Source organism: Molossus molossus, unplaced genomic scaffold (genome assembly GCF_014108415.1).
Source record: "Molossus molossus isolate mMolMol1 unplaced genomic scaffold, mMolMol1.p scaffold_m16_p_15, whole genome shotgun sequence".
NCBI classification, from domain to species: domain Eukaryota; kingdom Metazoa; phylum Chordata; class Mammalia; order Chiroptera; family Molossidae; genus Molossus; species Molossus molossus.
The window spans coordinates 4547550-4687379 of NW_023425350.1; the positions used below are offsets into that span (position 1 = coordinate 4547550).

Genomic DNA, 139830 nt, shown 5'->3' on the forward strand with positions numbered 1-139830 from the left:
GGGACTGAGCCTGGGAGCAGGTGAGGCCAGGGAGAAGCAGGGACCAACCAGGTCACAAAGGACCTTGAACAATGCCAGAGGTGTGACAAAAATTCGGCTCCTTGACATAAATTCCAAAATTCATACAGAGGTCCCCAGGAGCCACGGTGGAGGGCAGTGATCACAGTGTCTGTGGCCGCCAGCTGGTGTCCACCGCAGGGGTAGATGGACAGGTAACACCTGCTGGATGCACATGGGGCTGGACAATTGTCTGCTGTTCTTAGTGTCTGTCACCTTGGCCTTCCTTAGTCTCCTCTGTGCTGCTTGGACAGGACGCCAATGAGCTCCACGTTCCAGGTGCCCCGATCGCCGTTCCAACTCGAGTTGGATGCGGGGCCCACTCCACTCGCGAGGCCTCATGTGACGCAGTCACGTCTGCGACGACTCCAGTTCCGAATAAGGTCACAGCTCGGACGGTGTTAGGATGGTAACATGCTGGTTTTGCAGTGACGCAGCTCCGCCCCGACAGTGGCAAAGGCATAGCCCTGTGCTTGGGTGGTGGCTCGGGGGCAGCAGGGGCCCTGGGTGCAGCACTGGGCAAGCTTGGTGCCCCCCAGCCAGGGTGCTGACAGCTTCCTCCCCTCTGTGTGGCAGCCCTGTCCCCACTGCACCCACCTCCAGTCTGGATCTGGTGGCTCCCTTTCTCCCCATCATCCCTCCCCACACCTTTGTCACAAGCACCTTGCTTTATTTTTTATTTTTTTAACCCTCACCCGAGGATATTTTTCTGTTTATCTGCAGATAGAGCGGGAGGAAGGTAGAGGGAGAGAGAGAAACATCAATGTAAAAGGGGCTCATCGGCCCTGGCCGGTTTGGCTCAGCGGTTAGAGCATCCGCCTGCGGTCCGGAGAGACCCTGGTTCGGTTCCCGCTAAGGGCATGTACCTCGGTTGCAGTTTGTCCCCAGCCCTGGTCGGTTGTGCAGGTGGCAGCCACTCGATGTGTCCCTTTCACATCGATGTTTCCCTCTCTCTCTCTTCCTCTCTCTCCCTCCCACTCTGTCTGTACAAAAAATGGAAAAATGTCCTCGAATGAGGATTAAAAAATAAATAAATAAATAAATAAATAAATAAATAAATAAATAAATAAAAGGGGCACATCGACTGGTTGCCTCCCGCACAACCCCAAGCAGGTCCAGGGACAAACTGCAACTGAGGTAGGTGCCCTTGACCGGAATCGAACCCGAGACCCATGGTTCTGTGGGCCAACGCTCTACGGCTGAGCCAAACCGGCCAGGGCCCAGGCTCCTTGCTTTAGATTCTTCTCTGCTTGGCCCTGGCCGGTTTGGCTCAGCGGTTAGAGCGTCGGTCTGTGGTCCGGAGAGACCCGGGTTCGGTTCTACTAAGGGCACGTACCTCGGTTGCAGTTTGTCCCCGGCCCTGGCTGGGTCGTGTGGGTGGCAGCCACTCAATGTGTCCCTTTTACGTCGATGTTTCTCTCTCTCTCTCCCTCCCTCCCACTCTATCTGAACAAAATATCAAAAAATGTCCTCGGGTGAGGATATAAAAAAAAATTCTCTGCTTGAAACAATTTGAGGGGGTTTCTGCTTCCCGGCTGGCCAGTGACTGACACACGGCAGCAGCTCATGACAGATACGACTTTCACTAGGCGATGGGAGCAGATTTAGAGAGCAGTGCAGAGGAGGGAGTGTGTGTGTGTGTGTGTGTGTGTGTGTGTGTGTGTGTGTGCAAACAGGTTGCTTCTAAAACGTATATGGAAATGCAATGGGCCAGAAAACCCAGACACACTTAAAGAGGGAAAACAAAGCTGGGGGATTTACACTACCACGTTTCAAGGTTTGTTCTAATGCTACTTCAGTGGAGGCAGTGTGGGGAGCCCTGCCTGGTTCGGCTCAGCGGTTAGAACGCCAGCCTTTGGACCAAAGGGTCGCAGGTTCGATTCCTGGTCAAGGGCAGGTACCTGCATTGCAGGTTTGATCCCCGGCCTCACCAGGGTGGTGCGGGAAGCAACCAATCGATATGTCTCTCTCACATCGATGTTCTCTCTCTCTATCTCTCTCTCTCTTCCTCCCTCCTTTCCACTCTATCTAAAAAAAGTAAAAATAAAAAAAAATCAATGGAGAAATATCCTCAGGTGAGGGTTAACAACAAAAGAGACAGCGTGGTGATCGCCAGGGTGAGGGGGAGCGCTGTGGCTCCCAGGACCCCCCGACGCACGGCTGCTGGCTGCTTTGAGGGGTTTTTGCGCGAAGAACTTGGGGAGCACTTTTGCACTCAGGGTGCTGAGAGCCAGGTTGCAACCAGGAGGCCGACCGCGTTAGGGGCTCTCCAGCGCGTGGCTTGGAAAGTGCAAAGGAGAAGCCGGTCTGCTCCGGCGAGTTGGGATCAATCAGTTCACTTTGTCTAGAACGCAATTAAAAAATGCTTTTATAGAAAACAGTTTAATTATTTAAATTCCTGCAAGGAAAAGAATACGTGATTGCAGCTCTCTGACACGCCAGTCTTGAACGCCTTCTTTCCCAGAGAGGCAGTGGCCTAACCTGCGTTCCGGCCACGGAGGTTCCCTGGGTGCGACCTCGTGTGCTACCTCGTGCTACAGGGCCCGGGCGGGTGGGTGTCTAGGTCTCCCCCTCCCTCTCTCTCTCCCTCTCCCTCTCTCTCTCCCTCTCCCTCTCCCTCTCTCTCTCTCAGCACCATTCTGTCTGCTTCTTCATTCGAAGGAGTGAAACCTTTCATCTAATTTTGTCGCCAATACTAAATGGCCTTTCTATATTTTGACACACTGAATCACCACGTCTGAATTTGCTCCATTATTGATGACGGCCCATGTTGGAAGATGATGGATGAATCATGGTATTTTTTCACGCCCTGCCTCCGCTCCTGCTCACCCCACTTTGAAGCTGGACTCCTGTGGTGGGGACTGCCCACGGGGAGCCCCGGGAGGGGTCGAAATGCAGATGAAAGGGAAGCTCTAGAGTCTCCCAGGCCTGTGAGCAGGCAAACCCCCCAGCTGACAAATGGCAGACAGCGTCCCTCCACCGGGTGCCCGCAGCTGCAGCCCGGAGACAGTCAACTGCTCTGCTGCGGGCCCTGGGACACCTCGGGAGCCGGGAGAGAGCCCAGCTGCAGCCGCCAGTCCGGCCGGTGGCCACCTCTTCTGGGTGAACCTTGAACACAGCCTCCTCCGCACCACGGCAGGGGGAGGCAGGTCTCCCAGGGGTCGTTGGAGAAAACGACAGGCCTCTGAGCCTCAGCTCAGGTTTTCTGTCAAGCCATTGTTTCCGTCAGGGCGAGGTGGCCAGGCTTGGGTAGTGACCGCTTGGTGATCTGCAGGGTGTGAAGGGGACTCTACAGCCTGGCCATCTGCACGAGCCGGAGAGCGTCAGGTCGCTCTTCTGGGAGCACAGGGGAGGAAGCCTTGTCCGGGTGGGAAGTGGTGGCTGACGGGAAGGGGGTGGTGACAGACAGTCAACTCAGCCTGGACCAACGGTCACCCCACAGAGGTCCAACCCTGTGGCAGGTGCCCCGCTGGGTGTGGAGGGGTCTCTTCGCTGGGGTGTTGGTCCAACAGGAGACCGACATGTGAGCAGGTCCCCCAACGCAGCAGCACAGCCACAGTGAAATGCCACCTCCTTCCCTCGAGGACGGCTGTCACCCCAGGAGAACGCCCAGTGTCGGGCAGGCTGCGGAGGAACTGGGCCTGCGCAGGTGGGCGTGCAGGCTGGAGCGGCCGCTGTGCAACAGCCTGGGGCGTCCCCAGAACGTCACACTCAGTTACCAGACCACCCAGCAAGTACACGCCTGCGCGTGCACCGAGAGAGCTGCAGTCGGGCTGGAGTGCGTATTTGCACACTCGGTTCACACCAGCACCATTCACAATCGCCCAAAGCAGCCAGGTGTCCACTAAGGAGGGGTGGGTAACAATACGTGTGATACACAGGGAAACAGGATCCAGCCACAAAAAGGAAGGACATTCTGACGCCCCCTACAGCACGGACAGACCTTGAGGACACTCCGCTCAGTGAAATAAGCCAGTCGGAAAGGACAATACGGCCGGATTCTACTTACGTGAGGCACCTAGACTCATCCAGTCCAGAGACAGGAGTCGAAGGGCGGTGTCAGGAGCCGGGGGGTGTTGTTCAGTGGGGACAGAGTTTCAGCTCGGGAGGATGGAAAGTTCTGGAGACGAGGGTGGCGATGGGTGCCCAGCGATGTGAGTGGACTTCAGGGGCCCCGAACCGGCGCTGGGAGTGGTTCAGTCGGTCGGTTTGGTGTTAGCGCGGGCCGGCTGCAGAGTCACCGTCACTGGGCAGCGGCCAGCTCCCCGGGAATTGGGAGGGGGCTGGGTGTGCCCAGGTCTAGTGCCGGAGAGCTGTGGTGAGGATGGGTTAGTTCATTCTGGTCCAGCAAGGTCGACCTCCCCTTATCACACCTGCTCTGTGTGGGACCCCAGGACACAGCCCCTCTGGGTGCCCTCAGACCCCGAGATCTTTGGGGATGAGGCACAGGCAGGGGCCTGCCTTCAGGGACAGCAGGGCTCCCTGTGGGGGATCTTTGCCTTTCCCATTAGGCGCCCATCAGGAGCGTGAGTAATTTGGGGTTCGGCCGAGGAGAACGCACTCCATCAGCCAGCGTCCGTCATCTTCAGTGGTGACCGTGTCCTGCCGTCACCGGGAGCTGCCCGGAGCACTGCTCCTGAGCAGCTGGGGCGACGGCTGGCCTCCGGTTCTCCTTCAGGAACTAGCCGTCCGCAGGGGCCAGTGGGGCCCGGCCTCCCTCTGCGGATCAGGATGACGAGGATGAAGATGCCGACGACCCTTCGAGCCCTTTGCAGTTTACGCCGCACATCCCCAGTCGTGCCCTCACTTCATCTTCACGGCCACGCTGGGGGATCTGGGATCATCCCAGTTTTCCAGGGAAGGCGGGAGAAAGTCGAGAAATGCGTCCCTTAATTCCTCACCAGTTCAGAGGACACTCCGCTCACATGTGACTAGCTCCGGGACAGAGCTCACCCGCCACACTATAGTTCGACCACATGCCTTTTGTCCTCCATAAAACGATGTGACAACACCGTCCTGCCACCTCCCGGGCATGAGGAGGGGACTGGAGAGACAGTGGCCGGGACAGGGTGTGTGAAGGGCCACGAGCACCGAGCACCGAGCAGCGGAGGGTCAGGGTTGGCACGTTCACCTCTGGCCTGGATGACTTGCTCCTCCTCCCCCTCGGGACAAATTCAGAGGCCGTGAGTCATCCTCTGAACAGGGAAATGGGGCTGGGGGCCCAGGATCCCGCAGGCCATCGGTCCCTTTGCAGCAGCTATAAAGGCATGAAAACAGACACAATCAAGCGCTTTGCAGAGGAGGCAATATGGCAGCGGGCCAAGCGGAGTCGTGGTGGGCACACTGATTGCAGCCCTTGGGGACAGGCCGGATGAAGTGTGTTAACAAGCAGGCGGGAGCTGAGGGCGCACTGGCTGCTGGGTTCGGCCTGTGCCGCCTGGGGGGCTGGGGGTCGGCAGAGCTGATGACCGTTTGCACAGAGAGGACCTGGGGCCATCTCACAAGTTCCTCCAGCTCCAGGAATGTGGAGTGTGGCTAAGCTGGTGAACTCCACTCAACCCGGAGCTCGGCCACGGAGAGCTGCCCGAGGCTGCTGATTCAAGAGCCCGGGAAAGGAGTTCCTGGCTTGACCACACCGCAGCCCTCTCTCCAGTGGGGACCCACCCACCCCTCACCCGCCCACAGTGGACCCCATGCCTCCCCACCCTGAGGTGTTCCAGAGACGGACAAGGAACCAGGCCTGGCCACCTGGAGCCCCCATTCCCTGCGTCAGGATGGGAGGGACCCCTCGGCTGGGGCTGGTGGGGACAACGTCTCTCCCTGGCATTGTGAAGTGACAGAAGCTGGCCATTCAGTGGGTGCCCTGGCCGTCAAGAAGAACGAGACCAGCCCTGGCCGGTTTGGCTCAGCGGTTAGAGTGTCGGCCTGCGGTCCAGAGAGACCCGGGTTCGGTTCCCGCTAAGGGCACGTACCTCGGTTGCAGTTTGTCCCCGGCCCTGGTTGGTCGTGCGGGTGGCAGCCACTCGATGTGTCCCTTCACGTCGATGTTTCTCTCTCTCTCCCTTCCTCTCTCTCCCTCCCACTCTATCTGTACAAAAAATGGAAAAATATCCTCGGGTGAGGATTAAAAAAAAAAAAAAAGAAGAACGAGACCAACCGAAGGGCATCCCTCCTCCGGGCCCGGGCGCAGTGGGGTCAGAGTTCGACGTCTCTCCTGGACGACTTGGCATCACGGCCGATAAGTTCCCTCTCCTGCTTCAGCCGGAAGATGTGGGCCTCTGTCGTTAGCAACCAGAGTTCCAACCAAAAATACACGAGGGACTTTAACGTCTTTGAATCTGTTCTAAGTTGTGTGTCTCTCTCTTAAATATCATCATTAGTGCTTGGTAATAATTTATCTTCAGGTCTTTTAATAAAATGTTCTGTTTCACAGAAAATCCCCGACTGAGTGGAGAAGCATTTAATGAAGGCAGCCTCGCTCTGACACACCGGGGCCACCGCGGGGGAGGCTGCGGCCAGCCCACCCCCACCCCACCCTCTGGGGCCACCATGGCTCCGGTGACCGCGGGGAACTTAACCCCCCTTGGGCCTGTGATGGCGAACAAAGAACCAGGAGTGGCCGAAGCCCGTGGGGGGCAGAAGGTCCCCATCCAGCAGGAGGAGAAGAAGTGGGGAAGGTCCACATCCCCAGCGTCCCCGTGAGTCAGGCACCGGCTGGGACCCTAGACTCATCCGGTCTTTTCAAGCTCAACAGTGAGGCCGCAGGTGAGGGTCTCTATGTCCAGTGGGGCCGAGAACCAGAGGCTCAGACCCCACTGGTGTCTTCAGCTAGTCACTGACAAAGTGGGGACTCCATCCCGACCTCTCTCGTGTCCCTCTGTGGGGACATCTGTCATCTGTGATCCTGGTGCCATCTTGGGGAGGCAGAGGAAGTGTGCTCTTCTCATCTGACAGGTGCAAACTGAGGACGAGAGGGTCAGGTGCCTGCCCAGGGGACGCAGGCTGCCCTGGGACCCGCGTCTCCCTGCCCACCTGCTGTGGGTTGACGTGAGCCCCCTGAAGATATGTTGAAGCCCCAACCATTGTGACCTCATCTGGAAATAGGGTCTTTGCAGAGGTAATCAACTCACGGCGAGATCCTACTGGAGCGGGTGGGCCCCAATCCAATCGGGCTGCTGTCCTTGTGAGAAGGGGGAGAAGCTCAGCCCCGCAGAGGGGGGACTAGGGGACGGCGCAGGCAGAGGTCGGAGTGATGCTGCCACAAACCAAGGACACCTGGGCCCCCAGGAGCGGGAAGAGCCTTCGGAGGGAGCACAGCCCAGCTGACACCTGCGTTTTGGGCTTCTGTCTTCCAGAGCTGAGACAAGCCATCTGGGCTGTTTGAAGTCCCCTTCTGTGCTCTTTGTGGGGCGACCCTGGGGGATGAGCACACTCTGTCAGCTCAGCTCAGCATGAGCTGCTGCCCAGGACCCAGGACCCAGGACGTCTGGGCGGGAGGAGAGCCACCGTGCCCTCCCGCAGGTGACAAGAGCCTTCAGCGGCCGGGCCGAGTGCTGGGTGAGCGCAGCCCACTGAGGAGCAGTGTCCCTGCCAGCCCCCCACAGAGCTCTAATGACACCTTCCTGCTCGGCCCCTCGAAAGGACATGTCCCAGCCGCACGCTGGAGCCAGGGACACAGACGTACTTTCAGAGGCAAGAGGTTGTGACCCCAGGACATACTCGGGTGGTCATTACGCCAGCGTCCACCCACCTGGGCGGCCAGGTGCGGTCAGCAGGAAGGACTGCACTCAGAGCCGGTCTGTACCCCCAGCAGACGCGCCGAGGGGCGCAGGGCACAGGGAGACAGGGTTCCCTCCCCCGTGAAGTGGGCGACGCCGACCTCTCTGCACAGCCTTGCCCTGCACGGTCCCAGGTCACCGGTGCTGAGCGGGGCAGCTCTGGCCCATCGCACCCGCTGACCAGGACCTGCCTTGCCACCGGGTCCCTGTGGGGAGGCCCGGCGCTAAGGCGCGGTGAGAATCGGCGCGGTCACCGCCCACGGCTGGTCCCTGGTAACGGGAGGGGCAGTTACTGCAGAGCTCCGTGAGGCCCCTGAAGTGGGTGCAGGGGTGCTACCTCCATTTACAGAAGGGCAAACCGAAACGCAAGGTTAAGTCACAGGCCCAAGGTCCCACGGCCAGAAGGAAGGCCTTTGGCTCCCAGGCCCAGCTCCCCGCACTGTTTCTCTGTGGAGCCGGCTCGGGACCACATGCAGGGGCTGTGGCCGCACGGGGCCCTCTGCTAAGTTCATTCACCCCCATGGGCTCATGGAGCTCATGCCCCTCACCAGGGGCAGCTGCCACCAACCCTCTGGGACGAGAAGACAAGTCAGGGAGTTTGCCTGAAGGCGCAGGTCAGAGCCAGGAGGGTCAGGTGAGGAGGGGGCTGAGAGGGGACATGCTGGGCTCTGGACTCGGGCTGGCCACGTCCTGGGGCAGGTGCAGCTACGCTGAGGGAGAGAGGCCAGCAAGGGAGCGAGGAAGCTGTGACGGGGTCCCCTGACCCTCCTTCCTCCTTCCTTCCTCCCACCCCCATTCCTTCTGTGAAGATTTCCTTTGCATTCCCTGTGTGCCCAGCTCTGTGCCAGTGTCCCGCACACAGTGATGACGCCTGCCCTCAGCTGACACGTAACCATCCGGGGTCCGGGCTGGGGAGAAAGCAGGGTTTCTCCAGGGGGGAGCCCTCAGCCAGACTCCGTGGGGTGGCACCTGGGGACAGGCCACGGGAGCAGGCCACTCGAGCCGCGTGAGAAGCTGGACCTCGGCTCTGTCTGACCCGCCCAAGAAGGAGGACACTCCTGACGACAAGACAGATGGTGTCTAAGACCCAGGTGATGGGAGGGTTTTTAATGATTTTCCTTAGCTTTGAGTTTCCAAAGTGGGCACCACCGAGAGGGAGTCCCTCAATGTGCCAGGGGCTGTGGCTGGTGCTGGGCAAAGGGCCTGCTCAGTTCTCACAGCTCGGGTGGGGGTGTTGCCCCGGACCCAATAACAAAGGGGGGGTCTGGTGGAATTGGGGAGCTGGCTGTTCAAATGGCGCCGTTGGGGGTGTGTGTTTACACCCGTGAAGGCGGACAACGCCACTCCCTGGATGTCGGGCTCCAGGTACGGCCACGGGGCTCCTGCACCCCGGGGCTCCTGGCTTAGCTCCGTGGGTTCCCGCCCGGCTCGCACTGGAGTCGCCGGGGCCTTCAGCCTCTGGGCCTGGGCTCCGCACGTTCAGTTCCCAGTGGTGTCCATGCACAGCTCGGCTGAGAGCCAGACGGGCCTCCCCCTTCCGACACAGTCACAGGGCTGGCTCCTGCGCAGAGCAGCTGGGGTCTGTCCGGGACGCAGGCCAGCTCCTCCTCCACTGCAGGAAGCGTGTTCGGGCCCCAGACCAAACTCCAATCCCAAGCCTGGGTATTTACCCAACACGAACTGGCTCTTTATCTCCTGGTCAATAGCAGCACCATGGAAACTCTGCCCTCGGGGACCGGTGGCCAGCAGCCTTCCTGGGAAACACAAACACAGTGGTTTGTGAACCTGCCTGGTGACCTTGGGCGAGTCCTGCCCCTCTGCCGGTGGGTGCGGATTAGGGCCCAGATGGGGGACAGGACGGTCCCTCCAGCTTTGCTCCAGCAGACGGTGCTTCTGCAATCACGTGGATTTTTTTCTTTTCGTTACACGGCATCCAGAACGGGGCGAGATGCCTAGGACCCCAGGGGCCCGGAGTCAGGCCTCTGGACACAGCGTGGTGCTTTGCAAACGGTGGCATGCTTAACACACATGCCCACACTCAGCCCAAGAGGCGTCAGGGGCAAAGGACAACGGGAGAATCAGGGTCAAGGTGTGTGTGGGGGGGATGTGCGGTTCACATTGGGGGTGCAGTTAAGACCTAGGAGGCCGAGGGACCTGCAGGCCTACAGAGGCCTCCGCTGAGTGTTTGGGTTCCTACAAAGGACCTGTGTCCTCTCCCTGCACACCGGCCGGGGGCTGGGGTGGAGAGACGGAATGAGGACGTAATGAAGGACTGAGCTGTGGGGTGACAGGTGATTGTTGCTATGGGGACAGCGGGACAGGTGAAAGGCGCTGAGTGTGTGCACGGGTGGTGAGCCCTCGTGGGCCTCAGGAGAAGCTGGGCCTTCAGCAGGACCGCGCGTGCAAAGGAGAGTCGGAATCAACCTTCTCAGAGGAGCTGGTACCCTCGCCCTGGCAGGGGACCCCCCCAACGAAGCCGAGCTCAGCAGCGACCTGGAGAAGCAGAGATGGGGGGTGGGAGTGGGGCCTTGAGGGTCAAGGCCGAACCTGTACCAGGAGGGGACATCCCAGCCTGCCAGGCAGAAGCCAGTCACCGAGGTCGCCCCGGGAAGGAGTGGATTGTCAGACTCACCGGGGGGGCTGCTATACTTCGTGTATCAAGCTCCCAGGAAACAGATCTATGTGGGTGTCCCCTGGCTGCTTCTTGGCAGCTGGGCAGGAGGGCTACTTCCTGGGGACATCTAGAGGGACACTCTGGGCTGCAGAGTCAGGCCCAAAGAGGGTTCAAATCCCCACTTGACCCTGGAGCTAGGGATTCATATCTGGGGAACTCTGATTCCTCCCCTGTCACGGAGAACATGCCTCCTCTTGGGTGAGCGCCAAATGGGACGTGACTACGGCCAGGGCCTGGCTGTGGGAGCTGTGGGTCGTTCCAGCATCGGAGAGGCGGTGGGGCGTGGCCTGCTGCAGCTCTGGGGTCTGGTTCTGGCTGTGGGGCAGCCTGCGATCTCCGCGGGGCTGGTTCCTCATCTGCAGCTGGAGGTCCCATGCAGGTCGCCAGCGGGACCGTAGGGACCGTCCTGGGGTTTCTCAGGGAAACACGAGGCCACCAGTCAGAACTGTCCAGGGGGCCCCTTGCTAGCTCACTATCCTTCGAAAGGACAAGGTAGGAAAGTCCCCCATAACCGCGTTTCTATCCTTCCCACCAGTGCGCCCAGTCAGAGGACATGGCAGTGACGTGTGACTCGGGTAAGCTGTGAAGTTTGTACAGTAGAACCATGTCATCTTGCCTTTGGACACCCCGCGAGCTGTATCTGATTGTGTCCATTTCACACACGAGAAGACCGAAGGCTAGAGGTCAGTGCTGAGCCCGCAACGGACCGGTCTTCTAGAACAGGGTGGGCTGGGCATTCGGCATCATGGACGCTCTGGGCTTTGGGTCGCCCAGGGCAAGAGACCCTCTTTCGGTCTCGGAAGCACCGTGTCTGGAGTGAATGCTATGCTAGCTTCTACCACATCCTAGCTGATTGGAAGGGGTTCAGCTTGAAGGGGGATGATAACCTGACACAGATTTGGAGGTAGAAAGGGGGAGAGGGGCCCAGATAACCACCCCCTGCCCTCTGCGTCAGGTATATTCTTCTGTCTGGCCTTTTCCAGAACCTGACGGGCATTTCCCTGCCCACCATCCCCCTCTCTGCTCCTCCCTCTCCGCCCCCATCTCCCCGGGGCCTTCTGCAGCTCGGCCACCTGCTCCCATAGCACCCAGGGGTCCACCGCAGGCCCTCAGCAGAGGACCCCCCGGGCATTCTCAGGGACAGCTCTGTCAACGGCAGCGATATGCCCGGCCGGTGTGGCTCAGTGGTTGAGCACTGACCCCTGCACCAAGAGGTCGCCGGTTTGATTCCCGGTCAGGGCACATGCCAAGTTGTGGGCCCGGTCACCAGTGGGGGGCATGCAGGAGGCGGCCGGTCGATGTTCTCTCTCATCGATGTTTCTATCTCTCCTTCTCCCTTCTCCTCTCTCTAAAATCAATAAAGAAAAATGAATAAATAAAATAAAAATACAATAAATAAAGACAGGGATATGATGGGTCCGTCTGGTCCTGACATGCCCCCATCACTCACCAGTGGGGACCCATCTTTATTCAAATCCGACGTCCAGCACCCTGAACAGACCAGCCAGACATCACTAGGCGGCCCTCCCTTCCCTTCTTTCCAGCCGTGTCCCACGAACTCATGGTCCCATCATGCCGGTGGACCGTTAGACGGATGCTCCACATCCGGGGGATGCTGGGGAAAGGAAACAGAAGCCCTTCCGGTGCAGTCCAAGCCTGCTGGGGTGCAATGGAGCCTGGGACCCCATCTGTCATGGCAGGTGGGCCCCGAATCCAGAGAACAAGGCCCACGGCTTGGATGGGCCTGTGGCGCGATGCGTCCCGGCAGAGCTCGGGGCGGGCTGCCGCGCGCAGGTGAGCCGTGCGTGCTCGGGAAGGGGCCCCGGAGTGTCCTGGAGCAGGACATGGCCACTGTTTGCAGGGCAGCGTGGTGCCGGCTTCTTCGACACGGTTTGTTGTCAGGCGGCTACTGCTCCACGCGTTTCTGAAAATGGCCTCCGGTGGGTGACATTGATCACATCAAGCGCTTTCCAGTTTTATTCCCCCGATGCGTACAGTTCTCTTTGTAGATGATGTTGCGAGCGGCCGGGCCTGTGCAGCTGAACGATCTGACCGGAGAAGATCTGATATCTGCCGGCAGAGGGAGAGGCGGGCCCGGCCCCGGGGATGAGCCTGCCGGAGAGCTGGCCCGGTCTGTCCTCTTCGCCTTTCTCGTCTCTAAAGGTGGCAGCGTCCGCGGTGGTGGTGGCGGCGGTGGGGTCGGAGGGTTCTGTTCCTGTTGGCACTGTGCACAGATCTGTGAAGAACACCCAGGCCGCTGCCCTGTGCCTTCCTGCAGCCGCCCTGCCCTGGGCACCACGGGGGGGGGGGAGGGGGAGAGTCCCGCAGCAGCTGTCTGGGATAAGTCATCCAGCCTCCTCAGCTGAAGGGCTGTGCTGTGGGCCAGCCCCCACCTGCCCACAGCAGCTGTGACCCCACCCCAAACTCCCTGCCCCTGCCAGCTGTAGGGGGAAGGGCTGGCCAGAGGGAGTATGCGGGCTCCAGCTTGCCGCCCACCCAGGGACGCAGCAGGACTGCCCACTGCACTCTGTACCCGGCTCCTCGTGACCCTGCCGGGCAGACTTGGCTCTCCTCCCGCTTCTCAGGCTAGTTCCCTTGCCCAAGGCCATCCGTCTGGTGTTGGGCAGAGCTGGGCAGAACCGGGCACCCTCCTCCGCACTCCTGCACCGGGCACTTGACCTTGACGTCGCTGCGCTTGCTCGTCCTCTGTGCACACAGCCACCCCTGCGAGCACCCCCTGGGCCAGGCTCCTCCCGGGGCTGACCTCGTGTCTCAGGACCTGCTAAGGGGCCCTTGGCAGAGCCTTGGGATGGAGGAAAGCAGCCTGTCTGATCGGACTCTGCAACACCTCGGCGCTGACCCTGGGGGAGGCGTGTCCTCCCTGGGCCCCTCCGCGGGAAGGGCACGGAGAAGGCGAGCTGGTCTCGGCCTCTGGCTCCCACTCCCGCAGCCGGAGGGTCTGGGAGAGGCTGAGTCCTGAGGAGGGGGACGGTGCCTTCAGAGCAGCTTGGGAGCAGGAGCAAAGCACTGCCCTCTGGGTAGTAGGCAGGGTGACCAGGCACGGCCACACCCCCATTCCCCGGGTGCTCCTCACCTGCGTCCCCAGGCTGCCAGGAGGCAGAGGTGTGTCTCACTGCCTGGAAAGACAGTGAAGGCCATGCCCGCTGCCTGCCCCGGACACGAGGGCACCTGCCCCGGACACGAGGGCACCTCCTTCTGCCCCCTTGAGCACAGGCCCCACGAGCTCATCTGATTCCACACCCTCTCCCTGCTCCCGAGAGAGCTGAGGCTTGGGCGGGTGGTGACACCCCCAGAGTCTCCCAGAATTGGTGACGGAGCCATCCAGAAGGTCCCCCGTCTTGGACGGGTCCCCCTGTTTCTCACGAACGTCCGTGGCTGGGTCAGCAATGCCCGGTCCACCTGGCGTCCTCCTGCCCTGGACTGCACTGTGCTGCTGGTTTTCCCGAGGCTCCCTCCTCCGTCCTGAGCCCCGGGAGGCCCGAGAGTCCGGGCTTCCTCAGGGGCACAGTGGGAGCCCCGCCCCGCCCCTGCCCCCCCCCCCCCCCCCCGGCCTCCAGAGCAGGGTCAGAGGGCTGGTGTGCACTTGGAGGCCTGGAATAGGCAGGGCAGGAGGGAGCGCCCCCACCCAGGCAATGGGGCAGGTCCTTTCTTAAAAAATTATTTTTCTTTGTTGATTTTAGAGGAAGAGGACAGGAGAGGGAGAGAGAGATAGAAACATTGATGAGAGAGAACATCTATTGGCCGCCTCCTGCATGCCCCCCACTGGGGATTGGGCCCACAACCTGGGCATGTGCCCTGACCGGGATCGAACCAGCGACCTCTTGGTGCAGGGTCGACGCTCAACCACTGAGCCACACCTGGGCAGGGCCAGGTCTTTCTACAGCCCCGCCTCGGGAGGACAATTTGCAGGACAGCAGAGACGCCTGATGAGGCACTTTGGTCCCCACAATGAGTTGTACTTTCGGTCATTCCCACAAAGCCCCACAAAGCCCCCTGCAGCCCAGTTCTGTGGTCTTCAGGTGTCACAGGAAAGCGGGGCCCCCACCCCACCCGAGGTGTTCAGGCTGCGCCCCCACACCGCCTCCATCCTCCAAATGGAAGGCGAGCTCGGGAGGGAGGCCCAGGAGCCCCGAGGGCCTCCCTGCTCCGTGCCGTTAGGCAGCTGGGCTGCGGGAGCGGCTGCTGGAGGAGGTGGCTCAGGAAAGTGGTCACAGGCAGAATCTTCCATCATGTCCTCCCCCCTTAACGGTGTGTCCCTGCGAGGGGCCCCTTGGGCGGGGTTCACGCTGACCCCCTGAAGGTGCCCAGGTGTGATGCGATGCCAGTGGCTGCCCTCAGAAGGGAGATGCACTGGTGACTGGCTGTCTTTGGGGGTCATTCAGAGCCGCCTCCCATTCTCTCCACCGACTGTGGGGCCTGCCCCTGCTGGGGAGCGAGGGGCCAACGCGGAGGGGAGAGTCACAGGTGGCCGGCTCTCTGTGCGGGGGCACCATGTGCCTAGACTCGCCCGAGCTGGGGGGCCTGCAGGAAGCATGCGCTGCCCCGAGGACCCCGCTTTCTCGGGGGAAGTGGTTAAAGAGGTAGAGAGCCCCTCCAGGTATCCCTGGACTCACACACAGACCAGGTAGCTGCAGGGACCCGGGCAGTGCCAGGCCTGGTTGAGAACAGTGCCCACCTGCACAACACGCTCACCGACACCCACCTACCATGTACTCCATGGCGAGAAGTCTCTAGGGGGTGGAGGGGTGAGGCTTGGGGGTCTGCAGCTGGTTCCTCAACTTCCCTGAGCCTCAGTGTCTTCATGTCAGATAAAGCGGCCACATCACCTCCCTGGGAAGTCATCACCCTGCGTGTACACAGCCAGGGGGGTGCCCAGCTAGAAGGAGCTGGAAGGGTAACTATTGCTTTCATACATGCGTAGCACACATGCATCTACACATATGCACACTCACATTCACCCATGTGCATATATCCACCCATGCACACACATCTACATTCATGCACACACATGCACCCATGCGCGCGCACACACACACACACATTAAAAAATCTAGGTCAGGGACGTAGAGGGAGTAGAGGTTCTGCAGAGACCAGTCTGATCAGGCGCATGCGGAGCTGGGTTGGCATATCCCCAGTGGAGCGAGCAGGGGCTGAGAGAAGGGGGTGTCCTGGGAGCCTGGAGAGAGAGGCCTGGATGTCCCCTCCCCAGTGAGGAGCTGCCCTGGGACACGGTGTAGCTCTGTGGCTGCAGGCCTCCTCAGAGCTCATCTTTCTCTGTGTCCCTGTCCCTGAGCCACCCTGGAGCATCCCTCCTCCCTGCTGTGTCCGAGGACAAGGATCAGATCTGGAGGGAGCAGTCAAGAAGCCGTGCCCAGGGGGCCCGCCCCACCTCTCAGCCCCTGGTTCAGGTGCGGCAACGTCTGAGAAAAGTCTGGGCCAGCACCTGCAGGGGCTGCTGGGTGCCGGTCCCTTCCCGGGGCAGCCGGCCCTTCTGTCCTGCCCTCTGGTCCCCCAGGTCTCATGGCGCTCTCCTCAGGCCAGGCCCAGGCGTGTCCTGCCCCGCCCCCCCAAGACCCCTGAGCCAGGAGGGCTTCCCAGGAATGGCTGCTCCCTGCCCCTTCAGTGTCCCAGTGACTAACGCCCAGCCCGACGGCTGCAGTTTCCATCCTCCCGAGCCCTGGCCTCGAGATGAATCACTGCTTGTAAACATGGCCTCTGCGTGCTCGTGCCTGGGGCTGAGCCACGATCCGGTGGCACAGAGGGACCGCGAAGGCAGGGGGCCTGGTCTGCAGGCCCCACAAGGCTGCCCGTGGGCACAGAGGCTCCCCGAGCAGGTTGGGGTGAGGGTGAGGAACGCCCAGGGACCCGGGGAGTACAGAGCTCTGGTGCTGTGAGTTCTTAGTCCTCACAGCTCCAGGGAGGTGGGGCTCCCGGAGGGGCAGGTTGAGGGCTCAGCTGCAGGCAAGCAAGTCCACATTCAAGCCCAACTGGCCACTTAAAACCGGTGCCCTCAAAGCGTCCCCACGGCAGCTCCCGATGTGTCTTTGCCTCCACCCAGGTGGCCTCTCCTTTGGGCACAGGGATTTTGTGAACCAGGCCGACCAAGGCACCTGTGACGCCCCCTCGTGTTCCTCAGAAATACTCGAATTCATAGGCAGCATTACCCGCGAAGGCCGGACCCAGGCCTGTGGTCGGGGGCCACGCCTGCCCAGCTCGAGCCAGCGCGGCATGTAGAGAATGGAGGCGGGTGCTGCGTCTCCCAGTTATAGATGGGGTGCTCGGTGTGCTCAACGATCTGTGTGTGTATAAGGAGTGACCCCACTGCCCTTCCATCCGTCTGGACGCTAGACCTCGGGGTCGCAGGGCAGATTTCACTGCAGCTTGGCCTGGTTTCACAAGCCCCGCTGTGCCTGGGTTTCCCCTGCTACAAGAGAGGAGGTTGAGCAGCGGCCCGGCAGGCCTCGTGCCACATGGGGTCTTGCCAAAGCCCACCAGGCCGGCATCCGCCTGCTCAGACCGCCTGTGGCTGGCTGAGGAAGTCCTTGCCAGGCGTAGGCCCTTCACCTGGCCCCGCCCCCGCCACCAAGCGGGAGCAGAAACAGCCCGAAGCATCTGTGTGGAGGGGGGGGGGTGGCCCCAAAACACTGCATTTGACCTTCACTAAAATTAGGTCCCTAGTCCCAGGGGGTGATTTAAATGAGGATAAAAATGAGGAAACAAATTGAGGGCATTGGAGAATGTTAAAAATACGTGTGTGAATTGATGGAAGCAAGGAAAATGAGGGCTCCCAGATGCAAGAGGAGCACTCTTGTGACCGGCACGAATTTAGCAGCCGATCAGAGGGAGTAGGAGTGGGAAGTGCCCACGGAGCCCCTGCTGCTCCGTCCTACAGACAAGAAACTGTCAGGGGCGGGGGCGGGGGGCAGTGGCGTGTCTGAGGCCACACACACAGTAGTGCCAGAGCCGGGTAAACACAGGGGCCCAGCCACCCCTCTCTGTCCCCGAGGGAATGGGCTCCAGGGGGATGCCGGGCTGTCTCTTCCGTCCCTCGTGGCTATGATGTCTTATCACAGTGCCTGGCACAGAGCAGGTGCCTAATAAACCCGGCTCATTGCCTTCATTAGCGGTATCGATCAGTGCAGTGGTGACGTGAGGACACGGTTGGCAGGAAATGGTGACTCCTCCTGAAGACTGATAGTGAGGGGAGAGTGGGCAGTCGCTGCGGGGAGGGGGAGGCTGAGCACGTGGGCTGGTCAAGGACTGGGCGGGGGCGCAGGGAGGAGGATGGGAAGGTGTGGAGGGGCTGCTGAGCCTGTGCCATCTGTAACCCAACACCAGGATGCAGGTGGGCATGTGGGCTCCGAGTCCCTGGGAGGAAGTGGTCCAGTGGCTGCCAGGCTGGACTCGACCCCGGCCTCTGGGGCTACAGTCTTCACTCCTATAGGCAACTGGGGTGCAAGTGCCCCCAGGAGAAGTGGGGTCGTCTTCCGGCGTCCAGATCTCCCAGACCGCCTTGCGGTCTGGGCCCAGCTGCACCCCCATTTCTTCGGCCTGACTCTGGTTCTAGCACTGCCCCTCCACTCAGGGAGCACCCCGCCGAAGGGACACCCCGCCGAAGGGAGAACCCCGCCGAAGGGGGCATCCCGCCGAAGGGGGCACCCTGCCGAAGGGGACACCCCGCCGAAGGGAGCACCCCGCCAAAGGGGGCACCCTGCCGAAGGGAGCACCCCGCCGAAGGGGGCACCCCGCCGAAGGGGGCCTTTCTCCTTCCTCCTTCCACAGGGCCAGCCCTGCATTTGGAACCGATGGGAGCCCTCCCCAGCCCAGTGGGATGCAAGTGGAGCCCTGGAGTCCCGATGAGCACTTGGCTGGCCCTGCCCAGTGTCACCTCCCTGGGTGGGGGTGGGGCTCGGAGTGGCCTAGTAACATCCCCTGCCCCCACCCCCCCGTCTCAGCCTCCAAGACTGCTTCCAGCTTCAGTCGGATGAGGCACAGCCCGGTGGGGTGAGCGAACCACCCAGAAGGCCCAGAAGGGAGATGTGGGGAGCTACTGGGTCCCCTTGAAAAATTCTCTAGGAGGGAGCCATCTGCTGGGTGTGTATGTGTGTGTGTGTGTGGCGGGGTGCTCTGCCTCAGTTTACCCAAGCTAGGGACATCACCTCTGAAGACGGGTAGGAAAAGTGAAAAGGAGTCCCCCAAGCTGCAGCTCACATCCACTCTGAGCGGGGTGGTTAATGCCCATTTTTTAGGGCACACCTTGACATCTGGCACCCAGGGGGGTGTCATTAAAACTCTATTAAACTTCTCCAGGAACAAAAAGAGCTTCCATCAGCCAGAGAGACTCGCAATGAAAACTGAACTAATTGTAGCTTTTTAAACAATCCTGCGTTTCGCCCTGGCCTGTTTGGTTCAGCGGTTAGAGCATCGGCCCGCAGACCAGAGTCATGGGTTCGATTCTGGTCAAGGGCACGTACCTCGGTTGCGGTTCCGTCCCCGGTCCCGGTCCGGGTCGTGTAGAAGACAGCCAGTTGATGTGTCTCTCTCACATGGAGGTTTCTCTCTCTCTCCCTCTCCCTCTCTCCCACTGTGTCTGAAGATAAAATGGAAAAATATCCTTGGGTGAGGATTAAAAAAACACACAGAAAACAACCCTGCATGTCTACAGTGCCTTTCCTGCGTGTATCATGTAAACCGCCCCGGCCTGGTGCTCCCGTCCCTGGTCCTGGGACCCTCTTCCCTTGCGTTCCCACCACCTCCCAGTGCTTGTGGGCATTTTTGTTGATTTCACAGTGACAGCACCGAGCTGAGGGTGTAGCTTGGGGCGCGTTGATCCGAAGGGCAGCAGCGCAGGGGGAGCAATTGGACCGAAACCAGGACCTGGAAACCTAGGCCCGAGGCCTCCACCCACCTACTGTGTCCTGAATTTTTCTAGAAAAATTCTCTTCAACCATTGGTCATTGGATCCTGTGACGATTCTGGTTACCTCAGACAACACCAGACAGTTCCTGCTGAGCGGACATTTACTGAGAAAAGTCTACAGACTGTGATGAAGCACAAGCCCTGTGCGGCCCTGGGCTCTGCTTTGGGGGTCACGGGGGAGCTAAGCTAGGTCATTGCCCTTGACAAGCCTGGGACACAGGAGAAGAGGAGGGTCTGGAGGGCCAGGAGCCTTGCAGTTGCTTCTGGAAGAAATCTAGACCTAACAGGGGTTGTCTCGGCTCCCACGATGCGGGAGTCCAGAGGCGGGCGCGGCCTGGGCACCGACCATCTCTGTCTCTGCGTTCCCAGATCTGCTGGTCTCTCTGCTGTTTGTGTGTTGGCTTCTCTCTGTCCTGCTTCAGACGTGTCCTAGACTTAGAGGACGCGATGGCTGTCCCAGCCCTAAGCCAAAGCCAAAAGGAAAAAGAACCCTCCCGGTCAGCGGGCATGTATGAATCTCATGAAAGAATGACTGCACCGGCCACCTGCTGAGAAACCTCCGCGCAATTCCGTGGCCGAAGGGCTGGCGGGGCTCAGCGGCATCCCTTCCACCTGTTTATCCAGCTCCCTCTGACGAGGCTCGGTCTGCTCCAGTGGGGTGCTCGGGGGCCCCCGCTGAGGGGCCGCAGCCACCTGGGGGGCAGTTCATTTCATGCTAATGTCGGGGTGCGCGCTGGAATGGAGACATATAAAGCCTGGAAAGCTGGGTCTCAGAACTGGCACCCTCTCTTTCCCACCTAGTGCCACCGGTCAAAGCAAGTCACATGATCTGCGTTGTGCCACCAAATTCCTGCTGAGATCTTAACCCCAAAGTGACAGTACTAGAGGGTGGGGGGTTGGGGAGGGGCTTAGGTCGTGAGGGTGGAGGCCTCAGGAAGGGGATTAGGGCCCTCACAAAAGAGACCCCAGAGAGCCCCCTGGCCCCTCCGGCCTCAAGAGGACACGCTGTCTGTGGGCCAGGCAGTGGGGTCCCACCAGACACCGACTCTGCACTGCATCTGGGACCCCCAGCCCCCAGGACTGTGAGGAATACACTTCTGTTGTTTGTAAGCCCCTCGGTCTGTGGTAGTTCTCGTATAACAGACTGAGACATAGGACCAAACCCCAAGGGGAGGAGAACCTGCAGGCATTGGCAAAAATATGAATATGAGGAGGAAGGAAGGATGGGGGCCGATTATGCGTTGCCAGCAATAACGACTGGCCCCGATGGACACACGCCACCCCACTGTGACGGCTCAGGTCTGGGTGACAAATCTACCCCAAGGCCAGGGGAAGGGCCAGACACTCTGACAGACACCCCCCAGAACCACATGGACTACGGGAACAGCTCCCCAGCTAGAAAAGGGTGGCAGGTCAGACCTGAGCCCAGGACCCCTGCACCCAGCCTGGGCTCTCCACACACCAGCGACTCCAAGTTTATTTTACCTCCTCCCACCTCCCCTGAGCTTCTGTGAGAGGATGCTCTGGGGTCTCCCAAGAGGGGGGCTGGATCTTCAACGCCAGCTGCCTCTGTCCAGGCAGCCAGGCCAAGAGGGGAAGGTCTGGGGTGGAGCCCGCTGCCTCAGGGCAAGCTGCCCCGTCCTCAGGAGCTCAGGGCTCTTCCCCATCGCCAGCGAGAGCTCCGAGTTCCCGCTAGCGCGCCCCCGTGCTCGGCCAGCTCTCAACGTGATCACTGACGAGGTCTTAGCTTTTAGTGACTTAACAAGATGCTCTCTCAAACTTTCCACTCAGGAGCCCCTGAGGGCCAAAGCCTGAGGATGACTGTGCTGGAGGGTGGGTGTCTTAGGGAATCCCAGGGGGTCTGCCGCAAGCGGGCTCGAATCTGAAACACCCACACTCTGGGTATTCAGTTCCATAAGGAATCTATATTTGTTTTATCATAAAAACATCTAGCAGGTGTCTGTGTGTGCTCCCTGACACCCACAGCCCACCCACGAAGGTGCTCGCACTTGGGTTTCTCAGATACAGTGCTCTTCGTAAAACACATCTTCACCCAAAAAAGGGAATGATTAATACGGGGCTTTTATTCCAGGATCACAGTGGAAAAACGTGTGTCAGAGGGCATTTTCTGTGCCCCCACCTCGTCTCCCTCCTCCACCCTCTGCACCCTGGGCTTTCCCCTTCTCTGCTGGGTTCTGAGCAGGTACAATGACCCAGGAGGCTGCTCTGGTCTCTGGCCTTCCTGCCTGTCACCTTTCTGGAAGGCCTATAGAATTTTCCAACTCATAGCTGGCATCCCTAGGAAGAAACCTCCGAGGGGCTCCCCTGCGCCCCCTCCACAGGCCTCTGGACACTTGTCCCCCGGGGCTTCCTCATGTGGTCGCCTCCTCTGGAGGAAGACTCCAGCTGGCCGCCTCTGAGGACATCCTGTCCAGATCTGCCGAGAATTCCTGAACGTCCAGCCGCCTCAGCTAAAAGGCTCCGTGGTCAGGGAAACCCCACGGGAGGAGGGTCCGCGTTCTCAGGACACACGGAAGCTGCGCCGGGCAGCGAGGTCGCCCCTTCAACACGCTTCTCCTGGTGCGTCCAAGGTAGTCAGTTCCACCCTCCGTGCCGGGAGCCAGTGCTGGGCCGGGCACCGTGCTGGGTCCCGGCCGTAAACCCCACCACTAGGAGAGGCGGCAGCTGTGCCCAGGCCGGAGAGGTCAGGTCAGCGCCGCCGGCCGGGGCAGCTTCAGCTCCACAGGGCAGAGGACACCCACGCGTCCCTGCAGCCGTACGCTTCCAAGTTGACTTCACCCCGGAGGGTTTCCAGACAGCCCCCCGCCGGCTGGCAGGCCCAGCTGATCTGGAGAGGTGTCAGCGAGCTGCCAGACAGACTTCCCTGGTTGGGTTTCGCCCTGGCCTTGCTGCAGACCAGCTGCCTGCACGGAGCACCCCTCCGGCTCTGCCCGCCATCTGCTCTGGGACGCTCTGTGAGCACTAAGGTTTCCTCACTGTCAAAGCCTCCTTCCTCCTGCATCCGAGTCAGCTGCGTGCCACGTCCTGGGCTTGGGGACAGGGCTATAAGAGTGGCAAAGACTCTTTTTGTCCCTCTAGGTGGTCACAGCCAGGTGGAGAGGCCGACTCGGTGACCAATGATGCAACAGCCTGTCCCTGGACAGGCACACCCCCAGCAGGAAGCATGGAGACCCCCAGGAGGGGATGTGGGGTGGGGTGGGGCTGCCCAGGGCGGTGGGGAGCCAGGCTGGGCTGGATTGCTCCTCCTGCCCGCTGCAGGCTGGCTTAGTCTGGCCTCCTCCGCCTGCCTGGGGCCTGTGCCCGGCCGTGGCTTCGTCTTCCGTTCAGCTCATGTGTGCGGACCCTGTGTTGCGAGCAGTCTTCTGACAGTGATTATTATAATATAGTGTCCCGGAGTCCAGGAAGCCACCTTCGAAAAGATGCACCTATAATCCATTGCAAAAGAGTATGGGGGGTGGGAACAAACAGCTGCAATTGCGAAATACATGAGGATTTCACAAATATTATTGAGTGGAGGGGCAGGGGAATGCGGCCGAGCATCAAGGAGGCCGGATGAGTGAGGTAGGAGGCCAACGGCGGCTCAGAGAGGGCAGTGCAGTTCTCCAAGTGAGATCCAAGGGACGCCTGGGTCCCGAGACCCTTGTAAGGGGCCTGTAGATCCGACTGTTTCATAATACTACTAAGATCTTTGTTTTTACTATTCTCTTTCTCTCATGAATGTCCAGTGGAGTTTTCCAGATGTGTGCACTATTATAATAGATTAAATGCAGGAGTGCTTAACAATAATAATCTATTCTTAATAACCTATTAATTATTAAGTGTAGAATCTTCTTATCAAGCCGGAGAGTAAACATATTCACGAAATTGTAAAAGAATGCCAACCTTCTCACTAAATATTTTTTTGTTTTTAGAAAATAGACGGGTTTTATTTGCCATTTAAAATGATATTATGGTAACATACAGTGGACTTCTTGTTTTTAAGTGAATTAAAAATATTTCTGAAGTTTTAAAGTTTTAATTTCTAACACAGTGACCGTTAATCAATATATCCCTCATACACAGAGCATCTTTGGGGTCCTCAAACATTTTTAAGCCTGTGAAGGGGTTCTGAGAGCAGACAGTCTGAGCATGCTGGTCTGGACCCAGCCCTGGCCACAGCGTAAGAGCCACTGAGGTGTCACGGAGGTCACTGAGCAGCTTTGAACTTGGAGCTGAATGCAAAGCTTGGCGGGCTCTGCCCCCAGGCCCAGGGAGCCTAGGAAAATCACTTCATTCCTCTGGACCTGTCTTCTCCGCCCAGGGAGCCCGTGGCCAACAGGAAGCCACACTGCAGAAGCTGTGTAAGTGGCAGGTGGGGAATGGCCTTGCACACACACCCCCCCACACACACACACCTGGCCCCCAAGCCCTAGTATAAGCCAGGAGGGCCAGGCTTTCTGACTTCAAAAGGTGGGGAGGGCGTGAGGACAGAGGGAGGGCCAGGGGTGATCTCCTTGTCTGGTCCCCAATCCCACGCACGGTCTCAGCCCGGAAGAACCGGGACCGGCCATTGAGGCCCCCCGTCGAGGACTGCGCCTCTCCTGCCAGCGCCCGCGGCACTCGCCTCTCTGTGCCCCAGGTCCGTGGGCTCCCAGGCCGGGCACACGGGCACAGAGGAGTGAGGGCAGGCCTGGCGACAGTGTGGAAGAAGCCTGGGCTGATGGGCTGAGTGACCGTGGGCACACCCTCCTTCCAGGGCCTCAGTCTGTCAGCGGTGGAGCGAGAGGGTTAGCATCTGTTCCAAGGTGGGAGCCTTCCATGGGGGGCATTGCCCAGGCTTCAAGATGCTTCTCCAGGAAAGGGACCCAGGGACTGAGCCCCTGAGCGCTGCTTGGCTCCACCTGGCAGACAGGTCCTCCAGCCAGCCCATCTGGTGCCAACCCTCTTCCTCAGGCCAACACAGCACCCTGGTCAGCCCAGCCCTGCCCAGCACACCCTATTTGGGTCTTGCAAACTTGGCATCTCGGGCGGAGCGGGAAGTGTGTGTGTGTGTGTGTTTGTGTGTGTGTGTGTGTGTACGTATACTCCCCCTACTTCCTGTGAGTGCTTCCGTTTAGATCAGGAGAAGGATCACTTTGTAACCTGCCTTTTTCTTCCCAGGAATGGGAGTCAAACACCCCAGCAAAGCTGATGAGAGAAGACAGCTGTCCTCAGGTGGAAGGTTCTTTTAAAGGGGACGGACACTGTCCCCCAGGGCCGGACCCCCCAGCCGCCCCTGCACACCCCTCCCGGCCAGGGAGGGCCCCCCCGGAGGGCCCCCCCTCCGAGCTTTCTCATTTTCCTCTGACTGGTAGATTCACATTTTCCAAAAGGCCCAGTGAGCTCACCAACTCTTATCACTCCTGTGGTTGGGGCTGGGCTCACAATTTTCCAACTTCCTTTCGCTCTTTCCAGCTGATTGAACTTTCCACGCTCAAGGCCAAACTGCACAGCAGACACCCCTCCCACTCAGTGCCAACACTGGCTGGTGCCTAGGCGACGTGTGGAGTTCTGAGGGACCTCCCCACGCCTCTGTTCCCGGAGGTGGGGGCTGCCAGACAGGAGAAGGCGGGGCTGGGGGAGGGGACCAGGGACTCATTCTAAAACGACGAGGATTTCTGCCGGACCCCAAGTTCCACGCACTGAATGGCTGTGGTCCTCGCCTCTCCTCCTGCTATTCACGCAGAGCACACCTCCCTGCCCACCCTCTGCCGGGAAAACTCCTGTTCATCCGCTAGGACTCAGCTGGGGCAGGGCCTGCTCTGAAGCCCTGTGTCCACGGTGTTTGCATTTTCCAGTTTGGAGAGCATGCCCATCCCTCCCTGCAAGGGTCGAATAGTGTCCCCTCCAAATTCAGACACTGAAAACCTAACCCCCAGCACCTCAGAATGTGCTGTACTTGGAGATGGGGCCTTAAAGAGAATTCAGGTAAAGTGAGGTCATGTGAGTGGGCCCTACCCCTGCATGACTGGTGTCCCTGTAAGAAGAGGAGGTTGGGAGACAAAAACAGATCGAGGGAAGAACAGCTGAGGACCCAGGGAGAAGACGGAGCCAAGGAGAGAGGCCTCAGGAGAAATCACCCAGCAGACACCTGGTCTCGAACCTCTGGCCTCGTGTTGTTTAAACCTCTCAGTTCCTGGGGCTTTGTTATGTGACCTCATGCAATGATTTCCCTGGGGAAGGGCACCTCGTCACCCCTCCGATGCCTGGATCTTTAGGTGCTCAGGAAACCCTTAGCGGAGTGAACGAAACCCGTCTTGGCCCGAATACACCTACTTCACACAGCTCCTCGGTCCAGCGAAGGAATACAGAGTGCACCTGGGCGCACACTCAACGCCCTGAGGGTGCCAGGGCGCCTGGTCTGCGGCTCCCTTGAACGGATGCCTGCATCCCCTGACAATGTCCACAGTGTGCCCCCACCATCCTGGCCACAGCCATCGCCCCCAGTGCCCACGGCCTTGGGCTGCTGCATCTGCTGGACCCTGTTCGCCTGGCAGTCAATTAAGTTCCCCAACCCATTTGTGTCAGTTATGCTTGTCATCATAACGACGCTGCATAATCAAACATACATGAGATGATGAAATACGAATTCAAAGAGAGAGTTTTTCTATGAACACTCAACTAAATGCTTTGAAAAAGACACGTGAGCCCTGGCCAGTTTGGCTCAGCGGTTAGAGCGTTGGCCTGCGGTCTGGAGAGACCCGGGTTCGGTTCCCGCTAAGGGCACGTACTTCGGTTGCAGTTTGTCCCCGGCCCTGGTTGGTCGTGCGGGTGGCAGCCACTTGATGTGTCCCTTTCACGTCGATGTTTCTCTCTCTCTCTCCCTCCCACTCTATCTGTACAAAAAATGGAAAAATATCCTCGGGTGAGGATGAAAAAAAAAAAAAAAAAGACACGTGAAAGGTGAGTTGCTTTAAAAATATTGCTGTTGCCCAGCCAATGTGGCTCAGTGGTGGAGTCTTGACCCCTGCACCAAGAGGTCGCCGGTTCAATTCCCGGTCAGGGCACATGCCCAGGTTGTGGGTCCAATTCCCAGTTGGGGGCGTGCAGGAGGCGGCCAATCAATGTTCTCTCTCATCGATGCTTCGATCTCTCTCCCTCTCCCTTCCTCTCTCTCTAAAATCAATAAAAACATAAAAAATAAAAGAGATATTGCTGTTGAATAAAGCGTGGTGCGGGAGCCGGTCCCCACAGTGGTCCCCGTGGCTGTGGCCTCGTGTGCAGTCCCCTTCCCCCCTGAATCAAGACTGGGCTGTGAGGCTGAAGTGCGGGGTGGGTGGTACCAAATGGCTTCCGAGGTGAAGCCGGGAAAGGCCTGCGGCCTCTGCCTGGGGCTCTCGGGGGGCTTGCTCCAGATGAAACCGTCACCCCGTCAGGACACGAGCCTCCTTGGAGAGGCCCCGGCGCAGAGAGAGCAGCTGGGGTCCTCCCACCGACGGGGGCTCCGGCCACGTGAGCCAACAGATGTGGAAGAGGACCCTGCGGCCCCGCAGTCCCTGGTGTGAGCACAGCCCTGTCACCATCCGGATGCAGAGAACCCCTGAGCTGACCCGGAGGGTCCCGAAATCCTGACCATGGACCCTGGAGAGGACACGGTTCTTGCTGCCTAAAGACACTAAGTACTGAAACGATTCGTGATGCACCCGGGGAGACCTCTGCAACAGCATCATGGAGCCCTGGCTGGTGTTCTCAGTGGTTGGAGCACCAGTCCGCTGACCAAAGGGTCGTGGGTTCGATTCCCAGTAAAAGGCACGTACCTGGGTTGCAGGTTCAATCGGGGCACGTGTCGGAGGCAACCAATCAATGTGGCTCTCTCACATCGATGTCTCTCTCTCTCTCTCTCCCCCCTCCCCTTTCCCTTCTTCCCTTCCACTCTCTCTCTAAAAAAAAAAAGATCCTCGGGTGAAGATTAACAACAACAACAAAAAGAATCATAGAAAAAGTGATAAAAATATCAACGGTGCCTACACGTGGGTTGCGGGGAGCTGCTGATGGAAAGTCAGCTCGTGCTCCAATCACGCGGCCCGCGCCCGGCGGCTTCTCTGTACCAGAGCCGACTGGTAGATGCACATTTGTCTGACTTAAGTTAAAAAAAAAAAGGTAAGATATGTTTGAGTCTGGCTGGTGTGGCTCAGTGGTTGAGGATCGACCCGTGCATCAAGAGGTCGCTGGTTCGATTCCCGGCCGGGACACATGCCCAGGTTGTGGGCCTGACTCCCGGTGGGAGGCATGTGGGAGGGGGCTAATCGCTCTCTCTCATCGATGTTTCTATCTCTCTCTTCCTTTTACTTCCTCTCTCTCTAAAAATCAATAAAGGAAAAAAATTTAAAAAAAAAAAGATATGTTTGAATTTTTAAAAATAATTCTCCACTTTAACCAACTTTTGGATGAAATAAGCCACCAGTCCCGGGAGCGTGGGGAGGACGGCTTCCGTGGGGTTCTGTGCGAATAAGCGGGTGTCCCCCTGTGCCATGACCTGGAAGACTGAAAGCCAATCAAACCTTAAAACACTGGAATTCTACTTTAAATGTCCCTGTAGGCAGCTTCCCGCAGAAAGGACCCACGATAAATCCTTGACCTAATCTGGTTTCAGGTCCTGAAGTGGCTTAAAAGGGTCAACCGCTAAGTAGGCTGGACCAGAAACTAGAGAGTGGCCGCCTTGGCTGGGCCTTGTCCCCGCCTGCCCTTCGGCTGCTTTCGTACACGGTTCTCCCTCTACGTTTCGTTTTCACAACCTGGAAAAGGGTGGAGAGAGGGCCTGCCAGCCCCACCAGCCCAGCGACGGCGGCTGTCTCGAGTTTCACAGTCTCGGGACTCAGTCTGCTGTCCGGTATCTGCCCTCTGCTTCTCAGCGAGGCTCAGCCACCCCCTCCAGGCTGCCACCCTGAATGCTCCCTCCCCCAGACCGGTTCTTTTATAGCCAGTCCCTGGGGGGTGTCTTGCAGATGCCTTCTCTCCCTTACCCCACCCTCTCCCTTTCTTCGAGTCCAGTGGACGGAGACACGGTCCATCCAGCTCCTGGGCCCCCTCTTCTCCCTCTGCCTCACCTCCAGTCAGGGGCAGAGTCCCTCAGCTCCCTCATCCATCCTGTCCTCTCTCTGCTCTCATGTCCAGAAGACCCACTAGGAGTGGCTGCCTCTGGCCAGGAGACCGGGCCCCAGTGCCTGCTCTGCTGGGCACCCTCGTCCTCTCTCTGACCGTCCCTCTCCCACAGCTAAGAATGGTTTGTGCATTCAGCAGACACCAAGCACCTGCCGTGTGCCCAGCACTGTTTCGGCATTGTCCTTGCCCCAGTGGGTCACAGCTGGTAGAGGAGGGAGCCGGTAGTCAGATAATCACACCTGGTTAATGATCCCCGTTGCACGGGGTGCTGTTGATATGAGAGGCAGGAACTTGCCCACTGGAGTGAGGTTCCAGGCAAGCTGCCTGACAAGGGGCGTCTAAGCTGGGACCTGGAGAAGGAGCAGGGACGAGGCGGGAGGGGAGTGGGGTCCAGAGTGGTTCAGCGGGGACCATGGTGCCTACACCAGACACCTGACGCTCGTGGAGGGGGCTGGAGGAACAGGAGAGGCCAGCGTTTTCTCTGCCCTGTGGGGAGGGAAGGGAGAGGGACGTGAGGCTGGTGAGGTCACGGTGGACATTCAGGCAACACCTTGCGGACTACGCCATACTTCTGAGAGCAATGGGGACCACGCTGGCCTCTTGCAGGCACTGATGGACACCACGTACTCAGCCGAGAACAAGTGCAGATCTGAGGGGACCTGGCACCCAGCCAAGGGGCCCCACCAGCTCCAGTGGGGGGCTGCAAATCTGAGCTCCCTCCCCACCTCCGACCTGCACACCTGACAGACAAAGCAGAGACAGCTGCCTTGGGACCCAGATTCTCCACGACTGTCAGCCCAGGGTCCTGATTTTTGGTTTGAAAAATATGACCACAGACCCCAGGCCAGCTTGTACCCCAGGAAGCAGATTGCTGTGACCTTCACGACCTGTCCCATCTTGACTGCATTGACCTTCTGAAGCGTCCACCATGCAGAGCACTTCCCACAGGTGGACTCATCCATTCCCCACTGCACCTGAGTGAGTGAAGACAGCTAAGCCCGCCTCTGAAGGGGCGGGGCCTGCCTCAGGCACGGCAGGGCAGGAACCTGGGGGAAAGTCCATCTTTTTTTGTTGTGAAAGGTTTTTATAGGGAGTCACAGAAATGCAGTCTGGGCAGCAGCAGGACAAAAATGGGCCTGCACCTTTCACCGGCCCCCCCAGACCAACGGGAGCCAAAAGGAATGCAGGGGGGTTTGGGGAACAAGGGGAGCAGATAGAAGGCCAGCTACCATGGAGGGTGCCTTGCCCTGCAGGAAGGGATCATGGTGAAGGGAGGGTTAGCGGTACTTTGCACGAGCCTGGAGCCTTGGGGGTTGCTTTGCCTTGCTGCCTGGTGCCCCTCCTCCTGAGGGAAACTCACCAGCACTCCCCCTGGGCCTCCATGGGGACACTCAAGGACCTCAGAGGACCGAGATGGAACCGGCTCGCGGAGACCCACAGTGTGACATCCTCGGTGCTGAGAGCACGTCCTCCTCCTGGGCCTCCCGGGGGACAGCTGAGCTGGGAGGGGGTCCCCCTCAGGGCTGAAGCTGGACGGGCTGCCCAGAGAGGTAACAGTGAGGACAGCTCTGCTGAGGCGTGGGACCCTGGCGCCGACAGACGAGGGACAAGGTGTTCAGGGAGGGAGGCCATGTATTAGTGCTCGAATCTGCGCCAGGAGGAGGGCTGAGTTCCAGTCCCTGCCTCTTAGCCTCGAGGAAACCCAGCCAGAGAGGCGGCGCAACCCGCCCGAGGCTCCACAGCTTCGAATGGTGCACGGGAAGCTCCCGTCTGAAGGTCTGACCCCGTCCAGGGATGACGTCTCAGAGATGCAGGCCCAGGCCCTAGGGGGCACCGCGGCTCCCCGCTGGCCGATGGCAGAGTCAGCGCTCTCGGCAGGAAGCCGGACCCAGCGCTGAGGCTGGTGGGGGGCAGGCTGCAGTGACTGCAGGGCCGCCTGCTCCCCAGGGCTCCCAGCAGCCCCCCAGGTCCTGTCCAGCTGCATACGAGCCAACGACCGACCCACCACTGCAGGGCCTGGGGAGGCCCGCCCCTCCTTTCCCGCTGCCCCCTGCGTGTTTGCTGGGCTGGGGCTGCCCCACGTCAGTGACAGAGCCCCCACCTCAGGATGAGGGTGGGGTGCAGGCAGGTAACCGATCATTGCAGAGCTGGGCCTCAGTGCTCGGAGGAAAGACTACAGGAAAAGGAGGCTCAGGGCTGAGCATCCGGCCGCCGGGGGTTCTGGGGTTCTGGGGGGCTGGCTGCCAGAGGGGTGCTTAGGAGGCAACTTTTGAGCTCAAGGGCGAAAGGTGCCCCATTGCGGGAACACGTGGGAAGGGCCTGCCCAGCAGGAAGGCGAGGCTGGCTGTGGGGGGAGGGCCCCAGTCCTCAGCAGACCCCACTTCGATCAGGTGCTGGGTGAGCTCTCGGGCAGGAGTCTGGGGGGGCTGGCTGTGGTCCGTCCTCTCGAGCAGCCAGTGAGGGCACCCGAGAGGCCCGCAGCGTCTTAACGTCAGACTGAGCTCGGGAGACAGAGGTCAAACTCTCCGGGAAGGTTTCTGCCCTGACAGTCTTACTGGGGAGCGAAGCTCTGATGGGCGTCCCTTCCGGAGAGCACCGTGGGCAGGCCCTGACCCTCCTGGCCTCTGCCCTCGCCCCGGGCAGCCAGGCCCTGAGGGTCTGTGGGCACAGCGCCCTGCTCCTCTGAGCTGACACCTTCTCTGGCAGCCGGGACAGGCGGGGCCTTCTGGGAAGGTGGTAGAAGCAGGAGCAGCCCCTGAGCCCAAACCAGCAAATCACCTCCCCCAGAGCAGAGCCCAGTGAGCTTGGCTTGCGGTCTGCAGCCCCGAGGAGAGACAATGTAGGTGCTGGATGGCCTGCTAAGCCCTTCCAGGTTCCGGTCCACCTGCCACCTGATGGGGAGAGCTCCTGCCCCATGGGGCTTCGGGCCAAGCAAAGGGAAGGGGAGCACAGTGTGGGCGGGACCAGCAGTAGGTTGGGGGCCAGGAGCCCGGCTCTCTCCAGCACTGTCGCAGGCTCTCAGCGTGACCTACAACGCCCTTGCCTCCCTCCTGCAGCGGACAGGGTGGCATGTTGCACTCAGACCCCCTGTGAGTCTTTAGGACACGGAGCAGTTCGAGATGACATCTCAGAGCTGGGGTTCTGTTGGCAGCGGGTCTGAACTCCAGGACCCTGTGCAGAGAAGGGACCATCTTCTCCCCGAGTCAGGACACCATGCTGCTCAGAAGCTCAGGTTAGCCCTGACATACACCTGGGCCCACCAAGCCCCTTGGGCACCAAGTGGCTTTCCCTGAGAGAGAAAGTGGGCTTGTTACTTCTCTGTTTACTCTCCAGGAGGCAGCGGGGCGGCGCCTTTGGGCTGTTCTTTCCGTGCAGAAGGAGGAGCAGTAGTAAGGGCCCCCAGTTCATGAACTCAGCCAGCGTTAGTGACAGCTGCCTCTGTCACAGCCTGTCTGGGCTCTGGGTGTAGAGATGAATACCTAAGACAAGTCTCTGTCCCCAGGGAGCTCACATTTGGGTGATGGAGACAGGCCAATATCGAGCTCATAACGCAACGGTGGGCTCAGAGTTCTAGAGGCGCACAGACAGGTGCGGAGGGAGGCCTTCAGCCGGGCCGGGGTCACCACGCACAGAATGTGAAGGGACCCCTGAACCATCAAGACGAGTTCTGTTTTATTTATTTATTTAATTTATTTTTGTTACAGATGCTTCTCCTTTTCCCCCCATTGATACCCTCCTCCCCATCCTCCCCCTACCCCATCCCCAGCTTTGTTGTCCATGTCCATCAGTTATGCCTACATGCATATAAGTTCTGTAGTTTATCTCCCCCCACCCCATCTTCTGAGGATTGTCAGTCTGTACCCCACTTCCACGTCTCTGGGTCTACCCTGTTCCTCAGACCGTTATGTTCATTATATTCCACAAATAAGCTGGCCAGGGCTTTTGATAGTGGAACTTCTATTCGGATGAGTGAACAGAGGGGCACACACTCCCCTGAGGCTCCGGGGTGTCCGGGTGTCTGGGGCTTCCCAGGAGCATCGAATGGGTTTCCGGGAGAAGGAAGGGAGGGAGAGCATCTCAAGCAGAGGACAACGTGTAGGCAAAGGCCTGGGGCAGGACCGCTATTCATTTGATCTCCCAAGAAGAAACAGGCAGATGAAATCTTTGTTTTTTGTAACAGCTTTATTGAAATATAATTCACATACTATACAATTCACCCATTTAAAGTGCACAGTTCAATGGCCTTTTTAATATATTCACAGTTGTGCAACCATCCCCATGACCAATTTTAGAACATTTTCATCGCCCCCAAAAGAAACCCAGTGTCCTGTAGGAGGCACCCCCAACCCCCAACCCCCATTTCACGCCAGTCACTGCCTCCAGGCCTAGGAAACCACGAATCTATAAGAAAACAAACGAGCCCTGGCTGGTTCGGCTCAGCGGTGAGAGCGTCAGCCCTCAGACCAAAGGGCCATGGGTTCCATTCCTGGTCCAGGGCACATATCTGGGTTGCAGGTTCGATCCCCAGCCCGTCAGGGTCATGCAGGAGGCAACTAATCAATGGGTCTCTCCCACATCGATATTTCTCTCTCTCTCTCCCTCCTTCCCTTCTACTCTATCTGACAAAAATCAATGGCAAAATATCCTCAGATGAGGATTAACCAAAAAAAGAAAGAAAAAAGAAAGGATTTTCCACAGGCTGCTCTATCTTTGCAGGTGCTACCTTGTCTGGACAGTGCGCACAGGTAGTGCGGACCGTGTGATCCAGTGCTTCCCTCGGGGCAGGCTTGTGGAAAAGACTCTTCTCTCTTTGGCTTGGCACCCTTGTCCAAACCAGCTGACCCACGTGTGAGGGCTTATTTCTGGACGTGTACGCAGTGCACTCCCTGTATATCCGTCCTGCCAGCACCACTCTGTCCGACGACCATAGCTTGTCGGTAATGATCCGGTGTCCCCAGCTTAAGTGGGAGGCACGTTTCTTACTTGCCTCAGAGGCCTGTCTGGGCCAGTGGCTCTCCGCGCGTGGTCTCCATGACCAGCAGTCAGCACCGCCTGGGGACTGATTAGAAATGCGAATTCCCAGGCAACACCCAGACTTTGTGGGGTGGAGCCCAGCAAGCTGTGTTTGCAGGAGCCCTGCGGGGGATGCTGATGCTCTGAAGTCGGGGGTCCACAGGCCTACCTCCGCACCACCCACGCGGCAGCACTGGCCACGCGGGCTGTGGAATCGCAGCTGGTCCAAACTGAGGTGCGCAGCACGTATGAAGTGCACACTGAGTTTCAAAGACTTCGAGGGCAAAAGAAGGCAGATAGTCCTGGCCCATTTGGCTCAGTGGTTAGAGCGTCGGCCCGAGGACCAGTGAGTCGCAGGTTTGATTCCGGTCAAGGGCATGTGCCTCAGTTGCGATTTGTCCCCGGCTCTGGTCGGGGTCGTGTGGGAGGCAACCACTCCACTCGACGTGTCTGTTTCATGTCGATGTTTCTCTCCCTCTCTCTCCCTCCCACTTTATCTAAACAAAAAAATGGGGAAAATGTCCTTGGGTGAGGATTAAAAAAAAAACAGGGAAAAATATCTCAGTCATAATTTTTAGATTGATTACATGTTGCAGTTCTAATGTCTTCTATATATTAGATGACGTAAAAATGTATCATTAAAATGAAATTCACCACCTGTGTCTTTTTACTCTTCAAAAAAGGTGCCTCCACATGTGGGTGGCATTGTCTCTCTGTTGCTGGAAGATGAATGAAAGACATGCGGGGCGGTGGGGGTACTTCTGCCCCCGTGAGTCCTGGCGCTGTTTCAGGCAGACACGCACCTGTGGCCCTGCTCGGGGCATGGGCCGATTCTCAGGCACCTGGAGCACAGGAGAGAAGCCATCAGAGGCAGAGCTGGAGAGGCAAGTGGCCGTTTCCGGTTCTGACTGGTTAGAAACAGGGGTCCAAGCAGCTGCTTGTGTTTGGCTTTGGGTTTTATGATTCAGCATGAGTGATATGCAGCCAAACAGACTCTGTGTTGCTCCCCTCCTAGTTCAGCAGCAGGAAAAGGTGTTGGGCCTGGTGTGCAGAGCCCTGGGCTGGGGGGGAGGTCCATACAGGGGGCTGGCAGGCGGCTGGCGGGGTGCCCCCTCTTGCACGGGGCAACCACACTATGCATGGATCATTTAGGGCATGGGCACAGGCCCTCGTCCGTCCAGCTATGCAAACCAGCAATGCCCTGGGGGGTCGAGTCCAACCCAGCCAGCCACTCCTGGTGGAGACGCCTTCAACACTTGCAGTCCTGGGCGTGCATGTCAAGGGCATGCAATGCCATTTCCCTTTCCTTGGCACCCCTGCCCCCTCTACCCCAGTCACCTGAGCACAGACCATTCATGAGGAAACAGCTCAGAGAGGCGAGGTTTCTTGTTCAGGTAACACAGCTGAAAAGTGCCGGAGCTGGGACCAGAACCCATCTCCTGACAGGTTCGCTGGGATGGTTCTCTTTGTACGTTTTTTCTAATCAGTCAGCCTTCCATGAAGATGAAGGCAATGTACTTATTTTTCCATATGCCCTTTATGTACATTGATTGCCTCTCTTAGTCCAAGGGAGACATTAATATCTAGATTTTACAAATTAGGAAATCAGACCCCTGGATTAGGGCTTGATTGGGGTTGCTGAAGAGAAAGTTCTAGGCTTGCTGAAGGGAAAGTTCTAGAATGTCCAGTGTTACTCATTTAAGCCTCTCAACCATCCCCTGAGGTAGTGCAAGAGGCCCAAATGAATTTAAGAGGCCTCCCAAGGTGCTGATGCAACCGATCACAGGAGCTGGAACTTTCTCTGGGCCCACCTGACCTGGAATCCTGCTCACCTGCTCCTGGTGGTGAGAGGCGAGTCCAGACCCTGAGCCCTCACCAGCAAGTCAGCCTCCTTTTCACACCCTCACCCGGTTCCCTAGAAGCCAAGGTCAGGGAGAGGGTCAGGGAGCAGGGGCAAGAGGGCAAGGCACTGCTCAAGGGGGAAAACGCGGTCCTAAGAGCCCCTGGGCCCGAGGACAGGGTCTCAGGGACCCCAGCCTTGAGGTTAGAGGGGGCAGCAGGGCAGATGGGGTGTGTCTTAGCGCGTAGGGCATGTCTTAGCGCGGCTGCCACAACAGAATGCCTTGGGCTGGAGGAGCCTTGAACAAGAGATACTTATTGCTCACAGCTCTGGAGGCTGGCAGTCCAAGCTTGAGGTCCAGGCAATCTGGAATGTGGTGAGGGCTCTCGTCTCCGCGTGCAGAGGGCTCCCTTCTTGCCGTGTCTCTACATGGCCTTTGTGGAGAGAGGGCACCGTCCCATTCTCTCTTCCTTTTCTTATACAGCCCAATCCTACCGGATTAGGACTCCACCCTTACGCACTCACCTACTGTTAATGTCCTTCTAAAAGTCCTAACATCCACATCGAGGGGTAGGGCTTCGGTGCGCGAATTTGTGGGGGATACAACTGAGTCCATAGCAGGGCAGTTGCTCTAGAAGAGATACTCTGGTTTATCTTGACCCCCTGAAGCTTGCAAGGATGAAAGAGGAAGAAGACCCATTGGGATATGTCTCTGAGTCACACTTCCTGGGTGACCCCTGGCCACGAACACGAGGGGACCTCAGGTATAATAAGCAGGATGGTCTAATGATCCAGTTTCCCCACCTCTGATGATCTCCTGCTCGGGGCAGGAGCAGTGATTCCTCCCAGGTGTCCTGTGGCCGTTTTCTCTGCTTTGAGCTCCTGGGGTCAGGGGAAGGGCAGGCAGTCAGAGGTGCTGCCTCTACTCGAAGGGAACGTTGCCTACCCCATTCCCTGCGGCCACACTTCTCCCTTCTGTAATTACAAATGAAACAGTTGCAGAATCAAAAGAGGACCTGGAATCAAACTGGTCCCCACTTCCTCAAACACTTGGGAGCGGGGGTTTGGGAGTTGGACCCATGTCGATTTGAAAGAACCTCCCTAGTAGGGTACACACTTGAGTTCATCAAAGTACTACAAACTTTTTTTTTTTTAATCCTCATTTTATTTTTTTATTTTGATATTTTGTTCAGATAGAGTGGGAGGGAGAGAGAGAGAGAAACATCAACGTGAAAGGGACACATCGAGTGGTTGCCACCCACACGACCCAACCAGGACCAGAGACAAACTGCAACTGAGGTACATCCCCTTAGCGGGAACTAAACCCGGGTCTCTCTGGACTACAGGCCAACACTCTAACCGCTGAGCCAAACGGGCCAGGGCAAAACTTTTTTTTTAATAGTATTTTTTTCAAAGCCCGTGTGGGCCCAGCACAGTGACATTGAGTCTGGCTTTTTAGACTTGGCTGTCACTGTTTCTAATATGTGACCCTGCACATTTCATTTCTCCAAGCATAGGTGTTCTCATCTGTAAAATGTGAGGATGATTCCAAGAATGGTGGAGGTGGCCTGTAAGCCATGGTATGAAAGACAAATTGTAAATACAGTATGGCGCCCATTATGTGTCAAACAGGTCCCCCATAAAGATGTTGAAGGCCTAACCCCTGGTACCTATGAATGTGACCTTATTCAGAAATAGGGTATTTGCAGATGATCAAATAGGTATTTACATTTACAGATGTTGCGGGGGACAGGCGGGCTCTGATTCAACACAACTGGTGTCTTTATACAAAGAGGACATTTGAACAGAGATAAACACACACAGAGGGAAGACAATGTGGAGACACAGGATGGAGACAGCCACCTACAAGCTGAGAAACACCCATGGTTACAGAAGCTGGAGAAAGGCCAGGAACAGATTCTCCTACAGCCCTCAGAAGGAACCAAACCTGCTGCCACCTTGATCTTGGGCTTCGGCCTCCAGAACTCTGAGACAATAAAGGTCTGTCGTTTAAGCCACCCAGTTGGTGGTACTTTGTTACGACAGTCCCAAGACACGAGCACAATAGCTTACCCTGACTTTGCTTTCTTACTTGCTGTAGTTTATTAAATGCGAAAGTATTTATCGTACCTACTACATGCTCTCCCTCCCTTAAGCTTCATAAAGGGTTTACGGTCCTGGCCCGGAAGGTGACCCATGGGCAGGTTGACACCAAAGGAAGAGAGCAGGTTGTATGTCACGACCTGAGATACAGGGAGACACACATCCTCCTCAGAAGTTTAGAGAAAGGAGAAGTACATGTGAGCTGAGAGGCTAGAGGGCTGGTTTCGAGCTGAACTGAGCCTTGGGGGATGGGTAGGTTCCAGATTGCTGGGAAGAGAGGGAAGCCATCCCTGGTGGAGAACAGCCCCGCAGGCAGGCGGGAGAGGCCGGTCCAGGAACACGCTCAGTCGGTCTCCGCACTCTCCCTGAGCTTTCTCACCATCCACCTGCCTCTCGCCTGCATCTCCCATGCTCTTTTAAGGCCCAGCAAAACGGCCACCTGCTCTGCGAACCTTTCCTGACCTTCTTCCCTTGAGTCGGGTTTGCAGGTGGTCAGAGCTCAGGCCTCAATGACCATAATTATCAGGCTTTGTGTGGACATCTGTTGCCCAGAGACTGAGTGTGGAAGAAGGGGGCCCCCATTTCTGTGGAAGAGACATTGTGATGTGCTTACCAAAGCAACTGTTTTCTCCTGGCACATGGGAAGACTGCAATCCCCAGACCCTTTGCATCCAGGGACCCTGTGACTGATTCTGGTCAGTGAGTATGGGCAGAAGTGATGTGCACCTCCCCCCTCCCCCCCCCCAGGTCTGGCTCTTAATGACCCTGAGACCTGGGCTAAGCTCTCCTCTTGCTGCTGGCTGGAAGTCAAGGTGCCAGTGGAGGTCCAGGAGCCCTGAAGGAGGGTGATGGCATCTCTAGATGGAAGATACCAGAGTTCCTGAGCACCTGTGTGGAGTCTTTCCCACGCCCTCCACTCTGCACTGAAATGGGGTCAGGTATGTGACCACAGCAGAACATAAGCCACCCCTGCTAACCCAGTATCTGCAGCCACCTCGCTGATGGGCTTGGTCTGGGCACTGATGGGGGGGGCCCCTCACCTGGAGCCCTACCCTCTTTGTGGATATGCTATATAGGAGGCCTACACAATGACCTTGGCCACCGGTCTCTGCTGAGCAGGAAAGATGGCACCCCAGGTACCAGAGCTGGCTCCACTGTCATTGTTTCACAGTCCTCGATCCTCACAGCAGGGCCCACTGGGACACTAACTCCCTCTGGGTTCGGTTTTTGCCCTCTGCCTGAAGAGAGGGTTCTGGGCTCAGACCACCTTGCTGCCAGGCCCCCTCAATTCCCCCTCGAGGCCACTCACCACTGTTTCTCTGCAGCCTCCATGTGGTGGGAGTTCACTCACCCTGTTTTTGTGGAGGAGGATTTGAGTTTTCCCCTGGAGACGCTAGAAAGACAGTTTGTCTCAGCCTAATACTAAGGCCCAGCTCCACATTTATGACTGTTTCTGTGGTTACCCTTCTTCAGGGATGAGTGGGGTGGGTGGTGGTGGTACTGGTGGAGGTGTGTGTACATATTTGCTCTTCCAAAACCCCGATTTTCAGGAGCTGCTGGGCGAGAAGTCTCTGATTCCTGCACTCTTACGCAAGTGCCATTGGCAAGGGATGGAGGAAGTCTGCAGGAAACATGGTCGGCCTCTCCCTGAGACCCAGGAGGCCGCCAGTCCCTGGGACTGAGAGGTCAACCAAGCCCTTTCCTCAGTAGAGGCTGAAGACAGACGCACAGCGCGTCAGGGAGGGAAGGGCCCAAGGAAGCCCGCTCCTCCTCCGGTCCGGTCCGGTCCACATTTCAGGAGGGAGCAGAGGCCGGGAGCCTAAGAGGCCTGCTCCATCGCCCTGGAGTTAGAGAAGTCAACCAGAGCCCAGCGCAGGTCTCCCTCCTCCGTGCCCCGGCTCCTTCCCTGCAGGAGGCACGGGAAGGCTGGCGGTGTCCGCTGTCGGACGGGCCAGAGAGGCCTGGCCTCTTCCCCTTCTGGGCCACCCGGGCCGCACTTCCTGCAGAGACGTGGGGAGGCGGGGGAACAGGCGCGGGGCCGCTCCTCCTGGGCGCCGCCAATCGGCCTCTCCCACAACCGCAGGCCGGAGGCCGAGGGTTTGGGCGGTGGAACCAGTGCTCGGCTCCTCGTCTCACCGAAATCCACGTGGGGCTGGGACTGGGTCAGGGCCGCTGCCCCGCCGAGAGTGCGCCAAAGGGGAGCTACGAGCCCGCGTGGAAAAGAGCAGGGGGCCTGCGCCGATGGGCCAGCGCAGCGGGGCTAGGGATGGGGGCGTGGCAGACGGACACGGAGGCGTGGCGGGGCGTGGCTAACGTGGGGGCGTGATCAAGGCGGGGCGGGTCCGCAGGAAACTTGAGTGCCCGCCCCGCCCGCGCGCCCCGCCCCCGGCCGCCCCTCCGGGCCCCGCCTTCGAGTCCCTTCCTTCCCGGGGCTGGCAGGCGGGTCGCGGCGTCTGCAGGCGGCGGACGGGCGTGTGCCTCCGGCTCGCTCCCTCCCTCGCTGCCGGCTTCCTTTTGTTTTTCTGGACGGCGATGAGCTCAGGGCCGGTACGGCGGCTGCGAGCGCAAGGAGGCCCGCGCTCCTAGCCACCCTTCCCGGCCCTCAGCGCGCGAATCCCGGGCAGCGGCGGCGCCGAACTTGGGCTCGGGAAGCCAGCGGACCGCGTCCTGCGCTGGAGCAGGTAGGGAAGGGGCGGGCTGCGGGGCTTCGGGGGTGCGGGCGTGTGCACCGGCGTCCGCTGTGGTCGGACTCTGCGTGTGTGCGCGCGCGTGTGTGGTGTGTGCGTGCGTGTGTGGTGTGTGTGCTGGGGAGGGTGCCTGTGTCTGTGTGCGCCGGAGTTGTGGGTAACTGAAGACGGTGGTGTGTTCTTGGAATGGCGTGTCCTCGTGGGGATCCGTGTGTGCACATTTTGGGCTGCGTTGGTGGAATGGTGCGTCGGGGGCAGTTGCTGGTGGGGACCGGTGCGGGGCGGGTGTCGAGTGTGAGCTGCTGGGCGCCGGGCGGGAGCGGCGGGGTGGGCGTGGGCGGTCCAGCCCCGCGCTCCGAGCCGGGTCCCTGCCGGCCCGCGCCGTGCGGAACTCCGGGGTCCCGGGGGACAGCTGGGGTCCCAGGGGGCTGGAGCGGGCCTCGGGGGCAGCCCCTACTAGCCCCGCCGGGAGTCAGGTCCGCGCGGCCCACGTGGGTCGCCTTTGCGATCTGACCGGGAAGGGGGTATGTCGGCCGTTGGCTTACTCCTTCCCCGGCGTGGGGGCGACGGCAGAGCCCCGTTCCCGAGGTAGGAGCCCTGGCATCGCCGTGACCCGTACTGCGTCCTGGGCCAGACGCGCAACCTTCCTGGGTTGAGATTTGCTCCTCGGTCGAATTGGGACAGTTCCTCCCTCGGGGTCTGTCGTGACAGTTAAAAGGAGAACGCACTAAAGATAGCGCTTGGCCAAGGGCCTGGCGCATAGTAGGTGCTACGTTAACTAGACTGGAGCCTCTTTAATATTTTTTTCCCCCTTTATCGTGGGTGGGGCTCGCACAGGTTCCCTGCTGCGCGTGTTTTGCGCCTCTCGCAGCCCTAACTTAACCGCGACGCGAGGAGATTCGAGAAAGTTTCCGCGGCTAACCGCCGCCTCCTCGTCGCACCTCCCGGGCCGCGCCACCTCGGCTGGGGCGCAGCCTGCAGCGAGCCCCGAAGGCCGGCGCCCGAGTGGGGGGCCCTTCTCCTGGCCAAGGCAGCGGCTGTGAGGGTCGGGAGCTCTTTTGTTCAACAAGTGCCTAGTCCGTGGGGCGTGTATCTTGTGGAATCTGAGAGCCACAGGATGAAGTGGCGCTTCTCGTAGGTAGGGATCTAGGGCTGCCAGGGCATCCCGGCCGGGCCAGGCCTGGTTTTCCCCAGAGGAGGGTGTTTGCCAGGATGCTGAGTCCTGCCTTGGGCCTCCTCGCTGACACCCTCTGACACCACCTCCACCCCTCCTACCCCCCTCCCCTTCCATCAGCCTCATGCAGGTGGCCAAGGGTATACTAGGATGTTCCACATCTTAATTTTAAAAATAATTAGTTTTGAAACCTGCTACTCCTAACATTGAACTGCAGTGAGCGTGCCCACTGCTCTAACCACGATGTCTCTTGGAGAGAGTCCTGCCGACATCGCCAGAGAGCTTGCTCAGCTTCTGCCAGAGCCGGTGATTCCTTCCCTCCTTGTCCTGTGGTTTCTTCCTCTCAGGACCCTGCCCAGTCTGAACAACAAAATAACCCTTCACCAAGGGAGCAGCCAACCTCACCATGCACGAGGCTCTCAAAATGGAGCTGGCCTGGAATGGGCAAGGTTGTAGGGACAGTGGCCAGGACTGGGGCTGCCTCTGGCCACCAGCTGTGTTTCCTAGTGGGAGGTGCTCCTGCTGGTGTTCTGGGGGGAGGGGGGGGGCTGGAATACTCTACAGGCTTTTATGACACACCAGCAGGAAACTCCTGTTGGGTTCTTCTGGTTTGTCTTCCACCAGGAGGGAACCGCTGACATCTAGGCAGTGATGGCTTGTGGGGGTGAGGATAGAATAAGCGGAGTTTTCATCCTGCTTGATGTCAGGGCACACTTCGGATGCAACCTGTTTCATAAAATGATTTTACATACTGGAAGAGAAGGGGCTTTTGGTCTGAATCCTACTCTCTTCCCCATAATCGGATTCAACAATAATATTTTTAACAAAATCTGTCTGGCTTTCTCAGAAGACAACCCAAAAGCTGGGTTATTTTTTTCCCTAGTTAAAACCAGCCCTTTGTCTCAAGCAAACCAGTGTTTTGGCCCTAGATCTATTTCTGTTTCACTTTGGAAAGTGCCTGTAATTACTGAGCTCTTGAGGTTTTATTGAATAACGTGCCAGAGAGAAGGCCCAGGGGCTCTGCTCTCAGTCGCTGTGTTGAGCTCTAGCCTGGCCTGCTCCCTTTGGGTTCCACTTTTACACTTTTTGGAAGGTGGAAAATAGATGTCAGTGTGTGGTAATAATTGGGAGACTTGGCATTGCCCCAGAAGGTCATTTGACTTGAGAAACAAGAATAAATCAAAACCCCCGAAGAACAGAGATTTGCTCAAACTCTAGCCAACGATCCATTCATTCCCAACAATCCCTCCTAGAGAGAGACTAAGAGAAATGAAAGCTTGGACAGAGTCCTTCAGGGTTTATCTAATGCCCCCTTCTGGCCACAAGGCTGTGCAGAATGAGAAATCCAAGAGGGACCGGGGGTGGACCCCTGGTGCACACACCCAGCTGCATTTCTACCGGCTGCCCTGGAGTTTCATCCAGGTGAAGTGGTAGTGTTATCTTCCGGGGCTGTACCCACTGCCTTCAGGGCCTCATATGCTCAGGTCCAAAGGTTGCCATTCACATAAATTATGTTGAATGTTTGCTATCGGGACAGTCTGTCTCCTCATTACTCCTATGGTCCTGGCCCCAAACTTATTCTAAGACCTTGTATTTGCCACTCATAAGTGGTAAAGTGCCAAATTCATAGCGCCAGTTTATGGACCAGTGATAATCCAGGATACTTATAAGGAGCCCCAGAGTTTATTTGGCACCAAAGAGGAAGCTACTTGGCTGCTGAAATGTTATCTAGATTGGGATCAGGTTTGTATTAGAATTTAGCATTCCAGACAGCCCTAAATCATGCTTGCTTGTTGTGGGATAATGCTACCAATTTATGAGTTGCCAGCCCAGACTTGATGGGGGAATTGTGTCCTTTGCTAATTCGTAGTACCTGATGTCATTGTGCTTGGGGAAGGAGGGCAGTGTAGACTTTAATTGTGCTCTGTTTGCAGACTCCCCATTCGCCACCCTCCCATTGGGTTTCTGCAGTGTTTTCATGCCCAGATGTAAGGATGCACATTTGTGCATCTCATGTGGCCCTTTGGGTTGGGTTTCTAAGTAGGGAATGACTGAGGGTAATTGTATATGGAAATGGTGGAGCGGGCTTAGCGGGTCTCTCGGTGCACTTGCCCTATGGGAAAAATTGTTTCTTTCAAATCACTTTCCACCAAAAAAAAAAAAAAAAAGGTTGGAATTTAGTGGTGTGAGGTTTAATGTACCTTTAGGTAATCAATACAGTTTGACAGGTGGTACATTTCTTAGGCACTGATGAGCAAGGTGCAAGTATAAAGACTTTTTTTTAATCATCTGCAAAGCACAGTAAATCCTTTACAAGAGCCCTACCTTGGCTCTGTCCTTTCAAGTATAATTGCATTTCTGCGGCAAAGCTTCATATCTCTGCATTTATGAGGCATGACTAACTAAAGACACCTTCCAAGAGATCTCAGATTCTTTTCCTATTGCTACATCAGGGCAGCAAAGGTGCCTTCTTGGGGCTCTTTTCGTGTCCCTTTATAAGCCAACTGCACCCCCCACATTTGTTAATCCAGGGCTGTTTTCCTGGTATTTGTTTGTTTTAGCACTCAGAGGTGCAAGCCACGGTGGCAGGAAGCCAGGAGACGGGGTAACCTGCCAGCATCAGCCCCTCCTCCCTCACGGGATGAGAATTCTGAGGAGTGAGAGATGAGTCTCTGACCCTTGGCTAAGAAACATTCAGGATTCTTAAATGCTTCCTCTGTGGATAAAGCTGCCGTGATCCTAAAGACAGAAAGAAGGCTTTGGGAGCTCATGGCTCCCCTCCTGGAAGTCTCCTTGATTGCCTCCACACCCTTTGTCCTGGCCAGAACCTCCCCTTGCTTTGTGTGCCCTTTAGCAAGGGAGGCGCCCCTGAGTTAGGCACTGTGCTAAGTGCTCAGGTGAGCAAACCTGAGCTCTTCCAACGCGCAGACCCAAAGCAGTCCTCTGGGGAACATCGAAGCAGAGCCCCCACCTCCACCCCACCCCCACCCCCACCCCCACCCCCACCCCCATGCCTCCTCTTCCAGGAGCAGAGCCTTCTCACCCGTCACTGCAGTCATGCCGTGGTCAGGTCAGTGTTTGAAACAGGTTTTGCTTTCTTGCTCTCTGCCGCCCCACCCCCCCCCCCAAGTTCATCCTCTTCCTCTGAATACTGGCTGTGCCTTGCTCTTCTCTGGGCTTGGAAAGCCGGACACAGACCTCCTCCCTGCCTGAGGTGGGATTGGTCTTGGACTGGGGGTGGGGGAGCATCAAACAGCCCTGGAGCATGACAGATGCTGCAGGGTGACCACTAGGGGCGGGAGCGCCCACCTGGCGCTAGGGCGGGGGCGGGGCCTCCAGGAGGAACGTGGGCCAAGCTGACACCCAGGATGAGTGCAGGTGTCTGGGAGGGGGTGGCCGCAGGTGGGGCTGCCTCCCTTCTCTCCTCTCCAGATATCTTGATCTGCTAAACTCCTACTCATCCTTTAAAAATTGTTTTAACTAACAGCTTTATTGAGATGTCATTGATATACCACGAAGTGTGCTCATTTTAAGTGCATCCTCTGCTACTGCAGTATTTCTTTTCAAATTCTGTGCTTTTAGGCATATTTGGACCCAGACTTTAGTAGCAAGGCGTCTGATGTGAATGAGTGTGTGTGCCAAGGCTCCGGGATGGCAGCCAGTGAGGGTCATGATTTGGAGTTTGGGGAGCTGTCATTTTGGGTTGTCCCAGCTCACGTCTCCTGAGAAGCATCTCTCGGGGTCCTTGACGAAGCCGCAGTGACCCTGAACTTGAGGGGTTGCACGAAGAGATCAGACATAAAGAGGCCAGGAGTCCCCCCCACCCCCCTCGCACGCTTGGAAAGTGTTTTTGAGTCCGGGTGCGTGCGAGCCAGGGGCTGTCGGACTCCTGGGAGCCTTGGCAGAGTTCCGATCCGTGCGGCCGCGTGTGGATCACGGTGTCCTCCCCTCCCGCCCCGCGCGGCAAAATGCTCAGGCTCCGCTTCCTTCCTGTGCCTTTCCCGGGCATTTCCAGGAAATGGAGTTGCCGGCAGCTCCCCACCCTTCCCTGTCTCGCCCGCTCTCCTCTGCCGCGCTGGAACCCATTTCGGGAGGGAAGTGGGAACCTCGCACAATCGATCACTAAGGTTTTACAAAAAACCATGTTCAGCATTGCACAGTTTTCTGCATTTGTGTGTGTGGCCTGAGTGTGGGGTGTCCGGAAAAGCTGGCCTGGCGTGGGACGGAGGCGGGTCGTGGGTGGCAGGACTAGTGGCTCTCTCCCTCTCCCACTCCTTGCCAAAGTGGCAGGGACCAGGCTTCCTTAAAAATCCTCCAGTCAGGCGGTGCCGAGGTCATTCCTGGGGACGCAGCCGGGACAGCCTGGCTCAGCCACCAGGGGTGGGAGACAGAACGTGGCGGCCACATTGATTTCTTTCTTCTCGGTGTCTTTCTTCTTCCCGGAAAGTAACAGTAGGATCGGCCTCAGACAGGTGCGAAGGTGGACCTTTGGCAGTAGGATCCATTCTTCTCTGGGGAGTGTTGCTTCTTTCTCTCCAAAGACAAGATAAAGAATTGCTGCTGCCCTGGCCGGTTTGGCTCAGCGGTTAGAGCGTCGGCCTGCGGTCCAGAGAGACCCGGGTTTAGTTCCTGCCAAGGGCACGAGCCTCGGTTGCAGTTTGTCCCCGGCCCTGGTTGGTTGTGCGGGTGGCAGCCACTCGATGTGTCCCTTTCACGTCGATGTTTTTCTCTCTCTCTTCCTCTCTGTCCTCCCACTCTATCTGACAAAAATGGAAAAAAGTTCTCGGGTGAGGATAAAAAAAAAAGAATTGTTGTTGTTGCCCTAGCCGGTTTGGCTCAGTGGTTAGAGTGTCGGACCAAAGAGTTTTGATTCCAGGGTCAAGGGCACGTACCTGGGTTGCAGGTTCGGACCCTGCTCAGGGTCATGCAGGAGGCAACCAATCAATGTGTCTCTCTCACATCAATGTTTCTCTCTCACTCACTTTCTCTCTCCCTCCCACTCTATTTAAAAATCAATGGAAAAATATCCTCAGGTGAGGATAAAAAAAAAAAAATTAAAAAAGAGAAAAGAATTGCTGTCATTACTGGCATGTTGTTGGTGACATGCCCTCCCCCAACCTAAAAGTACCACTGCCGGGCTGATTGTTCTCAGCGCTAGCTGTAAGGCGAATGCTTATGCTTTTCGGAATTACTTTCACTAGTGTTGATGGGAGTGGGGGAGGGGAGATGTAGCACAGGTGAGGAATTCCAGGTTCTGTCTGCCAGGGACCCCAAGCCGTGCAAAGGTCTACTGCGGCCCATAGCTCCTTCCCCCTGTGTCTTGTTGTGGGCCAGTCCTGGCTTCCCAGTCCAACCACATCCTCATCTTCATCCTTATTCCATCATCAACATCACCAACTACCATCACCATTACCATGATCATAATCAGCACCACTACCTTCGTCATCATCAAGCCTGAACGTTGCTTTCCAACCTTTGGGCCACTGCATTACGTAACCCATTTCTGCTGACTTAGCTATTGTTCGCCAGGGCCGGGATGGTGGGGGGCACTGCTGTTGGGGGGTAACGAGGGGAGTTAAGACAGGATGATGGGTAGGGTCAGGGAACCAAATGGGTAGATGATAGAATGTTATTCTGAAAGTGGCCTCATGAGAATGATCTGGAAGATTCTTGGAGAATCCCAGCTGTTGTGGTTAATTTCATCTGGCACCTTGACTGGGCTAAGGGACACCTAGGCAGCTGGGAAAGCATTATTTCTGGGTGCCTCTGTGAGGGCACCTTGGGAAGCATTTGAAGCAGTAGACTGAGTAAAGACCACTTTTACCAATGTGGGTGTGCATCACCTGCAGCAAAAAGACGGAAGAGCCCAGCCGGTGTGGCTCAGTGGTTGAGAGTCCACCCATGTACCAGGAGGTCACCAGTTCAATTCCTGGTCAGGGCACATGCCCAGGTTGTGGGCCAAATCCCCAGTGGGGGGCATGCAGGAGGCAGCCATTCGATGTTCTCTCTCATCGATGTTCCTATCTCTTTCTCCTTCTCTCTCTAAAAAATAAAGAAAAAAATTTGTTTTAAAAAGAGGAAGGAGGACTTGGGCCTGTCTCCTTGGGCCTGGACCTCGTGCTGGAGGGCTTGCTTCGTGGACCCGAATGTGTGTTGGCAGGTCAGTGCATCAGTGCTGTTCTCTGCTCGTTGCTGATTGGCGTGTTTTAGGCGCTGAAACTGCAGGACAGTGGTCTGGAAACCAGCAAGGCTTGATGGGTTGGTGGAGTGACCCCCATCCCGTTAGCAGTGTCTGCCTTTTACGTGGTGTGGGTGGCTTTTTATCTCTACATCTCAGTTTCCTCATTTGTCAAATGGAGCCCAGGGCTAGATAACCTCTCAATTCTTTCAGCTTGACAACTCGTGACACGTGTAAAAATGTACATTTGAGCCCTGGCCGGTTTGTCTCAGTGGTTGGAGCATCGGCCTGTGGACCAGAGAGTCCTGGGTTCGGTTCCTGCTAGGGCATGTACCACAAAAAAAAAAAAGAAAAAAGAAAAAAAATGTACACTTGAGCGGTAGCTTGCATTCAACCGACAGCACAGAGAGAGTTTTTATAGCTAAACTGTCTGCAAAAACATGAACCCCTTAGAAAACACAGACACTTTAGCTACTGACATCTTAAGAGCTGGCGTAATTCAGAAGAAACTGATAATATTGAGAGACACATATGTGAGGCTCAGGGTAGACGGAAGGGGTGGGGCCAGAGGGGACTGAAGGCAGGCGGGTGAGCTCTGTTTCACCCGCCCATCTGGCCACATTGGGAAGGGTGCTGTGTGGAATCTAAAATCAAGAAGATGGGCTCCGGGTACAGAGGAGGCGGGTGCTTTCAGGGGGGTGTTCACAGTTCCCTGGAGAAGAGTGAATGATGCCATTCTGTTCTTCCTGGGACGTCTTCTGATGACCTAAGAAACCTGTGCACTGACCTTGTTTTGACTCCTTGTGAATTAGAGAAAAGTCAGAATTTGGGAGTGTTGCAGAAGACATATCATTGTATTGTTTTCAGACCAAAGTGTAAGTATTCATGCAAACTCCTGACCCGATTTCCCCTCAAATTGGTCTTTTTAATAAGTTACTAAGAATTCTTTGAAATGAGTACATTTGTCACAGTAGGCTAGCAGGTATTTGCTAAAGGAGTTGCAAATAAGCAATTTAAACATTTCTCCTAAAAAGGGGCTTGAGATGCAAATACAGACAGTTTCATTTCAGTTCTGTTTGGGAGAGAAAATGGATGGGAAGGAAATATACCAAACGCTAACAGCGGTTGAATCTGATGGGATTGTGAGTGGTTTCTCTTCCCTGCGTTTTCGTCTTTGCCTAAATTCTAAATTTTCACCAATGGGCATGTATTACTTCTGCAATTAGGAAAAAGAAAAGCTTTTAAAAGGAACTCAAGAGCACATTCTTCTGATAACCTTGTTTACTTTCCCTATTTGCTTAGCAAACTGTTTTTATAGTCAGACTGACTGGAACCCACAAATCCCATACTTGTGATGATTTGAATGAATGGAAATTTATCATAATGCATCATTAGAATTTTTTTTTGCATCATTAGACTTTGTTAATCTCATCTCAATTCAAAACTAAGTAATTCTATTAACAGGGATATAAAGAAAAAGTTTCCGTGTCTCCCGAGAGAGTCACCATTTCAACATGGCAGAGGGCAGAGTTAGTACATGGTCTAGACTGCGATTCTTTTCTGTGTGCATGAAGTGGGGCATTTTCTTTGTTCTGCACCTGGAAGAAGCCTTCGTGGCTCGTGCTGGGTTAACCTTGGGTATTTTAATGAGGTGCCTGCATGTCCTTCTACCAGTTGCCCCTGCTTCCATCTTTTCCAATCACTCGGTGGCCCTGTTCCAGGAGTAACCTCCTTAATGTTTATTTATCAGGCTGATGTTTTTCAGCTCCTTTAAAAAAATTTTTATTGCCCTGGATGGTCTGGCTTAGCGGTTGGAGCATTGGCCTGCGGATCAGAGAGACCCGGGTTTGGTTCCCACTAAGGGCACGTACCTCGGTTGCAGTTTGTCCCTGGCCCCGGTTGGGGTTGTGTGGGTGGCAGCCACTCGATGTGTGTCTCTCACATCGATGTTTCTCTTTCTCTCTCCCTCCCGCTCTATCTGAAGATAAATGCAAAAATGTCCTCGGGTGAGGATAAAAAAAAATTTATTGATTTTTGAAGAGAGAGTGGAGTGAGAGAGGGGAGGGAGGGAGGGAGGGAGGGAGGGAGAGAGAGAGAAGAGGGAGGAGGAAGAGAGAGAAACATTGATCTGTTGTTCCAGATCTTATTTATGCATTCATTGGTTGACACTCATATGTGTCCTGACCTCAGATCAGTTCCCCAATCTTAGGGTATCTGGATGACGCTCTAAGCAAATGAGCTACCCAACCAGGGTCCTCAGCTCCCTTTTGGAAAATAACTTGTCTGTTCTCAGCCTGTGCCTTTCCTTCATGACCCCCTGAGAATCCTGGTCTTTAGCTCCTGTGAGTGAGAGGACCCCTGGGGGTGATCCTCCTCAAATCCCTGTGCTGCTTCTGCTCTGACCTTGAGTTGATATTGGGCTGACATGGAGTTGACCTTTGGGCTGACCTTGGGCTGACCTTGGGGCTGCCTCTCTCTTTACTGGCTGGTAGGCAAGGTCATCTGAGCTCTCTGTAGAGCCGTTCCGACTCTCGGCGGCGCCCCTCCAAAGGCTTCTTAGCTGTTATTCCCGTCGTTTTTCAGAGGTTTAATCTGTATGAGTCCAGGATATTGAGTCAGCAGCGGAAAGTTATGAAAACGAGGCCAGACATCAGAGAAATTGGCTAATATGAAAGATTAATTTCAGGGTAAATGAAGGAGAGAGATGCTTGGGGACTGGGCTGTCTCTCCAGGCAAATAACACTGCTATAAAATATGAAAAACCAGAGGTTGCCTTTGCTCCTCGCTCAGTGCTTGCTTATAGTTTCTTGGATTAGAATTTTTTTTTAAAAATCACATCTTTCTACTCTGCTGTCCATCTTTATGATCGTGAGAAAGAAATATAATTGTAAGCAAAGTTCCATACAAGCCTGGTAAATCATCTCAGGGTCTTCAGCATAAGGAAACCATATTTTTAAAAAATTAGTGTGGCTCCAGCGTTCAGAAATTGTTGTTTTTGAAAGCCGGGTCCGTGGGTTATCGCAGGGTTTCGAGAGGAGCAGGAAGGAAGTTCGGCTGGAAACAGGTAGGTTACCATGGCGCCTGGGTGTGTCCCGGTGGGTGCCTGGATCTCCCTGTGGTCCCGGAGAGGATGGAGCCTCCCTTTGTATGGCTTATCTGAGATTATGTGCGTGACTTGAGTTCTTCTAAACAAAGGTCGTGTGTTTTAGTTGATTTACAGAGTGATTTCTGACATCATGTTGCCCTCTGCTCTGTGCGCTCAACTGTTCAGGCTGCCTCTCCTGCCGGAACTCTTACGTGCCTCGAGGGAGCACCTATCCGAAACAACAGCCAGAACAAAATCTTTTAATAAAGCCAGGACTGCCCTCCTCAGTGTGTGCTGATCCCATCCCCCGTAAGGCAGCGGTTACACGGCGTACGCTGCTCTGGGCCCTAAGCATACACGGTGAACAAGATGATGGGGTTCCTTCCCTAGCAGTGCTTCTGTTATGGTTGCGACCCAAGCAAGACAGCAGAATCCAAGGAGGGGCCATGGCTGATCTGCTCCCAGCTCACACCACAGCTGAGAACTGCCCCCACCCCCACCCCCGTCCCATGGGGTGAATGGGCCCAGGCCTTGTGGGAGGGGTGCTACACCGACTATTTTGTTGGGTCTATTCTTATCCATAGACATTATCCAATAGATGGAATCGATAAGGTGCTTTCTCAGGCTGCCTCCCATGATTTTACACTCAAACAGTCTGTCCATTCCTGTTCTTGGGCCCTTTTTGTCTTCGGTTTCTGAAGGCAACCACTTGCTGGTTAACTGTGTGGAAAGCTCTTGCACTTCTGGGTCCTGTCAGACACCTGGCCGTGTCCTTTCTCCTCTCATCCAGTGGGGTTTCAGCATCCTCGGACCTGCGGCAACAGCGCCCACAGCTCAGCGCCCACAGCTCAGCGCTGGGGGCCAGCACCCCGCCCCGGGCTCCTTTGCAAAAGGCGTGGCCGCTCTCCTCTCTTCGCCGTTTGCAGTGAGCAGAGGCCTGCTGCAGCCGTTGCAGGACAGCTCTGCACCAGCTTGTTGACCGTGGGGACCTCGAGTGGGCGCCTCACCACCCCAAGGGCTGCAGGTGGGCGTGGGGCAGGGTTGGTGGCTGTGCTGAGCTCAGTGACATGTGAGATGGCAGACTCCAGCCTTTGTGCCCCGTGATCCGACAGGCAGGATTGGTCTTCTAGCTGCAGAGGAGGCCAGATCTGAACAGGAAAACCAGCCTCGGCCCCCAGTGCCCTGGGACAGAGAGATCATGGCTCGGTGAACTCCAGCCGCAGACTGGAGATGTCTCTCCCCGGTGCTGGGCTGACTGACTTACTGTCTGATGGAGGGCGAACAGACTGTTCTTTCTAAAGGAAAAAGGCACCTCTGTGGACTCTGTCCCTCTCCTGCCCCTTCCTGGGCACTCACCATCCCCTTCTCCAGGCAGGTCCCTGGGGCCTGGGCACCACCCTGAGCATCTGCTTCATTGGTGACACGGGAATTTTCAAAACCTCCCTTCCAGGGACGCTGTGAAACACCTTCGGCCTCCTGTGGACTCTGAAGTGCTGAGTCCACAGCACCGTCTCCTTCACCAGCATCGTCAGCCTGTCCACACCTGCCCCCGACACGGGAGGGTCTAGAGCCTCCGATTCTGTGCTGGGACTTTTCGGCTCCCTTGTAGAGAGGGGTCCGCAGTCCCCCCTTTCCCTTTTCCTGGTCTGGGGTCAACCTGGGGTTCTCGTTTTCCTCCTGCAGGATGTCAGCCCACGGAAAGGGCCGGGACAATGGCTTGTCCCGGCCTCCCAAAGGGAGTGGTTGGCTTTCGTGCTCAGAGGTTCTTCCCCGGCCCTCCCAGCCTCCAGTCAGACCCGGCTCCCTGCCAGGCAGGGGAGTGACGGGCAGTTTGTGCGCTGGGCAGCCTGGGAATTTACTGCTCAGATTAAAAACCGACCCTGGCTGGTTTGGCTCAGCTGTTAGAGCTTTGGCCCTGGGACCGAAAAGTCTCGGGTTCTATTCCTGGTCAGGGGTATGCACCTTGATTGTGGGTTTGATCCCTGGCCCCTGTCGGGGTCATGAGGGAGGCAACCAATCACTGTGTCTCTCACATCAATGTTTCTCTCTCTCTCCCCCTCCCTACCTCCCATTCTATCTAAAAATAAAAAATAAAAATAAATATATATATATAATGGAAAAGTATATTCGAGTGAGGATCCAAAACAACAAAACAAAACAAAAAACACTTGTTCCGCCCTGGCCGGTTTGGCTCAGTGGCCCTTGGACCAAAGGGTCACGGGTTCGATTCCCGATCAAGGGCACGTACCTAGCTAGACTGGAGGTTTGATCCCTGGCCCTGGTTGGGATCATGAGGAGGCAACCAATCAATGTATCTATCTCACATCGATGTTTCTCTCTCTCTCATTCTCCCTCCCTTCCTCCCTCCCTCCCTGCTACTCTAAAAATTAATAGAAAAATATCCTGGGGTGAGGATTAAAAAAAACAACACTTGTTCCTTTTTTTTTTTTTTTTTTTATTCTCACCCGAGGACATTTCTCGATATTTTGTTCAGATAGAGTGAGAGGGAGAGAGAGAGAGAGAGAAGCATCGACGTGAAAGCGACACATAGAGTGGTTGCCACCCACACGACCCAACCAGGGCCGGGGACAAACCACAACCAAGGCACGCGCCCTTAGCGGGAACCGAACCCGGGTCTCTCCGGACCGCAGGCCGACGCTCCAACCGCTGAGCCAAACCGGCCAGGGCAACACTTGTTCTTGTTCAGATACAGTCAGCTTGGCTCACATCAGAGCAAACAGCTCCCCCAAACCTCCTTTTGGATTACAGCCCCAGTGTGGTCACCTTTGACCTGACCCAAGGGGCAGAGGGGTAGGATGGGGACTTGGGTATCAAACTTGCAGGGACTTGTTTTCATCCAACCTCAGCCCTTTGCGAGCCTTGGGATCGGGTTATGTGGGAAAGAACTCATCGTGGTTCTCGGCGCCATCGTCCGAGGAGAGGCGTGTGCTAAGCCTCCTGCCTCAGACACGCTGGCTCCCTCCCCATCACCCTCGCCGCTCCCAGCCCTGCTCAGGGGCTGCCTCCACCAGGAAGCCTCCTGGGCCTGCTCCGCCTGCTTTTCCTGGCACACTGCTGCCCAGGCTCCGTGGCCCATCACCTCTCAGACATGGATCCCACCTTCCCTCCCAGCGGGGCTCCCAGGCGGTGACTGTGTTGAAGAGTCTCTGTCTGAGCGGAGGCTGGGCCTGGAGAGGAGGCCAGGCCGGGGGAGCGCCCGCACTGACTCCGCGGCTGCTCACAGACTCCCCCTGCGCCGGGCTCTGCTGAGAGTGGTCGGGGCAGAATCCCGCGTCCCAGGGCTTCCGGGGGGCAGCAGACAGTGCACTGCGCACGTGGAGTATGAAGGGGCCGCGCAGTGACACTTAGAAGATGGGTGATAAGACTGTGAAAGAACAGATTCGTGCAGGGTCGGGGCATCGGATAGGATGGGTGTGAATGAGATAAGAAACGGGGTGGTCAGAAAAAACCTCGGGAGACGTGACATCTGCGCAAAGACTGGAAAGAAACGGGGGAGTCGGCCACGTGGAAGCTGGGCAGGAGGACAGCAGGCACAGGGAACAGCGAGTCGAGGGCCCTCTGCTCAGAGGCTAGACAACGAAGAGACCCTGGCGAGACGGGAGCTCAAGGCTGCTGCGCGCTCTCCGGCCCCAGCTCCCTTCCTGAATTAAAAACCCAAGTCCTTCCCTGGCTGGTCTGGCTCAGCGGTTAGAGCGTCGGCCCGCGGACCAGAGAGCCCTGGGTTCGGTTCCTGCTAAGGGCATGGACCTCGGTTGCAGTTTGTCCCCAGCCCCGGTTGGGGTCGTGTGCGTGGCGACCACTCCATGTGTCTCTCTCACGTCGATGTTTCTCTCTTTCTCTCCCCCTGCCTCTCTCCCTCCCACTCTATCTGAAGATAAATGCAAAAATGTCCTCAGGTGAGGATTAAAAAAAAAAAAAAAAAGCCCAGGTCCCAAGACAGAAGGCTTTTGGCCCATTCATCCTCTGCCTGGAAAGCAGATGTAATTGCTGGAAGTAGCACAGCCAGCCTGTGACCACGAGGCTGAAATTCACTCGGTGAGGATGGTGGAGCAGAAGACTGGGTTTCTGATGGCATTCTTGAACCGCTGCCCGAGCCTGCACACAAAGAAAGCCTATCTCGTCTGAGCCGCTGCTTGTGGGGTTTTACGTTGATGGAATAACCAAACCAAATATGCGACGTATTCCCAAGTGCTCCCGACAGACCACGGTCTGCTCAGGTACACGGGCAAGCCTGGCCGACATTCTAGCCCCTTCTCATCTTTCCCTCCCTCCTATCTCATTGTCTCTAAGCTCGTCATCGAGATCAAGATCCCCAGACTGATCCCAGTCTCCGACTTCACCTGTGCCGCACTCCCCACCAGCTGCCTGAGTGATTGTCTCTTTCCAGGGGTCTCCAGCCTCCCTGTCCCCCAGACCCATTCCCCGCACAGACCCAGCATGAGCCTCCTCAGATGTACCTCGCCAACTGCTCAGTGCTGTCAAACCCTCGCTTGCAAGAACAAAGTCCGAATGCTGAGCATGGCCTGAAGAGCCCTCCACGTGACCCTGTGTTCCGGCTCGTCCAGTTCAGCATCCCCTGTGCCCACATCTTAAACTCCATTGACTGGCAGTTCCTTGTCCCCTTGGGCTCCTCTGGGCCTCTGCACATGCTGCTCCTTCTGCTGGGAATCAGCCACGCGTCCTTCCGGAAGCGAGCTGGACTTCTCGTGTCCGGTGATCCCTTTCCCTGCCTGTGCTCTGTGCACCGGCACACCTCAGGGGGCCTGGCATTTTAAAAATGCATCTTTCTTCCCAGTAGCGAGACCAACCGCATTCCTGTCCGTCCCTCTGGTCCGTGGGCTTTGCATCAGGACTGTGGCTGGCCCACGCAGCGAATGGATGTTCAGTGCAGCTGTCGAGCGTGGTGGGTACCGACCGAAGCAGTTACAGGTGTTGGTTCCCAGGGGAGACTCCTCCCCTCCCACCGGTACCCCTTATCCTTACCGGCCCAGATGTGAACCACCCTCTCTAGGCACGAACTGCTCCTCACTTGTAATGAAAAGAGGAAAAACTGGCTTGTGTTCATTCAATAAGCCCTTATGAGTGCTTCCTCTGTGCCAGCTTCTAGGCATGTGTCAACGGGAACAGACCCCCAAACCAAACCTGTGTCCCCCCGGAGCTCAGACACATCCGTTGCACTGAGGATGCACCAACAACGTTCTGGTCTTTAATTTTAGAATGTGATGCTGGCCGAGTCTAAACGATGACGCTCACCATGCACAAGGTCCTGCTGTTGCCTCAGAAAAAAAGGGGAATTAAGAAAAACCGTACTTCCGGAAAGTCAGTGAAGAATTCTTTCAGACGTGAAAATGGGAAATTATTAGCTTTCATCTTGTTGTTTTAAGAGTCCCACTCTTCTGAACTCACTTACTCTGTTGTTATGTAAAAGCCAATTAAAATAAATTAAATGCAAATACTGTCTCATTGTAATGTTAATTTTGAGGACTGGATCAATTCAAGGTTGTGGAAATGCCAAAGTTGTTAAGACTTGGGTTGCCTTGACGACGGCACTATCTGCCAGTGGTCTGTTATTGAGAAACTGCTCCTGGGCCCAGGGCGGGCCCTGGCTGCGGTTCTCCGGCAGGGGCGGGGCTCGCTGGAGCCACTCCCTCCCTGCCTCAGTTTCCTGTGAGTGCGGCAGAGACACTCAGCGTGTCTCAGAAATCGCTGCCCTGTTTTGGGGTGGCTGATGGGCCTGCTGGCTGGTGGTCCGCATGGTCTGGCCTCACCTGTCCTAACTGACCTTCTGCGAAAGTGGAGTCTTCATCATCTCGGCTGATGGCCAGTGAATGACCAGCCCAGTTCTTCTTCGTTCTGTCTGGTGTGTGTGCGTGTGTGTGGGGTTGTTAGGTTGAACCCTTGAGTGCTAATGATACCGTTGTAATTAGCTAGTTATTAATAACAGGAAAGGAGCAAAGGGAGAAGTCAGCCATCATAGGCATGTCGTTTGGGGTGTCACTCTCCACGGAGATCCAACAGAGGGGAGATATACACATGCCCAGTAAAGTTGGGGGGACTAGGGAACGTGTTTGCTGTCCATCACACCTGGGAACGAAGGTCATTGACCAGAATGAGTGTGGCCACTCCGGGTGTGTGGAAGTTTGGGGATACATAATCCCCTAAACAGAAGAATTCGCTCTTTCAGTTCCCTTGGGAACTGGGACTCTTGTCGCTCAGGGTGCTCTCGGCTCCCCTGCCTCCCCTGCGTTCGCCCCGGTGGCCCACGGCCCTGTGGACACCACACACAATGGACCGATAGCCTGATGCTGGACTGGGCCCGGCTCCAACATGGAACGGAAACTGGACACTGGCTCTGATTCCAGCTCTACTGGAACCCCAGCTGCAGTTGGTTCTTCCATGTTTGGCTAAGGGGAATGGGACTTTGGAAACCCAGGGTGTAATTCCACAGAAATAAACTTTCTGCTACATCTCATCCTTCCGTGTGGGACTCAGAAAATTCCTCTTCTTGGGTCAGTGCAAGATCCCCACACCCAGCAACAATGGGGCAGGGGGAGGGGGAAGACAGCCAGCCCCCTTCTCCTCTGATAACCTGTTAGCGGCCACAGTCACATTTTCTCTGGGGCCACAGTTGCTTTACAGACGAGGACACGGATTCAGATTGTGACCTGCCCGAAGTCTCAGGCTGAGGTGGCCATCCCAGGATGGGTGAGGGCCCCTGAGTGCCAGGCCAGGGTGACTCTCCCTGCAGTCACCTCCCTCAGTGCTGCTCAGAGGGGCCTAGAGACACCCTCGCCAGCGTCTGGCTGAGCAGGCTCGGCCTCCAGCGCCAGGCCCGGCCGCTGTGCTGTTCTTCCGCGGGGTCCCTGCAGAGGCGCTTCCTGATGTGTCTCGTGGTTTCAGGACGCCAGGAGCTGGAATTGCAAGTGTAAAATGGGGCAGAAATAGGTTGCTGTCCTAACCTTTAACCTGCTGTGGGGCCGGCTGGGTGTTTGCGTGAAGGCGAGGCCCTGCAGAATGCAGAGAGCCCTGAGGTCGAAGACTGGTGCCTGCTCGGGCCACCATCTGTCCTGTCTCTGCAATGGCAAGACTCTGTCTTGGTACCAGGCACCTGCCAGGTGCTCACTGAATGTGTTTGTCTGGGAGAACTACACGTCCAGTCTTGCTTGGGGGTATAAAGGTCATTAGCTCAGCCATATTCTCTTGGGGTTGCTTCTCAAAGTAAGTGCAGAGGGGGCTCCCTGCCTCCTGGGGCCACTAGCCAAGGGGTCACGAGTGAATCCTGGTGGGTCAGCCCCAGCACAGAGCTGGGAAGCTGGCTTCAGCCTGTGTTGAAGGAAGCTGACATGTCACCCTCGTCACCCTCAGACTCTTAAGCAGTTGGTGGGACCCCTGTGTTGATCCTGCTTTGAAAACCTTAACTGGTCACTCTTTGGGAGTGGGGGTCTGGGTCAGGTGGGGTTGGCTGGACATTTGGGCAGCGAATTAGCAGCCCAGGTGAGTGGTGCTTGCCTGCCTTCTGCTTCAGTGTCCGAACCCCCGAGTCCTCGCCTGGAAGTGAGGTGAGGTGCTGCCCTGGCGAGCTCACTGGGCCAAGGTGAACCGAAGGAGAGAATGGGCGGAGGGCGGCGGCAGCCTGCGGGGCTGCAGGGGGGCTCACTGTCCTCCCCAGCAGCAGCTCTGATACGTACATGAGATGTGTGGCTTCTCCCTTTGGGGACATTTGGGGCAGTGTCACTTGACACAGATTTGGGCACATGCTCCTTCCCCTCCCCATGCACTTTGAAATTGGCAGGTGCTGGCTGACAGATGCCCCAGGCTCCCAGCCTGGGCCACCAGCCACCGTGGCCTTTCACCCCCTATCCATCCTGTGTTCCAGCTGGGCTGGACTGTCGCCATCCCCCAAATGCATCAGGGCGTTTTCCCGGCCTCCAGCTCTTCATTTTAGCTGTCCCTCCGGCTCGGCCCCAGGCATCAGCAACTCGGCAGGCCCTTCTTTGCCAGGCTGTTGTGAGAGCTCTTGGTCCGGGTGGCCGGAGCACACGGGGCTGACCCCTACTTTAACCATGGACCGCACACCTTAGGGAGAGATGGTGCCAGGGCCTCTCTGCTGTAGACCCCTAAGGAGATGAGCATGTCCAGGGCGCAAGCTGGGCACATCTTCCCTGTGGCCCCAGCGCCCCCGCCCGCCTGTGGACGGCTCCTGGCACCTGGACTTCAGATGCACCTTCTCTGGGATTTGCAGCCAAGGCTAAGAGTTGGAGAAATACTTTGCAATGATATATGTCAGACAGAATTTGAAAATGTCATTTTGTGGGTACTGGTTCTGTTACCTCCCAAAGCAGCTCCCCAGGCATCTGTTGTGGGCGACGCTGGTGAGGTGTGGGAGAGACTGTCCTGGTTGCTTCTTTGAGTTCTGTACAATGACTAGGGGTGGGGTTGGACCCTGGCCATCGCCTCGTGGCCCCGTGAGCCCAAGCAGGTCCCCGAACTTCTGGGATCCTCAGGTGGAGATCATACCGACCTGGTATGGCTGTCACGGGGATTCTATGAGTTTCTGTTATTAAACTTCTATATCCATTATTAATATTGGGGCTCGATGATATGTTTTTGTGATTTATGTTTATTTTAAGACTGTGTGGGAACCGATTCCCCAGAGTCATCAGTGGGTGTAAGAAAGCTCACCTCAGCCGGGACGTCGTTCTGGCCGCGAGCCCCGTCCTGCTCTGGCAGCGAGTGGCACCGCGCGAGCCAAGCCGAGTTCTCGGGCAGCGTTCGCTGCAGATGGCGTTGACGCTAATGACTTGCTATATTTATATCACAAGTGGGTGATTTATGGTTAACACCAGACCCGTAACTTTTCATTTCCTGACTGGTGGCTCAGAAGCTTCCTTCATACTGGCCTGTAGATTTAGGAAGTATAAAAAGACTCCAGGGGAGGCCATTTCTGTTCCCGAACTGTCCGTGTGGTTCTGGCCAGCCCAGCGTGGCCTGCGTGGAGCGGTGGCTGGGTGACTCCTCCCAGGGCCCGCAGCCCCGAGGTGACAACCTATGCAGGCGCTCGGTGTGTCTGACTCCAGCCTGGACCGGATTGCTCAGGACGATTCGTTGGCCAAATCCGGGCTGCTCCCCCACCTGCACACTCTGCCCCTGGCGCTCAGGCCTGGGAGGGGTTGTCGGGAAGGTGGCTTCCTGGTCCCATCCACATGTCCTGCATCGGCACACGAGGGAGCTGCACCCAGGACTCTGACAGCCACTGCTGCAGCCTGTGGAGTGCATCTCCGTCCAGGACTGTCATGTGGCCGGCAGGTTCATGGCCCCCAGAAGGAGTCCATGTCCTAGTTCCTGGATCCTGGGACGATGTTACCTTACATGGTGAAGAGCTGTTCGACGTAAGATTGAGGACCTGACATAGGGACAGTGCCCTGGATTTTCTGGGTGGACCCAAGGCCATGGTGTAAGACTTATTAAAAAGGGAGGATCCGCCCTGGCCGGTTTGGCTTAGTGGTTAGAGCGTCGGCCCGCAGACAGGAGAGTCCCGGGTTCCGTTCCTGCTGGGGGCACGTACCTCGGTTGCAGTTTGTCCCAGTCCCGGTTGGGGTCATGTAGGTGGCAACCAGTCTATGTGTCTCTCTCGCATCGATGTTTCTCTCTCTCTCCCTCCCGTTCTGTCTGAAGATAAATGCAAAAATGTCCTCGAGTGAGGATAAAAAAATAAATAAAAAGGGAGGCTCCCCAGCTGCAGTCAGTCCGCGGTGCTGTGACTTAAGACCAGGCGGAGAGGTGCGTCCCGGCCACTGGTCTGCAGGTGGAGGGGCCACAGGCCCAGAGATGTGGGCGGCTGGGAGAAGCTGGGAAAGGCAAGGGAACATGCTCTCTTGGAGCCCCCAGGAGGGATGCGGCCCAGAGAGCTGGGTCTCATTTCACGGTTTCCCTCCCGTCCCCCTTCCCACCCTCCTGGCCATTGGTCCCACCCCCACCCAGGCCGGAGTCCCAGCTGCAGGACCCGGAGCTAACAATCCCGCTGACAAAGTGCATTTGAAGCGATGCTGTTCCCGTCAATTTGGCCTCAGATTTGCCGCATCTTTTCTAAACCAAGGGCGGCAACAGGCCCTGTGGGGGTGTGGGGGTGCAGGCCGTGGCTTCATGAGCTAACGCGAGGCTCCAGGAGCCTGGCCGCAGGACTCCCCGAGCCGCGTGGAAGGGGCTGATGCGCTCCCTGCCCAGCACACGTGGCCTTCAGCCCTCCGAACACTTCCTGTTATTTAAATCTTGGTCCTTGTGATTTTTCTTCCTTTTACATCAAAGGCTTGACTTGGTGCAGGTCTGTGGGAGCTAGAGCTGCTTTCTTTCAGAGTGGCCGCGTGCGTGATGAGGGTCTTTCTTGTGTGGGTACCGCTGATAACGGGGGTCAGTGAGCCTGCTTGATGGTCCCAGTCTCGATGCAGCTGGTGCGGAGGGAGGATGATAAATCCTAAACTTCTGGGTGGTGCTCACTGTTCAGAATGCCTTGGCGGGAACCTTCTCGTGCAGCCCTGTAAGGAGGGCGGGGGCGTTGAGGGCTGTGGGTCCCATGCTGTCCCGCCCCAGCTCTCGCCGGGTAAGTCACTTAACCACACCACTCTCGGTTTCTCCTCTGACGTGGCAGCTTAAACAACAGACATTTATTCTCTCTCAGTTCTGGATTCTGCGAGTCTGAGATCAGGGTGTCAGCAGGGTCAGTTCCTTCTGAGGCCTCTTCCCTTGGCGTGTAGACGGCCACCTCCTCCCTGTGTCCTCACGTGCTCGTCCCTCTGCGGACATGTGTCCTGAGCCCCTCGCACAAGAATCAGGTCCACTCCTCTGACCTCATCTTAACTCAGTCACCTCTTTAGAGAGCTCGCCTCCAAACAGAGTCACATGCCGAGGTCCGTCCTGGGCGATAGGACGGCAGATTGAATTTGAGGGGACCCGTCTCAGCCCGTTGCCCATGGGAAGGACAGTGCGCACCTGATGAGATTTTTAGGGGATTAATGTAAACGATGATGTGTTCAGTCTTCCTTAGCACGCTCGAGAGAGCAGCTGGCACCAACCACGGAAAAGGAAAAGGAGTCGTTCCTGAGGGCCTCTTGCAGGCGGGGTCTAGGTTCTCCGTAGATGGCGACTCACTCAGTGCCCACAGCTTTCTGTGCCGAGTTTCTCCAAGTGTGGACCCTGACCACCTACCTGAGGACGCATATTCCCGGACCCCACACCAGGCTGTGGGAGTCAGAAGCTGCCAGGCCGGGGCCTGGGAATCTGCGTTTTAAGTAAGGATTCCAAGCACACCCAGTGCCGTTTGAGAAGCAGGGCTCAGCTCCTTGTCCCCGTGCGTGCCCTTCCTGCTGCCCAGGATGCTGCCCAGCCCCTCCTGCTGCATTTCCTCCTGCCCGAGTTCTCGGCCCTGGGCTGGGCCCTCCTTCATGTCCTCTGTGGCACTGTACACCATTTCCAAACCCAGGAACACTCAGATCCGTGTCGGCTGCAGGGACACAGCAGTGGTTTTCCCAGAGGAAAGTGCGGCCAGTGGCAAAGCTAGAGGGACACCGGCTTCCTGAGTGTGTTCCCGAGGCCTGTCTGTCCGCGGGGAGCGGAGACCGTGGGCTCCTCATGGCGCGTCCCCGGATTTGCGAGTTCACGCAGTGTGTACCATTTTCTGTCTTCCTCTCTGTCCAGGCTTTGTTGACCTCTGGCTGCTCCTTCCTCCCACTCTGGTGTGGTGTTCCTGCTCCTGGGTATTTGGAAGTGAATGAAGTGCCGTTGATTGCTCAGCCACATCATGGTGCCCTGGCTGGGCTTGCCTGGCTGGGCAGGTGGGGTGCCCTTAGCAGGGTGTGGTGAGGGAGCCCACATCACCTGCTGTCGTGATGGAGGCAGCCCTGTGACCCCCGTTGTACTTCACGCCCTTGGGCTCCTGGCTGTGCTGTCACCGGCTGGCTCCTCTGCAGGCGGGTCCAGGGCTGGCCGAGCCTCCTTGGTGACTCTGCAGAGGAGCCTCTGGGCAGGGAGGGCCTGGGAGTCACTGGGCGGCGGGGCAGCTCCATGCACCCTGCAGCCCTTCGTCTGCCTTCTGAGGGTCTGGCTAAGGTTTCCCTTTAGAGTCCTCAGCGTTTGAGGCACTGACCTCGGCACCTCTAAGGCCCGTCCAGCCCTTTGGCTTACGAACCAGCCCTTCATCCTGGGGGCCTGGCCCTGCTGTCCAGAGCTGCCCTGGCTGCCGAGAAACGACAGGGGAGCACGGCTGGGAGGAAGAGCACCTGAGGGCAGCAGGCAGGACTCCCCGATGTGACGAGGGGACCACCCGTGTGTCCATAGCGGTCCCCGGTGGTCACCTCGAAGACCGAGCTGGCAGGCAGGGGGCCTGGAGACTCGCCCCAGGCCACATGGCAGAACCTTGGGCTGCAGCTTTCCCCTCCCTGCAGCCTGGTGGACATAAGCCTGGGGACAAGGTTTTAGGGGGCAACCACAGCTTTGGGGAGCAAGATGACGTGTGAGCTGACAGAGGGCAGGCGCCGAGGCTGCGGCTCTGGGGGCCGTGAGCGGTCAGCAAGGGTGCCCGTGGGTGAGGGATGCCCCGTCACGCAGCCGGCCAGCCAGCCGTCACGGGCTCTCTGGAAAAGTGTCTCAGGTCTCAATGAGCCTGTTGAACTCGGAGTTGAATTTTGAGTGTTGATTTGCCCCAAGACGCGGGGAGCAGGCTGTGGTTGTAGACTTTCCTTTGTTGTGTGACTGCCAGAGACCGGCCCCTTATCGCGTCTCTTCCCTTCCCTTCCCGAGAAGGGCCACAAGGGCGGCTCCCGGGGAAGTGACCCTCCCCGAGGTCACAGAGTTAGAGGCCGCCTGGGACCAGAGCCCGGTCACCTCCCTGCTCTCCCCCTCCTCCCCAAGCCCACCCCCCCAGCTGCCCTCCTTTCTGCTTCTTCTTGTCCTCTGATCGCCTGAGCATTGACCCTCCTTCCATTTAAGGCTTCAGGTCCGGGGGCATGAAGTTCATCACGGTCTCTGACCTTTTGTTCACATGTGTGTTTAAGTCCCACCTACCCTACAGGTTTCTGTTTTCTCTGCAGCTGCACCTCCCCTCCAGTCCCTCCCGCCATCCCACCCCCAGGTCCCTGGTTGTCCCCCTTCCTTGGGCAGCTCCTGCCAGGGTGGCAGGTGGGGGGGGGCGAGGTGCAGTGGGGGGGCGAGGTGCAGTGGGCGGCCCCTGGACCCGCTCGCCTGCTGGTAAAGAACAATTATCCTTGTTCCGTGTGGGGAGACTTCATTCAGGGTGATTGCAGCAGAGGAGAGAGTGGCAGGGCCAAGTGGGGGTTCACAGCCAAGGAGCAGAATGAGGGCGTCCTTGGGGGGAAATCACTAAGGGGCCATCAAAAGTTAAGAGGTTGAGCTAACCCTGCCTGCCAGGACGGCTGCTAAAGGCAGGTCTGGGGCTTCTGCACCAAAGGGGGGGGATGAGGACCGGGACAGGGCACTGAGTGCCCAGGGTGGGAGATTCCTGCTAAACTGCCTGGCTGGGCAGGCCGAAGCCCGGAGGGAGGCCAGGCTCGAGGTCTCGTGGAGAGGAGGGCCCCGTGGCCGGGCTGGGTGGTCACTGGATGTGGGGTGCAGAGGTCCTTGTATGAGCCAGGTCACACTGGGCTTTGTGGATGTGGACAAAGATGCTTCTCTTTTTAGAGCTTATTTGCTCTCCCGGGATGAAAGCAATGCGCTTTCACAGTAGACACGCAGGCAGTCGAGAGGAGCCCAGATCAGTGGTCACGATCACTTGTAGACGCTGTGCCTGCGCTTGGGGAGCTGGGTGCGATCTCTCCCCTGACCCCTGCTCTGCGACCCTCTGGGGGAAGGTCGCCTCCCTCCAGGGAGGAGGGCTGGCTGCAGCCTCCCGGGCAGCTCCCCAGGGGCCTGGCACAGGTGCGCCGTTACCTGGCAGCACACGGCAGGTGAGCCTCCGGGAGTCCTGGGTCTTCTCAAGGAGGCAGGAGTTTCCCTCCCTTCACCCCAAACCTTCCCTGGTGTTCGGCCACGCCCACTTTGCTTTTCAGCTTGACTTAATTTTTGAAGACATTTTTTTTCAACACAAAAATTCTGCGTCAATTTGGTAAGATTGGAAAACACAGAAAAGAAAAGATGAAGAAAAAATACCCCCTAACTGCCCCCCCCTATATTTCTGGCCGGCCTTCTCTTGAATACCCCTGGAGACTCATTCCCGTCTGCACACCGGGCTCCATGAAGTCTGGACACCCAGGTAGCTGACACAGTGCCGTCAAGAACCTCTTCAGTGTGCGAAGGAGTAAAAGAATGTCCTCTGTCCAGACTTCAGAGATGCCTCATAGATACATGTGATAGAAATATGTGTGTTTAGCAAACATAAGATCACATGGTCATTTGATTTTGATCATTTGCTCTGTAAAGACCTGTACACAGGACAGACAGGCCGTGCCCTCGTCCTCTCTGCTCTCCTTTCCCGGGGAGCCCCTCCTCCCAGGCATGGGGACTCTGTCCCTGCGTGCTGTGTTCTCACCACACGTGCAGAGCCTGAGGGAACCGTTCGTTGTGTGTGGTGGATGTGCTCATGAACTGTAATTCTACTTGCTATGCACATCGTTTTGTAGTTTGCCTTTGACAACTGGTTCGACATGGTTTCTGAGCTGGATCGTGCTGACGCGGAAACGTGGTCCGCGGCCCTCTTTTCTCTCCTCTGCGAGCTGCTGCGCGAGTTTCCTTACATCAGCAGGCACCGGTCCCCATTTCCCGAGGTATGTGCAGTTGGTCGTTTCCATTTTCTCGGCAGCACCGAACGCTATCCTGAACAGTGGATCCTCCTTGGGCACCGCGGGAGGTGGTGCCCATGATCCTTGCCACCTGGTGTTTGCACCTCTGTGTAATCCCCACCCCTTGGTGTGGACCGGACTTATTTACTTGTTTGTTTATTGCAGCAAAGTAAGAAAGAATTTATTGGCTACAGCAAAACACGCTCGGGACAGTGAAACGAGGAAGGGCATAGAGGAAGCAACAGGAGAGCCAGGCGGGGCTGCTCTGGCTCACTGGGAAGTCAAAGAAAAGGGGCCTTGGGGACAGATTCAGGGGGTCAGTCTAGGACAAGTTGCCACTGCCCATTACTCCCCTGGTTGCAAGTCTTGTGGGGTCCCTTAGAGGGAAGAAGGGGGAAGGGAACGGTGCTGGCATGCTCCCCATGGGGAGAGTGTGCCTAGACTGGACTTACTGACTTGATTCTAACCAATAGAAAACAGCAGCCCTGGCCAGTTTGGCTCAGCGGTTAGAGTGTCGGCCTGCGGTCCGGAGAGACCCGGGTTCAGTTCCCGCTAAGGGCATGTACTTCGGTTGTAGTTTGTCCCCGGCCCTGGTTGGTCGTGTGGGTGGCAGCCACTCGATGTGTCCCTTCACATCGATGTTTCTCTCTCTCTCCCTCCCATTCTATCTGTACAAAAAATGGAAAAATACCCTCAGGTGAGGATTAAAAAAAAAAAAGAAAACAGCAGAAGGATGGACTATCACTTGCCACTGGGTTATGAAAAGATGTGGCTTCCATCTTGGGTGTTTTTTCTTGCCGTCTCTTGATCACTGTCCTGGAGGAAGCCAGCTGCCATGTGGTCAGGCAGCCCTTCGGGGAGGCTGCCAGCAGCCCCGAGTGAGCTTGGAGGCAGATCTCCACACCCGCCCCAGCCGAGCCTTCAGATGAGACCTCAGCCCTGGACAGCAGCCCAACCAGAATCTCGTGAGAAGCCCTGAGCCGGAGGCACTCGCTAAGCTGCACCTGTGATAATGACGTTTGTTGTGTCACGCTGCTGAGTGTACACAGCCGTACATCAGCAATACAAGCACCCTCGAGGGGCCCTGCAGATATCGAGACTGTTGGCAGTAGCATCGCTGGATCCTACGGTGCACTCATGTTCACCGTTACTGTTAGGAATTGATCTCCAAGGTTATTCTCCCCGCTACAAGGCTAAACCAGTTCATTTCCCACATTTCTGTAGCACTTAAACCGTCAGATGTTACCATTTTAACCCGTTCATCTGATGAGTGCAAACTAGTAAGTATCTCATGGTCCTTTCAGTTTGTACTTGCCCGGGTTCTAGCCAGGTTGAACACCTTGTCAATGTCGATTGTCTTCTCTGTTGTCCTGTGCTGTGAATTCCAAGTTTATTTCCTTTGCCTATTTTGGGGAGGGGGGATTATCTTTTTCTTATTGATTTATAGATTTTAAAAAATATGTTTTCATTGATTTTTTTTTAGAGAGAGAAGAAGGGAGAGGGACAGGGAGAGAGATACAAACATCAATCAGCTGCCTCCTGCCTGCTCCCTGCTTGGGATTGAGTCCACAACCCAGGCATGTGCCCTGACTGGCAACCTCTTGGTGCATGGGATGATGCTCAGCCACTGAGCCACACCGATTTGGGCTGGTTTATAGATTTTTTTTTTTTAACGTTCTGGAAACTAATCCTTTGTCAGCAATACTATTTTACACTCTGCCTTTTAAAGTTAACAGCATATTGAGAGTATTTTTCTATGCCAATGTATATACATCATTTTATTGGCATTCTTTTGTAGAGATACATACACATTGGTATGTATGTTACAATATATATTTAGATGTATGTGTGTGTACACACACACCCCTATGTAACATTTATTTAGCTGACTGTAGCTTGCTTGCAGGCTTGCACTAGTAGGAACATGGCTGTGTATCAGTCAGCTCGGTTAGGCTCCAGTAACAAATGGTCCTCCCACCCCCCAGAGCCCCATGGTTTGCAGCATCATACGTTCCTTTCTCACTCGAGCTGCATCACCATCGGCTGGTGGCTGTGGCCCTGCTCTGTGCCCTTGTCCCTCTGGGATCCAGGCTGACTGCTGCCCTGATGGCATTGCTGGTCTCATGGACGAAGAACGAAGGAGGGACGATGAGGACGGTTCTCGCCGCCTCTGCTCAGAAGTGGGAATTGACACCGCCACCGGCAGCCCCCTCGAATTTCATTGGCTAAAGCAAACCGGTGGCCAGGCGGCAGTGGGTGGGGTGGGCAGTGTCTCCGCCCCCTCGCCCGAGGACAGGGACTATTTTGCGCTGTGACTGGGATGAACATTCTCATACTCTCCCACGCCCTCCTCAGCTGTGTGATTTTGCCTCAGGATAAATTCTTAGAATTGCCTACAGGTTAGGAACATGCACATTTGTAAAGCTTTTGCTGTTACTTATGAAACCGTACATAATTGTTAGTCCTGATGACCATTTTTAAAGAACAAAAAGACCGTCACCTGGAAACACTCCACTCCAGCCCCGCCCCCTAAGACTGTAGCTGCTTGTCTAGCCTGACGTTTTCGGATGGCTTTCCTGTCCCCTTTGCTTCTCGCAGTCGCCTTGCGAGGTTTGGTGTTGCTGGTGTTTCTTTGCGGGTGTGCAGAGATGCCTGAGGCTCAGAGAGGCTGAGAAGTTTGCTCAGGGTGCACAGCAGGTAGACGGAGAGGCCCTGGCTCCTGAGCTCTTTTCTCTGGTGTTCCGGCCTCTGGGAGCTGAGACTGAAACGTCCTTCGGGCTCCGATTCCACTTGCGCCTAGTGCTGGTCAGGCTGTCCTCTGAGAGGCATGGCCCGGGACAGGCTGGCCACCGCTGCAGTGCCTTAATCTGTATTAAGGTGTCACTGACCATCCTTGGACGGGGGAGGGAATTTACTATTTTTAGGAACAGTTCAGGGAGCATTGTTAATCCTTCGAATGGGCAGGACTGCAGAGCCAGGGTTGTCTATGGGGAGGGTGACTTTTTCTGAGGCGCATGTCAGACCCAGGAGACTGGTTTGAGTGATGTCTGTTTAAGTGAAATCTGCGTAAGCCTCGCCAAGGGTCAGGTTAAAGGACAGGATTCCTTCCTCCGTCCCTCGTGGGACTTCACGCCCAGAGGAGACTCTGAGCCAGGACTGGTACCTTGTGCTTTTGATTTCTCTGCGATTGAGGTGACGTGGTGTCAGGTTATTTGGTTTCTCCGAGCCTACAGTTCACTCCTCTATGAAACGTAAAATTCTGCCCTCCCTACTCTATGTAGATGCTGCAAGGAGCCCGTGAGATTCCACAGAATGACGGGTGAGCTATACACGCATATCCTATAAATGGGCACTTTGCACCCGCCAGGGATGGCGAGAATCAAAAAGGTGGACAATAACAAGTGTTGGCTAAGATGTGGAGAAATTCGAACTCTGGCTCAGTGGTTGAGTGTCGGCCCTGCACCAGGAGGTTGCTGGTTCAATTCCTGGTCAGTGCACATGCCCAGGTTGTGGGCCCGATCCCCATGGGGGGCATGCAGGAAGCAGCCAGTCGATGTTCTCTCTCATCAGTGTTTCTCTCTCTCTCTCCCCCTCTCCCTTCCTCTCTCTAAAAATCAATAAAGAAAAAAAAGGAACTCTCATATGTAAAATGGTGCAGCCACTTCAGAAAACCAACTTGGCAGTTCCTTGAACAATTAAACACAGTCACAATACGACTCAGCAGTTCCGTTGCCAGGTATAAACCCAAGAGAACAGAAATCACGTTCGCACAAAAACTGGTTCACAGATGCTCGTAGCAGCATTATCCACAATAGGCAAAAAATGGAAATGACTTGTGTCCATCAACTGATAAATGGATAAACAAAATGTGGTCCGTCCATACAATGGAATATTATTCACCCACCAAAAGGACTGAAGTATGGCACATGCTTCAACATGGATGAACCTTGAAAAGATGATGCTAAGTGAGAGAAGCCAGTCACAAAGAGCACCTATTGTGTGATTCTGTCGATGTGAAATGGCCAGACAAGGCAAATCTAAGGAGACAGGCAGTAGATTCTTGGTTGCCAGGGACGGAAGTGAGGAGGAGTGGGGAGTGACTGCTGATGGGTGTGGGGTTTCTCCTGGGGGTGATAAAATGCTCTGAATTAGGTAGTGGTGATGGTTGTACAGTCTTGTGAAAGAGAAATCACTGAGTTGCGTGATTTAAAAACAAAAAAAGCAAATAATAGTGGACAGTATTTTGCCTAATTATTGGGGGCACCATGAGGGCACGGCGTGTGAGCTTTGGAATCAGACAGGCCTGGATATTTGTATGTTTTTTAAAAGATGGCTTAATTTTTCTGAGCTTCAGTTTTCCCCTCTGTGAAGTGGAGATAATTCCCATCTTGTAGGGTTGGAGTGCAGACTCGGGAGGTGGCGTTTGCGTCGCTGGGCACCGGCGGGGCCCACGGACCGGGGGCTGTCACTGTTCGGCCACGTGCTCCGCGCCCAGCTCCGGTGGAGGCGGTGGCCGGAGTGGTCGTGCTGGCTCCTTCGCTCCTGAGAGCGAGGGAGCGGCGCCCGTTTGCTGAGTGCCTGTGATGCCAGCTGCCGGCGTCTGGCTGCTTCGCTGTAGCCTCTGCAGCCCTCCAGGAAGCCCCCGGCACACTGACACAGCCAGCTGGGGGCTTCAGTGTTTCCAGGGAGACACAGGTGGGGGCCGTGAGCCCGGCACAGAGGGGCGAGACGTGGGGCGTCGGCGGCTCGGTGACAGGCACCCATTATTCATCACATTCATCTATATGGGAATATTTTTCGCAGTAAAGTTTAAAAGCAAACAACCCCCTGAGGTAGGTACTGTTACTTGTGTTTTCAGACGGGCAAACCGAGGTACAGAGTGTGCGAGGTTACACAGGGAGACGCGGAGACAGCTCGCTACCTCTCATGGACGGGGCGTTAGCAGCCAGCCGGTGAAACAGGAGCCCGGCTAGGGGGCCCGTGGGTTGCTGGACACCAGAACCGTTGAGGGCCCAGGACCCTTGCATCACCCCACCGGGGCTGGTGTGCTCCCCTCTTTCTCTGTCCTGGGAGATTAGGCTTCACGGGTGGGAGATTAAAGGCCGGGGATTCTTGGGTCATCTGGGCTTCGTGATGCCGGTGGGAATTCTTTCACTCGATTACGCTGATCGTTCAAATCTGCGGGCCTGTGACATCGCTTTGCTTCTCATACTGTGACCTTCGGGAAGAAGGGACTCAACCATGGGTATGTGTCACTCACGCTGCTCCCTCCGCCACCCCACACCCCCCGGCCAAGTGAGACACAGGCCTGAGCGTGAAATTTCACCCCCTCTGCTGTGTGGCTTTGGAGGGGTGGTTCCACCTCTCTGAGCCCAGTTCATCGCTCGAACAGAAAGGATGTGAACGCTTCTGTACGGATTTCCGCCCCCGCGGGTGGGTCTGCAGGGGCCCGAGCACGTGAGGCGCAGCTGCTGTGCCCCGGGGCCTATGGCTGCCACCGCCACCGTCTCCACAAGGGGAATGTTTGCAGGGATCGGCAGAGAAATGTTCGACGAATGTGCCTTTAATGTTGGATGACACTGGATGTCACAGTGACTTTGAGAGGCCACGTGTCAGTGGGCCTGGGCACGCCCTCGGAGGGGTGCCACCCGTTTGGCCCACGGAGGTGCGGACCGCGCGGTCATTTGGTGCAGGGCTGGGCTCCACCCCGAGCCCGTCCCTCCCAGAGCTGGGCTGCGGGCGTCGGGGCGGTTCGTCTGGGGCTTGGTCTGATCTCTCGGGAGTTTAGTGGCTGCTGGACCCTGAACGTGGCTCCGCCCTGTCCCTCCAGCTGGAGTGCCCGGAGCCCTTTCCCTCCCTCCGCCTGCCGGTCTTCTTGCCTCTGGGTGGGGAAGAGCTGTCATAACCCCGAGGATTTCATTCCGGCAACCCTCACACTCCTCTGGGCCGAAGCACATCACCAACACCTGTCGTGGGTCCTAGGGACTGTGTTGGAAACGGGATACATCGCAGACGCTGAACTCCGTCTGCTCCGTCTGCTGGAGGCCGTCTTTGGCAGCTTTGTTTTACCTGGGTGCCCCGGGCACTCCCTTAAAGCCTCGCTGAGCTACCGGAGGGTGCAGATGTGTAACGGACCTTGTGCCAGAGACTTAACGCCAGGGTGCTGCTGGCCTGCTCTGCCCTGCCCGTGCGTGGGGCTGGTGGGGACGGTGGTCCGTAAGCAGGAACTCTCTCCTCCAGCCGTGGAAGATGCCAGAGGATGGCAGAAACCTAACTTGGAGCTGTTGGCCTTGAGTCGTGAGAACCCCAGGGGTTGGGAGAGGCAGACAGAACACAGGCTGGCCTGGGCCCAGAGCCTCCCGCGGGTTGTCACGGTCTTAAAGGCCACACCAGGGATTACCCTGGGGAAAATTAATATATTTTGAAAAGATTCAGAAGTTTAGCGTTGAAGGGGTCCTTCATTTCAGTCATGCTGTCTGTTTTATTTAGATAGGGGTTCGTAAGATTTCAGACCGAATTTGTATTGCAGGTGAGGAATGAGTAACTCGTCCTGCAGTGAGCGTGGGGGCCCTGGGCTGACCAGTTCCCGGGGGCGCGCTGCCTTCTCTGGAAGGCGCCCCTGGAAGGCCACGGCCCTGCCTCCTGTGTGCAAGGCCAGGCAGCTGTGGGCCTGGGATGCCGTGAGCTGGTCCCTGGCCCACAGCCTGGGGGGGGGGCGGGGGGAGAACACAAATAATAGAGCCCACTGGACACGCACCCAGGGAGGGCCAGGAGGGACTCACTACCCCAGCCTGAGAGGGGCACTTGCCTGGGCTTTTGAGGGTGCCAGACTTTGGCCGTGGAAGAGATGGGGGTGCGTGCGTTCCAGGCGTGAGGAACGGCATGTGTACGGCCTCTGTGCAGTGAAGAGCCGGATGTGTCGAAGCCACACGTGAGGCTCCTTTCTGTGGCTCGTGTTCTCTCTCTAGCTGGGCTTGTTTTGTCACGGGGCAAGGAGAGGCACAGTCTGTTCCCGTGCTGGGCCACCACCCCCTGGAGGCTGGCCGAACATTCCGGCCCGGCCTCTGCGAGTCTCTCAGTCTGTCTGCCCCACAGCCTCATGGCCCGAGTCCAAGGCTGTGCGTGGGTGCTCTTTGCATCCCTCCCCACCCACGTTCCCCATCCCACTTATGGCTGATGCTCAAGCCAGGGTGTGGCAGAGGCACATGGCAGAAACATGGGCTTTTAGACAGACTGCTCCTGATCAGGGCCCCGCGTGGGACATGAGGGAGGAGGAGGAGGAGGACTGGATTCTTTCTCCTTAACTGGGAGGGGGAAGGGGTGGGGGTGGCTGAGTTTTATGATGAGGGAAATATTTGCCCCTTTTCATTCCTCTTTACACCCCGTTGCCTAGTGTGCCCATCTTGCCTGACTGTTGTCCCCTAAGGCGTCTACTCCCTCACCCCATGGAGGCCTGTCTCCCCCACCCCAAAACACACCACACTCCTTACTTATCCCCTCTTCCCCTGTCCCTCCACTAAGAAGGCCCATCCTGGCAATAGTGACTCTCTTCTGGGCCAAGATTAATGCAACCCGGTGCTAATTCTTACTAGTGTGTGAAGGACTGATGGCACCTATGTCCCCCAGCTGTTTGGATGTTAGGCCACCAGGCCAGCAGGTGAGGCAGCCTAGCATCTGCCTGCAGACGTCCATGTAAGCTATTCCCACTGCTCTTGGGGTTGTCCTGTCTTTTGCTTCTGACTTTGGAGGTTTCTTGAAGTCTGCAGCATTTTCAGGGCGAGGAGTGGCTTTGGTTGGGGCCTCTGGTGAATGGGTTGCAAGCTGACTGCAGACCTTGGTTGGGTGTGGCCACTGCCAGCTCAGTGATCAGGCTGGGACCATCTCATCCTAAATTTGAAGGCCAAAAACAAACACATCCTTGCAGAGGGACACTTAGATCGGCCACCGATGGCATGTAAAATCTTTCTGCTGTCCTCTCCTTGAGGTGGGGAGTGGCTAAGAGGTTAGAGGACAGAGGGGCGACCAGAGAAGACAGAAGAGGGTATCCCCGCATCGCCAGAGCAGGCTGGACAAGCGGCCCACAGCCTCTCTCCCTAAGCAAGTAATTCCAGAGTGAGCCTCCGCCAGCCTGCGCCTCCAGGAAGGCCCTCGGGTCGCGGAGAGCGTCCGCTCCAGGTCTGTGAAGTGCAGACCCCACAGAGGGCGGAGCAGTGCCTCTGCAGAGCCCTGGCCTGCCGTTGCCTTTTAACTAGGTTATTGAGCTGTTGACAACCAGGCATGATGGGTCCCTTATTAAAAACCAAACAAAACCCGAGAAGGCAGAACAAGCCACGCAGAAGACCGAGTGCCCAGTGAACTCATCAACCCTGTGGCTTTGATCTCCGAGGACCAGGAAGACGAGGTCTTTGATGTTCACTCTCTCCACAGCCGTCCCTGGATGAGTCTGTGAAGGGAGTGCTGAGCCTCTGAGCCAAGGATTAATTATGTAACAGAGCTCAGGTCCCTGGCAGGCGGCTGGCCAGGAGGGGCCTGGAAGGCTCCCGCCCCCTGCGCCTCAGGATTAGCCCGAGGCCCGCTCCTCTGGGAAGCGCCAGCGGGCATCTGTTGAGCGGATGCCTTGCAGGGTGTTCCTTAAACTGCAGTCATTGTCTCTGTGGAGCTCCAGAGCAGCTTCTTGGCTGTCACTCGCCAGGTCCCTGAAATGGAGCCTGTGCAGAGGAATTAAGGAAAGCTATCGGGCATCTGCAGCCGCTATTGTACCATCTGCTGGCTCAGAAATATTTTATAATCAAATGAGTAAGACAGGCTTCTCGCACGCCACGCACACACAGCCCCCTCTTCCCGCTCCGCCCAGCTCCCTCTGGGAGCAGCCTTTTCCCAGGAGTGACGATAATGTGCTCTGGGTTTGGGGCTTGTATAGCTGGATGACCTTGGGCAGCGGTCTTCTCTCCTCCCCGGCTTGTTCCTTTGTGACGCAGAGGCCCCCGTGCTCAGTGCTGTTACGTGAATCAATGGGGTTAATGTGTGTGTCCCCCTCTGATACTACTTACTACTTGTCTTAGATTTTCAGAATTGTGTACTTGAACTTTTTCTGGTACGTGCATGTTCACTGTAGAACATCTAGAAAATAGGAAGAGACTAGAACACAAATTACTAATCTGTCCTCCCCCCTCCCCCGAGAGGGGCTACCGCTGAGAACATCTGGCGGCATCTGGGAAGACTCAGCACACAGATGGTCTGTGACCCAAGCGACGGCAGTCATTGTGGACGTAAATGGAAATGAGAGTCTGCGGGCCGAGTGTGGCTCCGCAGGGGGTGTGTGCACGCGTGTGCAATGCCTTGGGGTCCTGAGACCGCCCGTGGTCAGAGCAGGGTCCACAGGGTCCCGGAAAGGGCATCGGCTCAGTTCCACCGTGCCTTTCTCCCAGGGGAAGTGGGGTGCTGGTGCCGCGGGAGACGCGGAGGCCAGGCTGGGACCTGGGGTTGCCAGGAGGTCAGGGACGCAAGTAGCTTGTCATCAGCCCAGCAGCCACACGCCTCATTCAGGACCCACCTTCGGAGTCTGGGAGGAGGTGCGCTCTCACACCACAGCTAGTGTGCCCTGGCCCCCGTCCCCTTCGCCCCATGCGGCTTTGCTCCTTTTCAGATCAGGAGCAGCTCTGCCTTCGGGAGACCGTGAACAGAACCGACATCGAGGGTGGCTGTGGGTGTCAGCGATCACCCACTGGGATAACGGGGCCACCAGTCGAGAACTACAGACCCCTCCCGAGGGGGTGTGTGTTTATGTGGACCAGGTGCCGTCCTTGTCATCAAGCAGAACTACACGTACTGTGTTTTCTTCTCTCCAGATAGAGTGGGAGGGAGGGAGAGAGAGAAGGAGAGAGAGAGAAACATTGATGTGAGAGAGTCACACTGATCGGTTGCCTCCCGCATGACCCCAGCCAGCGCTGGGAGTCGAACCTGCAACCCATGTATGTGCCGTTGACTGGAATCGAGCCCGTGACTCTTTGGTCCACGGGCCGTTGCTCTAACCGCTCAGCCAAACCAGCCAGGGCCATGTACTGTATTTTCAACAACCTCCCTCTCCTCTTTTGCTTCCATGTCCCATGTAGCCGCCCCGACTTCCCCCGCCCAACATGCACAGACGCTGGCCCTCCCCTCCCGCCCCCATCTCCACTGGGGTCAGGCCCATTCTGATGACGCACCCACATTCCACTGTCCACAGCCCACCCTCCCGCCTCCCAGACTGTCTCTGAAGGGTTTGTCTCTGTTTGCGGAGCCGGGAAAACTGTTTTCACTCGCGGGGACAGAGTGTTCCTAGATAAGTCTGAGCATCACATCACTGGGATTCCGTCTCTGGGACCCAGCTTGCTCCCACGTTCCTTCACTGCTTTGGTCTTTCTGTCCTCGGAGCCCCCCCTCCGTGCCAGGCTCAGCCAGGTCGGCGCCGCATGGGGTCGGGGACAGGGTGTCCGAGGAGCGCTTCCTCCTGAGCTGGCTCGGGTCACAGTGATCTTATGTCAGGTAGGGACTGTGCTCATCAGCCCTGAGGTCCGTCTGCGGTGTGGGAGAGGCGGAGCAGGGGTGGGGGAGGCACACGGGCCCCAGATGGCCACACCTACCGCCCCCCTGGAAGTGCCTCCGGCTACCCCGGTGCCACGGTCTGATTCGGGGGTTCGGTCCCTAGAAGCTTTCGCTTCCTTCAAGCCCAGCTCATACACTCCGGTGCTTCTGCTGGCCCGGTTCCCTACAGGTTTGAACCCGCCTTGATGATGGCCTCTTTCCATGGTGCGGTGGTGTGAGTCTGTGTCTGGGCGAGGCTGGGATTCCCGAGGCCTCCTTCCCGTCCCCGGATCCACGCGGGCCGGCACCACGCACGGGCCCACCCGCCAGCACTCAGCTCCCCCAGCCCGACTTCTCCGTCCTCACTGATCACCGGGCGAGTGGCCACCCATGACGTGCTTCTCTCTGCCTTGCCATCGATTGCTGGGGACCTTGGAGAGGTCACTTTGCCTTTCTGTACCTCAGTTTCCTCATCTGTCAAATGGGGTGTATTTCTGCCCTGCTGGCTTCAAAGGTTTGTTTGAAGACTGACCAAGGCCTGTTGGACGCAGGACTGGGAGGTTGGGGGCATCCCACGGTGAGGAGTCCCCTGCACACCCCCGCCTCCGCCTTGGCTTCCCCCTTGGGGCTGGCACAGGGCCTGGGGGGTCACACAGGCGCTTCATGGGGGTTGGGGCAGCCTGAGGCAAAGTCAGATTTTAGGACCCAAGGATGGGGCAGTGGCTCCCAGACTTCAGGATCCTGTGACCTGATTAAAATTTTTTTAAAAAGTAGGGCCAATAATAAGGTTGCTAACTTTACATTTTGTCAAATAAGGTTGTAAAACATTCTCATCTACTATTAGTATTATTTTATAATAGAAAGGACATTTTCACGGCACAGAGGACAAGGAAAAGTGCCATCTCAGGAGAAAAGACCGTCCTCTGAAACCACAGTGTCATTGTTCTTCCCTTTGCCGAGTCTAGTCCCGGCGCGGGTGGGCGGGGCCCCGGGGTCTGGGCGCTGGTTCAGGGCTCGGTGGCTCGTGGGGTTCGGATGATCAGCTTTCCAGGTAGCTCCAGATTCTGGGGAAGTTTCATTTTCTTTTTAATTGTGGACAATTTCAAACATAAGCAGATGCAGCACGAATAGGAAGACGAGTGGTGGAAGTTTAAGGACCCGGGGGTGGTGGGAGTCTGGGATGGTTTAAATTGGGGCTCAGGCAAAGACATGGGCACCTCACCTGCGAGACACTCGGTGGACGGTGAAGCCAACGCTGGCAGCTACTTACAGCTTCACCTAGGAGACCACTGCTCTAGACTGGGGGCCCGGGGGCAAAATCTGGCCCCCTGCTCGTTTTCACAAATAAAGTTTTATTGGAATAGCCATGGACATTCATCCTTTACGGCTGCCACCGTCTCTGGCTGCTCTCACCTGGCAGGCAGGGTTGAGGACTTGGGACACAGACCCCGTGGTCTGCAAACACGCCCAGGATATTTTCTCTCTGGCCCTTTCCAGAAGTTTATTGCCTCCTGGCCTGGAATGGGGATCTGGAACCCAGGTGAAAAGGGACTATTTGAAGGAGTTTTTATTCTAAGTGCCCCCCCACCCTTCAGTGCTTGCCTCCTTTTCCCTATAGTTTTGTGAAGTGATCTCTCATCTGCTCCGGGCTTGCATTCCTCCCATGACAGGGTGCTCACCCCCCAGCATCAGCACATTCCAACATTGTGTAATTCTGTTGCTTAGTCATTCCTCAGCGGGCCCTCCCTGAAGCGTTAACTCACAGATCCTTGGGTTCGGCTCTTACGGTCCAGGGAAGTCCGCGTTGCTCCCCCTGCACAGTGCTTTGGCCTGTGCTCCCCGACCCCTCGCTCTGCACTCCACGACTGTTCTCTGCGTGCCCTACTGCCGGGCAGTTAAAGGGCCTCTTGGGAGCCGCCGGTGCCTTCGTTCTCCCCTTCACTGTAGTGGCCACTTCACTGCCCAGTTGAACAGAACCTACGATCTCTTCTCAGGAATGCCAGGTTGGAACCGAGGCCGACCTCGCCAAGTTAAGGGCCGGGGTCAGGGCCCGCCACCTTGCAGGTTCACTGCCCACGTTATAGTGGAGGCATCGTTGTTCTCGTACGGAGGAGTACGCTGAGGCTCCAGGGCTGGTGGCACAGCCGAAGGCCCAGGCGTTGCACTGCCAGCCAGGTCTCTTGGCCACAGACCTCACGTTCTTTCTGCTGTCCTGTACCGTCAAGGCGGGGACGTGGTCTAGCTTCTCAGAACTCCTTGTTTCTTCTTTCTGGATTCTGCATAGGCTCCGTGCATGGAGGTGGACGGGGCTCCGTGTACAAGGCCCAGTTTTTTTTTTTTTAATCCTCACCCGAGGACATTTTTCCATATTTTATTCAGATAGAGTAGGAGGGAGAGAGAGAGAGAAGCATCGACGTGAAAGAGACACATCGAGTGGTTGCCATCCACACTGCCCAACCAGGGCCGGGGACAAACTGCAACTGAGGAATGTGCCCTTAGCGGGAACCAAACCCGGGTCTCTCTGGATCGCAGGCCAACGCTCTAACCGCTGAGCCAAACCGGCCAGGGCTAGGCCCAGGTTTTTTAGAAGCGTCTGGTCCTCAGTATGCAGCCCCATGAGAACTGGAGGTGCCCCGTCTGCTTTGCAAACTGTGGTCACCTCCTTACAGGTCTTCCAATTGACAAGCCCCCTGAGCCGCCTCCTCGGGCAGATGAAGATAAGGACAGCAGTGTCCTTGTGCCCCGGGAGCTCACAGACCAGCAGGTGGGATCCGGACAGTCATGCATACCCAGCCTCCTGCAGGTTGGAGGGAACGGTGGGCAGGACCTCCCTGGGGTGGGTGGCAGTGGCAGAGAGAAGCATTTGAGTTGGGCTTGGAAGGGTGCAGAAGAGTTTGCCAGGACAGCCACACAATTGATCATTGACAGGTAAGCAAGGAGCATCAATGGGCGTTGAGTCACGACAGCTTTTCCTGGAGACTGGCTGGGGCTTTGTTAGCTTGTGCCGTGGCACCCCGGGAATGGCTGGAAAAACAGTTGCTCCGACTTCAGTGGCTGCCAGCTCATTGCCCAGGGCTCAAGGAGACGGAGAAGCTAGTTTTGCAAAGGCATCGGAACGTTATACCCCCGCAGACATACACATTTTTCTAGATGGAGGAAAATGGCCTTATGAAGGTGTCTGTTGGCTCCATGTAGGGACCTGCAGAGAACTCCTACATGGGTCTCTTGGAGATGGAGCCCCTGGCTGAGGCGTGGGGTTCCGTCTTGGAGGGCACATTCTCTTCCCGAGAACAATTAGCCACAAATCAGTAATTGACCTCAGGAACTGCACAGAGTGGGATGGTATTGATTTGTGGGCCTTTTGGCACAAGAACCAGCCTGAAGACATTCCGTAGGAAGCCCGAGTCCACAGCCCAACGTCCTGCCTTGATCTCCAAGTGTGGGGGAGAGGCGGAGAGGGCAATGGGTGGGGGAGAGGCAGAGAGAGACAGGAAGGAGGTGGGAAGAGGTGGAAAGAGAGGACGAGACACAGAGATCTCAGAGACAGACGTGCATAAACCGGGAGACAGTGCACACACAGACGGGGGGGACAAGAGGAGAGCGAGGCCGCTGCCTCCCAGCTCCCCGCAGTCCTGGCCTTTTTCGTCTCTGGGGCATCCGTTTGGGCGTAGGGCCCCTTGGGCTGGCAGAAGTCGGCTTTCTGCTCCTGCCGCGCGGTGGAGTTCCTGCCTCCCTCCCTCCACCCCACTCGGTGTTTATCCTGCACTAAACCCTGTGATCGGTGCTGAGGAAGAAAACGCACATTAGGCTCCCACGCGATGTGTGCTTGGCCAGCGGCGCCCACGGCTGGCGAGGGGTTCAGACCAGTAATTGCTAACCCCTCTGACTGTGCCAGGCCCTTCTGTTTACTTGCTTGTTTGTTTATTCATTCATTTACTCTTGTGACTCTAGCAATGACCCTGTGACATAGGTGTTATTGTCCCTCTGTAGTCCAAACGTCGACACCCAGTGCGGTGAGGTAACTTGCCTACGGACATAGCTCGGAAGTCCCTGGTAGGCCCCCTCTGGCTGTGGGACTCAGGAGGTGGCTTTGTACTAGGTCTCCAAGAAGGGGGTGAGGAAGAGCTTGAGGTCGGTTGGGTGTGCACTGGACAGAGGGACGCTATAACACACACTGTCCCTTTGGTCGTGCAGCCACTCAGAAAGGCCAGGTAACTGGGGCCCAGGTCTGCCTCGCTCTATAGCAACTCTGTGCCCCGTAAGCCACCCCACCTTGGGGCTTGGCCAGCAGAAAAGAGTACCTTATAGTGTTGGTGGCATGAAGCGAGGGGCAGACGTACTGACGAATCCTCACCTCACTCTGGCTGGTTTGGCTCAGCGGTTAGAGTGTCGGACCAAAGAGTCCCGGGTTTGATTCTGGCCAAGGGCACGTACCTCGGTTGTAGTTTCTCCCCAGCCCCAGTTGGGGTCGTGCGGGAGGCAACCAGTCGATGTGTCTCTCTCACATCGATGTTTCTCTCTCTCTCCCTCTCTCTCTTTCTACCTCCCTGAAGATAAATGTAAAAATACTCTTGGGTGAGGATTTAAAAAAACCCTCACCTCCAAGCGCTTCCCGTGGGACCTCAGCCCGCCCACCTCCTCTGGGCCCAGCTCGTGCCCCTGCCGAGGTCACATGCCACCCTTCAGGGAGCGGGGTCCTGGGGCGGGCCGAGAGGGATGGAGCTGGTGTGCTGGGTGCACAGGCTCAGGCAGCTGCCGGAGAGGGGACAGGAGGAGAGCCTCGGGCAGTGACAGCCACAGAAGGGAATTTACGCCCCAGGCCCACCCAGGGCCATATACATACATCTTAGGTTTCGCTCCTTCTCCTCCCTTCATTTTCCTTATGATCTGGCCGGTTCCTTCTCTCACCTCTTCATCACGGTGTGAGCTGTTGGTGTGAGACCTTCTGCGGTGCTCGACCCCACATGGACACGGGAGGGAGTGGACGGGTGGGGCTCGGGGGCGCCGACAGATCCACGAATCGCTGTGGTGTGTCTCCTCCAGGGCTTGTACTGGAAAGAGCAGAAATACCTCTTGCATCTTTATTAGCTCACCCTCCACTGAGATCCGCATAGAACCAGGATGTTCTCGTAAAATACCACAATCGGCTCTCCCGGCGAGGTGTTTGTAGAACAGCGACGTTTACTTTTGCTGTTTCCCCACCTGCCGTGTAGAGGAGAAAATCAAGAAACCATGCTTCTCCTCCCCCACACCGTTCCTTCCCCAACAGCCGTAAGAGCAACACCGGCTTCCTGTTATGATACACCGGCGAGTTCTGCAGGCAGGAGGAGTCGTGCTTGGCAGAAAGGAAAAGCCCTGGCCAGCCTCCGAGTCCGCGACCCCGGACCTCTGTCCTGGAGCCGTGGCCTGCCCATCCCTTCCCCGAGTCCGTGACCCCAGACCTCTGCCCTGGAGCCGTGGCCTGCCCATCCCTTCCCCGAGTCCGTGACCCCGGACCTCTGCCCTGGAGCCGTGGCCTGCCCATCCCTTCCCCGAGTCCCCGACCCCAGACCTCTATCCTGGAGCCGTGGCCTGCCCATCCCTTCCCTGAGTCCGTGACCCCGGACCTCTGTCCTGGAGCCGTGGCCTGCCCATCCCTTCCCCGAGCCCGTGACCCCAGACCTCTGCCCTGGAGCCGAGGCCTGCCCATCCCTTCCCCGAGCCCGTGACCCCAGACCTCTGTCCTGGAGCCGTGGCCTGCCCATCCCTTCCCCGAGCCCGTGACCCCAGACCTCTGCCCTGGAGCCGAGGCCTGCCCATCCCTTCCCCGAGTCCCCGACCCCGGACCTCTGTCCTGGAGCCGTGGGCCTGCCCATCCCTTCCCCGAGTCCGTGACATCGGACCTCTGTCCTGGAGCCGTGGCCTGCCCATCCCTTCCCCGAGTCCGTGACATCGGACCTCTGTCCTGGAGCCGTGGCCTGCCCATCCCTTCCCCGAGCCCGTGACCCCGGACCTCTGTCCTGGAGCTGTGGGCCTGCCCATCCCTTCCCCGACCCTCTTCCTTCCCGGGTACAGACACAGGACGCCTCTGGGCGCGCTGTGTGCAGCCCTGGTTAAGGGTCCCTGCCCCGGCCACGGGGACCCGCTGGGAGAAAGAAGTGTGTTTGGCTTTAGTTTCTGGCTGCGAGCCCTGAGCGCAGTGGCTCTGGTCCCTCTTTATAAACGGAGGACAGATGCAGCGTCAGGTTGTCAGGACAGCGGGGGCCAAGCCTGTTTGTTTTTAATGGAAAGTGCGAGGGGAGAAACAGGAGCAGGCAGTAGTGCAGGCATCTGGAGAACCTCTGTCTGGGAATCCCGGTGACTGCGACGGTGGCCGCAGGCGGCAGAGGAGCGGGCTGGGCAGTGAGGGCGCCAGGCAGCCCTCAGGGTGGGTGGAGTCGGGGTGCCCCAGCGCCTTCGGCGGGAGTCTGTGGGGCTGCCCTGCACCGTGTTCCCCACACCTGTTCTCCTTCGCAGTCCCTGTGGCGAGGTACTGCAGACAGTGCTCAGGAAAAGAGGCGCCTGTGTCCCCGACTTCCCGCTCCCGCCTGTCCTCACGGCCTTCGTGGCAGCGGCGAGGGCAGAGTCGGCACGGGGTGCTTGCTCCTGTCGTGTGCCCCTCGGGGAGCCTGGAGCCACTGAGGGAAGGAAGCCACATGCCCCTGTGCCAGGCCTCACCCTCCAAACCCACACAAACCACAGCCCTCGCTTCCCGTCCCCCAGCGACCCTGCGTCAGTCGCTCATCTACCAGCGGGCTGCAGCACAGACCAGCTCCTCCCTCGAGGCCCCGCCCCAGCAGTAGGGGCCAGTTTGATTTCCATGTTCACAGACGCACACAGGAGACCCCTTCTCAACAGCGATACCGTGTCATTAGGCTGGGTTGCTCTATCGTCTTCCTGCTGCTTGGGGGACCCTGAATTTGCCCTTGACCCCTTCCTCGGCACCCTAGTTTGATCTGTGAGCTGACACAGGAGACCCCTTCTCAACAGAGATACCGTGTGCATTAGGCTGGGTTGCTCTATCGTCTTCCTGCTGCTTGGGGGACCCTGAGTTTGCCCTTGACCCCTTCCTCGGCACCCTAGTTTGATCTGTGAGCTGAGCGTGCCATCGTTCACGCTTCATTGGTTCAAGCCCTTCTTTCCTGACGCCCACCAGATCTCGGCCGGGGGTGGGGTGGGGGCGCCAGCCAGGCTCCTGGGCTGCAGGGGGCAGGCGGACCCCTAAAGAGCACGTTGCTGGGGGAGCATGGCTGGAGTGGGGAGCCCCTGACAGCCCCAGCCCCGCGGGGTGGAGGATGACAGGGGGGTACCTCATCCAAGACCCTGATATGTTAGCCCCCAGAACTTGGGGGGCGGGGGGAGCTGAGGCTCTGGTTGCTCTGATTGCCGTTTCATGAGACTTCAGCACAAAGTTCCTGCGTGGTCAGCTACAGAAGGCGGAGAGATGGGAAGCAAACCCCAAATAACAGAATCTTCTCAGACTTCCCTTTGGAAGATGAATCCCTTATGACAGGAAAGTAATCACCATCGATTACAAGAGCCCAGCCCTCTGAACATTCCGGAAGGTTCCTTGGGATTCTCTCCTCTTCCCTCCTTCCTTCCTTTCTTTCTTCATACCCTTGAACTTTCTTAAGTGCACTTTTCATTACAGTAGACCTCTCCTGGGCCCTGACTTGCTGGGTGCGGGATATGTGGGAAGGGGGTGGCCGGATGTGGGCCCTCCTTCAGATCGGCTGGACTCTTCCTGTCACACTGCATCAGGACAGTGGGACTACCCCCGGGAGCCCGGCGTGTGGCCACCCAGGGCACGGTTGCATCCCTCAGATGGGAATGTCTCCCTGATCACCTTCGCATGATTAGAAGGGTGAACTCCCACAAAGATCCGGAACAGTCCGGTTTCTGGGGTCTGGGGCCTCTGTCCTCGGTGGTGGTGTGAGACCCGTCATGTTTGGGGACTTGAGATGATCGGTTGAGCCCCAGTTATCGTGAACCAATCTCCTGGGCTATATCCATCATGCTTCAAGTTCCTGGGGGTTCTAACTGCTACTCTGTGACAACAGAAGGTTTCTCTCGCAGCAACTGTTATCTTTTGATAATAACAGTAACCCTGTACAGCTCTGGAGAGCTTTCCAAATGCGCATTGGTTCTCACAGCGACCCTGGGAACTGGGTCACCATCTCTCTTTTGTAATGAGGAAACAGGGGCTCAGAGAGGGGAAGTAATGTGCTCAAGGTCACACAGCTAGTAAGTGGTCGATCGGGGCCTCCGTGCTGATGTTCACCTTGACGCTACTGTCGTTGACTTTGGGCTGCTCAGCCAAGTCTTTGTTGAGCACTTGCTGCGTGCTGTCGTGGACGGAGCAGGCCCGCATCTGCTCCCCTGGTGGTGTGGGAGGAGGTGGCCACCAGATATTGGGCGGACCCGGCAGGGGCGGAGCCGTGGCAGGTGTATGGGCGGGCACTTGGGGCCCTCAGGTGAGACAGCACCTGCGGGAGGGTAGTGTGACAAGGGCCGACTCCGAACGCCGCTGGGTTCTGCTCCCCAGAGCGGTCCGCCCAGGGTTCGGGGGGATTTGCTTCTGCAGACACCGGGGGAGTGTGCGGGACTGGGCTTCCCATGGGGAGAGAACAGGAAGGGCACGGTTCTGCTTGCCCCTATCTCCTTGTTTAGATGAGCCTTCGTTCCTTCAGGAAAGAAAGGTGAGCCGCGGGGATGGAAGGAGGCGGAGGCCTTCACAATGCTCTCTTGTAACGTTCTGCAGTTGGCAGCCTGACCAGGGACGTACGAGTTCCAGGCACCTACCTGCTCCTGTGGGATCTGCACTGCAGGGGAGCAGGGCATCCATGCAGCAGCCCTGGAGCCCGGCAGCCCTCTGCCGCTGTCCTGGACCCTATGCTGGGCCAGGGACGTACGAGTCCCAGGCACTTACCTGCGCCTGTGGGATCTGCACTGCAGGGGAGCAGGGCGTCCATGCAGCAGCCCTGGAGCCCGGCAGCCCTCTGCCGCTGTCCTGGACTCCGTGCTGAGTGGGGACCCGTGCCTCCTGTGGTCCTCACCCTGCCTGCTTGGGACTCTGTGTGTACACATGTGCATGCATGTACACGGATGCCTTGCGTGCATGGGCACACATGTTAATGTGCATGCACACATGTCAGCATGTCTGCACACACGTGTACCATGCATGTGTACATGTGCCGCAGGTGCACGCTCACTAGACTGGAGCCCCTGAGGGCAGGGTGGGTCCCTCTCCCCTTGGTCCCCAGCGCTCAGCACAGGCTGGCATTGATCAAGCGGACAGCGGGGCTTTGTGGCCGCCTGTGGCCTCCCTGGGAACCTTCTGACTCCCAGCCGCAGTGAGTGCGCTTCCTCGACGCTTCTCCAGCATCAGGCTTCTGGAGGCCTCGTCAGCATCTGCTCGGTCAGGTCCTCGCTGCCTGCCCTGGACCTCTGACCTCGGGTGTGTAGCCAGCCCCTGGCACGGGGCCGGGCACAGGGCTCAAGGGCAGCGGGTGTGTTCGGGTTTGAATGCTGATGTGTTCACTGAGCATCTCTGCCGCCTGCACCCGCAGCTCCAAATAACATTTCAGGAATCGAATAACAGTGTTTCAGTACTTGCAGAACTCAGAAATAGATGATTTGATTATATCTGTTGGAAGTCATTGCCACAACTGGCTTCGTTTTCTTAGCCAGCATCTGTCCCGAGTGGGGAGAGACAGCAGAGGATGGTGTAATGACTGGGTTCTCCCCAAAGCCCATCTGCCGAGCTGGCGGCAGCCCGAGGCTCTTCCTGGATGGGGGAGCCCGCGGACCGAAGCCGCCCCAGCAGGGCCCAGACCAGCACTGCCTGCCACCCCCTGCCCCCTGTGGCAGGACCTGCCCACACACCTGGCAAGCCACTTACCCTGAGGATGTCACTGCGGGATGGTGGCTGCCCCAGCGGGCTCTTCGGCTTTGGAAAGTCTCGCGACTCCTGTGCCTGATCTGTGCCCCAGCTTGCCCGGCGGGTTGTTTCTCTGGCCCACGCTTCGCCCGGCCTCAGCAGCCATCATGGCCAACTGCTCCTTCCTCCCCCCCTTGGGAAATTCTCTCTGGGTTTTCTCAGCCACGCGGTGCCAGGGGAGTCACGAGGGTCTCAGGATGCCCTTCTTAGCGCTGCGGGGCACTGCCTTCCTGCCTTCGAGTCCACGGTGGTTGCGGCCGGGAGGCTGGAGGCTGGGGCCGGGTGAGGGCAGCCCCAGGTGTGCTTTGGTTCTGCTTGGAGCCGGCCCAGGGCGCGACCACGGAGCTGTCTGCTGCTGCCGGGCGGCGGGGGCTGTGCTTCCCCTCCCAGCAACGAGACAGGAAGCAGGTGTGCCCCGTGTGCCTCCTACCCCTGCTACTTTCAGAACGAAGTGAGTTCTGAGGACCTTCAGAGGAGAGAAGTTCGTGCAGAAACCCAGCTGTCAGCCCTGCCAGCTCGCCCTGCCCGGCGTGGCCCTTCGCTTCTCGCCCACCTCCCCCGGCCGCCCAAGCGAGGAGGTCGGCTGACTCCGGCTCTGGGTGGTCCGCGGGCAGGAGCAGCGGGGCAGGAGCCCCAGGCCTGCGGGCCTGCTTTTGCTGGGCCCGGGGCTGCGTGAGGGTGACTGTGCTTCTGCCTGGGCGATGGGAATCGGACCAACACGAAAGTCAGGGCGTTCGCTGATAAAGCTTGCTTTTGTTTCCGGTTGTGTTATTGAGTAGTTATAGATACTAGTGCCCGTGGGCTCCTGGTTGCCTCATAGTTCCCTTCCGTTTGGCCAGCCTTGTAAGCACCCGCCTGGTGCCAGGAGCAAGTTCAAGAACAGGGGGACCCACCGCACCCTAGTCTCACAGGGCAGAGGGCGGGGTTCTCACGGAGGCCCTGATAGGGCTGGGATGACGGCTGGTGTAGTGGGAGCCCTGGGAGCAGATCCTGAGTCCTTCCTGGAGGAGGTGGCGTTAAGCCAGCCACCTTTGTTGGCCACTGTCACTGATTTCCTATTAATCAAATAATGATGAACGGGTTGCATTTGGAGGCACCAGGAGACGCTGAACAGGAGCTAAAGGAAGCCCGAATTCAACCAGACCAGAATTAGTGGCACTTTAAGGAGTTCAGTTTGGGATTTTGAAGAAGGAAAAGACTGGCCTCATTAGACCACCTCAGTGTGTCCTTGAAACCTTTTCACTCCTTGAAATGTTCTTCTTAACACTGTGGAAAAAGCAGGCTCCCCTGCTATATATAGCCCTTATCTCGATGTGCAGGCTCAAACCAGTCCACTTATCTTCCAGGAACTTCTGGGCTAGGCCCCAGGGGCGGTGGGGTCGGCAGGGGTGTTCTGCATTCTGCCCGAGGGGAACTCCGCGCTCCTCTTGGGTGGGGCCCCTTGGAGACAGCTCAGTGAATCCAGGGGCCCTCTCCCTCCTGGGGCTCCCCTCACCTGGGCAGTGACTGCTTTCCCGGTTCAGAAACGCCTCTGGTCTAGTTTCCTCCCTTTTAGTTCCCAGCAGTTTTATAGGGCAGGGTGGGGCGCATGGCGGAGGACAGGGCCCGGGGTGTGCCCACAGGGCATCTATGGAACGGGAAGGGTGCGGTCGGGGCCAGGGGTTAGGATTTCGCCTGGCTCCGTCTGGCCTCTTTTGTGAATTGGTGCTCATCCGTGGTCCTGGCGTGCAGACCTGGGCTGTCTCCCTGAGGAACAGTTAGTTCGACACTGGCAGGAAGGGGCTCCCGGGAGCGGGGGAGGTGCTGACCTTCTCCGGACATTGAGGTGGCCACTAGCACTAGCCTGTCGCAGGACACAGGAGCCTGCCAGGGGGGGTGAACTAGGGCCCCCCAAAAGGTGCAGCAGAGACCCTCTTTGATGCTGAATGATCCCAGGGTACGTTCCTTTGTCAGGTGGTACCCCATTCCTGGGGGTCTTGAGGGCTCACAGGCAGCAGCCCTGTCGTGGGAGGACTTGGGTTCCAGTTCCCCCCTGGCCACTGGTTTCTGGCCGGCCTCTGTCCCTGCGGGCCTGTTTCCTCACCCCAGGTGGAGGGCCCATCCAGGCTGTCACCGAACTGGACATATTATGGGGCTGCCCCCTTTGCCTGTGGGGACCCGAGGCAGAGCTGATGCCCGTGCCTGCCCCGTTTTACGATTCTCTTCTGCAGAGACCTTTTCTTAACCAACCGCTCACCTTGTTCACGCGGAGGCTCTTTGTCGTCTGAATGCAGTTCACCTGGGCTTTTTTCTCCCCAGTGTTTTTGTTGATTTTTTTAGAGGGAGAGGAAGGGAGAGAGATAGACGTCCCCCAACCTGGGGATTGAGCCCACAATCCGGGCATGTGCCCTAACTGGGAATCGAACCGGGACCTCTCAGTCCACTGAGCTACACTGGCCGGGCTCACCTGGGTTTTGAGGCCCCAGGTAGTTCCCTGGGTTGGGCACAGGTGGCGGATGGCCTCCCAGCTGGATGGCCCTAGGCGCCGACCCCACCCGCTGCACTCAGCCCTGGCCCGGGCATCCTGTTTTGGTGGAAAGGGGTCAGCAGGGAGAGGGGACCATGGCGAGACCGCGCGCTTCTTCCCACGGCTGGGGGACACTAGCCTTTGTCTCCCTGGGCCAGGCTTTCCCTCAGCCTCTTCATTTTAAAGTCCTCGTCTTCCCTGGGAGGTGGCTCTGTTCGTCTCCTAGAGACCAGTGGAGAAGACAGGTGAGACACCTGACCCAGCCCTGCCCAGCAAGTCCCCGTGGCCGGGCTCTGGGTGTCTTACCTCTCTTCCCTCCCCCTCCCTCAGTGCTCTCCCAAGTGAACAGACCGTGCTGCGGGGACCCCCAGAAGGGGGTGTCGCCACTCTCCCTCACGTTGTCCTTACCCTGCAGGTAAGAAGGTCTTGAACCGGTGTGACATTCGGCAGCTCTGAGCGACAGCCACGTGCCAGCCGGTGAGCAGGGCGCCAGCCGGTGAGCAGGGCAGGCCTGAGCGCCCAGGATGCTTGGGAAGGAGAATGAATGGCCAGGGGGCTGGCCCTGTAGGCAGGTGGGCGAGGGCCCCAGACTGCAGGGAGAGTCGAGGAAACAGGCCCGGGACGGGGCTTGTCTGTGGAGGGGCAGACCGGGCGGGCCCCCAGCAGCTTCTCCCTTCACCATGTTGCTTCTGCATGAATAAGACATGAGACGTGGAGGCCTTCAGGTATCGTCATTATCATCTGGCTCGATAATAGGAAAATTAAAATTTAAAGTGATCTGCAGTGACAGGTGACGGGAATGCTCCTAGAAGCTGGAGGTGGGTGTGGGAGCAGACTAGTGCGGGTGCTGTCAGCTCCCTGGTGTTGGTGGGTCTTCCACGGTTCAGACCTCTAAGCCCAGGACAACGGTTCCTTCATTCCAGGGGTTCTGGGGATCCCGCAGTCTCCTCCTCCCCGTGTCCTGGGCTCAAGGCTGAGTCCCACAGCTCAGCTGGTTTCTGGGTGGAGACCCTGCTGGGGACGAGCTGGACACCTGGGACCGGAGGCCCTCTTCTCACTCAGATGCCCACTGCTTTGAGAGGCAGACTTTCCTCCCGCCTGGTCTTCAGCCTTCAGGAACTGGGAAGGCCTCCGGGCCAGGCCCTCGGGCCAGCTGGCAGCCCTGGCCTGGCCCAGCCGCTGCCCCACGGATGTGTGATGACCTCACTCTGGGAGGCCCAGCCCCAGCATTTGGGACCCCTCTCCAGTTTGTCCCCAAGGAGCTAACCTGGGTTGAACCTTCAGACCAGAGGGCGCTGGGGAATTCCTGGTCCGCCCGCCCACTCTGCCTCACTGGGCCCCTGAAGAGTTGACTTTCTAATGCATTTTCGCCTCGAGGTCTGGGTTTTCCCCTCGGGCCTCTAGGAAAACCCAGCCTAGCCGGCTTCACATCCCCAGTCTGCTGACTGGCTGTTCCGGAGCTGGGGGGAGCCGGCTGGGTTGGCTCACCTGCCCATGCCCGGAGCCCCCTCCTCCTTCCTTCAGGGCTGCCTGGATCTTCCCGAGCTACGGGGCCCTGTCCTCCAGGGCAGTGGGGCAGAACACCAGAGCCCCGGGGACAGTGGGCTGTTAAAACACTTATTTTAATTACAAGAGTTATGTAACACTATATCAGAAAGTTGGCAAGACACAGGGCAAGGAAAACATCACTGACTTTGGCCTAAACACAGGCGCCCCAGCCTGTGCTTCCTCGGTCTGCTTTCACTGCGCGTGGGCACCCCCAGCTCATGTCGAGTCTTGACCACCGCACCAGGCGGTTCTTGGTCTGTAAGGACAGAGAGCCCTGTCCTGCCTCAGGGAGCTGACTGTCCAGGCAGAGGCGTGTTTGAGTGGAGCAGGTGTGGTGCCTGCTGCCTGCTGGCCTGTACCTACAGGTGAGGTGTGGCTTTGAGCCAGGCCTGCCCCCTCCAAGTGTGCAGGGAGACAGACACGGGTGTTTCATTCAAAGTCAAAGCGTGTGACAAGGATTCCCGTTGGGGCAGGAGCGGGATGTTGGGGCAGGAGGGTGCGGGTGGGAAGGGAGAGAATGCTTGTGACTGTGGGTCTGAGACAGGCGTGGACCTGAGCTCGTGTGAATGTGGGGGGTTGGACAGAGGGGGTGGGTAGACGTGGCTCTCGATGGCACAGAGGTGGTGTCCTAACCCCGTCTTCCCTGGCTGGACCACAGTTGTGCAGTTACCTTGTTCATTTGCATGTGATTGGTTGGCGGTCTGTCTTCTGCTCTGGAGGAGGACGTCCTTGGGACAAGGACTTCATTGGCCTCATTCACCACGCAGAATAGATCCCTGACTGTTGAATGGAAGGATGGAGGAGTTCATGGGCTGGCTGCACTAGCGTGGGGGGTCTGAGGCCAGAGGGCAATCTGGGGTCTCATCCCTAGTTAGCTGTCTTTGGGAAGAAAAATTAGAAAATCATGTAAGAACAGAGAGGAGGAGGGGAGAGAAGAATCCCCACCCAGAATCCCAGCACAAGAGGTAATATTTTGGCATATGCCCTACCCCAGGCTGCCCTGCATGGATGCTATTCCTGGAGACATAATTACTTAGTGACTCTGTTCTTCTGTGGAATTCACCAGGCAGGGCCGTACTGACAGGGACCCTCTGCTGTCTGGACATGGCGCTGCCTGCCCCGGGGCTGGGGGTGCGGGGGGCTTTTCTCAGGCCCAGAGTTCTGCGTCTGGGTGAAAAAGGAAATACGAAAGCAAAGTGAGCAGAGGGAGAGTGAACGGCCACCATTCCTTTTCCTATTGATTAGGAAACTCAGGCAAAGCTATCAGATCAGACTTGGAAGTCAGAACACAGGTGTCGACACCACCCCATCGCTCCCAGTGGTCACAGTAGCTGCACCTTTGTCCTTTGGGACGAATGTGAACTCTGAAGTCAGAATTGACCTGGATTTAAGCCCCAGATCGTCCCGTTAGCAGCGGTGTGACCTTGGGCAAGTCAGCTCATTTCCAGACTGTACTTTGCTCACCTGCCTGTGGAGACAGGACCTCCCCCCGGAGGGCAGGACGGAACCCCAGCAGGTGTTGGCTCCGTTTCTGCCCTTCTTTTTGTATCTGGAAAAAACTCACGAAGGAATAAATTTAAAAACTATCAATTATTGGAGAGGAGATAAGTATTCACATTAAAGATTCCATTCTTGATCTGAAAATGTTATGTAGGTGGTCACACAGTTGTATTCAGTTGTCAAAACTCACTGAACTGTATACCTAAAATGAGTGAATTCTACTCTATGTAAATTATACCTCAAAGAACTTGACTTCACAATAAAGACTCCGTTCTTAATGCCCACCAAGCAGATGAAAACACCCAGGTCTAGCATGAAGTGTGCCTGATGTAGATGGAAAAAAACACGGCGCTGAAGTATGTGCTGTTGTTAATTTTTCCTTTTACAAAAGTTATATGTGTTCATTCATCATTCAGCGGGTGTTTATTGAGTGCGTACTGTGTGCTGGTGCTTGTTACGCTCTGAGAATAGGGCCTGAAAGATACTGTAACAACCTGCCTCAAGGAGCACACGTTTAGTGGGGGGACCACTAATAACAGATAAGCAAGGGAACGCTAGCACGTGTTATGTGCTAGGTGCCAGGGGAAGGATTTGAGAAGGAAAATGGGGGGTGGGTGTTAGCGGGAGGGTCTTGCAATTCTAGGTCAGTCGGTGGTGGCCATTAAGAAGGTGGTATTTGCCCAGCCGGTGTGGCTCAGTGGTTGAGTGTCAACTCCTGCACCAAGAGGTCACCGGTTCGATTCCCAGTCAGGGCACATGCCCAGGTTGTGGGCCCGATCCCCAGTGTGGGGCACGCAGGAGGAGGCCAGTCAATGTTCCCTCTCATCGATGTCTCCATCTCTCTCTCCCTCTCCCTTCCTCTCTCTCTCAAATCAATAAAGAAAAAACAATTTAAAAAAAAGAAGGTGCTATTTGAGCAAAGCGTGGGGACCACCGCCGGGGACAGTGGTCCAGACAGCGTCACGCACGACCCCAGGTGGAGTGGACGAGGTGGGCTTAGGAGAGCAATTTCATAGAGCCTGAAAGTCCCAATGAGGACCCAAACCCTCCTAGGCGGGCAGGGCCGCCCCATGAACATTTCCTTTCCTACTCCTGTGAATGTTGCAGAATTTAACTCGACCAGGGTGAGCCGATTTCTCACCTACTACATTTTTTCGTGTCGGTAAAGTCATGCTCTGCGGCCTGACTGCAGGCTCCGAAGGACCTCATTTCTGCGCATGCGCTGTGATCGCTCTGCCTGCGCCCTGCGCGGGGGCGCCCGGGAGAGGCGCTGGCCGAGGCCCGGCCGCGCAGAGGCGTCGTGGGGCCGCTGCCCACGCGCGGGTGGTGGAGAAGCGTCCTTCACCGCGTCTTGGTCGGCCTGTGTTGGATGCTCACTGTCAGAGGGAAGAGTGCGGGCGGGAGGGGGAGCAGACACAAGCCGCAGCGACAGCGGACCGTTGACAGCGGACCGTTTCCACCGGCGAGGTTGGTGGCGTGATCGTTGCACACCCACGTGATGACTGTCCTGTCGCCCCGTTTTCCTAGGTCGTCAAAATAATTTGTAACCTTGATTTTTTTTTCCTTTTTTAAAATTGATTTTAGAGAGGAAGGGAGAGGGAGAGAGAGAGAAGTATCCATGAGAGGGAACATCAGCTGGCCGCCTCCTGCGTGCCCCCCACTGGGGATTGGGCCCACATCCTGGGCATGTGTCCCGATCAGGAATCGAACCGGCGACCTCTGGTGCATGGACCGACGCTCCACCACTGAGCCACACCAGCTGGACTGTAAACTTAATTTTTAAAGGATAGTCACAAGGTTTGGAACCTGGACACCGTTCAGTCCAGCCTTCTCGGTCCATGGATGGCAGCGTGTGCCCTCAGCACCCTCCCATGGACATGGGGCAGAGCGGGGACGCGGGACCGGGCGCCAGCCTAGTGTCCCCCGCCCCCCTCCATCTGCTGGCTCGTGTTCCAGTCTGTCTCTCAGGCCTGTCCGAGGAGCAGGTGAGCCGGCTCATTCCAGAGACCAGATCTGAAGACGCTGTGTCACCCCTGCCTCCCTTTTTATTTGTGACACGCCCTTCGCCGAGTGTTTCTCGGAAAGACTGGAGGTGAGCCAGGTGTGACTTTGGGAGTTACCCTGAAGGCGGCCACAGCCGGGCACACTTCGCCGCCTTCCTTGGCCCGCTGGGCTGCGGGAGGACCAGGCTCCAGCTCTTCCAGTGCATCCGCACGTGGCGACAGGGGCTGAGCGGTGGTGATCAGATGGCCTCAAAGACAGTCTAGTGACCTGACCCGAAGGCCTTGAGCGCTGGGGTGACGGTGCCCCCGGGCGTCTCTTGGCAGGGGCTGCCTCGCCCGTGCCAGCATTTCCACCTGCCCCTCTGTGGACGTGGCACGTACATCGGATTGGCTGAGGATGGAAACCGAGAGCTATCGTGTCCCGAATCCCTGGTAGCTCGAAAGGGTGAGCTGAGAAGATGAGATCTAACAGGGTGAAGGCCAGCTTTGCACCTCGGTGTAAGGACAGATTTGCTCTCTCGTGACTGTACCGGCTTGAGGAAAATAATCGGTGGGGTGGGAGCTTCCTCACTCGGCCCATGAGGTCTGCACTGCAGTCCCTGAGCTGGAGCCAGGGGTGGGCCCGGCTGTGGGTCCTTCGGGGCGCCCTCTTGTGAGGGAAGGTCGCCTCCCTGGCTGGGTCCACCTGGAGGTGCAGCAGGAATAGCAATCACCCCGGAAAGCTCTGCAGTCCTAGCTGACGGATATGCACCGGGAGCTGGGGGAGCAGCCCTGGGAGGCTTTGGCCTCTGACTCAGTAAATTTGAAATAGAAAAACCAGGAAGTGCACGGGGCCTGCTCTGGAGACCCGGCCACTGGGCTCTGGGGATGGCGCGAGGCGTGTGGGCAGGTCTGTGGGAAAGGCCCCAGGTTTCAATGGGCACACTGGCCCTGGGAGTCCGAGTGCTGACGCAGGGGTGCCGCTGTGAGCAGGACGGGGGTGGCTGGGTGTTTGCTGTTTGCGTCTTCAGCATGACCAGCCCCTGGGCTTGTTCAGCCAGCTGCCCTGCTAGAACAAGCCCACGGCACCCAGTGGAGGGCTCCTGGACGTGGTCTACTCAGGTGCCTTTCACAGGAGAGCTTGGGGTGCTGACTGCAGCTGCCCACTCACCTCTGTGGTATGCCATCGGGGTGCCTGCCCTTGCCTGGGTGAGGGAGCTTCTTGGGAAGTCCCTGGCAAGGTTGCTTCCTGTGCCCCTCCCCTCTGCATTTCTTCTCCCTCTCTGCATGGTAACTCTTATTCATCCTTCGGGTCTCTGTTTAGACGTCACCCCCTCCAAGAAGCCTTCCCAGATCCTTAGGTGGGACTGTAGGCCTCTCGGTGCCCCAGCCCCAGCGTCCTGCACTCACCCTCCCCCGGCAGGTGACACTTGGCCTGTCATCCCCGAGGGCACTTATGTCAGCTCCTTGGAAGCAGGAGTTGTTCGTGTTCATGTTGCATCTGTAGCACCCGAGACAGTGCCTGGCACAGAGTTCAGTTCATTGTGTTTTGAATAAGAGAAAAAAATGCATAAATGAGACTTCAATTTCAGCTTGAAGATCAGCCTATCACCCTGATGAGCAGGGTCAAATGTGGGAACACTGGGTCACCTGGGTCACTGCTTATGCAGGACAGAGGCAGCCCCCAACTCCTCGTGGGGGTGAGTGAGCAGAACTGGAGGGCTGCTGCCCTGTGTCTGAGGTGTCCAGGTGCCCTGAGAGGTGCCCCACCTGGGAGGTGCAGGTAACTCTCATATGCCAGGTAGGCCTTTGACCCAAGCGGGGAGCTGCCTGAGGGCTCCGTAAATGAATCCTTAAGGATTTCATGTGCTCTGAGCAACACTCCAGGCATGTGTCAGCGGAGCCCGAGCAGAGGTCTTACCCAGGGACCTCGAACTTCCCCCGGGGTGACTTCTGTGAGCCTTGGCCCTGGCTTTCTGCCTAGGGAGGGTTCGGTGACAGAGTGACTGTGATGCACTGTCTGGGTGGGTGGTTCCATCCCCCAGTGGTTTGGCATCGGGTGTGGACTGATATTTCAGCAGGACTGAGGGAGTGCACGTCTCAGCCTGCCTGTCCTCTGCACACCTGGGGGCGTCCTGGCACCCTCTGTATAAACTCCTGCCACGTCCCCGTGCCACCAGAACGTAAGGTCACAGCTCTCCAGCAGAGCACCTTGGCTTTGGTGTGTAGAAAGACCTCGTCCTGTGTGATCTTAAAGGAAACAGGGCTCGCCCGGCTGGTGTGGCTCAGTGGTTGAGCATTGACCCTGCACCAAGAGGTCACAGGTTCGATTCTTGGTCAGGGCACATGCCCAGGTTGTGGGCTCAGTTCCCCGTGGGGGCACGCAGGAGGCGGCCCATCGGTGTTCTCTCTCATTGACGTGTCTATCTCTCTCTCCCTCTCATTTCCGCTCTCTGTAAAATCAATAAAGGAAAAAAAATTTAAAAAAAAAAAAAAAGGAGACTTGAGGCTCTGCAGAGACTCGGCTGTGAGTGGCCCCTGCTCAGCTTGTCCTTGGAAATGGCTTTGCAGGTGTTCTTTCTTGTCATCAAAACTCACTGGAGAGGCCGAGACCCCGACCTGGAGCTGCCCGCTGTGGAGGCTGAACTGTGATTGCTCGGGGGGTGACTCTGGGACGAGCCCGTCCTCCTGGTGGCCTCAGGTCCGGGGCACTCGTCAGACACGCAGTGGAGGTCACCTGGGTCCTGGGAGCTGCATAGTCGGACTCCGTCCAGCTTGTGTCCCTCACCCAGAAGGAGATTCAGACCCTGGAAGGTGAACGGCGGCTCCTGGGAGCAGTCTTTCGGTGCATGGGCTCTGCTGCAGAGTCCCATGTCCCCGCCGGCTGGCCAGGCGCTGTGATTTTCCACGTGACTCTGCGCTCACTCGAGACGCAGGGTGAAAGCGTGTGGGCAGGCCAGGGTGAGAGCTGTCTGTGCGAGGTGACGGGGAATCTGGTGTCTGCTCGCCCACCGGTGTCGCTAATGGGATTCGCCGAGCCCTCGGGTGTTTGTGTGGTGCGCGACTGGTGGGGGAAGCCAGAGGCTGCTCGTTTGTGGGGAATGAATAATTTATTTGTGTTTTCAGATAACTTAGCCCTTCATCCCAGATAGGCAGCCGAGCTCCGCGCGCTGTCGGCTCCTGAATAAAGTGGCGCAGGGAGGAGGACCCGCCTTTGTCGCCAGGCGCCGGCCGCCCCAGCATTTCCTGGCAGCCCCCCAGCGGGTCCGGATGCAGCCGGTCTGGGCTGCAGGGTCCTTCCACGGTGCCCGTGCTTCAAATACAGTGCGAGCTCCTTACCACCAGCCCTCAGCCCCGGCGGGCCACGGGGCGGGCAGGGGCGAGGGGGATGCCTCCCTCTCTCCGTGAACTTTGTATTGATGTGGGGCTTGCGTGGATTCGAGTGCACAAGCTCTAAGTGTACGGCTCGTTAAATTTTCACAAAACGAGCAAACCTGTGTAACCGGCACCCAGAAGCCCCCACGACGCTTTCTAGTCATTATCCGCAGCCACAGCTAGTCACTGCCTGGCTTTCCGTCACCACACATCCGTTGTGCCTGTTTTCATGCTTTTAATGGATGGAGCCGCAGTGTGTAACCTTTTGTGTCTGGCCGCCTCCCTCGGCCTTGTGCTTGGAGAGTCATCTGTATTGCGTGTCGTAGAGGTTCATGCTGATCGCTCCGCGGTTGTCCGTTGTGTGGACACGCTACAGTCTATTTGTCCTTCTGTTGCAGACGGACATCAGGACAGTTCCCAAGGCGGGACTGCTACCAACCGTACAGCCACGAGCATTCTTGCGCATGTCTGGTGAACGTGGGTCCGTGTTTCTGTTGGGAATAGATCAAAGAGTTGAATCCCTGGGTCACGGGGTGTGTGGGGTCATCTTTAGTAAACACACCCAACAGCTTGTCAGAGTGGATGGAGATGCGAGTTTCCTTTGAAGACAAGAACTCAGGTGCCCTGGTAATGGAGTTGTCGTGGAAGATGTGCACACTGCCTGGAGTGTGGGTGGCCGGTGCCCAACGCCCTTGGTGACCAGAGGGCCACGCCCCCTTTGGTGAAGCTGCAGCCTGCATGGTCTCACCTGTGCTTCTTCGTGTCCGCAGGGCGCTCTGTGCCCAGACTGGACCCCACCCAGTGGCCTCTGCAGGACGCACCAGCCCCTCTAATCAGTCCTTGCACGAGGCAGCGGAAGGAAATGCCGTGAAGAGCGGCCGCTGTGCAGACGCTGGGTGACAGCGTTCCGCACGCCTCTGCCTCGCTATGTGGGGACCACGGTGGGATCCGTCACCCTGCAGCCAGTCACCTCAGACCTGGCCACAGCCCCCAAACCACCATCTCTGACGCGAGGCCCCACTATATCTGTCTCCCTCAGGGCCTCGGCTTCCTAACTAAGTTGGTTTCAGGATGTAAAATGGTCTGTCATCCCTCGAGCACACGTGCGCCCTGGTGTGGGCAGGCAGCGGGGACACCTGGTTTCCCACAGGCCAGTCGGTGGGGGAGCCTGTGCCTGGCACCAGAAGGTGTCCGGCTCTGGAGGGAGGCTGCTTTTCCCCAGGGCTGGTGGCAAGGACCGTGGGCACTAGGTCCCTCCAGGCCCGGGCCACTGACAGTAGGAACTGAGCCCAGAAACGGCCCGAGAACGGAACGTCGTAGGTGGCGACTGCAGTGCCCTGGGGTGGCTGCCTGGGCTGGTCCAGGAACTGAGCTGACCGGTCTGCAGAAGCCTTAGGGCCCCGGCCGAGTGCTATGCCGAGGGACTGCCCGTCACCTCCTTGGGTGCAGAGAGATCCCGAGAGCTTGTGTCTGGTTCTGACATCGAACACACACCTAAGTGCACCCTGCTGGGCTGTGGGCTCCTCAGAAGTGTCCCTGCACCTAACACATGCTGGGCACTCGGTCACACCCCTGGCTTTGAGGCTGCCGGACCCTGGGTTCTCGTGGTCAGCTGGGGTGCTGAGAGCTGAGCCCAGATGTCCCCTGGTGGCCGCACTGGGAAACCCTCCAGTTTGCCCCCCTGCACCTGGGACCCTGCACTTCGCCTTCTGAGCTCTGGGACGGAGAAGTTCAAGAGTATTGTCTTGAATTCTTGTTTTTATTTTTTATTTTTTTTTATCCTCACCCGAGGACATTTTCCCATTTTTTTGTTCAGGTAGAGTGGGAGGGAGAGAGAGGAACAGAGAGAGAGAGAAACATCGACGTGAAAGGAACACATCGAGTGGCTGCCACCCGCACGACCGACCAGGGCCGGGGACAAACTGCAACCGAGGTACGTGCCCTTAGCGGGAACCGAACCCGGGTCTCTCCGGACCGCAGGCCGATGCTCTAACCGCTGAGCAAACCGGCCAGGGCTTGAATTCCTGTTTTTAAAAGCCTCATTGAGCCCTGGCTGGTTTGGCTCAGCGGTAGAGCGTCGGCCTGCGGTCCAGAGAGACCCGGGTACGGTTCCCACTAAGGGCATGTACCTCAGTTGCAGTTTGTCCCCCGCCCTGGGGGTGGCAACCACTCGATGTGTCCCTTTCACGTCGATGTTTCTCTCTCTCTCTCTCTCTCTCTCTCTCTCTCTCTCTCTCTCTCCCCACTCTATCTGAACAAAAAATGAAAAGATGACCTCGGGTGAAGATAAAAAAAAAAATTAGAGAAGACATTCTTTCTACCTGGATGGACTCGGCGCACTTCTTGAAAATCAGCTGACCATAGATATGTGGGCGTATTTCTGATTCCCACATCTATTTCGTTGATCTATATATCTGTCCTTGTGCCAATACCACACTGTCTTAATGATTATTGCTTTGTGCTAAGTTTTGAAATTGAGAGGTATGAGTCCTACTTTGTTCTTTCTCAGGATTGTTTTGGCTGTTTTGGGCCCTCTGCAATTCCATATGAATTTTAGAATCAACCTGTCAATTTCTACAAAGGAGTGAGCTGGGAATGCATTGAATCTATAGATCAGTTCGGGGAGTAGTGCCATTTTAATAATGTTGAGTCTTCTGATCCTTGAACAGGTGATATTTTTGCAATTGTTTAGATCTTTCCAATTTTTTTCAACCATGTTTTGTAGTTTTCAGAGTGTATGTTTTACATTTCTTTTGTTGAATTTGTTTCTCTGTAATTTCTTTTTGATGCTATCTAATTTTTTCTTAATTTCTGAAATTGTTTTCTTAATTTCACTTTTGAATTTCCATTGCAAGTGTATGGAAATACAATTGAATTTTGTATATTGACCTTGTGTCCAGCAATCATGCCGATCTTGTAAACAGACAACATACGCGCATGGTATTGATGATACTGTATACTACTGCAAATGTATTTTTTCTTCCTTATGGCTCTATTAATAAGATTTTCTTTCCTCTAGCTTACTTTTTTATAAAAATACAGTATATGCTCCATATAACATGCAGAATATGTGTTGATCGATTGTTCGTTTATAGGTATGGCTTTCGATAAACAGGAGGCTATTAGTGGTTAAGTTTTGGGGAGTCAGAGTTATACAAGGGTTAGCACCCCTAACTTTGCATTGCTCAAGGGTCAACTGTATTTCTTTATTTCGGATTGTCTATTTCTTCTCAAGTCAGCTTTGGTAGCTTGTGTCTGTCCAGTTGGCTCGGATTCTCGCATGTTTTCAAGGCCTGTCTGTTTTCAGTCATCGCTGACATTTACTGAGCTCTGGGTGCCAAGCATTTTTTGTGCGTGTATGAGCTCACTCAGTCTTTACAAGAACCTGATGAACTAGGCAGGATTAGCATCTCTCTCCGTTTTATACGGTAGGAAGTTAAATGAGAAGCCAGGGCCACACGGCCCCCCCTCCGCGCTCTCCCTCCCTGCCCTCCGAGGCCCTGCTCTGTGCCAGGAAGGAAGTACAGGGATGGGTCAGGCCCTGGCCAGTTCAGCTCAGGGGGACAATGCTGGCCTCGAATGTTGGCCTCGGACTGAAGGGTCGCAGGTTCACTTCCCGGTCAAGGGCATGTACCTGGGTTCAATTCCCGAGGTCCCAGTCGGAAGGCAACCGATCGATGTGTCTCTCTCACATCTCATGTTTCTCTCTCTCCCTCTCTTCCTCCCTCCCTTCCACTCTATCTGAAAATCAATGGAAAAATATCCTTGTGTGAGGATTAACAACAACAACAAAAAGGATGGGTCAGACCTGGTCACTGCCCAGAGACCTCAAACCTAAGGGAGGAAGGTGCCTTAGGCCTGCCGTGAACAAAAGCCTGAGATCAGGGTGTCAGGAAGGGCCCCAGGGAGAAAATGATGTGTGAGGTGGGTCCTGATGGGCACGGTCCAGTGTGGGGGGTTGGGTGACTTTGGGGGTGTGGCCCTCCCAGGGCTTTGTCTTTTTTTTTTTTATCCTCACCCGGGGACATTTTGCATTTATTGTCAGAGTTGGAGGGAGAGAGGAAGAAAGGGAGAGACACATTGACTGGTTGCCACCCACATGACTCCAACCGGGCTGGGACAAATTGCAACCGAGGTATGTGCTCTTAGTAGGAACCGAACCTGGGACTCTCTGGTCCGTGGGCCGACGCTCTAACTGCTAAGCCAAACTGGCCAGGGCCCAGGGCTTTGTCTTTTATATCTGCTCTCCAAGTGCTGGGGGAGGGGCCTCACAGAGAGCCCTCGAGGTACCCAGCTAGACTCCCGGCCTTGCTCTGCTGGATCCTGGACGGAAGGCATGAGCTTCTGTCTCACAACCGCGAGACAGAAATCGCGAGCAACCAGACATAACTCAACATAATTATTTCTGCCTAATGACTTCTGCTGCTTGATCCCGTCTCCAGCAATGACGGTCATCTTTATCTGTCACAGGGAGGCTGGTGGCCCCGGAGCCCCTGTGGCTTAGCGATAGAGCCCGAGGAAATGTGCAGTTCGAGTTAATGGACTGTTCCCGAGAGCCTGGGAGCCAGAGCCTTCAAGGCCCCAGGACTGATGGAGCCTCCCCCTGCGAGGGAGCCTGGTGTGGTCTGGCCGGCCTCCCCGCAGAGTCGGCCCGGTGGCAGAGACCACAGGGCGTGCCCGTCACGGGCCAGAGGCAGAGGCACACCTGGGACCATGCTTCTCTGCTGTCCCCACCACCCAGTCCCTGCCCCGTAAGAGTGATGGGCGTCTAGTGAGAAGGATGCACTGGTAGAAGGTCCACGTGGCAGCAGAGTCCACGTGGCAGCAGACGCTCGCACCTGCCTCTGAGCTGGTCGCTGAGCATGCTGGTCGTGATGCCTTCTGATTGGTCGTTGCTTGTGGGGCCAGGGCTTGCCTGTGGACGCTCCTGAGGGCCTGCCGGGTGCCAGGTGGCCCCTACAGTGACCCTGAGGGTCAGAGTTAGGTAAGGTGGCAGGCGGTGGCATGGTGGGCTGCAGTGACTCAGTGATGCTGCCATCACTTGACCCGGTGGCAGACCCAGAGGCCACAGGCCACCCCTAGCCCTGGCTCCAGCCCCACCCGAGGGGCGGCAGCATCTCACGGGGGCTTCTCCTGTCAGCACTCTGGTGGCCTTCCTCCCTCTGCTGCAGGGGCACATGCCCCGGCCCCTGCCCCGAGCGGCCCACAGGGGCCAGGGGCCAGGGCTTTTCTGTACTGGGTGTGGGGTGCTGAGAGCCGTGGTCCCCCACAGGGCATGGACGCAACTGGAGGCAAGGGCAGCGGGCTCTAGGCTGGGTGTCCACACCCCGAGTGACCTGTTGGTCCTCCCTTCCAGGGCATGGTCTAGAGACCCAGACAAGGACAAGGAACCAGCCCCGGAGGTTCTGATCCCTGCGCAGTCTCTGCCTGCTCTTGGCCTTGGGTAAGTCACTCTGGGAGGCCTGATGGGCCTGGGGGCAGGAGGGGGAGGCAGCCACGGGGGAGGGTTGGGAGGAGGGGCCCCTGAGGTCTCAGCCCAGCCCAGGAGGGCCCATCTCGAGCTCTGGAACATCCTAGGCCCCAGACAGGACAGGCCTCTGTAACACTCATCTCCCCCCAGGGGTTCATCTTTTAGCGCTCCTTCATTGCACGGGTTGCTGGGAGCCCAGCGTGGCCGTCCGTGTGTCTGGGGGTTGGCGAGGGGAGGGCAGATGACAAGTTGGGGTTCCATTGGAGGACCCCGCAGGTCGGGACACAGGCACCAGCAGAGTCCGGGTGTCGTTGCTGTCGCACCACATGGATGCCACAGACGCACGTCAGGAGCCGAGTCGCCCCCCCCCCCCCGCCCCCGCTGTCTGGCCCTGAGTGGGGCTCTCCTCTTGCTCCCGTGTGGATGGTGGGGTGTGCCTCCTGCCTGGGTCCCCCTGAGGGTGTGTGTTCTTCCCACCCACCCGGCCTGCTCTGTCGTCGCCTTGCTGGGTTGGGACCAGAGACCTGGGCAGGGCCTCAGCCTCCCAGGACAGACTAACAGTGGGTGTCTGGGCGTTTCTCCCAGAGGAATCAGACTGGGTTTCATGCAGAAGGTTTTCACTGACGTTGACCCGTGAACACGGGGGTCAGGGGCTCCCGCCCCAGGCGGTCGAAAATCAGCTTATAGCTTTCGACTCCCCACAAACTGAACTACAGTTGTCCCTCAGTGTCAGCAGGGGATTGGTTGCAGGACCCACCCCCACCCCATGGACACCAAAATCTGCAGACGCGCAAGTTCCTTCTATGAAATGATGTCAAACAATGCAGACCGGCGGCCCTCTGCATCCGCGGATTCCCAGCTGGGGATCAAAAACACTGTTTTCAGTTCAAAGTTGGTTGACCCTGCGGATGTGAAACCCAGGGATACATTGGGCCAACTATATTTATTGAAAAAAAAAATCCATATAAATGGACCCAGGCAGTTGAAACCCATGTTGTTTAGGGGTGAGCCATAGTTCGAGCTCCTCCCGCCAGCCCTACCGGAGCTGGGACGGGAGGGAGGTCACTGGGCTCCGGTCACCTGCTTGCACGCTGCCCAGCCGGAGGCTCAAGGGCTGGTCCGGGCGCCCAGGGGAGCGCCTGGCCGGGGGGTCCTCCCAGGCTGCTAGTCCAGTGTTTGGGTGCTGGAGCAGCAGCCGTTCAGAGGGAGCGGAGGAGGTGGTCCGGGGTGTCCCTCTCATCCCGAGGCCCCCGGGTATTTCAGTGCACATGTTACACAACCCCCACCCCCTCCCAGAGATGAGGAACTCTGGGCATCGGCGGTCCTTCTGGCACCTGAGCAGCATGTCCCAGGTCAGGGGGTAGCAAATAGGACGCCTGCTCACTGGCCCTGGCCCGGGGCTCTGGAGAGCAGGTCTCTGCCTGCTCAGGCATGCGCGCCCCCCCCCCCCAATCATGCATTCATTGACTCCGAAGGTATTTGCTGATCACACGCCATGTGCCAGGAAGCTTCCAGGTTCTGGACTTCTAATGAGAACAAGCCAGAATGAAGTCTGGCCCCCAGGACCTTGCGTTCTAGTTGGCCGAGGCAGGGGGTGGGAGTCGGGGAGGGGGACTCAATAAAATAGAGGGAACATAAAGTAGGGAATGGGGATAAAGAATCTGTGTTGGGGCTTTGGTTTTGGATAGAGGACTTAGGGAAGGCCTCAGTGAGAAGGGCCTTGAGCAAAGACCTGAAGGAAGCTAGGAAGCAGTTTTGTATCTGAGGCGTAGCCAGTGCAAAGGGCCGGTGGCAGAATGTGCCTGAGACGGAAGGACCAGCAGGAAGATCAGTGTCACTGGAGGGGACGAACAAGGGGGTGGGGGTGGGCCAGACAGGTGTGTGTGGGATGGTTCACACCTGAGGGGCAAGACCCTCGAAATGCTAACCCAATAAGAAAAATAGGTGATAAGCAATGCGGCCGAAATCTCACTAATGATGGCCTCCTGGGTCCTTTACATAGTGACCCCTCCTCACACATGCCAAAGATAATGGTGCTCATAGAGATCTGTTTAATCTCAGTCCTGGAAGATGTTAGTTTAACGGGCATGGGGATTTGGGTGCTGCAGGAGAGGGGGCCAGGGTGTTGGGCTGGGGCTCCCCAAAGTGTTGACTGGTCTGCAGGTCCAAGGCAGGCCTCTCAGAGAGCCATCTGCCTGGCCGGCGGTGGTTTGAGGCAGGCACCAGGAAAGGGGAAATCCCTCCTGTGTAAATTGAGGGTTATTTTTAGAGTGACTCAGGATGACTTTGCAATATCACTTCCTGTGGCAACCCTCAACCACAGGGGCAGAGCCTGCATGACGAGCCTAGTGGGTAGAGGTGCAGTCGTGTGCACACACATTCACTGCGGCACACACGACTCTCATCCACGGAGGAATCTGAGGGGACGGCGGCCAGTCCTGCCCGGCTGCAGGACTGCGGGCACCTGGCGGGGGAACCCCCTGCTTCTGGCGTCCTGAGCTGCTCTGGGAAGGTTCTGTGTGAGGTGTGTGGGTCCTGAGTGAGCCAGGCCCAGCCCGGCCTCACCTCCTGGCTGGGAGATGGGAGGCAGAGCTACAGGAAAGGGCCTGCCCCGGCCAGTGTGGCTCAGTTGTGTGGTGCATCGCCCAGTACACCAGAGGGTGGCCGGTTCGACTCCCGGTCAGGGCACATAGCCAGGTTGTGGGTTCTGTCCCCAGTCAGGGCGCGTGTAGGAGGCGACCAGTCGATGTTTCTCCCTCACATTGATGTTTCTCTCCCTGTCTCTAAAATCAATTTTTAAAAAATTAAAAGGAAGGTGCCTTCACTGTGCCAGTCTGCCCGGTGCCCAGCGCAGGGCGCAGAGGGGAGCTGCACATGAACGAGGGGGATCAAGCAACGTCCCCGAGGTTGAGCTGCTGGTTGGCACCCGAGTCAGGTCCCGAGCCGAGTCCGAGACCACACGGGCCCCGCAGGTCGGGCCACACCAATCCTTCTCGGTGCCCAAGGCACCCGCAGGGTCACGGGCACAGAACCCAGATTTCTGGGAAAACCCACGTTCTGCATTTTCTGTCCTGTTGACCCCTTGAATATTCTTGGACTCGTCAGACGCACGTCAAATGTTTAGCTCAGAAGTTAGGCACTGGGAGCTTACTCACACGTAATGTTTGCTCTGGGGCTGCTCCAGGACCACGGGGGGTCTGGGGGAAACTGGCTGCTCCACGGAAGCTACAGGCGCTCGGGTCAGGAGGTCTCCGATGGACAGTCAGAGTCCTGGGGGCGGCGAGGAAGGTGGGCTCACAGGGGCACGCTGGACAGAGCCCCACGGGCCACAGATCCACTGTGACCTGCTGGACCTGCGCAGGAGTTGTCTGGAAGGAGCCCCCACACCAGCCGGACCTTCCTCCCCACCCCACCTCCCTTCCTGTCCTCCCTGTGTTTCAGGCGCTGGGCTGATGGCTTAGGGAGTTATTCCAGCCAGGCCCTGCATTAATGTTACTCAGCGCCAGGTCCTTGGGGAAAAGGGTCAGGAGCCTGAAAGCTGGAGCCCGTGCGTTTGTCTGGGAATCTGCCTTCCTGCCCTCCCCCCTGCCACCCAGCACCCGGGCACGGTGCCTGGCTCCAGCCAGACTGTAGGCGCTTCGAGGGCACCTGGTACTGTCAGGCAGCACTGGCCTTCACTTCGTAGGTGCCCGCTAACGTGTCGACTCGCTTCCTGTGTGTGAGTTTGTCCAGCGGCCCTACTGTCCCTGCCGGATTGGCAGCCTCGGGGGATTTTTAAAAATGGCAAAAGGCAGCCTTTGCGAGCTGTCTGCACTGTGATTACAAGCGCACCTCGGACGACCGCCGAACTCGGGCCGCTGAGGCCGCCGAGGGGCAGCTGGCCCATGACCGTCGTGCGCCTGGCCTGGTAGCCTGGCGGGTGCCCTTTTTATTGGGAATGACTTACTGTTTTTATTTCTTCCCAAAGACATTAAACACGAATCAAAAGCATGTGAGATGATGGGCTGGAAGTTTTCTTCCAGGCGTTAAAAACAAAACAAAAGGAAAATGTTTTGGGATTGGAGCGCCGAGCCGTGAGCGATACCAGGAAGGCATTTGGCGGCAGCCCCTGGCAGAGCGGACCTTGCCCTGCGGACACAACCCAGGGGGCCACACGTGTCTGCAAAGCACCTCTTAAATCTGACGTCTGACATTTCTTACAGAGTTTCTATCCAGGGTATCTTAGAGTGTGGCCACCTCTCAGTGGTTCATCGGGGCCATGAACGGAAAATGTAGTCACTGCGCCAGCAGGTCACTGACAGCTTAGCTCTCGTCCATCCCCTGGGACAGGAGCTCAGCCAGTGCTCTGCCAACCGGGTCCCGGGGGCAGGGATGTCAGTTCCAGCGCAGTGAGCCAACTTCTCCCCGTGGCGGAAGCGGCCTCTGGGGAGAGGCCAGCTGGTAGGGCTTGACTGTGCCTCGGGCCACATTGTCCACAGTCCTGTTGTTCAGATGAGGACAGTGACGAGATCACCCAGGCCTCAAGACTCCTCCGCCCCGAAGGTGAAATGACAGGCGCACTGTAGCAACCAGTTCGCTCTGCTCACTGCAAGTGCCACTCACCTCCCTACCGGGGGCGCTGTCGGCTAGCCCCTCCCTCCCCTTTACCTGGGAGATTCCCGCGCACCTTTTCAGGTGTTTTTGGACTAAGACTTTGAACTGCCCTTCAAGGGATTATATCGAATTCCTAGGGTTTGATGGTATTTTCCCTTCTTCCCCCTCGCTGCCCCTCCCTCATACATTTGTTAATCTGTCCATTTGTCCCATACTACTCTGTGCTGGTCTCCCCGGCACACATGAGTCCTGTCACTGCCGTGAAGGTGCTGGGGGAGTTAGCCCGCCCAGAGCCGTGGGGCAGGCACAGCTTGCTGGGGGTGGTCTCCCTAGAACCTCAGGCCAGTGAGTCGCGGAAGGCGAGACGCTGTGCAGGCCCCTGCACCCTGGGAGAGAGCCCAGGGGCTGCCCTGCCCCTCTCGGCCGTGACCCCCGAGCCAGCCCCTCCCAGCCACACTGCGCTTCTCTGCTGTCTCGCCTCCTCACACCCGCGGCTCCTCCGGAAGGCTGCTTCCCACCCTTGTCCCTGCGGGAACGTTCCCTCACATCGGGCCCCACGGTCCCTTTACGTCTTCAAGTCCTCGTGCATAAATATCTGCAAGTTCAGTGGGTGTGTGCAAGGGCTGTGGGATGGATGGATGGATGGATGGATGGGTGGATGGACGGATATATGGATGGGTAGATGGATGGATGGATATATGGATGGATGGAAGATGAATGGGTGGATGGGTGGGTGGATGGATGGATGGATGGAAGATGAATGGGTGGGTGGGTGGGTGGATGGATGGATGGATGAATAGATGGGTGGGTGGATGGATGGATGGAAGATGAATGGGTGGGTAGATGGATGGATGGATGGATAGATGGGTGGGTGGATGGATGGATGGAAGATGAATGGGTGGGTAGATGGATGGATGGATGGATGGATGGATGAATAGATGGGTGGGTGGGTGGGTGGTAAGCAGGGCCCATGCTGTATTCTCTTAGAAAAATCCCAGGCGTGAAATCCTGGTCGTTCCGCAGACGCCCTCTGCCTGCTTCTCCCCGCAGGAGCCAGGGAGGGACTGAGGCCCTGAGACAGGAGGACCTCCCCAGTGCAGGGCAAGGGGCGTGGGGTGTGGGGTGTGGGGATGTGTGTGTAATGCATGGGAGTGTGTGTGGCATGTGTGCTGAGTATGAGTGAGGGTGTGTTGTGCATGTGTGGTGTGTGTGTGTGGTGTGTATGTCATGTGGTATGGGAGGTGTGTGATGTGTGTGTAGAGGGGTGTGTGTGATGTGTGTGTGTGATGTGTGTGGAGGGGTGTGTGTGATGTGTGTGTGTGACGTGTGTGTGGAAGGGTGTGTGTGATGTGTGTGTGTGATGTGTGTGTGGTGTGATGTGGCTTGTATGTCGTGGTATGGGAGGTGTGTGCTGTGTGTGTTGTGGTCTTTGTGATGTGTATGTGTGTGGGACACGGTGTGTGTGCACACGTGTGGCGCAGGCCCACGGGAACTGCCCTGTCCTGCAGGGCTCTGGCCCGCCTGCCTCCCAGGCCAGCCCTGCCCCCTCCTTGGGCATCGGCAGCCACCTCTGCTCCAGGGAGCGGCCCTGCGCACAGGGTCCTACATTGCGCCTCAATGGACCCGGTCCAGTTGGAAGCCAGAGGCCGGCTCCCCAGGACACATCTGGCTTCTAGAGACGAGCTTTTTGTCTCCGTGAGGGGCCCCGTCTCTCCCTCCTGGGAGATGGACGGTTCGTGGTGTCCCTCGGTCTACAAGGAGGGGCAGCACCCTGGACCCTCAGGCTGAGCCCGCCCTGCGCCTGGGCAGAGGCTTGGTCTGGATGGAGCATTGGACTGGGGCCTGTGACTCCAGGGCCCTGCCCGGTGCCCCCAACAGCTGCCCACCCACTGTGTCCCCTCCGGGATGTGTGGGGCGCTCCAGTCTGTCCCTCCTTCGGGGAGGACTTCATCCTGGTGGGGGGCTGTGGCTCACGCCTGGGGCAGGAGCATCAGAGGAACCGGACTCCCTCTGCCGGGCGGGCCTTCCCTACAGTTTTGACTGGCGCCTGAGTCATTCCGAAGCCGGTGGCACAAGTAGCCAGGAGGAATCCACTCCCTCTTGTGCGGGCGGGCTGCCTCAGGCCCTCGCCTCTGCAGCCACCGGTCCTGAGCGGGTAAAGGGTGAATGGAGCATTCCAGAACACCAAGTCTGAACACAGGATGACCCAAACCTGAGCTAGAGAGCCCGTGGCCGCCCGCACCCCTGATGCCCCTCTGTGTCCCTAGTGCCGGGGGGCCCAGAAGAAGCCCATCGTTCACTCATCAGTTCCTCAGTCAGCCCTGTGCCCGGCCCTGGGAACACACGGGCATTATTTTACTCGTATTTGCTGGATACTAATGGTGCCAGGCCCCGCGCTGGGCACTGCGGGGGCACAGTGAACAAAAGGAGGCGGACGGCCAACAAATACATCAACACAGTGCCAAGCGCAGGAAGTGCTATGAAGAGGGGCAGAGTGGGGTGTGTGATACTGTTTGCGGGGGTTCCTCGGAGGGGTGTCCCCAGGAGGCTCGTGGAGACCTGAAGTTGACCCCGGGTGCCTTGCAGATCCCCAGGGGAAGGAAAAGCAGGCCAGGTGGAGGGAGCTGTAAATGGGAAGGGCTGGAGGCTGGAACAGGCTTAGCAGGTTCCTCCTGGCATGGATGAGGTGTTCTCTTTCCTTAAGGAGCTCACAGTCTGAGGAGGGAAAACACAAGTGAATGATATAACAGAAGTTGAGGTCTTAATAGAAATGGGCTAAAAATTGCCATTGGGATGCAAAGTAAAGAGCAGATGGAGGGGAGTTGGGAACTGCATCCCTGAGGAGGGGACATCTGAGTTGGGCTTTGGTGGATGAGTAGGAGTTTGCTGGGCAGCTGAGGCGAGGAGCCACATATGGATGAACTGGTATTTTCAGAGGCACAGGTGTGTGGGGAGAGCGGCCCCCAGGTCCTCTTCCTGGGGCATTAACCATTTCTACGAGGGGGAGAACGCTCTGTGGGGATTTTCCTTTCATGTCCTTTCCCTGAGTGTCAGTCAGGGCGCTTCAGCCTTCGGAGAGTGGAAAGGGAGGGTGGCCCAAGGGGGAGGGGATTTCTGTGCCTTCCCTCCTTCCTCTTTCCTTTTCCCCCCCTCTCCCTCCCTCCCTCCCTCCTTCTGTTTTTTCAAGCTTCGGGAAGTCATGGGGATTTGAAGCTTCTGGGGATGAGCACAGAAGTCAGGAGGTTTTCAGTTGGATTTCTCAACCACAGGTCACTGGCCTGGAGCCCATCCAGCTGGTAAGACCACATGATGCAACAGGATTTCAGGAAGCCCTCCGGAAATGGGCTTCCGGGTCAGCAGGTGGGATGTGGATCGAGGCACACCCTGTAGCTGTAAGCTCCGGAGGCAGAACCTCTTCGCTGGGCTTCGCCTGTCCACCCTCAGAAGAGGGAGAAGATGGCCCTTTCTGTATCCCCTGCCCCTCCACCTCACACCTTACCTTAGCCAGGACCAGACCTGGACCCTCACCGCAGCTGGCCTCTGGCAAAGGTCTTGAAGCCGATGAAAATAGAAACCTGTGGACGTAATTGTGAAATGCAAACACCATTATCTTTCACTGCGCAGGAAGGAGTGAAATAAACAAGGGACACCTCTTCCAGCTGGGTTGCAGTTAGCATTGGGCCTGTGAACAGGGTGCTAATGAACTTGAAGAGTCCCATTTGGTGGCCCCAGATCCATAGTGTCCCAGGAGTCACCCAGGGCTGAGCAGCCACTAGAAATAGTGCCACATGCCTGTGTAATTCTAACTTTTCTATTTGCTGTATTTAAAAGAGTAAAAAGAAACAGATGAGATTGTTACCAACCTTAGTCATTGAACTCACTGTATCTCAAATAGTACCATTTTTCGTTTCACATGTAACCAGGATAGAAAAATTGTTCACCAGATATTTTACAGTATTTTTTTCCTCGTAAGGCTGTCAAAATCCAGTGTGTATTTTACTCGTAGGGCACATATACGAATTCAGATTGGCCACATTTTAAGTGCTCAATAGCAACGTGGGATCAGTAGTTGCTGTATTGGACTAATCTAGCTTATAGATGGGGAAGCAGGCCGCCAGGTTGAGGGGGCGTGGCAGGGGCGGGGTCTCCCGCTCAAGTCCTGGGCGTCTGCCCCCACTGCTCCCTCTAGCGTCGGCCTAGCCACACTGCAGCCTGAGCCTCCCAGGTTGCTGCTCCCTGCACCTGGCCCTGGGACAGGACAGACCGCTCCCTGGAGCAGCTGTGCTAGAAGCCCAGGCTGCAGGCGGCTCGCCTCTCACCTGCTTACTTGGAGGAAAGAAGGACACAAATGTAGTCAATCCTTCTCTCTCTAGGACAGGGCTCAGCCCCTGGAGGAGCATTTGTCCATGGGAACCATTTCTGTTGGGAAAGGGGAGTGGGGCTTTGTCTTTGCAGAAAAGCTTGCTTTTTGTCAGTTTTCTCCCCAGCCAGCCAGTCTTCGGCGCGGTATCCCACTGTCCCCATTCCTTCGGCTGAGAGCCCAGGAGACAGCTAAAACGAGGCTCTTCTTCTGCTTTTCTTTCCTAAATGTAGAATTTATTTCAAGAGGTTCTTCTCATTGACTGCTTCAGCGGAGTCTTTGGCAGGTGCACGCAGGTCGGCTCAGTGAGTGACTGGGGTGCCTGTGGGCTGTACCTGGGGCTCATGGGCTCCACTCGTAGCTCCGTGGAAGTCGCAGTGGGGAGGCCAGCTTGAGGACCTGTCCTGGCGAACAGGTTTAACGGCGAGGGAGCAAGGTGGACGGCCGCTGGGAGCACCATGGTGCCTTCCACGCTGCCCAAGGACCTGGCCCCAAAAGGGCCCGGGAAAGGTCGCAGCCCACCTGTCGCCAAGGGGCACATGCCCCAGAATGGCCTCAGTTGTTGTCTCTATGAGGATATGGCATTGCCTCCTCCCCACCTGGCTAAGTGGGACCCTGCTGCGCCAGTGCCTGGAATCTGCCATGTGTGCCCTAGAGGTGGCCCGTGGGGGTCAAACCTCCAGTGGCCTTTTAAAGTCCTCTCATTCAGTCTGGTTCCACATGCCGGCGTCCTGGGCAAACCGCCTGGGCCCCCTGGGAGTGAGTGATTCCTCTTTGGAGCAGCCCCTTTGTGTCACTTTTTGCCTCCATCTGAACACACCTGTGCCATAAGCAGCCCGGCGCCCTGAGAGCCGGGACCGGCATCCCCAGCCCCTCAGAGGCTGTGGACTGGCACCAGACCCTGAGGACATGCCCAGGGGAGCGTGGCCCGCACTTCTGGGCTCAGGCTTTTGGGGAGCAGAGAGTCGGCTGGTGGACACATGTGCACAAGCGTCTGCACACAACTAAATGACACAGGTCACGGCACAGAGTGTGACGAAGGATTTCAGACGGCGTGTTTTCGATTCTTTGAGGGAAGGCCGTGCCACCTTTCTGGACGCTGTTGCTTCTCAGTTGGGTCCCCTTGTGATGAGCGGCTCCCCCACCTCATATAGGGACACAGGAATCTTCACCCTGGGACCTCCAGACCCAGAGAACTAGACTGTCAGACCAGGCTGGGGCCTGAAGAAGACAATAGTCCTGCAGGGAGGTCCCCTCACGCTGCCCCACCCGCCCAGGAACACACACACACCCTTTTTAACTGTGCAGAAATGCACATGGCCTACAGTTTGCCATCTTAGCCACGTGTGCAGTGCCGTCGTGCTAAACACATTCACACAGTTGTGCAGCCGATCTCCAGAACGCTTGCCATCTGAATGCAGCTGTGCCCGGGGAGGTTCTGCATACATAAGCCCCTGCTCTGGGTTGTCTCCTGGTACTCCAGTGGGCGTCGGCTCCTTGCAGCTGTCTTGGACTTTCTATAATAGAATTAATGTCACTGACTTTAAAAGCATTATGCTCTTTGGTCCTTTAATTCAGCTACTGGGCGTGGTCAAGATAGCAAACAGCCCGGCTGGTGTGGCTCAGTGGTTGAGCACTGACCCTGCACCAGGAGGTCGCCAGTTCGATTCCCGGTCAGGACACATGCCCAGGTTGTGGGCCCGATCCTCAGTGGGGGGCATGCAGGAGGCAGCCAGATGATATTCTCTCTCATTGATGTTTCTATCTCCCTCCCTCCCTCCCTTTCTCTCTCTATAAAATCAATAAAGAAAAAAAAATTTTTTTTTTAAGGAAAAGAATCCAGCTGGTGTGGCTCAGCAGTTAAGTGTCAACCCATGCACCAAGAGGTCACCGGTTCGATTCCTGGTCAGGGCACATGCCCAGGTTGTGGGCCCGATCCCCATTGGGGGGCATGCAGGAGGTGACCAATCGCATCGATATTTCTATGTCTCTCTCCTCACTTTCTCTTTCTCTAAAATCAATAAAGGGGGAAAACATTAAAAAAAGAAAAAGATAGCAAACAGGCAGGGGTGGGTGAGCAGCGGGGTCTGCATGTGGGAGACTAGAAAGTCAGCAACATGGTCCTGTACCTTCATTCTCAAAGATGTGGTCCCCAGCAGCCATGATTTTACTAATTCAATGTTCAAGACAATGGCAGGAAAACATGTTTTTTCCATTCATAATTTTTTTTAATCCTCACCCGAGGATATGTTTTTATTGATTTTAGAGGGAGAGAAAGGAGGAAGAGAGAGAAACATCCATTGGTTGCCTCCCTCACACACCCTGACCAGGGATAAAACCTACGACCTAGGTGTGTGCCCTCGAGAGTGAACCCGCAATCTTTTGGTATATGGACGACATTCTAACCCACTGAACCACCCGGCCAGGCTCCATCCATAATTTCTTGATAGTTTTTCTCCAAAATAAAATTTATCTTTTTTGTTTCCTGGACACATCACTCAGTGTCTCCCAGCCTTTCTCTGTTACAGTGGGACGTGCCAGGCCCTCCCACCTCCCAGGGTTCAGGGTTGATGGTCGAGCTCTGTGGTCAAGCTCAAGACGGACCTGGGCGAGTTACCGTTCGTAGCGTGCTTGGCCCAGGGCCCAGCAGGGCGTGAGTGCACGGTGAACTGTGGCTGCAGTTAGTCCCATTGCTGTTGGATTATCTGCTGCTAAAACGGGCCCTTGTGAGTGGCTTGCCTGTGGGCCTGACAAGTGCTTGAAGCAGGACCCATGGCCGAGGCCTCTGTCCCCCGTGGAGCAGCCAGGATGGTTGGTGGTGGGTGTGAAGTGTGTTCTGATTAAATATTTGTTCAAGTTCATTCAGGATTTCCAGAGATGATCAGCGTTGGGTTATATTCATTCTCTGTGACTATGCCGTATCATTTTGTGTAACAAAAACAGCAGCAGCTGTTAGGATGGCCAGCTTTTTGTGGAGGACCCCAGATGTAGTGTCTTTAAGTCGGGGGGAGGGGTACAAGGGGGGGTCAGTTTTTCCAGGGAAAGGTCCTCCAGTTCTGTGGGTTGAGACTGGCAGCCCCTGCTGGCGAGGACAGGGGAGCCGGCTGCGGCTCCATTCAGTGTGCAGACTCCCCCTTAACGTCCCCTTACTTCTGTGTTGGTTCTTCACCCCACTTCCTCCGGACTGCCACATCGAGGGGCCGCTTAGCTGCTGGCACCAACAGCCCGAAACCTCCTGCATCGTGAACACGGCCCAGGTGTACCCCTGGTGCTCCAGCGCCGAGCGAGCCCTGCCCCAGGTGGTCACCCAGGGTGTGGGCATCACGCCAGGTGTACCCCTGGTGCTCCAGCGCCGAGCGAGCCCTGCCCCAGGTGGTCCCCCAGGGCGCGGTCCCCCAGGGCGTGGGCATCTTCCCATCAGCAGCTCTGCCACCCACACCCTGTCTCACCTGGGGGTCCAGGAGAGAACAGGCCTCTGCTCCCTGCAGAGAGGGACCTGTCTCCGTGCACCCAGAATGCTGCTAACTATGCACCCCCCGTAGGAGGATGAGAAAGGGGCGGGTCAGGTGAGGAAGCCTGGTGGGGAAAGGGTGGGGTCTGCAGGACAGCTGCGGGCCAGGCCCGGAAGTGGTGGGGTCACTCCGCCCACAGTCCGTGCGGGAGCGCGTGCGGGTGGCGAGGGCTCGAAGCAGCAGCCTGGCCAGGGCCGGTCAGCTCTGCCCCTTCCCCGAGGGTGCCCGGAGGGGCCGAGGCAGCGCAGCGATGGCCCAGCGGCCTCCAGCGCCGGGCCCAGGCGCGCAGGGACGGGCTCCGCGGCTGCGCCCCGCGCCCCAGCAGAGCCGCGTCCCAGCAGAGCCCCGTCCGCAGGTGCAGCCGGCGCCATGGGCAAGCAGAACAGCAAGCTGCGGCCCGAGGTGCTGCAGGACCTGCGGGAGAACACGGAGTTCACGGACCACGAGCTGCAGGAGTGGTACAAGGGCTTCCTCAAGGACTGCCCCACCGGCCACCTGACCGTGGACGAGTTCAAGAAGATCTACGCCAACTTCTTCCCCTACGGCGACGCCTCCAAGTTCGCCGAGCACGTCTTCCGCACCTTCGACACCAACGGCGACGGCACCATCGACTTCCGGGAGTTCATCATCGCGCTGAGCGTCACGTCGCGGGGCAAGCTGGAGCAGAAGCTCAAGTGGGCCTTCAGCATGTACGACCTGGACGGCAACGGCTACATCAGCCGCAGCGAGATGCTGGAGATCGTGCAGGTAGGCGGCGGGCCGCTCAGGCCGCGGCTGTGCCCCCAAACCCAGTGCCCAAACCCTGGCGGCCTCCCCCGGGCACCGCAGATGGCTCCTCCCCGCCGGCAGGGACGCCCAGCTGCGACCCTTCTCCGGATGCACTGGTGTGTTGAGTGCCTCCCAGCCCACCAGAGACCTCGGAGGGTCTGGCCTAGCTCTGCACTCGGGCGGGTGCCAGCGCCGCCCAGGGGATGCCCTGGCCCAGGAGGATGCCCTCTGGGCAGACCGGCCCTGAAGTACACGCTGCCCGAGCCAAGGGCCAATGGGAGACGGTGAGAGGGAGGAAGAGCAGTAGATTCGAGGAACCTCACGTGGGCCCTTTCTGCTGGTGTTTGTTTTACTGCCCTGCTTTTATTTTTTATTTATTTATTTTTTTAAATCCTCACCCGAGGACATTTTTCCAGTTTTTGTTCAGATAGAGTGGGATGGAGAGAGAGAGAGAGAAACATCGACGTGAAGGGGACACATCGAGTGGCTGCCACCCACATGACCCAACCAGGGCCGGGGACAAACTGCAACCAAGGTACATGCCCTTAGTGGGAACCGAACCCGGGTCTCTCTGGACCATAGGCCAGTGCTCTACCGCTGAGCCAAACTGGCCAGGGCTACTGCCCTGCTTTTAACATGGAGCAGCGCTCAGACCCCGCCGTCCAGCTGTTCCGGGAGGGAGAGCCTCAGTCAGGCCATTTCTGAGACCCACTGTGGCCCTGCCCCTGCTCCTGGGGTGTGACTGATGACTGCTGGCCAGTGTGGCCTCATCACAGCCCCTCCACACACACACACACACACACACACACACACACACCACCACGCGGGGCACCTGCCCGGCGGGGACCCTCAGACCGAGCCCTCGGATGGCAGTGCCCGAGGAGAAGGTCCCTCCTGCTGGAGAGCCCTGTGCCCCGGGGCCTGCCCTGTCCAGGCTGGTCATGCGGCTCTCCCCACAGGTCTCGGGGCTGCCTTTCCTCCTGAACCCAGGTGCAGTGCGCAGTGAAAGGCGCATGGCTGAGCGTGTGTGTGCGCAGGGCTGTGCGTGTGCAGGGCTGAACGTATGCATGTGGGGCTGTGCATGTGCAGGGCTGGACGTGTGCATGTGGGGCTGTGCGCGTGTGGGGCTGTGCGCGTGCGGGGCTGTGCGTGTGCAGGGCTGAACGTGTGCATGTGGGGCTGTGCATGTGCAGGGCTGGACGTGTGCATGTGGGGCTGTGCGCGTGTGGGGCTGTGCGCGTGCGGGGCTGTGCGTGTGCAAGGCTGAACGTGTGCATGTGGGGCTGTGCATGTGCAGGGCTGAACGTGTGTATGTGGGGCTGTGCATGTGCAGGGCTGAATGTGTGCATGTGGGGCTGTGCATGTGCAGGGATGAGCGTGTGTGTGCGCGGGGCTGTGCGTGTGCAGGGCTGAACGTGTGCATGTGGGGCTGTGCGTGTGCAGGGCTGAACGTGTGCATGTGGGGCTGTGCATGTGCAGGGCTGGACGTGTGCATGTGGGGCTGTGCGTGTGCAGGGCTGAACGTGTGCATGTGGGGCTGTGCGTGTGCAGGGCTGGACGTGTGCATGTGGGGCTGTGCATGTGCAGGGCTGGACGTGTGCATGTGGGGCTGTGCGTGTGCAGGGCTGTGCGTGTGCAGGGCTGAACGTGTGCATGTGGGGCTGTGCGTATGCAGGGCTGAACGTGTGCATGTGGGGCTGTGCGCGTGTGGGGCTGTGCACGTGCGGGGCTGTGCATGTGCAGGGCTGAACGTGTGCATGTGGGGCTGTGCGTGTGCAGGGCTGAACGTGTGCATGTGGGGCTGTGCGTGTGCAGGGCTGTGCGTGTGCAGGGCTGAACGTGTGCATGTGGAGCTGTGCGCGTGCGGGGCTGTGCGTGTGCAGGGCTCAACGTGTGCATGTGGGGCTGTGCGTGTGCGGGGCTGTGCGTGTGCTGAGCGTGTGCGCGTGCGGGGCTGTGCACGTGTGGCCCCTCCTCGGACAGTGGAGTTGCTTTGCCTGCCCTCGGGCTTCCCACAATGTGTCTGGTTCCTTTGCCTTCTGTGACACTCACCCACCTTGTCAGGTGCACAGGGGACATTCCTCCAGCTGGGGAAGGGGCCTGAGGCCAGTGAGCATCCCACCTCCCTGTGCAGCGCTGTGGGCTGGACAGAACCTCACACCTGCCCCACCCACCCCAGAACGTTCTGGAATCTCTGAGCACAGCCTCCATGTGCCCCTTGCAGGCTATTTACAAAATGGTGTCCTCTGTGATGAAGATGCCCGAGGATGAGTCCACTCCGGAGAAGCGGACAGACAAGATCTTCAGGCAGATGGACACCAACAATGACGGTGGGTGCCGGGCCGCCTCCCCCGTGGGCAGCTCCTCAGGCCCCGCCCGCCGCCCCTCCTGTTGTGCACACAGCGAAATGCGCGGAGCGAGCGTGTGGCCTGCTGGGCCAGGGCCAGGGTCAGGGTCAGGGTCAGGGTCAGGAGACCCGGGGCGCCCTGGCTCCGTCCTCGCGCATGTCTCTGCAGCAGGACAGCAGCAGCCCTGTGGGCACGGCACAGGCCCTGGCAGAGGGTGGTGCCTTCGGGGGCCTCCCGACCTGAGCAGTACGGGGTGGCGGCGAAGTTCCACAGCCCCTCTGCGTCCCCGAAGGGACCGGAGCTCTCCCCCGGGGAGGGGGTGGCTGTTCCTTCCCTGCCCAATGCACCCCTTACCTGGGCATTGCTGTGTCTCCTGCGGGGCCAGCCTGCCTGTCCCCTGCTGGGGGCCCACAGGAGGGAGCCCCTCTCTGCTGGCGGGGGGGGGCCCTGCCCACAGGCCCATCATCCGCTGCCTGCTCCTGGCTCCCTGCAGAAGCTCGCTAGCTGGGAGTGTCCTCTGGGACGGGCCTAGGCTGAACCTCTCAAACGCCTTGTCCCTGTTTATCCCCCAGCAGCCCTTTGAGGTGGCTGTTCTGTGGTCCCACTAAGCACATGAAGTCCCTGGGTCGGGAGGATTTTGACACCTGGCACCCTGCCGTGCTCTGGGCATGGCTCCAAGCTCCCGCTGCCCCCAGTGGCCATCACTCCTGCCCCACAGCTGCATAGCCACAGGCAGAGTGGGTCACACCCAGGTGCTGCCCACGTCCACCCTGGCACGGGGACCGCTGGAGAGGGCGTGCATCACTGGCATTGCTTCCTCGGAAACTCGTTTCTGCAGCACCTTAGTTTTAAAAACCACTTTGCTATCTCCTGATCCTAGAAGTGATGGTCCACGGGGCAGGACGGAAGGCCCGAGGATGAGGGCAGTGCCAGCTGGACCCTCAGCGTGCCCAGGCCCTCCAGTCCCTGCCCACCCGAGGCACAGAGGGCGCAGGGACAGAGTGGGCTCCCAGCCGGCCCATGCTGCCACCAGTGGGCAGTGACCGAGGGGGCACTGGCTGCCCCGGGCCTCATCGGCCCTGGATTAGTTACGGATTAGAGGCCGAAGCCATGTTCCTTCTGGACAAGTCACCCTTTCTCCGGAGAAGCGTGGGGCGATGTCTAGGAGGATCTAAGTCGCCACCTGCGGCAGCGTGTGGTCACGCTGGGTGTGTCCTCGAGGTGTCGATGCCGGGCAGTGAGCAGAGAGCAAAGGGGTGTTTCCAGAAACGCCCACGAAGCAGGTGGTACCCAGACAGCACCCCGCCTCGTCCAGGCTCAGGAGGAGCTAGAGGGGTGCCCTGCGTGGGGGCTGTCCCCATGCCCCGGAGGGTAAAGAACAGGGAGCACCGCTGACTCCTGTCTCCTGTCCTCCTCCCACAGGCAAACTGTCCCTGGAAGAGTTCATCAAAGGTGCCAAGAGCGACCCCTCCATCGTCCGGTTGCTGCAGTGCGACCCCAGCAGCGCAAGTCAGTTCTGAGGGACCCGACGACTGGACAGTGACAGAGAAACAGGCTTGTCTTGCCGTTTAAGCTTTGCTTGCAACAGTGGATGCCTCGACCATTCCGCTCCCCCGGCGAGGACAGGTGGCACGTGGCACCTGTCCCGCCGGCAGCTGCACCTCCCCCTCTGCCTGGCCTCCTCCCACGCCTCCCGGTCCCGCCCAGGACGACTTCCGGGGTGTTACACGCAGGGCCCAGTGTTCTCGCTCCCAGGGCATGTCCCTGCCCCCAGGGAGCCCGGAGGACCCCATCGGGGACACTGGTGGGACTTTCCAAGACGGCGCCAGGGCCGGCTAATTTATTTCGTGAGTGCAGGTGCCCCGGGGGACGGCGAGGACAGGACGGAGGAGAGGGGCCGGCAGCCCTCCCTGCATGGCCCCACCTCGCTCGCTCGTTTTCTCTGACCAAAGCCACTCGCGTGTCCACATGCCGTGGTCCCCTTCCTTTTACTGTATAAATTATACGTCTGGTGATGTGAAGTGTCCGTGTAGGCCCCGTATTTAATGCCTCGACTGCCTCTGAAGCGTGGTTTCCTCGTGGCCTGTGATCCCTCCGAGCCTGGTTCTTTTGTGGTATTTATGCCCTCAATCTGCCCATTTCAGAAGGAAGTGCATGCGCGCCCGTTGCCATGGAGACCCTCGGGTCCACGTGGAGAACGCAGGCATCGTGAGGTGTGTCCGTTGATCGGTCCGGCATTTCCTGTATTAAAATGATCCAATAAACAGAAGTGTCTGAGTCGTGTGTGGGCCCGGGAGAGCCCCGTCCTGCTGCCCGCGGCCCTGGGCGCGCTCGGAAAAGGGGGGTTCGGTGGGTTCGGCTGCTGGTTGCAAACTCGGCCCCTCCTGGAGTGGTCCCCGGGTCTGTGGCCCTCGTCGGCCTGCTCTTCAGTGTCTCCCTGATGCCAGGAACGTGGACACAGAGGTGACTGCTCCCGGCAGGCGTGACTGGGGCACTACCTCCCCGCTCCCCCGCCCTGTGGTTTAATCAGCACGGTGCAGGACGGAGCGGGCATGGGGGCATCCGTGTGGACCCTGGGGGCAGAGATGCTTCTGGTCCCGGCAGCAGAAAGCCCAGCAGAAGGTGCTCCAGCCGTAAGGACGTTTGTCCCAGGGCAGCCTGCTGCAGACTTGGCTGACTCAGCAGCTCGGGGACCCCGGTTCCTTCTGCCCAGCCTCACAGCGGTCCCCACAGGGCTGTCGCCGTTGTGGGCAGCACGGCTGACGTGGGAGCGTTCTCCGCGCAGGAAGAGAAGCAGCCCTGTTTGCTGTTTTTCCTTGAGAACTTTCTAGAATTCTCCCTCCCCACCAGTCTCACTTCTCATTGGCCAAAACCCAGGCCAGGCCTTGGCCAGGAGCGTGAGCTGACCTGACTGGCCGGTCAAGATGCACCCTGGGCCCTGGCTGGTTTGGCTCAGCGGTTAAAGTGTTGGCCCACAAACCAGAGTCTTGGGTTCGATTCTGGTCAAGGGCACGTACCTCAGTTGTGGTTCGTCTCGGACCTGGTCAGAGTCGTGCGGGAGGCAACCAGTCGATGTGTCCCTCTCACATCGATGTTTCTCTCTCTCCCTCCCTCGCTCCCACTCTGTCTGATGATAAATAGAAAAATATCCTCAGGTGAGGATTTAAAAAAAACGATGCACCTTGGGCCAAGGATGGTGCCCTCCCCCACAGGGCGTGGCACTGGGAAAGGGGACAGGAGTGGGTTCTGTTTCCAAGAGGGTGGCACCTGCCCATGGGCCATGGGACCTCTCAGAGCCTCACCTGCAGAAGGGGCGTCACAGGAGGCCGGCCAGTGATCGAGGTGAGTGGGCCGAGCATGTAGCTCGCAGTCAGACTCATGGCAGGCTGTCAGGTGGTGGTGGTTTTGTTGATTTTAGTAATCTTTTTTTTCTTTTTTAATCCTCACCCGAGGACATTTTTCCACTTTTTGTTCAGGTAGAGTGGGAGGGAGAGAGAGGAAGGGAGAGAGAGAGAGAAACATCGACGTGAAGGGACACATCGAGTGGCTGCCACCCGCACGACCAGCCAGGGCCGGGGACAAACCGCAACCGAGGCACGTGCCCTTAGCGGGAACCGAACCCGGGTCTCTCCGGACCGCAGGCCGACGCTCTAACCGCTGAGCCAAACTGGCCAGGGTGGTTTTAGTAATCTTACCACCCTTTAAGCCTTCATGCTTCCAAATGGAAAGGACAAGCCCGTGTGGGGACCTTCGGAGCCAGCGGCGCCACCAGGAGCTGGTTGGCAGTGAAGCTCCCACAGCCTTGATGGGCAGCGCCATTGGGCGCGGGCTCGGAGGTGAGGCCAGGTGGCTTGGGGGTGGGCCGGTTTGCTACAAAGTGGCAAGATGGTGCCTTTGACACTGCGCGGCTGGAGGACACCCTCCCACTGAGGGGCTCGCGCTGGGGGCACGGAGCAGAGGAAAGAGGGTGCCGCAGGGGGCGCCGCCCAGCCCGCGCAGAGCAGGTGAGCCTGTGAGGGGCTCTCCAGGGAAACGGCCCGTGGGGTCTCTATGAGGGTGGGATAGTGGAGACGGTGAAGGAGCGGGTGAGCCTGGGTCTGGACGGAGCGTGGGCCCGGGACAGGGCCATGCAAGGCTCTGCCGGGGGCTGGAGGGCCCACGTGGTGAGTGTGGGGACCTGCTCGGGCGAAGAGTGGGGCTCTCCCCTCCACCAGCTGGGGACAGGCCTCCCTGGGGCCCAGAGCTGAGTGGGGCCATCTCCAAGGGCCCCCAGGCCACCTGCCCTGCATCCTGAATGGGCACACTGAGCCCGTCCTGGCCTTGGCCAGGGGAAGAACTGTCTCCTGCCTGAGAGCTGGGTGTGCCCACAGCTCGCGCACACGCTCTGTGCACACACGCTCTGTGCACACACGCTCTGTGCACACACGCGTGCCCTCTCAGCACTGCTGTCCTCCTCCCACAATGCTTTTCAGTTTGCATGGGCCTCCGTGGTGCCCGTGCTCCCCCTGCAGGTGACGAGGGACCAGAGGGAAAGGCACCTGCTCCAGCCAGGCCCCGCAGGGCTCACTCGGGTCCCAGGATGTCAGTGGCAGAATCAGAATGAGCCAGATCATCTGACATCCCCCCCCACCTGCCTCCCCGACAACACCCCTCTCACTGGGTGTGTGTATCGTGCATCTGTGTGGTCGTGTGTGTGTGTGTGTATGTGTGTGTTTCTGTAGGGTCTGTGTGTGTGTTTGAGGAGGGATGGGGGTGTGGTCCGTGGTTGAGTCTGCAGACTTGGCTCTGGGATGGGTCCAGTTTGAAGTGTGTCTGTCCTATGTGGGGGTGTCACAGACAGACATCCAGGCACATCCTGTGCAGAGATTCTGCATCAAGGGTCTGCAGCATCTGGCTGTGTTGGCAGGTGGGTGCTCCTGGGGACATGCAGGGGGCTGTCTTGACTGGCAGCCCTTGAAGCTCCGTCCAGGTGAGTAGGGTGAAGGAACCAAAGCCCATCTGCCCCAGGCTGTTAGCTGACCCAGCTCTGCTCCTGCCCCTGTCCCCAGTGGGGACAAGACAGTGGCCTCCATGAACTTCATCTCGTCCACACCAGGCTATTGGTCAATAAAATTATATAGGTTACAGGTGTACAACTCTATAATACATCACCTGTATATTGTGTTCACCACCCCAAGTCAAGTCTTCTTCCATCAACATTTATGCCCCTCTACCCTCTCTACCTCCTCACCCCTCTTTCCATGCCAGGCCATTCCTAAGACTGTGCCAAAGTCCCTTCCTCCAGAAGCTGCCCCACTGCTCCCGGGGTACTCCCTGCACCCCCCAGGCTTCCTCACTGGTGGTCCACTCACACTGGCCTTCACCCCGAGCCAGTGCCAGGCCCAGCTTAGAACGAGCTGCTCACTCAGCAGTGAGGGAGTGAATGAATGAATGAGTCGGCATGCCCCCCCCCCCCCGCCACACACACACACTGCCTGGAAATTTACCCACATGGGCCCTGGCATACAAGCCCCAGCTTGGCTACATGAACCTGGACAAGGCCTTCCCTGTCCCACCAGTAAGACAGGACTCAGCCGGGGGCGCTGACCTTGCATCGGCGGCAGAGGGAGGGACGCAGGGCCTTGGGGAGTGTGAAGCCCCCTCCGTGGGCCAGGATCTGCCCAGACTCTGCAGCTCAGAGCAAGTGCTGGGAGTGGCTCCTGGCTCCTCTAGATGTGGGGCCAGAGCCTGGACCGGGCACCCCTGCCGGCAGCCCCAGTGTGGGAAGGGCTGGGGCCAGGCACCCCCCCCCCCCCCGGGCAGCCCCAGTGTGGGAAGGGCTGGGACCAGGCACCCCCCCGGGCAGCCCCAGTGTGGGAAGGGCTGGGACCAGGCACCCTGCCGGGCAGCCCCAGTGTGGGAAGGGCTGGGATGGTGATGGAGCCATGCAGAGATGGGACCAGGCAACATGGGTACTGGTGGGTGGAGACAAGCACCTGGACCCTGGCTTCAGAGCCGGCTCTGGGTGGGGGGCGGGTGAAGGCAGCACCCTCTGCCCCACACAGCGCTCACCAGCTGCACAGCCAGGGCCAGGCAGGCTGTGAACAGAGCCCAGGACTCCGTGGGCACTTCAGGAGGTGACTGGGGGCATTACCCACTCCCAACAGGCAGGGGGCAGCAAGAAGACAGGATGCAGGGACCCACCCGCTGTTCACTGGGCATGAGGCAGCAAGACCAGGGCTGGGCTGGGGAGAGGGGCTTCCCATGTCGGGGCTCAGGAAGAGTTTCAGGGGGAGCAGCTTGGTTTGGGGACAAGGCTGCCTGGAGCCCCTTCCTCAAAGCCCTGGGTACCCTGATGTGGCTGGCCCTGCATCTCCCTCTGAGCAGGCCACACCCCCGTTGCCACAGCCCTCCTGTCATGATCGGCTCTGCCAGCACTTGCTGCGCGTCTGAGTGACCTGGCAACTTGGCCAGGGCACCGACCCGCAGAGGAGCCTCAAGCACTAGGTGCTGCTGCCCCCTGGTGGTTGTGTCCGGGAGCGCCCTCCCTGGCTTGGATGTCTGGATCCCTGCTGGGGCCTGAACTGCACAGGAGTTGCTGTCCTGTCCACTTGACAGACGTGGAGACCCAGGAGCACCTGACTTCTCGTGAGCCACCAGCCTGTGGCATCTGAGGCTGGGTTCCTGGTACCCTGGACTCAGAAGCCTCGTCAATAGGGCGCCCAGCCCTGGCCGGTTTGGCTCAGCGATTAGAGCATCGGCCTGCGGTCTGGAGAGACCCGGGTTCGGTTCCTGCTAAGGGCATGTACCTCGGTTGCAGTTTGTCCCCGGCCCTGGTTGGTCGTGCGGGTGGCAGCCACTCGATGTGTCCCTTTCACGTCGATGTTTCTCTCTCTCTCTCTCTCTCTCCCTCCCTCCCACTCTATCTGTGCAAAAAATGGAAAAATGTCCTCGGGTGAGGATAAAAAAAAAAAAATAGGGCGCCCAGTTTAATTTGAATTTCCGATAAACAACAAGTGATCTTGCAGCACTCGTGTCTCCTGCAGTATCTTACGAGCTGATTTGCTGGTAGCCCTGCCTGTCAAGCCATGGAGATGAGCCTGCACCGCCCCCAGGCAGGTCAGAAGCTGGAGGGGCAGCTCCTGGGCACCCCCAGGGCACATGGTCCTCCTGGTGGAACCACCGCTCATGCGCAGACTTGGACCCTCAGCCCAGCTCGGACCCCTAAGCTCGGCCCACTCGGAGGCCCTCAGACCTCCCTGCTCAGCCCTCACCCCCAAGACCACAGCCTGAGGAAGGTCACCTTGACTCAAGTTCCATCTCAGTGACCCCGTGGCCAGAGGCACAGACTGCCCCTCCAGGACCGCACCCTCCTCATTCTGAATCTAGAGTCAGGATAGAAAGGTCCTTCACTCCTAAAACAGCAGCCAGCATCTCCAGGTGTGCTCACCGAGTGCCCCGAGCCCGGCGTCACTGACCCCCTCTCACAACCCTCCAGGTGGGCAGGCGCCCTCCTACCGTTCAGGAGGAGGCGGCCCAGGGGGCCTGGCCACTGGCAGGGTCAGAGCGGCCTCAGCCATGCACGACTGCAGCTCACAGTGCCAACCTCTGCAGGGCCAAAAGCCACAGGTGCCTGGGCCACCTGCTGGGCCGCCTGGGCAGGAAATGAGGCTGGGAGACAGCGAGGACCAGGGAGGGGGAAGGAGGCTCACGGTTCTGTTCCTTTTTGGCTAATCCTCACCGGAGGAAACTTTTTCATTGCTTTTAGATAGAGTGGAAGGGAGGGAGGGAGAGACAGAGAAACATCAATTGGTTGCCTCCCACAGGACCCCTACCAGAGCCAGATCAAACCTGCAACCCAAGTACAGACCCCTGACCAGGAATCAAACCTATGACCCTTTGGACCTCGGGCCAACGCTCTACCTTTTGAGCCAAACCGTCTAGGGCCCAGTCAGGGTTCTCTGTCTTCAGCACATGGCCGGGGAAGCTGGAGACCTACTTACTCCCAGGCCCTCCTAGTTGGCTCACTTGACTCACATCACTTGGCCTCTTTGGGCTACGTCCCATCTGTGAAAAAAGAGTCTGGGAGAACTCGGACGGGCCTTTCTTCAGATGGCGTCCGGCCTTGAACCCCAGTGAGTTAGGTTGGGTGAGGCAGCCCTGGCCGGTGTGGCTCAGCGGCTGCGCGCAGCCTTGTGCACATGGAGAACCCTGTTCCGTCCCCAGTCAGGGCACAGGCCCGGGTTTCAGGCTCCATCGGCAGGAGGCAGACTATCAGTGTTTCTCTCCCTCTCCATCTCCCTTCTCCCTCTCCAAAGTCAATAAAAACATATTTTAAAAAATACTAAAATAGCCCTGGCTGGTTTGGTTCAGTGGTTAGAGCGTCGGCCCATGGACCAAAGAGTCTTGTGTTTGATCTCGGTCAAGGGCACGTACCTCAGTTGTGGTTCATCCCTGGCCCTGGTCAGGGTCATGCGGGAGGCAACCAGTCGATGTGCCCCTCTCACATCGATGTTTCTCTCTCTCTCCCTCCTTCCCATTCTATCTGAAGATAAATAGAAAAATATCCTCGAGTGAGGATAAAAAATAAACAATAACGAATAATAATAAAAAATAAAGAAACTGGTGACGCGGAAGGCAGAGCTCCCTCTCCAGCTGTCCCCACCCCTCAGCCCCGGTGCCAAGGCTCCTTGGGACCTTTGGTCTGGAAAAGGCTGATATCATCTCCGGAAGGCAGTCAGTCCTCCAGAGCTGGCTCAGAGCGGGGTGCGAGACCCAGCGCGGGGGAGGACCCACCTTGAAGCAGGGACGGGGTGATGGCCAGAGAGCCCCCAGCAGAGGTGACCAGTCCGCATTCCTCACCCAGCTCCCCCCGCAGCGCGTCCTGGTCGTGGGTCAGCTGGTCAGCATGCTCTCGATGTGCACACAGGTCATTCCTAAGGTGCTGTTGCCAACAGCGACACCGTGAAGTCGGTCAGCTGTGCTGGCTAGCCGGGTGCCCCTGTGCACACCTGCGTACGGAGCCTGAATTCATTTCCATGCCTTCCAACATCTTTATCTCTAATTTTTTTAATCTATGGGCTATTAATACAGTATCTTCCTTCTTCTATCAGCTTAAGAGTTTATTATAAATAGTGTTTTAAAGGGACTAAATGTTTAGCATTTAAAAAAAATTTTTAATTGATTTTTTATTTTATTTATTTATTTTATCCTCACCAGAGGACATTTTTCCATTCTTTGTTCAGATAGAGCAGGAGGGAAAGAGAGGAAGAGAGAGAGAGAAACATCAACATGAAAGGGACACATCGAGTGGTCGCCACCTGCACGACCCAACCAGGGCCGGGGACAAACTGCAACCGAGGTACGTGCCCTTAGCCGGAACCGAACCCGGGTCTCTCTGGACCACAGGCCAATGCTCTAACCGCTGAGGGCTTAATTGATTTTTTAGAGAGAGAGGAAAGGAGAGAGAGATAGAAACATCGATGTGAGAGAGAAACACTGATGGGCTGCCTCCTGCACGCTGAGCCTGTGTCCTGACCGGGAATCGAACCAGGACCTCTCAGTCCACGGGACGATGCTCAAGCCACAGACTCACACCGCTGGGCTGTTTAACCTGTTTTTAAACTGCTTGCTCTTTTAGAGGGTGCTGTGAGGGCAGAGGGAGGCAAGGCGAAGTATGTAGGCATCTCTGTCTACATTTCTTCGGCACTGACATTTCAGCCAGGGACACGGCTCCGAAGGATGGCCGTCCCCTCTAATGGCCAGGACGTTGTGGCTGCTGCGGCAGAAGCACAAAGACGTGTGAAGAGGATCTTCAGTGCATCGGACAGGAAATGTCTTCTCCGTGACTTCTGTAATCGCTATGTGGTTCCATGGGCCCCTTCCTAACTGCAGTCCTTAAACGGTGGGGAGGAATAGTAATTTCAAAACGGAATGGGCACCCTGGCCGGTGTGCCTCAGTGGATAGAGTGTCGGCCCTCGGACCGAGGGGTCTTGGGTTTGATTCCCAGTCAAGGGCACGTACCTGGGTTGCAGGTTTGATCCCGGACCCTGGTTGGAGCTCGTGTGCGGGAGGCCACCAATCGATGTGTCTCTCTCACATTGATGTTTCTATCTCTTCTCTCTGCCCACCCCCCCTTCCACGCTCTCTAAAATTCAGTGGAAAAAATACCCTCGGGGTGAGGATTAACCAAAAAAAAAGAAGAAGAAGGAATTGGCATGAGTGTTGGTGGCTGGATGGGGGTGTGAGCAGGGTATTGCTATCAGTGACTAGGCATTGTCCCCCATCCCCACAGTCTCCCAGACAGTTTTCCTGGGGTGACCAGTACACGCCGGTGGCCCCCAGGCCTGGTGGGGTGTGGCTGCCAGCAGCTGGTCCACGTGCAGCAGGGACCACGTTCAGAGTCAGCAGCTGCTGTGGGAAGGTGGGGGGCTGCCCACGGATGTCCGGACTTCAAAGGGAGCTTACTTGGCACAGCTGTGTTCCTGAAGACGTCCTGGCAAACCATAGTTTCTTTTCGTCAAGTTCTAGTTCCCTAGCAACATACCTTTGGAGTGGACTCGGCCTCTTCGCTTGCCCACTGATTCCCCACGGACGGCGCTGGGTCTCTGCTCCCCTCATCCCGTTCGCCTCGGGGAAGTGCTCCGTGGGCAGCCCTGGGACACTGCGCTCCCTGCATCGGCCACAGCTCAGGGGCGGGCCCACTGCTGGAGTGGCACCTGGGGGTGGGCGCCGAGCTGAGGGGCGTGGAAACGATGGGGCAGCCCGGGGCTGATCCCGCACCCTCTGCGGGAGAAAGTAAACGCGGTGTTCGTCTCGGCTGAAACCAGACATGCACAGCGCCAAGAGGCAGCTTGTCGGGTCCATGTGGGATCATCGGATTCTTACATGGGACAAGTCGACATGTGCAGAAAGTGATGAATACCTCAGTGCGGTCTCCCTGTTAAAATTCCATGGTTTTTGCCCGGCCGGTGTGGCTCAGTGGCTGAGCACTGACCCAGGCACCAAGAGATGGCTGGTTTGATTCCTGGTCAGGGCACATGCCCAGGCTGTGGGCCCGATCCCCAGTGGGGGGCATGCAGGAGGCGGCCAATTGATGTTCTCCATCATCAGTGTTTCTATCTCTCCCTCTCCCTCTCTCTCTGAAATCAATACAGAAAAAGAAATTTTTTTTTAATTCCACGGTTTTCATGGCGGGGCCCCTTCGGGCAGCAGCCTGCGCCCTTGGCCTGGAAACCCTCGTTAACCCACTCATTTCCCGCCAGGGGCGCCCACTCCTAGCCTGTTCCTCCTGCTTCCTCCCAGACGAACCTGCGAATTGCTTCTTGGGGCGCTGTTTGCCTAGATGTGGCCCCGCAGCCAGGGCACCAGCACATGGGCTGTGCCCTCAGGAGCTGCTTGTTCAATGGCCCACGAGACAGGCGAACAACCGCTCATGCCTGGGACCCACGGAGACTCGGGCTGCGGCTCCACGTGGCCGGGGAGAGTGGACACACGGTCCGCGCAGGCGCGTGAGCGCCACCTGGCGGCGCGGGCAGCATCCGCAGGGCGCAAGCCGGACTCCCTGCGCCAGGAAGGCCATTCCTTCTGTCATGCGTGAGCTCTGCAGTATGGCAGGAGCCGTTCTGCTGAGAAGCCCAGCGGGGACCTCAGGCTGCCAGGCCTTTCGTCTCTGCAGCATCTGACCTCGGAGGCCTCCCCTCTGTCTGCTCTACAAACAGCAGCTCTGCACCTGAGCAGGTAACTCCGGCAAGCTCAGCAGAAAGCACCCACGCGGGGCCCTCAGCTCCTAATAGGTCCTGCAGTGCCGTGTCTGTCGCCTCATTTTTCAAATCCTTTTGACTCTTTCCCTTGATATGTGTCCTGATTTTGCTTTAGTGGACTAGTGTTGTAGCTTTTCTTGTCACAAGAAGTATGAAAGCGTCCGGCCGGTGTGGCTCACTGGTTGAGCGTCGACCCATGCACCAAGAGGTCACCGGTTCAATTCCTGGTCAGGGCACATGCCCAGGTTGTGGGCCCGATCCCCAGTGGGGGGCATGCAGGAGGTGGCCAGTCAATGTCCTTTCTCATCGATGTTTCTATCTCTCTCCCTTCCTCTCTCTCTCAAATCAATAAAGGAAGCCCTGGCTGGTTTGGCTCAGCGGTTAGAGCGTCGGCCTGCGGTCCAGAGAGACCCGGGTTCGGTTCCCACTAAGGGCATGTACCTCGGTTGCAGTTTGTCCCTGGCCCTGGTTGGGTCGTGCGGGTGGCAGCCACTCGATGTGTCCCTTTCATGTCGATGTTTCTCTCTCTCTTCCTCTCTCTCCCTCCAACTCTATCTGAACAAAAAATGAGAGAATGTCCTCGGGTGAGGATAAAAAAATAAAATAAAATAATAAAATCAATAAAGGAAAAAAATTTAAGAAGAAAGAAGTATGAAAGCAGGTTATCAAAATGTTAAATTGTGAGATATTTATTTCCTAATGATTTGATAACAAGATTTCACGATGGATCTGCTCATTGCTGTCACTTTGAATTGGTGACGAATGTCAACAGTATTTCGGAATCCCTGCAACAGGGGGAACACGATATAAAAGTCCCAGGCACTGCTGGCCAAGCACGGTGGGCTGCCTGAACCCCCAAGAAAAAGCCGAATGTCAGTTCGACATGAAAGCAGACCAAGTCACAGGGTTGTCTGTCTCCCCTGCCTGGCTCATGGTGCCCCAAGTTCTGTTTCTGGGCCCCTTGGGTTAAGAACCCTCGTCCTCTTCCCTTAGGGTTGTGCAGTATCAGACATACACCTCTAAACACGTGTGTCGGTTTTATTCTGATGTTCCATGGTGTCAGATCACTTGTCAAGGGTCTGGATTCCGGCGCGATTCTCGTGCTGCTGTTTCTTTTTTTTTTCTTTAATCCTCACCCGAGGATTTGTGTTTGTTTTGTTGTTTGTTTTCTATTGATTTTAGAGAATGAGGAAGGGGGGAGAGAGAGAGAGAGAAACATCGATCGGCTGCCTCTCGTACGCACCCCAACCAGGGATCGAACACACAACCTAGGTATGTGCCCTGACTGGGAATTGAACCCGCAACCTTTCTGGTGCATGGGACAGTGCTCTAACCAACTGAGCCACCCGGCCAGGGCTGTTCTAAATATCTTGATTTGGGTGATCACACACACACACACACACACACACACACTTGATACTTTGTGTTTGTGATAGTAAGCTTACCCCATTAAACTTTAAAAGATAACTTAGACATGATCCTGCCCTCAGGAAAATTATAATGTAGCTGAGAAAGAAGGGCCTGTTGAAACCAACTACAGTAGATTTGTTCAAAGGGGTGGGCTCAGGGGACTGTGCGGCTGAGAGGGAGGGCCACAGGCCCCAGCAGGGGGTGCTGGCCCTGAAACCAGTCCCTCCCCGGCCAGCTTCCGGAACCTGCCCAGGGACCTCGCTGCGGTGAGCTCCGTCTGTGAACCCCAGTCTCCCGCTCTGGGAAGCGTGGGCGCCTTCTCGCCTGCCGGGCCTGTGAGGGTTCGATGGACCCGTAAGGCGCTCGGCTTAGTGCCCGGCACACGGCAAGCTCAGCTTACATGGCAGGGATTCCCCAAACTCCTACAACAGGGGCAGTATAAACTCACACAGCCTCGAGGGGACCTCTCTTTGTGGGGTCACAGTTTCACTCACTCTGCTGAGAGCGTGTTCTGTCACCTGGCAGAGAATGAACCTCAGTTCCAGGTTTGAGCTCAGTCACTTTATGGTTCTGCTTCCCGGCTCAGGTGGTGGCTTCGGCTGTGCCAGGGTGCTGGGGACGTGGCTGATCCAGGCTGGCATCTGGTGGGTTCAAACGGCAGGGCCTGGCAACCTCACCCTCCACTCTGACAGTTCCCACCCCCACCCGCGGGTCCAGCCATCCCTCACTTCAAGGAAGACGCAGGCATGCTGTAGCGAGGCAGGAACTACTGTGCTCACAGTTCACAATTTACTATAGACAGCAGGCATTTTATTTTATTTATTTATTTTTCTATATAGATTAGAGAGAGAGAGGAAAGAAGAGGGAGAGACAGAAACATCGATGAGAGAGAACATCGATTGGCCACCTCCTGCATGCTCCCCACTGGGGATCTGGCCCACATCCTGGGCATGTGCCCTGACCGGGAATCGAACCAGCGACCTCCTGGCGCATGAGTCAACGCTCAGCCACTGACCCACACCGGCCGGGCTAGTTAAAATCATCTTAGAGAAATACCACCAGGTCCGGCAAAGCATCCCCCAGAGTGCTCACTCGCCGAAGTGGGGCTCCCACCCGTCTGAGTCCCCAGAACACACTCGCAACTTCATCTTTGGCTCTTGTTAAAAGTGAAGTTAAAACTAGAGTTTCAAATTTAACTCTTGTTTTCCTACGAAAATTCTCATGTAGAAATCCAGACACTGATCGGACTCACCCGTTCTACCAGTTGCTTGTCATCTGTGTAGAGTGCTTCTTACAGAATGTCCCCGTCTGTATTCCCTGGAAGCCTGCTTCCAGTTAATGTTAACAGATGTCTGCGATAAAGCGGGGTGTCCACGTTTTTATATTTATATTACATGCAATATGTTCATTTGTGATACGTCAGGGTAGCCGTACGTGTCTCTGTCCTCACACCATCCCCCTCTCCTGCCGTCCCATGCACGAGAAGTCGGGCGACAGAGTGACAGGTATAAGGTGGCCCCAGACTTCCTGGAGAAGTTCCTGTTGAGCAAACCGGCTGCACGGGGCGTCCGCTGCCAGCTCAGAGTCTGCACGCCACAGAGCTGGGGCATTTTCACAAGCCGCCAGCCAATGGTGTTTTTGCTTTCTTCTTTTTAAAAATCTGAGCCCAAAGTGAGGGAAATCCCTCAAAGCAAGGGACCCACACCCAAAGAAGGAACCAAAATGTGTAACAGTACAAGTGCTGGACCCACATGAGACAGAGAGCAACCTGGTGTCCCTTCCTTTTCTTACAGGGAGCCCAGTCATAGTGGACCAGGGCCCACCCAACAGCCTCAGGTAACCGAAGACCACAGCCGGAAACTGGCGCTCCGAGCCAGACCGTGAGAAAGGGTGGAGGGGAGGGACGTGGCCGGCGGGTGAGGGCTGCTCTGTTTCAGCCCAGGCCCCGATGGAGAGAGAGTCCTTAACCTCTGGGTGCAGCTGGCTGTGCATGGGCGTTGCCTTCAAATATACTGTTTGGCAGTTCCTGGGGACTCTGACATAAAAGGCTTCGCAGGCACCCATATTCCTGGTCTAACCGAGCACCTAGAGCATCTCTCCCAGAGGACGCTGCCTGCATACCAGGCCCGAGGATCCCCAGGCAGAGCCCTACTGAAAACAAGCTCGTGTCCCACAATCACCTCGACAAGAGTCAGCAGACAAAAACAGACCGTGTGACGGATGAGCCTCTGAGCACCCGTTCCTGCGCCCTCTCCCTTCCCTGGCCTCCAGCCTCCTTACAAGACTGTCGTGCTCCCCTCCGCTGGGAGAGCTCCCGTCAGGAAGGAGAGGAGGGGAATGGAGCACCAGCACCCCCTGCAGACACTGCTCTGTGCACCTGCCCCGGCCAGAAGCAGCCTTTTGGCACGATGATCCTTGTTTGCATGGTGTTACTCAAAGGGTTGCACGGCTACTAAGTGACCAGCAGTGCTCTCTCAATACGTAAACAAGGGAACTGACTTCAACTCTCCAGTGGTTGGATTTTATAGACTGAGATATGGAATAACTTCATATAATAACGCTACATATAAGAACAGCTACATAGAGACGAGAGCCCATTATTGAGTTTATTACAATTACTATGCCTGAAAATTTTAAATCCTCTATTAAAATAAACTCTATTGACTTCAATTGCCTCAGAATGCAGAGCGCTCAGAAAATACATACTAACCGCCCTGGCCGGTTTGGCTCAGCGGTTAGAGCGTTGGCCTGCGGTCTGGAGAGACCCAGGTTCGGTTCCCGCTAAGGGCACGTACTTCGGTTGCAGTTTGTCCCCGGCCCTGGTTGGTCGTGCGGGTGGCAGCCACTCGATGTGTCCCTTCACGTCGATGTTTCTCTCACTCTCTCTCTCTTCCTCTCTCTCCCTCCCACTCTATCTGTACAAAAAATGGAAAAATATCCTCGGGTGAGGATTAAAAAATAAAATAAAAAAAGAAAATACATACTAACCTGCCTTATAGGCAGGGGAGACATTCCAAGAGCCCCAGTAGATGCCTGAAACCACATAGCACCGAACCCTAGAGAGACTGTTTTTCCCTCTACATACAGACTTATTATAAAGTTTAAGTTATAAATTAGGTGAAGAGATGAACAATAACTAATAATAAACTAAAACAATTATCATTTAATGTAATAAAAGTTATGTGAATGGCTTTGGGGCCATTATTAAGTAAAATAAGTGTGACTTGTCCACATGCCCCGTGACACCAGGAGTCAATCTGACAACCAGCACGGCTAAGTGACTACCAGGCGGGAAGCGTCTACCGCATACGTCATGGAGGTGCCGGACATGGAGGTCATGGAGGGACACTTCATGTCCCAGGGAGAAACGGATGGCATGGTGCAAGATTCATCACGCTACTCAGGACAACAGGAAACGTAGAACTTATGAATTGTTTATTTCTGTACATTTCCATTTAACACTTTTCTGACCACGATAACCGAAGCCATGGAAAGTGAGTTAACTCCCTTCAGATATAATCCAGAAGTGTTTGCCACAGTAGCCAAGACAATCCACATTCCCACTAACAGTGTACAACCAATCTCTCTTCTCCTCATTCTTGCCAACATATATATATATTCTTTTTTTTTTTCTTTATTGATTTTTAGAGAGGAAGGGAGAGGAAGAAAAAATCAGGGAGAGGAAGAAATAGTAACATCGATGAGAGAGAACATTGACTGGCCACCTCCTGCATGCAACCCCACTGAGGATCGGGCCCACAACCTGGGCATGTGCCCTGACTGGGAATTGAACTGGGGACCTCTTGGTGCATGGGTCGATGCTCAACCACTGAGCCACACTGGCTGGGCTATATATTGTCTTTTTTTTTTTAAGTATTTATTTATTTAATCCTCACCCTCACCCGAGGACATTTTTCCATTTTTTGTTCACATAGAGTGGGAGGAAGAGAGAGGGAGAGAGAGAGAAACATCGACGTGAAAGGGACACATCGAGTGGCTGCCACCCGCACAACCTAACCAGGGCCAGAGCCGGGGACAAACTGCAGCCGAGGTATGCACCCTTAGCGGGAACCGAACCTGGGTCTCTCTGGACCGCAGGCTGATGCTCTAACCGCTGTACCAAACCGGCCAGGGCAATATATATTGTCTTTTTTTATTTTATTTTATTTTTTCATCCTCACCCGAGGACATTTTTCCATTTTTTATTCAGATAGAGTAGGAGGAAGAGAGAGCAAGAGAGGGAAACATCGATGTGAAAGGGACACATCAAGTGGCTGCCATCCACACAACCCAACCAGGGCCAGGGCCAGGGCCAAACTGCAGCCGAGGTATGCACCCTTAGCGGGAACCGAACCCAGGTCTCTCTGGACCGCAGGCCGATGCTCTAACCGCTGAGCCAAACGGGCCAGGGCTATATTGTCTTTTTGATAATACCCATTCTAACATGAGGTGGTATCGCATTGTGGTTTCAATTGGCATTTCCCTCAAGGTGAATGATGCTGAACGCCTTTCATGTACCTCTTGGCCATTTGTATTTTTTTCCTTTTTATTATTGAGGTCTGTTGAGTTCTTCATATTTGGCTATTAACCACTTATCAGATACATGATTCGTAAAATCTCTTTTATAGGTTGTTTTATCACTGTTTATTTTGCTGTGCAGCAGCTTTTTAGTTTGATGGGGTCACAAGACTCTTACGGTTTAAATATGTTTGAGAATACCATGTTTAAAAGGCTTTTTCTTTTCTCTGAACCTGTTCATGTCTTGCCCACTTTCTTTTTCTAAAATTGATTTTTAGAGAGGGAGAAAGATAGAAACATTGACAAGAGAGAACATTTATCAACCACCTCCTGCACACCCCCCACTGGGGATCAGGCCCACAACCTGGGCATGTGCCCTAACCGGGAATCGAACCAGGGACCTTCTGGTGCATGGGTTGGTCGATGCTCAACCACTGAGCCACCGGTCAGGCTGCAAGCTGCATCTTAAGGTGCTCCCTGATTCTTAATTGCACTCCTTTTGACGTCAACGGCCTGACTTATGAAGATCTTAGGCTTGGTGTCTAGCTCACATTTTGGGAATAATGCTAATTTCTTTGAGCACTAGGAGTGGGCACCAGGCCCCGAGCACCAAGAACAGGATGTGCTTCACAGGATGTGCCGTAGACTGCTGACTACTGTTGTCTCTCACTTCCAGGAAGAACCTACTCTCTTTATGGCTGCTAAGTCCTACTGGTCATGTTCTGGCAACTGAGTCATGTTCTTGGGTCCAAGAAGGGAGACCAGAGCTGGACAGGCCGAGTCCTAGTCTGGTCGAGCAGCCAGGGAAGAGGTAACCTGCGATCACAATGCACGGTCTGCCCCCTGGAGCCCGGGAAGTCACTCCCCTCACCTCCTTTGAAGCCGAGGGCTTCGCTCAGTCCCGATGAGCCCTGGCATCCCCATCCGTGCCACTTACTGCCTTCCCACATCCCGCCAAGGAAGTGGCAAGACGGGACTGGCATCCAGAAGTGGCTTTCTAGAGTGACCTCTGGCTGACACGGCCTTCCTGCCTGCTACTTCCGAGATTCAAAATTCCCACTGTGGGGGTGAGGTAGTATGATAGCTTGTTATTTGTGGGGGGAGTAAGGGTCAGAAAGAAGGTAAAGACCTACAACACAGCCCTGGCTAGTCATGCTCAGCGGTTAGAGCATCGACCTGAGGGCCAACAAGTGGTGGGTTCGATTCCGGCCAAGGGTATGGGCCTTGGTTGCAGTTCATCCCTGAGCCTGGTTGGGGTCATGTGGAAGGCAACCAGTCAATGTTTCTCTCTTTCCCCCCACCTCCTAGTCTATGTGAAGAGAAACAGGAAAATATCCTTTGGTGAGGATTGAAAAAAAAACAACAATGATCTACAACGCAGAATAATTGCTGCTGAATTTATTACAATAAGTTGACTGCCAAATGCTGTATTACATTCCCGACTCAGCTATGCAACCTGTCCCGGGAGTGGAGTCCCGGTGGGAAGGGCGCCCCCGGTCTCCGTGGGCAGGCTCCAGGTCCGCATGCTCCTCCCCCGGGCACTGGCTGCGATGGCAGCAGGCAGGTTACAGGGGCTCGGGCAGTCCGCGTCACAGCCACCGTGGACACTCGGGATGGGCCACCGCTAGGACAGACACTGACCACAGTCAGCAGCAGAGGGTATGCCCGCCCCCCCCACCTGCACGGGCTTCATCTACTGTTCCTTGGGAGAATCCGCAGCGAACTTTACACAGGACTGACTTGAAATAAAAACGCCCAACAGGAAAAGGCACGTCCTAGCAGTTTCAAAGCAACAAAAAACCACCAACTCTTAAGTCCCCTGGGACAGTGTTCTCAGCCTTTGGGGAAATAAACCAATTCCCACTTGTAAAAACCCATGCAAGGCGAGCCTGTGGAATGGACACACTACAAGTTTCCCAATGCCTAATTTTCAAGGTACTTTTATTTTTAAAACAGGGTACATTAAGGTTCTGAGGTTCTGGCCTGCTCTGCCAATGTACAAGCTCCAGATGCTCGCTGGGCCACTGAGGGGCGCTCTGTAGGAGCATGTTTGAAAAGTGAATAAAAATCCATATAAAACAAATATTCAAATAGTTTCCATAGGAACACAGGTAAGTGTGACCCCATCGCCCGCCATTCCACATTGGTTCATCTGTGCCAACCCTACTTACAAAGACATTTCAAAACTAGCAATAATTAAGTTACACAATCCCCCCAAATCCCTTAGGTCAAGCTACACTCGCAAACAGCTACAAGAGTGGCATCTACACATTAACATGAGCCGAAGCGCAGGCCGCCGGGTGGCGCTTCATCCCGCTCTCCCAGGCGCAGGACACGGGCAGGGCGCCCACACCCTGCTCCTCCACCTCTGGCGGGAAGTCTTGGTCCTGGACTTGCTGCATCAGTTGCCTGAGAGAGAGAAGTGCACGTTCAGAAACCGAGTCGCCCTCACCGAGAGTCTTGAATAGCTTATTCATGAGCCTATTTACTTCCTCGGTTACCATGCCACGAGGAAGCAATGCAGTATTTCTAGAGCAAGCATCTCTTCAGAACCACCTTTTTGGTGATAAGGAGACCACAGGTCACATGCACTCATTAAAATATTCTTGCTCCAGAGAAGTATCTTAACCAGTCTTTTCTAAAATGGTTATGTATCAGGAAAAATCTGAAAATCCCAACCACTATTATTATTGGAGAATATTCCACCCACTTGTATTTTCCAAATTTTCTAGAGCATATATTCTTTAAAAATTTTTTTTTCCTTTTATTGATTTTAGAGAAAGAAAGTAAGGAGAGAAACATCGATGAGAGAGAACATTGATTGGCTGGTCGCCTATTGCATCCCCCCCCCCACCACTGGGGATCGGGCCCACAACCTGGGCATGTGTCCTGGCCAGGAATCGAACCAGTGACCTCTTGGTGCATGGGTCGACGCTCAACCACTGAGCTACACCAGCCGGACAGAGAGAGCATATATTCTTAATGTGGGGAGAAAATAAACTAAAAAAACCCACCAAAACATTGTATTTAATCCTAAACAAAACAATTTCTTTCCATTAGAATAAGGTAAGAGCAAGCATAAATCCAAGAAGGTATCTATTTTCTTAAAAAGTACATTTCTTAAAGCTGGGGACAGTGAAACAAGGGCTCAGGACAGCAGATTCAGCAGGAGGGCCTAGGCGGGGCTGCTCTGGCTCCCTGAGAAGTCAGAGAAAAGGGGGCCTTGTGGACAGACACACAGGGTTAGCCCAGGACAAGCTGCCGGGTGCTCCCCTGGTTAAGTCTCATAGGGACCCTCGGGGTTCGGGAGAGGCCTGCCCGTAGGCGAAGGAGAGGAAGTGAAAGGCACAGGGCTCCTGGAAGGGAGCAAGCCGAGGTCTCTTACGAGGCTCACACACACGCACTGTCACTAACCATGTCGGCCCTGACATCACATAGTAGATAGTCGGCCTCTGGAATCCATTGAAAGTAGAAGCAGCAGCAACGGTGTAAGCACCCATGTTCTCAAAGAGCATCCAGTCCCCCACATGCATCTCGGGCAGGCCACAGCGCTCCACAATGCGATCGAGGCCGTCACAGGTTGGTCCCCATATGCTGGATGAATAATACTTCTCATCTGGCTTCGGCCTCTACATCGGAGAGAAATGTATCTAGTCACACCGGTTACAACCAACCATTTTGCCACTTATACACAGTATAATAATCAGAAGGTACCTTTTGCAGAAGGGGCTTCACATGCGCATGATCGTAGAGAATGCAATTAAATGATCCATATACTCCATCATTCACGTAATACATAAAGGTTTTTTCGCTCGACTCTTCTTCATCTAGAAAACAGATTAGTCTCAATTACCACCCTTTGTACCAGCTTTTGGTTATATGTGTAATGAGTTCATCCTTTATACTCACCATCAGAGCCTGTTTGTTCCTTTAACACCAGTTTTTTGGCAATGATATTAACTGCAAGTGTGAAAGCTGATGCAACATAGTATCTTCCTGGCTCAGCTATGACTGTCACTCCCGAGTCTGATGGAAAATACTTGTCCAGGGCTGGGTTGATTACACAGGTGATCTATGAGAGTGGACAGACAGTAGTCACCCATCAAGGGGAGCCACGTGGAGGAGAAAGAGCATTGCTGTGACATAAATGTTTTTATTATGTTGAGCGCCAGCAGCAGAGGGTCTTATCAAGCAACAGCA

The 139830-nt window shown here is 57.0% G+C and overlaps 2 protein-coding genes and 1 long non-coding RNA gene across 9 annotated transcripts in view; 1 reads left to right on the forward strand and 2 right to left on the reverse strand.

Annotated features, from left to right (window-relative positions):
- Positions 1 to 40005: 40005 nt before the first annotated feature.
- HPCAL1 (hippocalcin like 1) lies at positions 40006 to 120215 on the forward strand. 7 transcript variants are annotated; one of them, XM_036262526.1, is made up of 5 exons: positions 40006 to 40227; positions 102266 to 102352; positions 115200 to 115591; positions 117837 to 117942; positions 119383 to 120215. In XM_036262526.1, the coding sequence occupies exons 3-5, from the start codon at positions 115214 to 115216 to the stop codon at positions 119478 to 119480; spliced, it is 582 nt and encodes a 193-aa protein (XP_036118419.1). In that variant the 5' UTR covers positions 40006 to 40227; positions 102266 to 102352; positions 115200 to 115213; the 3' UTR covers positions 119481 to 120215. The 7 variants fall into 7 exon arrangements, with proteins under 7 accessions (XP_036118419.1, XP_036118423.1, XP_036118420.1 ...); XM_036262530.1 differs by lacking the exon at positions 40006 to 40227 and adding an exon at positions 67662 to 67876; XM_036262527.1 differs by lacking the exon at positions 40006 to 40227 and adding an exon at positions 88963 to 88981.
- LOC118630639 lies at positions 74541 to 86544 on the reverse strand. Its single transcript, XR_004959667.1, has 3 exons — positions 85960 to 86544; positions 80949 to 81091; positions 74541 to 75314 (listed from the first exon to the last, which is right to left on the reverse strand). It is a non-coding gene; the product is annotated as an uncharacterized LOC118630639 (long non-coding RNA).
- Positions 120216 to 137554: 17339 nt separating the features above from the next.
- The window catches only part of ODC1 (ornithine decarboxylase 1), a 7807-nt gene continuing 5531 nt past the window's right edge, over positions 137555 to 139830 (reverse strand). The window contains exons 8-11 of the mRNA XM_036263039.1: positions 139540 to 139702; positions 139345 to 139457; positions 139045 to 139259; positions 137555 to 138039 (exon numbers count right to left, since the gene is read on the reverse strand). Of these exons, the coding sequence (XP_036118932.1) occupies positions 137895 to 138039; positions 139045 to 139259; positions 139345 to 139457; positions 139540 to 139702 (636 nt within the window). The 3' untranslated portion in view covers positions 137555 to 137894. The remainder of the gene's footprint in view (positions 138040 to 139044; positions 139260 to 139344; positions 139458 to 139539; positions 139703 to 139830) is intronic.

Coding starts and splice junctions, on each gene's coding strand:
- HPCAL1 (XM_036262526.1), top strand. CDS start 115,214: ATGGGCAAGCAGAACAGCAAGCTGCGGCCCGAGGTGCTGCAGGACCTG. Junction 115,592..117,836: donor AGATGCTGGAGATCGTGCAG/GTAGGCGGCGGG, acceptor TGCCCCTTGCAG/GCTATTTACAAAATGGTGTC. Junction 117,943..119,382: donor GATGGACACCAACAATGACG/GTGGGTGCCGGG, acceptor CTCCTCCCACAG/GCAAACTGTCCCTGGAAGAG.